This window comes from Podarcis bocagei (assembly GCF_964188305.1).
Source record: "Podarcis bocagei genome assembly, chromosome: Z".
NCBI classification, from domain to species: Eukaryota; Metazoa; Chordata; class Lepidosauria; order Squamata; family Lacertidae; genus Podarcis; species Podarcis bocagei.
The window spans coordinates 8,456,600-8,600,778 of record NC_138140.1 but is presented as its reverse complement, the minus strand read 5'-3'; the positions used below and the strand labels follow the sequence as shown (position 1 = coordinate 8,600,778).

The following is a 144,179-nucleotide window of genomic DNA, read 5'->3' as shown; positions in this document are numbered from 1 at the left end:
GTGAGGCCTTGAACAGTTTGGCCCAAGGAGGTGGCGGAACCGACAGTAGCTCATTGTGGCTTGTTTGCAAAGCATTGTGAGGATAAAATTGCTTGCATCTGCGAGAATCTAGACTCTGCTATTACAGTAGATGAATCTCAAGAGATGTCCAGGCTGTGGACCACTAGTGGCTCCCAACCCACCATTTTCCGTTTCATGTTGCATTATGGATTTAGGGATTTTTTCCAAAAGAAAAGAGAAAAAATAACCAGTGGTATTCTAATAGAATTGTCATTGATTGGTAGTTTCATATAGTGCCTCCTAAGACATCAACAAAAGTTAAGAGTTATACCATTCCTCAGAAATTGCATTTCTGAAAAGAAACTTGCTAAGGTTTGACTTTTTGAAAGTCACATTGAAGTTCTATCAGATTTTGGGGAAATGTCATTTGAGCTTTAAGGTCATCTTGAAGATACAGCTTTTCTCTTCTTCTAACAATATTATACACGGCTATTCCAATTCCTAAATAAATTCCACTGTGTTTAACAGGCTTATTCCCAGGAAATTGGGTGTGGGATTGCATCCCTGGAATATAAATCCAATGGGCAAAATTGACTTTTAGGTCCAATTATTCTCAGCAGGAGAGAGAAGGGCTACAATCCTATGCACTAGGCCTGGGAAATAATTTTCCACATACCCTTCTGAGCAAGCTTCCTACAGCCACATGCCCAAGTGGTGTGTGAGCCAGCTGAAAGACTAGGCAGAGCAAAAAATGTGAATGTTACTTTTTCCAGTAGGCTAGTTTCTATACACAGTCACGTACCGCTCTCTATCATCTGACCAGGTTTGCAAGAGGCATTGACAGAGATAGTGAATGGTGTGGCCTGGGGAGAGTGGCTGAAGAACTGGTGCAGCCTGGTGGAAATCCCAAGGGCCAAATAAAGAGGCCTGGATGGGCACATATGACCCCACACCTGAGGTTCTTCTATCCCTGTCAGTGGACTCGATGTGGCTTATATTGGAGCAAACATGTAGAATTGCACCACAAAGCTCTTCCATTGAAATCAATGGGACGTATAACTGCTAGATCATACCTGCATTTTCTCCTACCATATAAATAGAAAAAAAGAAAATATAGCACCCAGGACCCCCCCCCCCCCCATTTCCATGCCAGTTCAGGGTATCATTGTATTTTATAAGATCAGAAATACCTTTTAACTTTTCTGCAGCAATAACAGGTTTGTTTCTTTGTGTGTGTATGTGTATTTCACACCCCACTTTCTGCCATTGGTGAGTGGTGCCCAAAGGGACTGGGAGGGAGGGCAGAAGACAGATCCAGATCCAGAGCCAATGATAGGTGGAGTCAACTAATCCTCGTTTTGTCCCCATCCTCCTCCCCTTTGAGTTCTACCAGGATAACACTATGAAGCTGGAAGCCAGAGTCAACCCTTGTCTGGTTGCAAAGAAGGCAGGCAAGGGCAGGCTGGCTAAGGGCAGATTGATGTTGATGGGGCAGTGTCCTGTTTGTCCTAGTGGACCAGCCTCCACTGTTCTCTGCATAATAGCCACCAAATGTTCCACAGTCCCTTCAAGAGGGACTGAATTTGGCACATCTCAAATGACAGGCCCTCAGTATACATATACTTTATTTAGAACAATTAAAGTCATTTTTCGTCTTCTGTCCTGAACAAAGAGTACCTCCAGTTTTCACCAGTGTACTTGAAGGCTCCAAAAACATTGTTTTCAGGAAAGTCAGATACATCCACATATCTGAAGTCATTGACCTGTACTCCTATTGTATTCCCCTTCTTCAATTCTGCCAGTAAAGTTACAAAGAGGTCTTGTCTTTTGTCTCTGAAAGTTTTCTGAGAGCTGCACAAAGTGAGCAAAGTTGACCTTGCCACAGATGTGTTCACAAGAATCTCCAACTTTATGGTGATTTCCCCACCTTTGCACTCGGCAATGTAAAAGTGCAAATGACAATAGATGAAGTACATTCCAGGTGTCTGGATCACCAGCTTTCCATGGTTGTAGTGAATGTTGTACAGGATGCCCTCATTAATCCATCGCAGTTCTGACTGGTTGATTGGCCTAAGCACTAAAGAAAGGAGAGGATGAGATATAAGCATTCATCATTTAAAATGGGTGGGAAGCCAATTTCAGCCAGATGGTCACATTATCTTCTGGGACAACTGTGTCAGAGGTGGGCGGGGCCCGGGACAAAAGTGAGAGGCCCGGCAAATGCAATTTTTGCCTTTGTACTGTTTTCTACATGCACTCACATACTCCTCTCTATCTTCCATCTAAGCAAGCAAGAAACATTATTACAGCTCAAGGACATATTCCACTCAAGGGAGTGGGGAACACTCAATGAAGCAGAGCCAGTGAGTGGCGTGGCCTGGGGGAGGGAGTGTGGTGTGGAGAGTCCCAAGGGCTAGATAACTTAGAGGGTAACATTTGGTTCCAGGGTTTCCCACCCATGATTTATCCAATCCATTGCTGTATTACGAGAGGCCCCATCAAGATTGGCATTCTGTCACCTCTTGACAAGATAACTGTTTAGTGAAACATTCCCCTGTACTTGAACTTCCTGTTATAATTGTTTTAATTGCTTTACTAAAAAAGTTTTAAACTGTTATGTCTTTCAACCATATTGTAACTTGTTTTATTGCACATTTTAATCATGGATGTTTTTTGAATGCTTTAATGAAATGGTTTTATTGTGGATTTTAATTCTGTGTGCATATTACAATTGATTGTATACTTGTAAACTGCCTATAAGCCATTTTTGCTGGTAAGCAGTACAGTGGTACCTTGGGTTACAGACGCTTCAGGTTACAGACGCTTCAGGTTACAGACTCCGCTAACCCAGAAATAGTACCTCAGGTCATAGCTGTCAACCTTCCCTTTTTTTGTGGGAAATTCCCTTATTCCAGCGCCATTTCTCACTGCTTCCCGCTGCTATCCTGGATTGTTAGATATCCTGTAGATTGTCCCCAGGACAGGTGAGGCTGCTGATCCCTTATTTTCAAATCTGAAAGTTGACAGCTATGCCTCGTGTTAAGAACTTTACCTCAGGATGAGAACAGAAATCGTGCGCCATTAGCTAAAGTGGTGCTTCAAGTTAAGAACAGTTTCAGGTTAAGAACGGACCTCCGGAACAAATTAAGTTCTTAACCCAAGGTACCACTGTATAGCTATTAACCACAATAATACAAAAGGATAGCAATTAAATGTATTGGCGTAGAGACAACTTTAAGGAATGCAAAAACTAGGTATGGATCTTATATGTAAACAGTTAATTATATATCTCTTGGTAGTCACTTGATTAATAATTGCTTAGGGCTGGAAAGATGTGTTATGTTATACTTTAGACTGGCTCAAGAAAATTATATCCAGTGCTCAGGGAAATTGACCTGTTGACTTTATGTGGTTAGGGATAGCACTGATCTTTCTGATTTCACTTCTATTTGAGGGTTAATGATTAATTATGTGGGGCTGCCTCTGAAGATGGTTCAGAAGCTTCAGCTGGGGCAGAATTCAACAGCCAGGCTGCTCACTGGGACAAGACGGTTTGAGCATATTATTACGCTGATCCTGGCCTGACTGCACTGGCTGCCTAGTAGCTTATAGGCCCAGTTCAAAGTGCTGGTTTTGACCTATAAAGCCTTAAATGGCTCAGGACCACAATACCTCAAGGACTGCCTCTCCCCATTTAACCGTCATGGTCTCTGCATTCATCCTCTGAGGCCCTTTTTCGTGTGCCTCCTCCATGTGAGGTCCGGAGCGTGGCAACACAAGAACTCCCTGCTTGTGGAATGCTCTCCACAGGGAGACACCTTCATTATATATTTTTAGATGCCAGGCAAAAACATTCCTCTTCCGCCTTCAGCTGATTAATATTCCATAGCCTTTTAAATGTGTCTGTGGGAAGGGCGCTAAAGTGTAGGTGGGTTCCCACGAGGCAAGACACAGTGATAACAGCAAGAACCTTTACTGAACTACGTACAGTGGTGCCTCGCAAGACGAAATTAATCCGTTCCGCGAGTCTCTTCATCTAGCAGTTTTTTCGTCTTGCGAAGCAACCCTATTAGCGGCTTAGCGCTATTAGCAGTTTAGCGGCTATTAAAGGCTTAGCGGCTTAGCGGCTTAGAAAAAGGGGGGGCAAAAAAAATCACAAGACTTGCAAGACGTTTTCGTCTTGTGAAGCAAGCCCATAGGGAAATTCGTCTTGCGAAGTGCATCGAAAAACGGAAAACCCTTTCGTCTAGCGGTTTTTTTGTCTTGCGAGGCATTCGTCTTGCGGGGCACCACTGTAACTGGGAAACAGAGCCAAAGCAACTACTTATATAAATTTCTGAAAGCCTGGGCCACTCCCACTCCCAACATGATTGGCTGTCTACACTTCCAAACTGGAAATCATGACTCAGAGTTCAAGGGCCAATGGCAGAGGCAAAAATCCTGAAATGTTCTGTGATTGGACAACATGTATCGAATCAGAACACAGGAGCTCAGAATCCTTAGTCCAGACTCCAGACTCAAGCTCAGGCAAACACAGACCACTGAATGCATAACACCAGGGTTAATGTTTTGCTGTTTTGTTTTAATTATTTACTTGTGATTTTATCCTGTATTTTATTCTGTGAACTGCACTGAGATCTTATGATGAAGGGTGGTATATAAATCTAATGAACAATAAATAATAATAAAAACTATACGACAACACAATTACACGGGAGTACCGTATTTTTCGCTCTATAACACGCAGATTTTTTCTCCTGAAAAGGAAGGGGAAATGTCTGTGCGTGTTATGGAGCGAATGTGTGGTCCCTGGAGCCGAAAAATCAGACAAAAATCAAATCGGGCTTCACGATTGCTGAAACGGAACAAAGAGCAGGGAAAGCCCCTCCCCTCCAGGCAAGCAGAGGAAGTGGTTGCTTTCCTGCATTCTGCCTCAGGGTCTTACTGCCCACCCGCTCTGTTTCGTTGCTGTGTTTGCTGAAACGGAACAAAGAGCAGGGAAAGCCCCTCCCCTCCAGGCAAGAAGAGTGTCTGCTTTCCTCTCTGTGCTCCGGAGGGAACAATGTTTGTGAAGGGAGAGAGATTACAGGTTCAGCTTAAAATTCTGATTTGACTTCCTGCTTTTTGTTTTTGGGGACACACAGCATTCAAATATGCTTTCTTCAATTTAAAAGGATGAAATCCTTAAACAGAGTTTTGCCTGTAAATTCATGCGATCTGGAAGATTACAGTGTTGTGTACCTCTTAAGGGATGGCAAAGCTTAGTTTTCGCTGCTAAATAGTTCTTAATGCAGTTAAAATGCTTTCTTCTGTCAAGGCAATTAAAAAAAATAAATATCAGGCAGCCGGAAAACATGCAGATGGGAGGGAGAGAGAGAGAGAGAGAGAGAGAGAGAGAGAGAGCGCTGGCTGGCTTGGGTGGGTGGGTGGGGGAAAACTTTTGCCTTCCTTTCCTCACGTTATAGCCCTCTCCTGCATTCTTAGCCTTCTGTGTTTTTCCTTCCCTCCCCACTTAAAATGTGGTTACAAAGCATGGATCCACATGGATCCTCAGGATCTTTGCATTGGGTCACCCCAAATTCACCATCAGAGCACACAGCATGTCCATGGCTACAGCCTGCCCCCCCAAAATCACGCACCCACTGTTGCCTGGGGCTGCAATGGTGCAAAAACGTGGTTACAAAGCATGGATCCACATGGATCCTCAGGATCTTTGCACTGGGTCAGCCAAAATTCACCATCAGAGCACATAGCATGTCCATGGCTACAGCCTGCCCCCCCAAAATCACGCACCCACTGTTGCCTGGGGCTGCAATGGTGCAAAAACGTGGTTACAAAGCATGGATCCACATGGATCCTCAGGATCTTTGCATTGGGTCAGCCAAAATTCACCATCAGAGCACATAGCATGTCCATGGCTACAGCCTGCCCCCCCAAATCACGCACCCACTGTTGCCTGGGGCTGCAATGGTGCAAAAAAGTGGTACAAAGCATGGATCCACAGGGATTCTCAGGATTTTTGCATTGGGTCACCCCAAATTCACCATCAGATCACATGTCTGTGGCCGCAGCATGAAGCACAAAAATGATACGTCCACTGTTTCATTCAGAATATTTTTTCCCTTGTTTTCCTCCTCTAAAAATGATGTGCGTGTTATGGTCAGGTGCGTGTTATAGAGCGAAAAATACGGTAATTTACAAACAGGCAATATCCTTTTCTTTTCTTGTTCAATGTAAATACCATTTATTACTTTTACACCCCATTTATAACTTTATAACTATATTCATTCTACTTACTCCTGATGTGTTACTATTTGAGTTTTGGATTTTATCATCAAAAGCTCCTTGTACTGAATTCATACAATTTTTTGTTTGTCTTTTTCCATTTGTACTGTCTGCTTTATTGTTTAATAAAATAATAATAATCCATCAATAATTTTATTTAGAAAAAGCTGGGTACCAGGGTTGGTGCCAGGATTTTGGGGGCCCTAGGGCAAGCTGTCACCAGTGGGTCACACTACCCAGTGTTTCCATCACCTCTGCATCACTGACCACACATTGGCTTTCCTTCTGTCCCTACTCTGTCCACCTCCCAGAGGAAAAGTCAAGGACTCTGGCAGTGAACTGCTCCTTCTTCTCCCACTGCTCATTTGCTAGAAATAATATGTATTCAATAGTGATAAGAAGATGCAGTAGGCCAGATGGCTCCAGATACTGCACATGTACCTCCTGCTGGGGCATGCACCGTGCCATGAGCTCAATAATGTTGACCACCCAATAGGATTTTCACTTTTTTACTTCTTTGTTCTTCTGTGGCTTTGCGTTATCCTCAGTTCCTGTCCTGAATTCTTGTTTAAAATAGAGAGTTTCTTTAATTTTTGTTTATACTGTGCTCTGAAACTTTCCATTCATTTGTCCGCCCCCCCCATGCTACCAATGCTCATTAATAAGAAACTGAAAAACCTAACAGCCAAATCTAATCTTCATTTGATTGTATGATAAAATGCAACATACTTCTGTTTGTGTGGCATTGTGTGGATTCTGTTTGTGTTGCATTTTACTAATGGGCACACACACATTTCTGCCCATGCAAAAATGTTAATACAACCTCACGTTGCCCTTAAGTAGGCAATAGTGTACCACCTTCTCAAAAGGTTGTCATTGGATCTGGAAATATTAGATCAGGTATCTTCAACCTTCTCAGGCCCAGGACCACTTTAAATTCAAACATGTATGAACTGTTTCCAAATTCTAGAGCACTTGACCCAAAAAGGGATATTAGTGACTGGGCAATAGTTATCTGGTCTTCAACCGCAAGGTCAGGACTCAGGACCCACTACTGGGTCGTGGCCTGATCCAATGTGGGTTGCAATAGGAGCACCAGTACAATGCAAATATATAAGAAATGGGTCCCCAAGCATTTCAGGTATGCTTGAAGGACACAGATCATCTAGATTCATTTCAAGCAAACTTCAGACTCAGGTGGGAAGAACAAGCCTTTTAGTTTCAGCTCCTCTCAGAAACTATCACTGTCAAATTCACTAATTCTGTGTTGTTGTTGTTATTTTATTTTATTTTATTTTATTTTATTGCAATTGCACCAAGAAGCACAAATAGATGTTGGTATATATTCAAAGAACCAGGTACTGAAAAGTCTTGAAGCAGGGTAGAGATTGAGAACCTGTAACCCTCCAGATGTAGTTTAACTATGACCCCCATCATCCTTGGCCATTGGACATAGTGGCAGAGGCTGATGGGAGTCCAGTAGCAGCTGGAGGGCTACAGGTTCCCCATCCCTGAATTAGGAACTCCAGCAAACGGGGTTTGGTGCCCGACCTTCTGCTACATCACCAGCAGAAACAGGTATGTTAGGATCTGTGAATTAAGCACCCACTTCCGAGTTTGAATCTAGTCAGCAGAGTAAATGTGAACACACCACCAATTCAATGTGGACACACCAGGCCATATACAGCAGAAGTAGAGAACTTCTGGCTCTCCATATGTTGTTGGACTCCAACTCTCAACAGCCTCAATGGACATGTCCAATGGCCAGGGATGATGGGTCTTAGGAGTCCAGCAGCATTTGGAGGTTGACAGGTTCCTCATCCCTGATATAATAAAGCCTTCAGTTGTGTTCAGCTAAGTCATACTCAAAGTGTAGACCCACTGAAATGAATGGGCATGACTATCTGAAGCCTATTCATTTCAGTGGGTCTGCTCTGAGTAGAATTCAGTTGGCGATGACCCTTCAGATTCAAAATCTTCTCAATTGCAACCTGTTTTAGAATTTAGTCAAGAAAACATGCTAGGAGCAAAATCTATAAGTAACCGACTTAACATAAAGCATGTTCCTCCTGAAGATGTAATCCCAGAGGAGCTTCTTTGTGTATCAGAAACTTCAGTTACATCAGTAACTGTGTATGACTATTGCATAGGACTGAGTCAAATCCTGTCATGCAGCACATCTGCAGATGGTGGCACACACTTCTGCAGTCCCAGCAGCAGCAGAGGAGAAAGCTGAAGGAAATTACTCATTGAATAGTTTCTAGTTTTGGCTCCTCATTTGACCTTCCTGCTCTTACGTCTGGTTCAGTTTCGCCCTTATGGCTGCTTTCAGCTGAGCTCTGAGAATGCAAGTGGATGTGGATTGAGGTCATCCAGTTGATGCAACCATTTGTTGCATGACCAGCTGACCACATTGTGGTGAGATAGAAGCTCATCAGTCAAAAGGCTTTCAAGGCAATCTGAAACCTCCAACTGTGCCAAACTAATCAGTAGATTACTTTGCCTCACCCAGAGCAGAAGAGCAGAAGGCCCTTCATCAGGGCTAGATTAACTATTAAGCAAAGTAAGCAGTGTTTAAGGCATCAAGGGAAGGGGGGCACCACAAACATTTCCCATTGCCAGATTTTTAACATTAATTGGCAGAAATTGCTCAGTAAGCTTTCATTTTCTTGGTTGAAGTATATTAAAAACCACAACAGAACAACCAACAACTATGCAACAAGGCAAGCTGGATGCCTTATCTCTACTAAATATAGAAGCAGATGTTCTGGGAAATGATATATAATTAGCTGGGGGGGATGTTCAATATAACTTTTTTTAAGAAACCAGAAGCTTTTCTTTTAGGAATACTTGGTGACCCTTGGGGTGTTCCTTCCAACTCTACCATTATATAATTCTACTATTATTATTAGTTAAGCGTGTTAGATGCCTACTATAAAAAATTGTCTCAAGGTGACAAGAAGATAGTTGTTGGAAATCCTGCAGTAGATTAGCCTAATGAGGACTCTTGGTTTCTCCCTATGACCCATGAAGCTTTTTAAGCCAAGTCACATGCACCTGTCATCAGTTTAGTGCAACAGATACATTTGCCAACATCATAATTCTTTACTTCATGTACTGTGGTGTTGAAGTTAGAGTGATGGACTAGGACCTGGGAGACCAGGTTTCAAATCCCCACTTGGCAATGAAGCTCACTGGGTCGTCATCTTTTAGCCTACCTCACAGGGCTCTTGTGGAGGAGGGAAAGAACCATGTATGCCACCTTGAGCTCCTTGGGGGGGTGGGGGTGGGCTAGAAATGCAACACACGGAAGCACAAAAGCGCCTGATTGTTGAGCTTGGTGACATCTGGAGATGGTATGGGTGTTTTGTTCCTCTGTAACCAATTCCTTCCCTCTCTACAACACTCCCAAAGGTTAATTAGACTTCAATAAGAAAGATGTGTTGAACAATAAACTTCTTATTATATAGTTCTGTTATGTACTAAGTTGAATAGGATCCAAAATGCAGCAGTCTGATTGGTCCTAGTACAATAGGATTCAGAATGCAGCAGCCTGATTGGTCCTAGAACAATAGGCTCCAGAATGCAGCAGTCTGATTGGTCCACAGGAGCCACGCAATCCAGGTCCAGGTGGAAGTGAATCCGCGACCTGATTGGCTCACAGGAGAATCCTGGAATTAGCCAATCACGTGCAGGCCATTGTGTAAATAATGTTTATAAAGCAGACATTCTGGGGGAACTTCCATTCCTCCTCACCACCATGAGCTGAATAAAGAGCATGAAATCCACTCTCTACTCTGAATATATTTTACTGGCGATGAGGATGGGAGCTAAGCTCAACACATGTAAGGTATCTGAATTCTACTTTCCCCACAGGGGTGGTGGAGGAGAATAATTCAGGAAAGTCTGAGCAGTGTTCACAAGCCTACTGCTCATTTACATTTAACCATTGCTTGTTTAAGACATGCTTACTGTGACATGCACACTGGGCAATATGCAGGGGAAGTGTGTCCCTTTTCTCAGCGGGAAAATTCCACCCTGCCCCTGCCCCCTGGCTGTAATGTAGCCTTCCTTACCTGGGTAATGTAGTGGTGCCCACAAAGTAGTGGGGGCAGGTTCCACATGAGATCTTGCAAGATGTCAATGAAATCTCACAAGATTTCACTGGAAACACCCCTGCTTCTCTGTCACTGCCAGAGGTAGCAAGGCAGGCAAGGTGCCCACAGGGACACCACCTCTCGAGCTTCTACCACTGGTGACAACTGCCTCAGCCTGTTTCATGGGCAGGTCTGCCTGCCAATATGTGTAGACTGGCATGGAGATAAGCTACAAATTTCCTGATTGGTTTTTTTATATATGTGATACAAGGTGTGGGGCAGGCAAAGACAGTGAGGCAGTCACCTCAGGCAGCATGCTGGGAACAGCTGGCAGGGGCAGCAGGTCTGGGGCCCCAAGAGCACATCTCTCACCGCCTCCTGTGCTTGTTGCTTGCTGTCATCACCACCTCGCTTCCTGCTCCAGCCCTACCCACTGTTTGCTCCTCTCTGGCTGCCTTTTTTCTCCCCTGCTTCCTTCAGAAATCAGAGGCTCCCCTGGACTGCCTCTGGTTGCCACAGGTGGAGGACGTGGCAATGGTGGGGGAAGGGTGGACCATTTTCTGCTTTGCCTCAAGCAACAACACATCATGGGCTGGCCCTGGCCAAAGATGCCATAAGGCCAAATGAGTGTTTGTGGTGTAGAAGAAGAAGAAGAAGAAGAGTTTGGATTTGATATCCCGCTTTATCACTACCTGAAGGAGTCTCAAAGCGGCTAACATTCTCCTTTCCCTTCCTCCCCCACAGCAAACACTCTGTGAGGTGAGTGGGGCTGAGAGACTTCAGAGAAGTGTGACTAGCCCAAGGTCACCCAGCAGCTGCATATGGAGGAGCGAAGACGCGAACCCGGTTCCCCAGATTGCAAGAATTTGCTCTGCTACATCACTCACTAGCGTGAGTGAAGGAAGGATACTACTTAATCATTATATTCTTTCCTACAATCCTTAACATTCCCACAAGTAGAAGTAGACTGGGTCTCCTTGTGTGTAAGGGGTCCCTGAAATGCATTTATTATCAGCAGCTGTGGCTAGGGTTTGTTCTAAGAAGTCAGAGAAGGTGAGCCTTCCATTTTATGATGACAACAGAAATCTCTGTTTCCTTGTTCCCAAGTCTATCTTGCTACACTGTACCTTGTTGGAATTCTTTGTGATATTGACCTTGAACTGGCCTTATCTCTAGATCATGTTTTTGACCTGGGCTGATAATCTGTGCTTGACCTTGGTTTAGACCGCACTGCATTACCAACTATGGCTTTGCAAGTGAGTGTGCCCACTTACTGTCTCCTAGGAGTGGGACCTTAGCTGCTGAAGGCATTGGCTGGAGTGCGACATAAAATAAAGGCCCAGATAGGGGACTCAGTCTAGGTGGATAGCAAAACAAACATAGGAAGCTGGCTTATCCTGAGTTAGACTATTGGTCCATCTAGCAGAGTACTGCCTACGCTGACTGGCAATCCTATGGATCCATAGATATCTACAACATGCCTCTGGAACACCCTATTCTACACACATGTATACAGTGGAGAGTCATGGGGTAGGTAAGAGCATTTGTGGAACTCAAAGAATATAAGGTATACAGAATGAGGCAATGAGGCTTTTATGGTGGGAGAGGGCAACCTCTCATACTTTGATTTATAGACTATTCTCACTGACCTTGAAGATATGCAGCTGCTTTCTCAGATGCCATTGTCTGCAGACCTTTCAAAGCCTCTGCTGATATTTTCCATGGCACTGAAAAGACAAGAAGAAAACAAACAAAACCCTTGTTACTACCAGGGCCTTGCAGAGCCAGGCAGAGGCCCGGGCCAGGTAGATAATGTGCCCCCCTCTTTTTTTTTTACCCTGGGGATAACTGAAGTCTTATAAACAAGTAAGTACAGTGGTACCTCGGGTTAAGTACTTAATTCGTTCCAGAGGTCCGTTCTTAACCTGAAACTGTTCTTAACCCGAAGCACCACTTTAGCTAATGGGGCCTCCCACTGCCGTCGTGCCGCCGGAGCACGATTTCTGTTCTCATCCTGAAGCAAAGTTCTTAACTGGAAGCACTATTTCTGGGTTAGTGGAGTCTGTAACCTGAAGCGTATGTAACCCGAGGTACCACTGTATATAAATAATTTTGTGAATATGCTGACTGAGGCCCCCTTTGGAATCAGAGGCCCAGGCCAAGTGGCCCATATGGTCCTCCCTCTATCTGGGCCTGGTTACTACTGCTCTTTCTTTAAACAAAAATGATGCTCCAAGGTGACTTAGAATCCCTACTAAGGACCACAGAAAGGTGCCAAAGTTGCGGGATTCAAATATTGGTGTTTTTTGGAATTATTATCCAAGGGCCAGGAAGCAGGTGTGGGAGAAAAGTACCGGTAGTTTGGGTTTTTTAAAAACAACAACAACAACATTTCTTTATTAATGCATTGAATCAGATCATGTGAGTTTATGGGTGGGATAATGAACTTTCAGTGTGCTTAATTCACCAAGAATCACCTAGAGACACCATCTCAAATTATAAACAGTGATTCAGCTTTTTGAGTTCCATCACTAAGGAAGAATTTCACAACTTAAGAACATTACTGTATTGGCTTGGCAAGGATCAGAGCCTGATGCTGAGGCTTGATTGGCGTCATTAATTATGACTTTACACTGTTGTTGTTGTTTAGTCGTTTAGTCGTGTCCGACTCTTCGTGACCCCATGGACCAGAGCACGCCAGGCACTCCTGTCTTCCACTGCCTCCCACAGTTTGGTCAAACCCATGCTGGTAGCTTCCAGAACACTGTCCAACCATCTCGTCCTCTGTCGTCCCCTTCTCCTTATGCCCTGCATCTTTCCCAACATCAGGGTCTTTCCCAGGGAGTCTTTTCTTCTCATGAGGTGGCCAAAGTATTGGAGCCTCAACTTCAGGATCTGTCCTTCCAGTGAACACTCAGGGCTGATTTCCTTAAGAATGGATAGGTCTGATCTTCTTGCAGTCCGTGAGAATCTCAAGAGTCTCCTCCAGCACCATATATCAAAAGCATCAATTCTTCTGCGATCAGCCTTCTTTATGGTCCAGCTCTCACTTTACACTAGGTGGATGCAGGATTCTTAGAAACAGGTTGTGTGCATCTAACACATTTCTCATATGTGATAGAACAGAGCCTTCTACTGGCTTTAGGTGGAAATTTCATGCCTGAACTCAGCTGGGACAACAAATATGTTATTAATACTTCTCTACGTTCTTTCACTTGATTAAACATGTTTTTCAGTTATTGCCTGGCGTTCTGAATGGTTTATGTATCACAACGCTTAACAAACAGCACTGTAACTACAAGATCTAAGCAAAGACTTCTACGGGTACAAGGTGTAGAATGGAGGTAGCCCACATGGCACCCTCCAGATTTTTTTTGGACTCAAAGTCACATCAGCTGTAGTCAGCAGGGCTAATAGAAGTTGGAACCTAGCAACCTCTAGAGCACTGGTGAGGAATCTCCTACCAGCAGATCTAAGTAGATGAGACACAGGTTCCAATTTAGCCTATCAGTGTGATATGTGAAACACATTCTATGGCTGTGTACCCACATACCAATCCAACTCAGAGTCCACCTTGGGTCCAGGCTCCAAATTGATTTGGGGGCCTATTTTAATGTTGTCAGAAAGGTGGTAACAGGGGAAGAAGAAAAACTGCACTCAATCCTTCTGGATGCTGCCTTGCCAACATGTTCCCTAGGGAAATTGCACTGGTCAAGGAGCCCGTGCAGAAAGCAGGAGTTAATGTTCTGCTCATTGGCTGCTTGTTGTTTCACCACTTGTGCTCCTTGCAGGGAAGGGTTGGTGAAGGAGGCTGTGCAGAGGTTGCCTGCCCTGTCTTTTGACAGCACCGGATTGCTCTAGGTGAGTAAATTTGGCATGGGACAACCAAATCCAGCCAAAGCTGATTTTGTTCAGAATTTGGGTTTCATCAGAATCAGGGCATAGCCCTAGTACAGTGATGGTGAACCTTTTAGAGACCAAGTGCCCAAACTGCAACCCCAAACCCACTTATTTATTGCAAAGTGCCAATAGGGCAATTTAACCTGTATATCCCATTTTTTTCCATGTGTTTCACGTTTCTTCTTTATGACTGCTGTTGTAATAAATAATCATTCATATTCGGTTCAAATTGGGAAAAATAAATATTGTACAGTGGTACCTCAGTTTTCGATTAGCTTAGTTCGACATCTGGTAATTTAGCATAACAGGATTTAACCCCTTCATTTATCAGCCAATGAATGGGACTTTAATCCTGCTCAGTTTGGTAGGGTTCCACATCAAATCAGGAAGGGATTTGTATCAGAATCCTTTGCTAAAACTGAGAGGAGAAGGGAAAGCTTACTTTTAGCAACACCTTGTAAGGTGCTTTTCCAAAGTACATTGCAGCTGGCATTGTATCATGACTTCAGATGATTGACAACTGGGAGGTCCCTCAAGGCTGATCCTGATAAGGATCTGACCTGTTGAACCAAGAAGGTCTATCCTAGGACTAAATGGATGGGCCATCTTTCTGGATCAGTAGAAAATACCGTAGATTTCAATATTCAGTCAAGGGTAAATGAATGAAACACAGCGCTGACTGCACAAAAGCAGAGCTTTGCCTCTCTAGGATGATTGATTCTGTGACACTTCCTCTTTGCTCACAACATAGGCTACACTATGTCACTGAATACAAGCATGATACCCCTTCAATTATCTATCCATGCATTAATCTCAATTAAATCCTGGTGGGCTGTTTCCATTTCAGCCCTTGATGATTGATAGCTGAGTAATGTGTGTGTGTGTGTGTGTATACACATAAAGTCACATTTGAGTACCTCTAGGTATTTAGCTAACGGTATCCTGTTCTCTGCCAAAAGAAATGTGGGATGAAGATTTATTAGGTGGTTTTAATAGCTCTGAATCAACTCGGCAAGGCAGTTTGGCCTTGAGAGTCTTGTAGATAATCTGCTCAATTTCAGACATGAGCTTCCTTTATCTTGCCAACAAAATATCCTTGCATTAAGATTGGATACTTTGCTCTTTTAATGGGTATATTGACTACTCGTGAACTCATTAACCCCCAACCATCTTATATTCTAATTCTATGGAGGCAAAATGGAAACAGCCAGATGCACTGGTCTAGGAGAACTACCATTCTTGTTGCCCTGTGTACTGTGCCCATGTACAAGCACTGGTGTAATGTATTGGTTAGTATGTTGGCCTTGGGAAACCAGGGTTCAAATCCCCACTCGGCCATGAAACTCACTGGGTGACTTTGGGCCAGTCACAGTCCCTCAGTCTAATCCACCTCACAGGACTGTTACAAGGATTTTGCATCTCTCTTGTGGGGAGTGTGGCACATGCTACAAAGGAAGGAATCAATCTGATGAAATGATATCAGCATGTAGAACAGGGGAGCTTCAGGCTTGGGTGCATGGGAGAAAATGTGATCCACTAGGCTTCTCTATCTGGTCCTTGGTGCTCTCTCTCCAGGCCACACATACTCTCCTGAACCACAACCCTCACTGGTTCTGCTTTGCAACCTCCTGGAGTGTTTTTGCCTATCATGGAACTCTGTTGATGCCTCTTGCTTTCCTGGATGGAGAATAGACAGGGCAATGTGAGTGTTTGTGTAGAAACCAGGTCAATGTACAAAGGTAGAACTTTGTACTTGTTGTTCTGATCACTTTTGCCTCAGGCATGCGGCCCTCAGGAGGTTGATCAGAAGGGTATGTATCCATCAGTCTGGAAAATGTCCCCCATGGTGATGTAGAATAGGTCCATCTTTGCCCAAACAATGAAGATTGTGCAATGCAGCTGACAAAGGCAAGGTGAAAATTATAGGATTCACATCCGGCATACAGAAACCTCTGTTTTCTAGCACTGAAACCACTTCATCCTGTCACTGGTACTAGTTCAAGTAGGCACCATAGGTGAATAGCTCTTGTGTATGTATAAGAAACTGGCCAGTTGCCTACCTTGGATGAGTTTGCTTTCTCCTTTAAGGAGCAGGTTCACAGTTTGGGTGCTTTTGGATCCAGCTGTGTCACTGGAAGCTCAGGTAGCCTCAGTGTATGGAAGTACAGCGGTACCTCGGGTTAAGAACTTAATTCATTTTGGAGATCCATTCTTAACCTGAAACTGTTCTTAACTTGAGGTACCACTTTAGATAATGGGACCTCCCACTGCCACCATGCCACCAGAGCACGATTTCTGTTCTCACCCTGAAGCAAAGTTCTTAACCCAAGGTACTATTTCTGGGTTAGCAGAGTCTGTAACCTGAAGCACCTGTAACCTGAAGTGTTTGTAACCTGAGGTACCACTGTACCTTTTACCAAGTGCTGCTGCGGGACAATCACTGACAGGAGTGAGGCAAATAACACCTGTGCTCTACACTGGTTACTGATTTGCTACTAGGCCAAGTACGTATATAAAGGCCTTAGCGACTTGGGACCAGTTTACATTGTTTTGCGTGACTCGGCAAACCCACCTGGCAGGTGTGACTGTGCCTGCTTTAAGTGTCCCCCTCCCCACCACCAAGGAATTATCAGCCCAAGCAACAACTGGCTCAAATCCAACATTTTCAGACCATCCATGCCAAAAATATTCACTTGTAATTTATCTCATTCATATCATCTTACCACATTTCTCTCTTCCTTGGTGTCCATCGTACTCAGCTGTAGATCCCTTCAAAGAGACAAAAAGTCAAGAGAAAGTTACATCTATGATGTCCTAGACATATTGTTTTTTGTGTGTTCCTTGCTTTCATTATCGTAGATTACATTTAAATGAACTTTGACTCATAATAGTCTTTATTTTAAATCAGAGGTGGCTAAACTGCACCCCATATGTTAAGACACAAAATCCATCACCCCTAAGAAGCGTCCCAGGCTTTGGGAAGGAGGCACCAGGGGAACATTTATGGGACTAGCCTAGTCTCCCTAGTCCATAATACCATATTTTTCAAATAACATAATACTATTTGGGGAAATTGTGGTAATGAGTATCCAGCTGTTTCATTGATAAAATTGCAAACTGTGCCCCATCAAACCTGGACCATTGGACAATGCCAAAATGTTGTAAAAAAGTCAATGGTGTTTTGAAACCCCACATTCTCAAAATGAGATGGAGCATCCTTAGGTGATGTGAGACACCAACAATGGGGCATGAAGTTTCAGGGGTGGTAACATCCAGAATTGGATTATTGCAATGCACTCTGCATGGCACGGCCCTTGAAGATGACTTAGAAACTTCAGTTGGCCTAAAATGCAGCAGCCAGATTAGTGGGTTCCATTTAAATCTCACATAACTCCCTTTTTTTAAAAAAAACAGCAGCACTGGTTGCTAGTTCATTTCTGGGCCCATTTAAAGCTGCTTATCTTAGCATTTTAAGACCTAAATGACACAGACCCCAGATACCTGAAAGACCACGTCCTTCTCTACAGACCTCCCTGGGTATTAACAGTCTTTATAGATCTTGGCCAGGGGTAGGCAGATGCGGTTCAATCACCTTCTCAATCCGGCCCACGAACAGTCCGGGAATCAGCGTGTTTTTACATGAGTAGAATGTGTCCATTTATTTAAAATGCATCTCTGGGTTATTTGTGGGGCCTGCCTGGTGTTTTTACATGAGTAGAATGTGTGCTTTTATTTAAAATGCGTCTCTGAGTTATTTGTGGGGCACAGGAATTTGTTCTTTTCCCCCCTTTCAAAATATAGTTCGGCCCACCACATGGTCTGAGGGACAGTGGACCAGCCCACGTCTGAGAAAGGTTGCTGAGCCCTGATCTTGGCAGTGCTCCCCCCCCCCCCCGGGGGGACACAGGAGTACGCATACCCCTAAACATTTTGTGAATCTTTGTACTTTTGTCCATTTACTGTATTTGTTTTCCCCAAGTATAAAATGGTGATTTTCTTGAGTAAAAATTAGAGTACCCCTAAACATTTTTTTAAAGAAAAAAACCACTGGATCTTGGCAATTCCGTCACCCTAAGAAGCTTGGGAGAGGGCATTCTCTATGGCAGGCTAGTGCCCTAAATATTCCCTCCCAATGGATGTGAATTTGGCATCTTCATTACAGTGGTATCTCTGGTTAAGAACTTAATTCGTTCTGGAGATCCGTTCTTAACCTGAAACCGTTCTTAACCTGAGGTACCACTTTAGCTAATGGGGCCTCCTGCTGCCGCTGCACCATCGGCGCACGATTTCTGTTCTCATCCTGAGGTACTACTTCCAGGTTAGCAGAGTCGGTAACCCAAAGTGTTTGTAATTTGAGGTGTTTGTAACCTGAGGTACCACTGTATATAAAGGTAAAGGGACCCCTGACCATTAGGTCCAGTCACAGACGACTCTGGGGTTGCGGCACTCATCCCGCTTTATTGGCCGAGGGGCCAGTGTACAGCTTCCGTGTCATGTGGTCAGCATAACTAAGCCGCTTCTGGCGAACCAGAGCAGCGCACGGAAATGCCATTTACTTTGACGTGCTTTCAAACTGCTAGGTTGGCAGGAGCAGGGACCGAGCAACGGGAGCTCACCCCGTCGTGGGGATTTGAACCGCCGACCTTCTGATGGGCAAGCCCCAGGCTCTGTGGTTTAACCCACAGCACCACCCGTGCCCCTACCACTGTATATAGCTTTCAGTTAATGCTGAGGACAGACCTTTTTACCCTTGGTTTTGACACCTCGGGTGTTTATTTTTAGGACCCCTGTTATTTATTTGATTTTACTTTGTTTTAAACTAGTTTTGACACTGTGTTAAAAAACCTTAGGGTGAAGGATTAGTAAATAATACTCATAATGATTACATTTGAGTTCAGAATAAACAGCAGCTGCTCCAGATATTGTTGAAGCTCTATTCCCATTCATATTGCCAGCTTTGGTCAGACAAAATAAAGCACAGATCCAAAGGGATTGTGAGATGCCCACCCACTCATGATACCAAATCCTCCCCTCCCTTTATGGAGGGGTTTCCCCTGCATTCGTTTGAAGCACAAAGGGACAGGGGACAGGTGATCCCATTTTTCTAGGGATGGGTGGCAATCTTAATTCCTATAAGCCCCTGCTATCAAGACCATCATAGCTAATGATCAGGGATGCTCCAGATTCAGAAGCTTGGTCTTTTGGAAAAGGAACCTATGTACAAGCCTTTGCTTTAACACACACACACACACACACACACACACACACACACACACACCTGTAATTTTATATCCAGGTTAAAATTAATTAAATGGTATTCACATAATGAATGCACTGTCAAAAGAGGTGGTGAAGACTGCTAACATAGGCCAGATCCACACCATACCAAGAGTATTTGATACACATTTAAATCACATGGCTTCCCTCAAAGAGGCTTTTAAAAAGGGATTAGACAAATCCATGGAGGAAGAGTCTATCAATGGCTATTGACCATGATTAACACAGTGGAACTTCCATGTTCAGAGGCAGTTTATCTGAATACCAGTTGCTGGAGGACAACAGCAAGAGAGACCTGTTGCTATCACATCCTATGTATGGGCTTCCACAGCAAGATGCTGGTCTAGATGGGCCTTTGGTGTGCTATTCTGTGATGAATCTGCCAGTATGAGTTTGGGCTAACCTACCTCACAGGGTTGTTGTGAGGTTAAAATGAGGATGGGATAGAGGACATTTTGTATGCTGCTCTGATTTCTTTAGGTGAAAGACATATAGCAATGTAATAAGCAGACTTTTTATTTTTTTAAAAAATAATTTTGCATCTGTTTTGTTGCAATACTTGAAATAAATACTTCAAAAATATAAAAAATAACAACAGTGCCCCCTCCTAGTAAAACAATATCAGCAACCACCCAAAACCTTCTTAAAGTGTGAGTTCAACAAGTTCTTAACATACTGCAGAGGCAGTAAGCTGGCTCTCTGGGCATGGCCTCAATTTTGCCAGATGGAAATTAATCTTGCCCTTCTTTCATCAAAACATAGCTCTGATCAGAAAGGTTAGTGTTTTCTCTTGGGTGCTGGTGCAGTTTTGTTCAATCCTGATATAACTGGTCACTTACAAGCTTGAGGCTGCAACAACATCTGTCTTCCTTAGAAAATCAATTTGGTGACATTATGCCAAAAATGTTATTCTAGGGAGTTGTAGTGATTGCTTGTCAGGAGTGTGGATCACTCCCTGAGGATAGCTGTCAAATGCCTTTGAGACCAATGAGATCAATAGTTGGTTTGAAGGAGGGGAAAAAGACTGCTCTTCTCACTTCTCATAGTTTTGTTTGGGTGGTATGCAAGAGCGTAGGATGCTGTCTTATAGTGAGTCAGAACATTGGTCCATCTAGTTCAATACTATCGTTGCTGACTGGCAGTGGCTCTTTCCAGGCTCAGCCCACCTGGGGACACCAGGAATTGAACTTGGATTCTTCTGCTTGCAAAGCAGATGCCCTACCGCTAGGGAAGGGGGACAACTTTGATTCAGTATACATTTAAAGCCGAATGTATAAGTTTGCACTTTCCAAAACAATTTGAGAACTGAAACATGGCCGTCCCTCAAAATGCGCACTTCTTTGAATTTTGTGATTCATTTCTCCAACCAAGCAATGTTTACAAAAATGCACATGCCAGGGGAAGGTGTGCATGAAGAATGAAAATGGCATCCCAAAATGCATTATATGAGGATAAATTGCTCACAAAATGTGTTTCTCCTAAAATACTGAAGAATGTTCATGGTGATTCTTATATATAAATATCAGAAATTGTGACAGAATTGTGGAGAACCAAATTTAAGAAAAATCAGAAACTGTGAGCACCAAAATGACAGAGCTTTCCATCCTTAATTGCCATTGAGCTATGGCCCTCTCAACCTTCCCTAGAAAGATACACACACAGCTTTCTACCTGTCTGTCATTCAGTCCATCCTGGGGAACTGGATCTATCCCCTGGGTCAGATACTTAACTCCCTCAAACCCCTGAGGGACAAGCTTGATAGGTGGCTGGGTTTACCAATCTGTCAATCACCAGACCTCCCCTTTCATGATGTAACCGTGATGTATGAGTGATGTAGTTTTGGGGGGGTATAACATGGGGATTAGCAGCTAATAAAAATTTGGGGGCTCTTTTGTTCGGGGCTTCCATCTTGTTCCACCTTGTGGCAGGTGGGAGTCCTGTCGTGACAGTCTTTAATAAAGATCAAGCCTACTGGCTGCTATTTTGCTCTGGTATTCCTGGCTGGTGTCCTTGTTTTTCGTCCAAGGGAGCCCTCAGATTTCTCCATTTACAGATCCTGCATGGAAGATCCAGCACAGACCCATGGGGTTGGATTAGCTAACTTTGAAGATCCCTTGTGACTCTTTGATTGTATGGCTTTATTTAGGAAAGATATTCCATAGTGGTTGAGACTAGGAAGGATTGTAAACTATGGAGAGATGGGAATACGAAGGAGAGTTCTGTAGACCCAGGGTGGCTGAAGAAAGTGGTTGCTAAATGTCTAGAGTCTAGACATTAACGGGGAATTTTCCTAGTTTTGGTTTCTATCTTTTACTGCAGCTGTACTGGCTTGGCAACGCTAAGAAGAGGACCAACAAGCAACACCTGATTTTCGCAGTTGGATTTGCATAAACACTATCAACCAATGTAATGACCACAGGCTGCTACTTCTTGAAAGTATAGCAACATCATTTTCTTTCTGGCCTCCCCCGCTTTTGTGACGTCTGGGAAGTGAAGCACTGACATCTACCAGATCAAAGCACAAATCCTGGGGGCTTTGTTTCTGGCATCACGGTGTCAGTCCTGGTGGTGCTCACCCTCATGGATATTATTCTGGGGGCCACACACCAATGGTAAGTGGGACCAGATGCAGATGTGCATCTTAATTTGTGTGCTGTGCCTTACAAAATACTGCTTCCTGCACACACCCCTCATTCCTAGTATTCGGGAGGTAGAACTTAGCCATCAATATCCTCCTTATCCTCCATGAATTTGTCCGATCCTCTATTAAATCCATTCATGTTGGTGGTGGCCATCACCACCTTTTGTGACATTGAAATCCATAGTTTAGCAAGGTGCTGTGTGAAGAAGCACTTTTTTTGTCTGTCCTGAATCTTCCAGACTTAAAACCATAGAATCATAGAATCTTAGAACTGGAAGTTACCCAAGGGTCATCTAGTCCAACCCCCTGCAATGCAGGAATCTCAGCTAAGGCATCCATGACAGATGGCCATCCAACCTCCAAGGAAGCAGAGTTCACCACCTCTTGTGGGAGTCTGTTCCACTGCTGAACAGTTCTTCCTATCAGAAAGCTTTTCTGAAAGCTTAGTTGGAATCTCCTTTCTTGGAGTTTGAAGCCATTACCTCGAATCCTACCCTCAAGGGCAGGAGAAAACAAGGAAACTCCCTCCTCCATGTGACAGCCCTTAAGATATTTGAAGATGGCTATCATATCTCCTCTCAGTCTCCTCTTTTCCAGGCTAAAAATACCCAGCTCCTTCAAGCATTTCTCATAAGACTTAGTTTCCAGACTCTTGATCATCTTGGTTGCCCTCCTCTGCACACATTCCAGCTTGTCAACATCCTTCTTAAATTGTGGTGCCCGGAACTGGACAAAGTATTCCAGGTGTGGTCTAACCAAGGCAGAGTAGAACGGTACTATGACTTCCCTTGATACGTCTGTTGATTCAGCCTAGGCTTTTTTTGCTGCTGCATCACACTGTTGACTCATGTTAAGTTTGTGGTCCACCAAGACCCCTAGATCCTTTTCCATGTACTGCTAGTAAGCCAGATGTCCCCCATCCTATATTTGTGCATCTTCCTGCCTAAGTGCAGAACCTTACATTTGTCCTTATTATAATTCATTTTGTTAGCTTGCGCACTGTTCTCTAATCCATTAAGGTCATTTTGAATTCTGATTCTGCCTTCTGTGGCATTAGCTGCCCCTCCCAGTTTGGAGTCATCTGCAAATTTGATGAGCTTCCCCTCAATTCCTTCATCCAAATCATTTATAAATATGTTGAACAACAACGGGCCCAGGACAGAACCCTGTGGCACCCCACTTGTCACTTTTTTTCCAGGATGTTGAGGAACCATTAATGAGTACTCTTTGGGCTTGGTCAGTCAACCAGCTACAAATCCACCTAACAGTTACCTCATTCAACCCACATTTTAGCAGCTTCCTCGAGAGAAAATCATGGAGGACTTTGTCAAAAGCCTCACTGAAATCAAGATATACCTTATTTTTCGCTCTATAGGACGCACTTTTCCCCCTCCAAAAATGAAGGGGAAATGTGTGTGCGTCCTATGGAGCGAATGGAGAGCGAGAGGGCTCGGTGAGCACCGACCCCTCTCGCTCTCCACGCTTCAGGGATAGCCGCCTGAAGCCTTTGGAGCGCAGCGGAAACTTGCGCTGCGCTCCAAAGGGGTTGGGTTCCTTTTGCTGAAGCCGGGAGAGCAAGACTCTCCTGGCTTCAGCGAAAGGAACCCGAAAACTTTGGAGTACAGCACGAGGTCCCGCTGTGCTCCAAAGGCTTCAGGCAGCTATCCCTGAAGCCTTTGGAGAGCAGCGGGAACTCGCGCTGTGCTCCAAAGGCTTCACAACCTTGCCGCCGCTCCCGGACCCATTCTGGGGGCTGGGGTCGGGGGAAGCTCGGGCTTCCCCCACCCCAGCCCCGCGGTTAGAAACGAAGCCAAGACAGCGAGCGGGATCCATCCCGCTCGCTGCCTTGGCTTCTGCCAAAGCTGCACACAGCCTCTCCCGGCTGGAGAGGTTGCATGCGGCTAAAGAGGAAACCAAGACAGCCAGCAGGATGGATCCCGCTGGCTGTCTTGGCTTCTTTGCTCTTTGGGGCTGGGGAAAAAAATATTTTTCCCCCTTTATTCCCCCCCCTAAAAACTAGGTGCGCCCTATGGTCTGGTGCGCCCTATGGAGCAAAAAATACGGTACTATATCCACAGCATTTCCCTGATCCACCAAGTTTGTAATCCTCCCCCCCCCCCAAAAAAAAATTGTTAGGAATCTCATGCTGGGTCTTAGTAACCACAGAATCCTTTTATAAATGCTCACAGACTGACTGTTGAATTATCTGTACTAGGGACTTCCCTTTATAAGAACTTCGGAGTAGACCTGCTTGATCTAGCCCATCTCATCCAGCACCCTGTTTGCAAGGTGGCAAAGCAGATGCCCATGGATAGCACACGAACTGTGGACCTGAGTGCAACAGCAGCACTGTCTGCACTTATGAGTCCCAGCAACTGGTATTCAGAGGCATGCTACCTCTGACCATGAAGGCAAAGTACAGCCACTGCAGCTAGTATCCTTAATGGTTTTATCTTCCATGAACTTATCTAATCCTCTTTTAAAATCACCCAAGTTGGAGGCCACCAGTATAACTTGTGGGAGTGAACTTCATAGCTTTAACTATGCACTGCAGGGAGAAATAATTTGTCTGTTTTGAATCTTCTGACATTCAGCTTCGTTGGATGAAGAGCCTCAAATTCTAGTATTATGAGATCCTCATATTACATCCCTATGTAATCCCATTGGGAAGACCCAGGTAAGCCCTGCCCCACATAATCGATCACATGATGCAATGCACACGCACCATTTGAATGGCAATGCTCGTCAACTTTGGGGGCCCCCAGCCCCCTCAAATATTTTATTAGGGGGGCCAAAGCCCCCTCAGCCCCCAGGAGTTGGCTCCTATGCCCTTGAGACTTTGGATTTCAAACCTTTTCAGAATTTTGTTTGTGAAATTTAGCTTAGACAGTCAGGTTTCTCCCTCCCCTCTTAACTCTTACAGATAATTTTCCTATGCAGTAACATTAAAAAACCATTTCCTAAATTCAATGCTATTAAGACCTTGTTTCCTATTGAAATAATAATAATTCTAATAATAATAATAAACCATTCACATCTATGAATGGTTTATGACCTGCAAAATTTTGGAGAAGTACTCATTTCATAGAATGGCTCTGTTTTGGTTTGCATACTGTTTCAGAAACTGCAAAGCAGGTTGATTTGCCTTTTAATGGGAATGGAATCTAACCCTCCATCTCTGTTGGCACAACTTTACAAAGTAGGTTCCATTCCTTCTAATACATACCAATGCCCCTGAGTGACGTGCCCCCCCCACCTCAAACTCAGTTTCTCATGAGATTATCATGGCTATTTCCACCACTATTCATCTTATCTCACTCCCCAAACATTTGGTTCTTTGGTTTCTTTCCAAATTATTATTATTATTATTATTATTATTATTATTATTATTATTATTATTATTATTAATTTCTATATGGGTTTAAACAATATACAAAGAAAAGGATGACAAAAGAAAGAATCAAAAGTAGCATTCAACTGCCTCACTGCCAGGAAAAAGAAATAAAACAAGTTAATATTGCATAGCAAATAGTCTGTCATGACTGTGTTTTACTCAGAAATCAGTTCAATTTATTGTGAGCAGCCATTAAACACATAAAAATAATAACAAGAATACCTGAAGACATTTCAACAGCTCAATGGATAAAAAAATTGTGCCTTAGAGGTTCATTTTGAACTGTTTTAAGTCATGTTTTCAGTATGTGCTTTGTACTGCTTTTAAAACTATGATCTTATTATATTTCTATGAATTTTCTTGAGACTTTTATGTAAAAAGAAACCCACAAATTAATAATGAATAATCAAGGGTTGTGAGAGAGCTTCCTCTGGAGACTCTCCAGGAGCTCAGAACATGAGGGAGAGTATCCCAAAATAATCTACTAATGGGCCATACTTTTTGGAGGGGAAAGCATCCAAGTAAGGATATTGGATACCCCTAAAGTTATTGCTTCTGCCATTTCTTTTCTAACCTTTCTCCCCATTCTCTGTTTTGAATCCTTATTGCTATCCTTACTGAGATTCTTGTCTTACTGGGGGTTGGACTGAATGACCCTAAGGGTCACTCCAACTCTACCTTTATATGATTTTATGAATCCAGTGTTTGTTCTACTTAGAGTAGACCCACTGAAATGAATGAATATCTCTGGCTTAGGTTTATTAATTTCAATATGTCTACTGTGTGTATAACTTAGTTGGATCCAATATGTGTGTACATACATATGTGCACAATTATATGGGGTGCCTTTTTAGTCTATCAAACATTTTCTTTTCTTAAATAAGCATCCTCCAGATAGATCAGGACCATAGCTCAGTGCTAGAGCATAGTGTTTGCATGCAGAAGGTCCTAGGATCAGTTTCAGTCATTTCCCAGTTAAAGGACCTCAGCATGTGATAGGAAAGACCTGTCTCTGCCTTAGACTCCAAGGAGTAAAATATGACCACATATAAGACAGTTTCCAATTAGGGATGGAGGAGAATTTAAATTGAGCAAACCAACCTATTTCTCACCTTCTAGACTAATACATAAAACAAAATGTAATAGCACTTTAAATTTTGCTGTTCTCTATATTTGTGAAATAGTTCTTGGCTTAAAACATGCTTGAATATTGACCACATTTCTAATGAGAATTAGAGTCCCACAATATCTGGATGTCAACATTTTTCCTACCCATGTTTTACAGAATACCATCAGCAAAACAAATGTCCTTATTCCAAGAGCTTGAAATCAACACGTTGAGTCTGCTTGTAGGAATTTTGTGACATTTCAAGCAGTAAAGATCTCAGCCTGTATTTCATATCCAGTCACCTACTCTCTGCAATGCAATTGTACTGGCATTGTACAGTGGAGTTGGCTTTCATGGATCAGTTGAAGCCAAAGCCTGAATAATTGCAAAAGGTGTGCCGTGAAAGCTGAAACTCAACATTTTATCTGGATAACAGGAGTTAAGAGAGCCCTAGGGCAGAAGCAGGAAGCAACTTACCGTCCTTTGAAGTACCAAGACCACAATGGTTCCCAAAGATGCAAGAAGGCAGATTGTGAGAGAAATGATGGCAAAACAGAAGTATGTTTGGATTGGGGCACTGAACTTCCTGGTGACACTTTCTTCAGTCATATCTCTGGTAGCTTCCTGAGGACAATTCACTTGCATGAAAGCTTTCCGTTCTGCCTGAGAGTTCATCCCCTTATGAAGTCCTCAAGCCTTTCACTCCATACCTCTTTCTGATCACCTTCAAACAAGTCTCTGCTCCTTGGAGGATTCCCCCACATTTTGGCTCATGTGATCTGGAAAAAATAGATTCATCACTTGCCGTATGAAGAAAAAAAAGGAGAGGAGATCTGGAGGCGGGAGGTGAGTCGACTATGATCTCAACAAAGAGAAGGCTTTTCGGTACTCCCAAAACAGACTTCCACCAGGACAGTGCTTGCGGGAGCCCATTTGTAGTGCCTCACACTGAATAGTGAGTAGCAACAAAACACGGCTCATTCCCCTCTCTCAGTAGATTTGTACAACCCCATTGTCACATTTTGGTAAAATAAATCACTCTCAATTTTGGTGACTTCCTCTTTCACAAATTGCAGACTTGTTTCCTTTATTCATGTGATGATGCAGCTACACTGAGTGATTTCCGCTTTGGAGATCTGAATTCCCAGAGCTGCTGATTCAGATATACATATATATTTAGAAACAAGTGTACAGCCTCAACATAAATGCAATGGAAAACATGCTCCTTTCTTTCTACACTGTTCCACTCCATGGTATCAAATATTCACAGTTGTTTTCTTCTGGGTATTTAGAGACATCCCAAGCACATTTGTTCATTATTTATTTATTTAAGTCACGCATATACTGCTCCATATTATAAAGAAATCTCTGAGCAGTTTACAGCATTAAGATATAAGAAAAGTAAAAATAAAAGAATTAAAAGCGCAAACACAACAAAAAGAAAACAAAGAATCAAAAATTTAAATCATAAGGCATCACAGGACAGAAGTACAAAGATACAGCACAACTCCAAAGGAATAATAATGCATTAATTCATACAAAGATTTCCTTTACAAATAATAAAGTTTTGTAAAATTAAAAATACTTTCCATCTATGAATTCCATCATTATTGAGAATAAATGTTCTATATAGCCTTAAATGAGCCAGGCATTTGCATATGTGATGGCACTGAGTGATCATGTGCCTCAATACAGTGGTACCTCGGGTTACAGACGCTTCAGGTTACAGACACTTCAGGTTACAGACTCTGCTAACCCAGAAATAGTACCTCGGGTACTTTGCTTCAGGATGAGAACAGAAATCACGCTGTGGCGGCAGTGGGAGGCCCCATTGGCTAAAGTGGTACCTCAGGGTAAGAACAGTTTCAGGTTAAGAATGGACCTCCAGAACGAATTAAATTCTTAACCGGAGGTACCACTGTATTTGTATGAGAAATAAAATCATGCCACATATTTTTTAAAAGGTCATTTGACCTCTGCCCTTTAAATATGTTTCGTTTGTGAGAAGACCAATTTGTCAAAGCCTTGAATACCTGCAATCTAGATAATTAAAACTGAAGTTCTTTCAGTACAGCCCTGGAGATGAGAAATATTTTTTTTTACTTTCTGAATCTAATTCTATTTCCGTATACAGGTTCAAAAGGGCCACTACAGTTTAGAGTAGCACTGGTCAATTGGAGAAGACAGGCGTAGCCAATGTTGTGGTCTCAAGATGCTTTCAGGCTCCAATGCCCATCAACCCAAGACAGCATGACCAGCAGCCAGAGGTGGAGGGAGTTATGGGACTTTTAATCTCAGGACATGGGCTTCAGCTCCACATTGGGCAAAAGATTCCTGCATTGCAGGTGCTTAGACTAGATGATGCTCATGGTCCCTTCCAACTCTATAATTCTATGATTCTATAGTCCAACATCTAGAGTGCGCCATGTTGGCTATGCCTGAGATAAGATACCCTCTTAAAACATCAGTATAAACTACAAAAAATAACAACATACAGGGCTCATAAAAACTATTAGCAGATCCACAATACAAGAGAGAGAAAATCAGCCATACCTACAAAATATACAAGTATGTATTTATAGATAAAAGCACTCTCATTTCTTCTGCTGCCTTGCTACCTTAATATCAGACTGAAAGGTGGGCCTTGCTGTCCCCTCTCTACTGATCATCCCATTCACTAGCCCTGCTCCATGCTCACATGGAGTGTTGTTGCCTGACTGCAATGTGCAATGTGCAATGAGAGCCAGTGTGGTGTAGTGGTTAAGAGCGGTAGTCACATAATCTGGGAAACCGGGTTCGTGTCTCCGCTCCTCCACATGCAGCTGCTGGGTGACCTTGGGCCAGTCACACTTCTGTGAAGTCTCTCAGCCCCACTCACCTCACAGAGTGTTTGTTGTGGGGGAGGAAGGGAAAGGAGAATGTTAGCCGCTTTGAGACTCCTGAAGGGGAGTGAAAGGCGGGATATCAAATCCAAACTCTTCTTCTTCTTCTTCTTCTTCTCCAACTGTGCAAATGTCTCTTGTTTGTCTGGACAGGTAATGGAGAAGCATAGGCAGAAGCTGTAGAAACATCTGGATTTTGCATGGCTGAAAAGTAGAGTACTTTTCAATTGCCTTGTCCACTTTTGGCTGAGGCCTCACCCACCCTTGGTATGTGTACTGCTGGGAGACTGGCTACAAGGGAATGGAAACAGCTCCCCATCTCACGTCTTCCAACTGCTGAAGCTTGTCAATTTCATCTTTTCTGTTCTGTAGTGAGGTCTCACATCTTGATTAGTCTTCTCTCCCCTGCCCTCTATCTCTGCAGTGAATCAAAGATACCATTTCACTCTGGAGATGAATATTGCAGTGGGTTTTAACTTCTTGTCATTTTCACCTCTATCTGTACTTGTGGTGGTAGAGAGAAAGCATGTTAGTTTCACTAAGGCTTCTTGTGGCCTTTTGTACACAAACGTTTATACAATTGGCAGAGTGGAGCTAGGAACTGAGCATCAGGCCTGTGCTGGGGCCCAGTCAAGGTGGAAGCAAGAGTTCAGGGGCAAAGTCACAAGCTAAAAGTGAACCACATCATCCCAGGAATATTATTTCCCAGCAAAATCCAGCCTAATAAGAACCCTTGTGAAACTCTTCCTGCTTCAGTGGATATGGCCAGTGAGATGAGCAAGGTTAGACCAGATCTTAGAAACATGATACTGCCCAGATGCTTCACCTTTTCAGACTGAAAACCCCCAAATGTTTCCACTTTTTCTCACTTGGGAGTTGTTTCACTCCCCCTGATTGTTTTGGTTGCCTTTTTCTGAATCTCTTCCAGATTCTTTATTGAGGTGAGATTACCAGAACTGTAAAGGTAAAGGGACCCCTAACCATTAGGTCCAGTCATGGCCGACTCTGGGGTTGCGGCACTCATCTCGTTTTACTGGCCGAGGGAGCCAGCATACAGCTTCCGGGTCATGTGGCCAGCATGACTAAGCCGCTTCTGGCGAAACCAGAGCAGCGCACAGAAACACCATTTACCTTCCGGTACCTATATATCTATTTATCTACTTGCACTTTTGACGTGCTTTTGAACTGCTAGGTTGGCAGGAGCAGGGACTGAGCAACAGGAGCTCACCCCGTCGCGGGGATTCAAACCACTGACCTTCTGATCAGCAAGCCCTAGGCTCTGTGGTTTAACCCACAGTGCCACCCGCGTTCCTTACCAGAACTGTACAGAATATTTAAAATGTGATTGCATTGTAGCTTTCTATAACAACATTATAATATTGGCAGTTCCTGGTCAGTCAGTCACTATCAGTTCAGAACCATTAGTGTATATGTGATTCCTATTATTTTTGCCCCAATGTGCATCACTTTACCGTTGTTTACATTGAATTGTATTTGATATTTTGCTACCTAAATTCTTCTGCAGCTTGAATTTCTGAACTGGAAAAGAATTCAGTGTGTTTAAAAACTTACCCCTGCTTTTTGATGGGTATTAACAAGTCCCTGAAAAACTTTGCTGAGACTGTTTTGGGAGAAATTCTGCGGCTCTCTCCTCCATGAATTTGTCTAATCCACTATGCGCTGTGTGAAGAAGTAATCAATACTGTAGACAATACTAATCTGGGGGAATAGCTTTCTCTGTAACTCATGCCGACTGCCACTTCACTCATGCCAACTGCCACCTGTTGTGTGGGCAGGATGGTCCCTCCCCTTACCTGGCCAATCCCCTGGCAAAGCCTCCCCAGGCAGGATTGGGCAATTGGCTGAGGTAGGTGGAGACCTCCAGGTATCGAACCTGGAAAGGATGAAGCCAGCCCAGGAGTCACATTGGGATTCGGGGGGGGGGGCTGCATGCAACTAATCAAAAGGCGCCCCCCATTTGATGTGGGGAGCGATCATTGGTGCTGCACAATCCCTTGATGAATAATTTATTTCCAGAAAAGGTTAGAGTAAATAAACACGAACTAACAGTACAACCAAAGTTCTTGGTTTCAGGTTCCTATCTGCCTTAATGGAGGCAGTTCCCATGACACTGAGGGGATTGAAGGCAGAGAAAAACAGGAATGATAGAGGATAAATCATTATTGGAAATTCCTCTCAGAGAAGGGAGGAATAGGCTTCACTGTGGTCTAAACTACTGAGCCTCTTGGACTTGTCGATCAGAAGGCTGGTGGTTCGAATCCACATAATGAGGTGAGCTCCTGTTGCTCTGTCCCAGCTCCTGCCTATCTAGCAGTTCGAAAGCACACCAGTGCAAGTAGATAAATAGGTACCGCTCTGGTGGGAAGGTAAACAGCGTTTCCATGCGCTCTGGTTTCCGTAACGGTGTTCTGTTGCACCAGAAGTGGTTTAGTCATGCTGGCCACATGACCCGGAAAGCTGTCTGTGGACAAACACTGGCTCCCTCGGCCTGAAAGCGAGATGAACGCCACACCCCATAATCACTTTTGTTTGGACTTAGCCATCCAGGGGTCCTTTACCTTTTTTTACCTTGTCTCAGTACCTGGCTCTCACTCTCACTCTGGCATGGAATGGCAGGGAGGTGCCGAGTGTAAAAGCACTTTGGCTGCTAAAAACTCTCCTACGCTGCCATTAAGAAGCATAGGTTTTCCTGTTAATTGGGTTTTTAATTGGGTTTAAAGTCAGGTGCGCTCTGAGAGATGTTGTCATCCGAACTGCAAAATTACCCAGCTGCATTGATCTGAGGTTTAAAACAGAGAAAAGGATTTTATTTGGTGTGGGCAGTGGATGATGGAGAGGGGAGCCTCTGGTTTCCTGTTTATTTTGAGTTTCTTTATTAATGATTTGGCAACCCTCTCCAGACGCAAAATTTTAAAGATACAAAATTAGATTTGATTGCAGTATGGAATAAAACTTGTGATTAAAATAACAATTAGCTGTGGTGGTGGTGGGGAGCTCTATTGCTTGAATGGATTATCTTGGAAAATTAGAGCAGATACCATCTCTACCCCAAAACAACAACAACAACAACAACAACAACAACAACAACAACAACAACAACAACAACAACAACAGAGAAGAGATACAACTTTAGTGGACTTTGGCCAAAATGCAGCTGTAAAGATGAAAGGAATTTGGAGCCATGGATGAGGGAGGCATGGAGACCCTGATGGTGATTAATTAAAATGAAAGGACTCAAAGATCCCCTGTGGCGGAAGCTGGATCCCTCTTTCCTGGGCTGTGGAAATTTCTAGGTGTTGACTGAGTAGTAAGAAAGAGTGGACTGGGAGTATGTTGTTGTCCGGAAACACCAAGCAAGATGAGAGCATGATGGGAGGGAGCTATTGAGATACTTTGAGAATTTTCCAGGATTATAGCCCCACACTGAGAGACAACAGCATTTGGAGGAATTTCAAGAATAGGACAGCAGGCAAATGCCAAGGACTACATAAATTGACATATTCAGACTGACACACACAGAAAAAAGGAAAATAATTAGAACAATTCATTTGAAATCCTATGGAAAGTTAGATAAGGTATTAAAATGGATAGAAATTGCTAAAAATGCAGCTGTTATCTTAATGATTAAAATACCAACTGAAATGTAATTAGGTTTTAATAAAAGATACGAACTGCAGCAATATAAGAACTGGACAAAAAACATTGATCAAGGAGCATGGGAAACCACTTTAATTAAATTGTATAAATCTGGAAATAATTGGAATCATTTTGAGGAATCATTTTGATATTAATTGGAATCTGTATAATTGGCAACACTGTGTAATATTGGGCAAATATTGGAGAATTAATAATTTTTTTTATTAAAAAAGTACAATCAAAGTTCTCATGGCTTTTATCCACTAAGCCTATTCCAAATATATACATCTGATTTTATTTTCACTGACTGAATCAATCTTTTTTGTCGTCTTCAGGCAGCTCATTAGCAAGAATTTCTGTTAGGGCTGCACTCAAACACATTCATTCTCTTTCATTTATTATTTCTCATGCTGTGAATCAGTAATAGAGTATCTGCTTTGCATGATTCAATCTCCAACATCTTCAGATAGGGCAGCGAAAGGCCCTTGCCTGCAATTCTTGGGAGCTGCTACCAGCCAGGGTTGACAATAGATGAGCCAATGATCAGGCTCAGTATAAGGCAGATTCCTATGTTCCTATTTTAGGGGAAGGGTGGTAGCTCATTGGTAGTTCAGCATCTGCTTTGCATGCAGTAGGTCTCAGGTACAGGGAAGGGGTGGGCTGCCTATTTCCTTGCTGTGATGAGGAAAAAAATATATTAATAAATTATACATCAAATACAGCTTTGGAACACAAAGTGATCTGAATTCAAGATAAAAATAACTTTGGCAAAAAGAGATAAACTTGAAAACCTTTTTATATATTGGAGAAGGGTTTCAATGGAATGAGGGAGATATTAATGATATACAAGATACCACAGAAGATTTAGATAACAGAAGATCTAATAACATGAAAGAAGCAGAGAGAGAGAGAGAGAGGGAGGTGGTTTAGTGCTATAATCAGAGGAGTTACTCATAAGATTCATACGCTTTGACGTTAAGATGACAATAAAAATGGTTAGACTCCACTATTTATTCATTTCAATGCTGCTCTTTGTATACAACTCAAGATGGCACAAAGCCGAAAAAATACAACAGTCCATTAAAAACATTAAAACAGTGTTAAAATCTTTGAAAAATAGCAATGCAACAGTGAGTCAGGGCAAATTAACATAATTCTCTGGAACTTGACATAAGCAAAGACCTGCGTACATAGGTATGAGTCAAGTGGGGTGGGGAAGACATTTGACACATTTATTAATCAACAAATGCATTTAACATAGTGGAATGAGTATTTATAAGAGAGACTTTGACATGTTTTGGCAGAAGTCAAGAGTGACTAACTTTTGGCTCTACAGATACTGCCACCAATTGCTCCCATCTGCCTGTATATCAGTCAGGGATAATGGGTGTTGGATTCCAGAAAAACCAAGAGAGATATAGGTTCCCCTCTTGGGCATAGGAGGGGATTGAAGTGGTTAGGCAGATTTAACATTCGTAGAGCTAGAATCCTGATTGATGGGCAGCAGTCAAAGAAGCCATCCTGGCAGAAGTGCACAATGAGGATGCTTACTCTTATCTCTTATCTGAGATGTATAGCAAAGTCCCATTCTCCAGGGATAAGGCATGTTGGGTGTTGTAGGGAAACAATATCTGGAGGTTCTCAGGTTCCCCATCCCTGCCACAGCCTATCTGGATAGATTGCAGCCAAACATTCATGAGGTAACTGTGGAACACACATGCATGTGTGTGGCCACAGTCGTAATTCTTCTTCCTCCTCTTCTTCTTCTTCGATTGTGCACAAAAAGCTTTTGGTCAGAAGAGGAAAGGGTCAGAAGGAAAATGTGACTGCGTTCCTACACCTGCTTACTCAAAGGGACTTGTGTTGTAAACAGTGGCGTAGCGTGGGGGGTGCAGGGGGGGCCCGGCCGCACCGGGCGCAACATCTGGGGGTTAGGGTTAGGGGGCGCAAATCCACGGGTTAGGGGGCGCAAATCTACGGGTTAGGGGGCGCAAATTACTTGCCTTGCCCCGGGTGCTGACAACCCACGCTACACCACTGGTTGTAAATGTGCTAGGGTTGCACTGTTGTTGGGAAGAGATAGGAATTGCTGTTGCCTGCTACATTGCTCCCTTTGCTGCCAGTTCAAATGAAGGCACAGGTGAGCCAGATATGATGGGACAGCAGCAGCTGTGAAACACTGTGAAACAGAGTCAGGTAGAGAGAAATGGGGGCGGGGGGCGGGGGCGGAGAGGTTGCAGTGTTTGGGACTTTCTAGTTTAGAGAAAAGGTGAGTAAGAGGTGACATGATAAAGGTTTATAAAAGTATTTGTGGCATGGAGAAGGTGGATAAATAAAAGTTTTTCTCCCTCTCCCATAATGTTAGAACTCATGGACATAAAATGAAGCTGAATGCTGGAAGATTCAGGCCAGAGGAAAAAACTGTGGAACTCACTCCCACAGAATGCATTGATGGCTCAGAAAATGATGAGAGGGTTACCTTTGCCTGACTGGTGAAGGTCCCACCAGGAAATCTCTGACAAAATGAGACAACCTGGGGTTCTGAGAATCCATGGGGCCTTAAAGTGTAATTATAATCTCTTCTTGCTTTTTTTTTAAAAAAAACACCAATGTGATTTTAAAAAATGTTATGCACCCTAAAAACTGAAGGGGTAGAGCAGGGCATAAGTTTCATAAAATGAGCACTTAGGGAAGCCAAGTAAGAAGATCACTGAGGTGGAGGAGGCAGTGGTGGGTGTTATGAAATAAGCAACAACCTCAAGGGGAAGAAACTTCAGTTCTGGAATTTTGAGAAATAAGCCTCAGCATTTCAGTGGCAATAGATAAAGATCTGTCTGACTCTATGCTTTTGACTCTTGGCAGTTTGTGACTACAATAAGAAGTTTCCAATGTGTCATTTCCACTGGGGGTTTGTGTTCATCCTGTGTATGTGTGTGTGTGTGTGTGTGTGTGCGCGTGTGTGTGTGTGTGTTTGCATGGGAAAATGCAAATAGATGCACAAATATTTTTGGGTGTTATTTACCACACATCTACTATCTTTCAGGGACTGCATAAGGATCCTGCAATGTGTGGGCATAGTACTGAACAAAGAATCCTGCCCTGCCCCCAAGACAAATCCATTACAACTAAGCTGCCAAACTGAGTTCTCGTGATTCTAGAATATTAGATGACATGAAAAAGTTATCCAGTTCATCTACAAAACAGTCATATGAATGAGGAGATCGTAGAATTCCCCTGTTCTGTACCTTTTTTGTTCTCTTTGCTTGCTCTGAATTGTGGTTTACCTAGGAGGATTTCTATAAAAATAATAATCTGGAAATCAAACATGCAGTATCTTTTTTAGCTTTTTCTTGATAGGTAACAAGTATGGGAACCAAGCAAGACAAACTGGAGCTTTTAATACGGAATGCAAATGTGGGATGAAACTCATGACTGGAATGTAGGAATTGAGAAGTATAACCTGTTCAAAAGGAATAGACCAAACAGGACAGGAGGAGGAGTAGCATTTTATGTAAAGGATGTTTACACTTGTGAATAAATCCATGACCTGGAACATAGAAAGCAGATTGAGAGTATATGGGGGGGGGGAATTGAAGGAGAGAGAAACAACAGTGACTTTACTGTGTGTGAATGCTATAGATTGCTAAGCCATACTGAAAACTTGGATGATGCCTTACTAGAGCAGATTACCAAACATTCAAAATAGAGAGAAATAACAATCATGGGGGACTTAAAGTTCCCTGATATCTGGTGGGACTCAAACTCACACAAGAATGTAAGGTCTGACAAATTCCTCCATTGCTTCACCGACAATTTCACTTCCCAGAAGGTGGAAGAAGCAACAAGGGGATCATCTACTTTGGACCAGGTCCTCACCAACATGGAGGAAGTGTATACACTTGGAAACTTGGTATGAAGTGATAATGTCCTCCTATGTTTCACAATACAAAGGAAAGGGAAAGCTAAGTGTTGTCGGACACGCACTCTGGATTTTAAGAAGGCCAATTTCAAAAAACTGAAGGAGCTAATGGGTGAGATCCCATGATCAGAAATACTCAAAGAGAAGGGAGTTCAAGATGGATGGGGGTTTCTAAAAAGAGAAACATTGAAGGCCCAAATGCAGACAATTCCAAGAAGAAAGAAAAGTGGGAAGCATATAAAGAAACCGGCGTGGCGGCATAAGGAATGAACAGATGAGCTGAGAGTTAAGAAGGGCATGGATAAAAAGTGTAAAAAGGGGAAATCACGAAGGAGGAGTATACATGAGGAGCCAACAGTTGCTATCAGAATAGCAACAGAATAAATGATGTAAGGAGGGAGCTGCAGCCCAAGATAGGAAAAGAGGTAGTAAGGGAATACCTAGCTACTTTATTTTTTATATAAATTTTATTTATAATTTTCATTGTTGCCAAACATCACATGACAGTTCCCAAGATGGAGGAACTGTTTTTTGCCTACATTTGGAAACTTAATCATTTTAAATCAATAAGACGATCAAACCATTTTAAGTTAGAATGATCCAGATGCCTCGGGAGATACAGTGGTACCTCAGGTTAAGTACTTAATTCGTTCCGGAGGTCTGTTCTTAACCTGAAGCACCACTTTAGCTAATGAGGTCTCCTGCTGCTGCCGTGCCGCCAGAGCCCGATTTCTGTTCTCATCCTGAAGCAAAGTTCTTAACCTGAAGCACTATTTCTGGGTTAGCGGAGTCTGTAACCTAAAGTGTATGTAACCTGAAGCATGTGTAACCTGAGGTACCACTGTACTGTCTCCATTTGGCATGATAGTTCTTGAAATTGAGGAGTGGATTTTGGCCTAAATTGAAAACTGTTGGATGCTATTTTGAATCAAGGTGGTGGGCCTAACTGTTCCAAACTGCTTTGACTGGGACGCTTTTGAGGCTATCATTGCCCCATTTGGGGTGATGGTTCCTGAGACCAGACAGTTCGTTTCGGTCTGTGTTTGGAAACCGTCAGATGCCATTTTGAATCAAGATGGCACACAAATAGATGCATCCTAAACAGCACTGATTTGGACATATATACTTGCCCAATTTGGCGTGACAGTTCACTGACTTAAATCCCATCCCTCTTGTCCATCCAAGGGTGCCAACTTGAATAAAAATATTTTTGGGGGTGGGGTGGGGAGGTAAGCCCTGCCCCACATAATCAATCATATAACATGGTGTACAAACACCATTTAAATGGCAATGTCCATCAACTGGGGGGGGGAGGCTGGCCACCTCAAATATTTTATTGAGGGGGATAGGCAAAGGGACCTCAGTCCCTAGGAGTTGGCTCCTATGCCTCCCCCAAGTCCTCCCGAAGCAATCTTATACTCCTTTGTCTTGCCTTTGCTCCACCCTTTTCATACCTCTTTGGGTTCTGGGAGACCAGAGAGGAGGGTAGCTTGTTGAAGTGGGAGGGAGAAACAACTTGCTCCATCACCACCTCTTCCTATTCACCCCTTCTTCTGGCTGGTTGAAGTTCTCCCCCCCTCCCTGATGAGGCTCTGCACTCCACAGTAGGCGGGGGTGGGGGTGGGAATCACCAGATTTGCTTGCCTCTCTGACATCTAGAGTACCCAGAAGGGCACCTCCCTCTTCTGTCCCTGGATGCCTGCCTTCCAGTACCCAACCCATTTCCTTTCCTTCCTCCTCCTCTTCCAAATGGGGCTGCCAAGTGATCTGACTCATATAAGGAAGCTTCCTATGTTAAGCACCAGGCAACTGGGTGGGTCACATGGAAATAATTTCATAGCCACCTCTTGCTGATGTATATAGTACGCTTGAATTGGGAATCATAGGGTCCTCTAAGTGTATGCAGACAACTAGCAACACAATCAGGTTCCTGGCAGCTAACATATATGTATTTGTCAACTGAATCAGATGGAGAATATCATTCATGGCATACGGTAATGTTCCTTATGTGGTGCAACAAGGGAGAAACATTTTGTTTACATTTGCAACCTGTTCTGATTGAGTGGAAAATATATGCTGGAAGTCTCTCTCAGACACTAGTGGCAGCATTGTAAGCAATTTTCCCCTTCCAAATCTGTCTAATTTTTCCCAGCACTTAAAAGATCACAGCTTTCTGTATCTTTTATCAGGGGAAGCCGAAGTTTCAAAATCATTTCCCCAAGTTTCTATAAAATTCTAAAGAAAACAGTAAGCAATGCCTGTTGATGCATGAGACTTTAAAGTCAATGCATAAGCTCCAACATTTTATAGGGGAAAGTGAGGTCACTACCTAGTTTCCCTCCCTCGCCAATACTAATCATAGACTCATAGAGCTGGAAGGGATCACAAGGATCATCTAGTCCAGCCTTTCAACATGTGGGTCCCCAGATGTTGTTGAACTACAACTCCCATCACCCTAGCTAGCAAGGCCAGAGCTCGGGATGATGGGAGTTGTAGTCCAACAACATCTGGGGACCCACAGGTTGAGAACCGCTGAAACTGCCTGCAATGCAGGAATATTTTGCCCAACATGGGGCTTGAACCCATGACCATGAAATTAAGAGTCTCATGCCCTACTAACTGAGCTATCCCAGGAGACTGGTGTTTTTGAAGCCTTGATTCCATCTTTTATGTGCTCTGTTTATTTACACAGAAAGTCTTGTACTGCTGTGTTTTAAAAGCCAAGACGGTGATTTGTGATTTGGTTGGCGATTCAGCAGAACAGGGGCTGAAAGTGGACCTCCTGGCTTCTCTGTCTGGCCCTTGGGATTCTTCTTAGGTCATAACCCAACAGAGAGCCACACCTCTTACTGGCCCTGCTTACACCCTCACTGAGTGCTTTTGCCTGGCTGGACTGTGTTCTTGAACTCTGAGAAAGCCTCTTGTGTGGCTGGCTGGAGGACTGAGTGGAATGTGTGTCAAAAGTAGGAAGCAATGCAAAGGTACAATCTGCGTTTAAAAAACTAAAAAACTTTTTTACATTGTTACATTTATGATCACAGTCCTATGTTAAGGACGAGTCTGCTGAAATGCACCCTGCTATTATAATGAATAATAGTCAGTAGCTAAAAATCTGAACCAGATTCCAGCTGGATGAATATTTGTAATGTGGAATGTTAACTCCAGTTGCATGATAGCTTCAGGCAGTTACATTAGCCTCCTTGAGTCTATTCCAGTACAGTGGTACCTCGGGTTAAGTAGTTAATTTGTTCTGGAGGTCCGTTCTTAACCTTAAACTGGTCTTAACCTGAAGCACCACTTTAGCTAATGGGGCCTCCCGCTGCTGCTGTGCCGCCGGAGCACAATTTCTGTTTTCATCCTGAAGCAAAGTTCTTAACCCGAGGTACTATTTCTGGGTTAGCGGAGCATGTAACCTGAAGCGCCTGTAACCTGAAGCGTATGTAACCCGGGGTACCACTGTAAACAGACAAATCTTAGACTTTAGTCCACCACTGCCTGCTGACAGCCATGCATCTCTAAAACAGTGGTAAAATTGGAACTAACCACATCATAGGATGCCATACCAAATCCATATTTCCTAGATAACATGTTTGTTAAGAGTGTGACCCTTAACCTGTGGTATGTCCTGGCATTTTGGAGCTTGAGTGAACGTAGAAAGCCTTAACACGTGTTAAACCAAAAAGGGTTTTATTTTGCTTAGAACAGAATTGCCTACCGTTTTCGCAGAAAGTATGTGCCTTTTAACAGATGCATGGGAGGTGATGACTCAGAAGAAATATCCCCCTATCCACACTGGGGGCGGAGGAGGAGTTAGAATCTCTAGGCTATGCTCACGTTGTCAGTTTAAAACACAGCTAGGTCATTCTTTTTTCTTTTCTTTTTTTTTCAAATAATGAAAAATGCAGTTTTTATATATGTATATAAAAACTATAGAAAAGAAACAGGATAGATATGGGTTGTGGGCTCACAATGTGTATACACCACTACTCAAACCAGTGGTGAGAGTGTACTGGGTGAAGAGTAAAGGGGAATGTATATGCAGCCTTAGTTTGTGCAATTCCAGATGGCAGTGGAGAATATAACACATTGATGCTTTGGTTTGTGGGCATTGTGTGTGTTCTTTAAAGTCTAGCTACTACATGCCCAGACTTGCCTGAGCTGACCCAGACTTTCCTTACAGTCTTATTTCATGTCTTGCACCCAGGGATGCACCTTCCAAAACAAGAACCACTGCACAGCTGTCCTTCAAAATTCACGCTCCTCTAAATATTCTAGTTCAGTTCTCCAGCTGAGTAATGAGTACAGAAATGCATACACTGGGGTAAGGTGTCTAGAAAAGCCATATATTGATGAAAATAACATTAAAAATGCATTATTTCAGGGGAAATGGCTTTACAAAAATCTGTATTTTTATTGCAAACTGATGTGGAAATGTGGAGAACTGAACAAGTTTAGAAAAAATGAGGAACTGAATTTGTCTGATTTGTCTGCCCCTCCTTGTACCGTGTCTATTTATGATTATGCCCATGCATTCATTTCCCATTTCGCAGTTCCAATTCCTCATATCAAGTAATCCACATACAGCCAATATTTTAGTAAGGAGTCTTATGAGTTGGAAATGAGTTGGAAGTCACAGTTATCCTTGTCCCGTAGCTTATATGTCAATTTTGCCAGTTCTGCATAGTCCATCAATTTTTCTTGCCATGATTCTTTAGTTGGGGTTTCTTCAGTCTTCCATCCTTGTGCTATTAGAACTCTTGAGTCTGCTGTTGCATACATGAAGATGTTTTTCAACTTTTTTGGCAGATCTTTTCCTACAATCCCTAACAAAAATGCTTCAGGTTTTTTAACAAATGTTAAATGGAACATTTTCTTCAATTCATTGTATACCATTTTCTAATTTTTTAAAATTACATTACAATCCCACCACATATGATAAAATGCCCCTTCTTTTTCTTTACACTTTCAACATATATTTGAACTAGTTTTGTACATTTTCCCTAACTGCACTGGTGTCGTGTGCCATCTGTACATCATCTTCATGTAATTCTCCTTCAATAGGGAACAATCGGTAAATTTTAAATCAGTTTTCCATAATTTTTCCAAATCTTCCATCATAATGTTGTGACCTACATCTTGTGCCCATTTAATCATAACTGATTTTACCTCTTCATCTTTCATCTCCCATTCTAATAATATGCTGTATGCGGCCTTCAGTAATTTCCCTTTCCCTTCGATCACTTCCGTTTGAAACCTAGATCTAGTATAACTAAATCCTTTCTTGCTGTCTTCTTTATGTGTTTCATATAGTTGTCGATAATGCAACCAACTCTGAAAGTGGTCTTTGATCTTATCATAATCTCTTAATTTCCATTTTCATGGTCCTTTAATAAATCAACATATGTAAGCCATTTTCCTTTCTTTCCAAGTGGTTTGAGCAGTAATGCTTCATGTTTCTTTATTAGCTAATAAACCAAAGTTATTGGTTGAGCAATATTGGTTGGTACATGTTAGAGGTTAGCCCCAGAGGTAAAGCTGGAACAACTAGATGCCCATCTGACTTTTAAGAGACCCATATGCTAGTATTATCAGGACTGCCGAAACATCACAGCATGGCAGGCATCAGCTGAAATTATACGGGAACAGAGGAAGAGAAAAGTGAAAAAGCGGAAGTGGAGATGCTGCGTAGGATATGATCAGAACAGGGAAAAATGAAGAAACTAATGGAAAAATAAACTTCTCTTAGAATTCCCAAGCAAGCTGGGTATGAGGCTGCTAGTGGTCTATAAAGTATATCTGCATGTTCATTAGCAATCCTGGACTGTAGCACTTCCACAAGAGAGCATCCCAGTGATAGGCTGGACTCTTCCAAAGCACTGAGGATTTCTGACTTCCGGGGGCGGCGCGAAACTGTAATGGCGGTCCTCTTCGAGCTCTGAAGAGGGGCTCCGCGGAAAAGGGTCGTTCGCTGCGGCATAGCGACGACCCATCAAGATAAACCACGGGTAGAGTGAGCCCGTGGCCGTGGGACTCGGCGGGCACCAGAAGCTGCTCCGAAAACACAGAAGGGACCCCGTAAGGAGACCCGGAGTGAAGGAGGGGTAGCGGTGCTGTGAGTTCATCGCTCTTTCCGCGGAAGCGAAGCCGCGCGGCTGTTACAGATGAGCGCTGATCCTTCTTCCTAAAATCAACGCTAAACTGCAAGCAACATACCCGTGAGTAAAGGGGTTTAAAATTTGGCAAAAGAAATTCGGTAAATCTGGCTGAAAGCGGGAGACGAGAAAAGGGAAGTCCGTCTTCCGACATTGCTGACAAGATCAAAGCAAAGCTTTTAAAAACGGAAGCGCTTGAAACGGGACTGTGGGAAGCTTAAACTTTTTCGTGCTATAAGATCTGCTTATTTTATTGAGCTGAAGGTGGAAATGGACATTGACTAAAAGAAGTAGTAAATGGTGACTTTCCTCCTATCTTTTTTCTCCTTTGGGCTGTATTTCTAAAGAGCCAGATTGTCGGGCTGCCAGAGAGAGAGACTGTGTCAAACTGCGGAAACAGTTGCAAAACTTTGCTGGAACGTAACTGTTATATTTGAGCAGAAAAGACTGAATGGGATACTGTTACAAGCACCTTTCGTGAAACTTTGTTGATCTATAAAAGGCGCTTTGGGAAATTTTGAGTTTATGAAGGGACTTTTGGACTAATGAATTTACTGTCTTGAAACAATTTGGAACTTTAATGGCGGATTACTTCCTTCTTTGTCTTTGAAACCTGGTGGTACTCCCCCTACAGGGCTTTCGGATTATAAAATCCTGGGAACTGACTTTTGTTTTGAATTCCATCTCACTGGTTGTTTACTCCTGAATTTGTCTTTCCCATGGAACAATAGACAATTTGACCTTGAACATTGACAGATGTGTAATGAGTGGTGCAGGGAGAACAAGAGCATCTAAAGCAAAGGAAACTAAAGAGGCTAAGGAAAGAGAAAAGGAAAGAAGACCAGCACAATTTGTACAAACAACATTGACCCAAGGACGCCGTTCGTCGGTTCCAGCTGTACTGGTGACCCAAAGAGAACAAGAGGAAATAACTGAGAAGTCCACTGAGGAAGATATGGCAGCAGGTGGGTCAGATACACTATTAAAACAAATATTGGAGCAATTATCAAGTTTAAACCAGAAGGTGGACGACCAGTCTGTGAAGATAGATAAAGCAACTTCCTCGATTCAAAAATTGACTGACCAAGTTTCCCAGCACACGCAAGCCATAGAGAAATTGCAAGGAGCAACAGCGGAAAATCGGGAATTAGCTGGAGAAGCAATCCAGAAAGTGGGAGTTCTACAAAAAGAGGTTGAAGAAATAAAAGGAGAAGTCAGGCCCCTGCACAAACAGGTGGGTGAACAACAAGTCTATCTGTCAATGGTGGAACTGAAAAACCGCGAGAGCAACATCAAATTGAGAGGTATTCCGGAACTCGAGCAAGGAGACTTGATTGGATACTTAACACAGGAATTCTCGAAGTTCTGGGGCTTAAAGGAAGATACAGATTTCAGGATTGTCTCGGCATATAGACTGGGAAGACTGGTAAGGAAAGACAGATCCAGAGACTGTTTGATAATTTTAAGAACAAAGGAAGAGAGAGACAAGATCCTAGGCCTTCATTTCAAAAAAGCAATTGAAATACAAGACAAAAGGGTGGAAATTTACAGAGATATCCCGAGGCAGCTGCTGGACCTTAGAGCCACCTATACAGAATTAGCAAAATTGCTGAGACACAACGCAATTCCCTATAGGTGGGAGTTTCCACAGGGATTATCCTTCACCTACAAAGAAAGGAAGGTTAAAATAAGAACACCTGAAGATAACCAAAAGTTCCTTCACGACCACGGAGAAGATCTCCAAAAAGGAGCGGATTGGCTTCCAGTTTTACCAGCACCAATACCGCCCGGAAGTGGGCCAACGCCTACACCCTCGGGATCTGAGCAAAAGGAAGACACCCCATCTTAAGAACATTTTAAATAGAACAGGATGTCTCTGCAGCTACTTAGTTGGAACATAAATGGCGGGAATTCTCCGGAAAAAAGGAGAAGGATATTTCATATCCTAAAAAAAGAACAATTGGATGTAATATGTCTGCAAGAAACACATGTGACTAGGCTCCACAGGAAAGTATTAATCAATAAAAGACTTGGCCAAGAATTTATCTCATCAGACAAAGTTAAAAAAAGAGGTGTTGTAATTTATGCAAAGGAGAACCTGTCGCCAAAATTTTTATTCAAAGATGATCATGGAAGAATTCTCGCAATTGAAATCCAAACACAAGGGGAAAAGATTTTGATACTAGGAGTTTACGCGCCAAATGATGGAAAATCAGAATTCTACAAGAAGCTGCATGAGACAATGATGGACTATTTGGACTATGCTAATATTATTGTGATGGGAGACATGAATGGGGTGGTGTCTACAAATATGGACAAATCCCAAAATCAAAACTTAACAACAGACGGCAGACTCCCCAAAACTTTCTTTGAAATGACAGACAATATGGATTTGATTGACATTTGGAGGACAAGGAACCCCTTGGGTAAAGAAGGAACCTTCTTTTCTGAGGCCCACTTGTCATGGACACGAATCGACCAAATTTGGATATCTAGAGGGCTGGCTCCGAAAACGAGAAAAGTGGAAATCTGCCCAAAAACCTGCTCCGACCATAATGCCTTAAAAATGGAACTGAGACTTTTCCCAACTGGATCCTTCAGATGGAGAATGAATGACACCTTGTTAAGAGATCAAGAGATTGTGAAGAAGGCCCAAAAAACATTAAAGGACTACTTTGAAATAAATTTGAACACTACGGTGGAGAAAAGAACAATCTGGGATGCAAGTAAAGCTGTAATGAGAGGGTTTCTGATTCAACAGAATTCGATAAAAAGAAAATATTGGAATGGAAAAAAAGAAAAAATTTTAGAGAAAATAAGTGAAGGAGAGAAAAAGCTGAGAATCAAACCGAAGTCAAAAGAGGTGCTAAGAGAGATCAAATTCCATCAAGCACAATATTCGAAACTGATCAATCAAGAGATTGAGTGGAAAATCAAACAAATGAAGCAGAGATCGTTTGAATCAGCAAATAAATGTGGAAAGTTGTTGGCTTGGCAGCTGAAAAAAAGACAAAAGTTAAATACGGTTACAAATTTGGAGATTCAAGGAAAAATAGTTCAGAAACCAGAAGAAATAAGAAAGTGCTTCCACAGATATTTCAAAGAGCTCTACGCACAGGGGCCTCAGAAAGAATCGGAAATGGACCAATTTCTGGAAACAAATGGACTACCTAAAATAAGTCAAGATAAAAGATCAATTCTTAACAGCAAAATAACTCAACTGGAAATTGAAGGTGCCATCCAAAACATGCAGCTGGGCAAATCTCCAGGCCCGGACGGACTCACCTCCAAATATTATAAAACTTTGAAGGATTTCTTGATACAACCGTTGTTGGAGGTTTGTAACCAGATCATGGAGGGGAGGAAGGCACCGGAAACGTGGAAAGAAGCATTTATCACATTGATTCCCAAGTCAGAAAGGGAAAAGACTCAGCTTAAGAACTACCGTCCCATCTCACTCCTGAATGTGGATTACAAAATTTTTGCAGACATTTTAGCAAGTAGACTTAAAAATGTATTAAATGAAGTAATTCACAAGGACCAAGCAGGCTTTCTCCCTGGTAGACACATGTCGGACAATACCAGGAACATTATTGATATATTGGAGCTGTTGCGAATTAGAAACACAAGGGCTGCTTTAATCTTTATTGATGCGGAGAAAGCATTTGACAACATTTCTTGGATGTTTATGAAGAAGAACTTGAAAGGGATGGGAGTGGGACGGGGGTTTGAAAATGGATTAGAAGCAATTTATTCAGAACAAAAAGCTAAACTGATAGTGAACAATGTGGTATCGGAGGAACTTCAAATTGAAAAAGGGACACGACAGGGGTGCCCTCTATCCCCTCTGCTATTTATTTCTGTTTTGGAGGTATTGCTGAATATGATTAGGGAGGACCAGTTGGTGCAAGGTATAGTGGTCGGAGCGAAACAATACAAACTGAAAGCTTTCGCAGATGACTTAGTCTTGACATTACAGGAGCCAGAATCTAGCACAAAAAGAGTTTTGGAACTTATCCTGGAGTTTGGTCGGGTGGCGGGATTTAAGTTAAACAAACAAAAAACTAAGGTTTTGGTTAAAAATCTGACACCTACAGAGATAGAGGGGTATCAGAAAGAGACAGAGTTAAGTGTGGTTAAAAAAGTGAAATACCTGGGAGTATCCTTGTCCACTAAAAATTTAAATCTTTTCAAAGATAACTATGAAAAATGTTGGTTGGAAATTAAAAAAGACTTGGATATATGGTCAAGATTGAAACTTACCTTGTCAGGCCGAATCGCAGCTATAAAGATGTGTGTTTTGCCAAAAATGTTATTCTTATTTCAAACCCTTCAGGTCGTGGACAGAATGGAATGCTTTGGAAAATGGCAGAAGGATATTTCTAAGTTTGTCTGGCAGGGCAAAAAGCCCCGAATAAAATTTAAAATACTAACTGACTCAAAAGATAGAGGGGGGTTTGCCCTGCCGGATTTAAGGTTGTATTACGAAGCTGCAGCCTTCTGCTGGTTGAAGGATTGGTTTTTGTTGGAAAACACCGATGTCCTAGATCTGGAAGGGTTTGATAATGTGTATGGTTGGCACGCATATTTGTGGTACGACAAGGCGAAGATTCATAAATTGTTTAAAAACCATATTGTCAGAAAATCAATTTTTGCCGTCTGGATGAAGTACAAGGACCTATTAGAAAGTAAGACCCCGAGGTGGTTATCACCTGTGGAAGCCAAGATTTCTAAAAAAAGGCCCAATATGGAGGCCTACTGGCCAAAATATTGGGAATTGATTGAAAGAGTTGGAGATAATTGGAAGCTCCAAAGCCAGGACAAACTAAAAGGTAAGGTGCGAGATTGGTTGCATTATGCTCAAATTCAAGAGGTATTCAAAATAGATAAAAAAGTGGGTTTCCAGTTGGAGAAATCGAAACTGGAGACGGAGTTACTAGAACCAAAGACTAAGGTACTTTCGAGGATGTATGACTTGCTGCTTAAATGGAACACACAGGATGAGACAGTTAAATCTGCTATGATAAAATGGGCACAGGATGTAGGACACAACATTATGTCTGAGGACTGGGAAAGGTTATGGAACACCGGTATGAAATTCACGGCATGTAGTGCCTTGAAAGAGAACATTATGAAAATGGTATACCGGTGGTACATGACCCCAGTCAAGTTGGCTAAAATATATCATCTTTCTGATAATAAGTGTTGGAAATGTAAGGAGGCAGAAGGGACATTCTTTCACCTCTGGTGGACCTGCCCGAAAGTAAAGGCCTTTTGGGAAATGATACATAATGAGCTGAAAAAGGTATTTAGATATACCTTTTCTAAGAAACCAGAGGCCTTTCTCCTGGGCATGGTGGACCGGAAGGTGCCAAAGAAGGACAGAACCTTGTTTATGTATGCAACCACAGCAGCTAGGATTCTCATCGCTAAGTTCTGGAAAACACCAGATTTACCAACACTGGAGGACTGGCAGACGCAGTTGATGGACTACATGGAGTTGGCAGAAATGACTGGCAGAATCCGAGATCTGAGTGAAGAAACAATGGAGGAGGACTGGAAAAAATTTAAGGACTATTTGCAAAAACATTATAAGTTGTTTGAATGTTAAGATAGCGCACGATTAAGAAACGTTATGCTTCTGCAATTTATTTTAAGCAAATGATAAAGTAAGCATTGATGGAAAAAAAATGAGACATATTTGAAACAAAATATTATGTTTATTAAGAGTGTTAAAACTAAATTACAAATTTTTGAAATTGGTAACATAATATATTTAAAGGTATAATAAGATGGGAAACAAGATAACAAATTGCTGAACTGGCTAGAACAATGAATGCAATGCTGAGAGGATGTGAGGAGGTCCAAAAGTGAACTGTTGAAGGACGTTAAGGAAAGTTTCTTAATATTTCTTCTTTTTTTATTTTTCTTCATATATATATATATAAAAAATGTTTCTTGCATGTTGCCATGTAAACAAATTTGTTAACCTATGAAAAGAAACGCAATAAAAAATCATTATAAAAAAAAACAAAACAAAGCACTGAGGATTTCTGCAGCAGGCAGAAAGTCAGCAATATTCCATGGAGCAAGTTGAACAGTAGGATTTTTATTTATTTATTATTATTTTTACAAAAAAAATAGTCTAATAAAACCACCATCCAGTTTATAGCCTGTCATGTTGGAAACTATTCTTGGGACATTTAACCAAAAGTCTTTGAAAAAGATTACATCTGTGCTCCTGTTCATTTTATGCAGAGCTCAGACAGCAGTCACTGACCTTTTTCTTTAAAAAAGAAAAGAAAGAAAGAAAAGAGAAAGGGGAAATTATATCCATTCATTTATAACACAGTGACTCTGCAAGGTAGGCGAGACTAAGAACATCCAGAGACCTTCAGGGCCAAGGACCCTTTAACCCTTTGATCCTTTGAGCTATTTTTAAGGAAATTTGCCAAAATCTAGACTTCTGGCATGAGTTGCCGTACATCTGGATTTCTGCCCAGTGTAAGCTTTCATGAGCACGCACACTTCTTCAGAGATACACTATACAAGATACATTCTGGAGGCTTACATCAATAATCAGATAACAGATCTAGATCCTTTTCAGGACTCAATACTTTAACACCACAGGCATTTGAGATGGAAGAGAGCACTTAATTTCTACCCAGTCTCTTATAAAAAATGAAGCAACTTCCTTATATAATCTCCATGGATCGGGAACTTAAGACACTCCAGTGAGACAGGGAGCCTCTGAATGCTGCCCTGTTCCCACAGCAAAGAGATGGGCATGGTAGTGGCGTAGCCCAAGTCTCCCAAGATAGATGGATGCCAACCCAAATCCCCTAATAACTGTGCAACCTGCTCATATTCATATTCATATCTATCTATCTGCAGTGCAAATACATTTTAAAAACAGTAGGCACTATAAAATTATCAAAATGTCAATAAGATCAACAATTTTAAAAGCAAATATACATAGTAAATTGGGTAGGTTTGCCTAACCAAAATGTTTTTTAGCAAGTGCTGAAAAAAGTGCTTGCCTGCTATCAAGAAGCAGGGAGTTCCAGAGATCAATTTGCACTTAGCAGACTGGTTCATCTGATATCATGTTTTTGTTGTGAGGCTTTGGATCCAACCCCACAGTTCATTCTGTCTGCTTTAAATCATTTTCAACCTTTCGCACAGGAGTTACTGTAAAGACTCAGGAAATGGTGAGGTTTAGGTTTTTTGGTTTTCTTTTTGGTAAGTTTCCGAGGAAAGAACTGAAATTAAAGCAGCAAGCTTCTAACTGCAGTCATCCTCAAGCCATTTGACTATATCACTGCCAGCTGCATCCTCGGAAACCAGAGCAAACACTGCTTTAATGTGGTCTCCAGAGCGAACGCTGCGGAGGCAGTGCATGAAGCTCCAGCTAATTGCAAAGCAGAGGTTTGGCTTGTGGCTTCCCTTGCTCTGCTTTGCATTATTTCACGCCTCTCCACCCTCATACCATATGACGTCTCTGAGTAGGAGACTATAGGAGGCTGTTTAATAGGATTGGGGAACATCAGGCCCGGGACCAGAGGACCTCTTCAGCATCCATGTCTGGGCCTTGGAACGCCACACCCCCTTTCCACCGGCCACACCCTTCACTGGCCCTAGTTCTGCTGTTCCTTGGGTACTTTTGCCTTCCTGCAGCGGTTCTCAAAGGGTGTGGTGGGAAGATTCCAGGAGAGTCAAAGAAACATTAAAAATTTTCAGTGTAGTATAGTACAGTATAGAACAGGGGTGCCCAAACTTTTTTCAAAGAGGGCCAGATTTAAAGAAGTGAACATGCATGAGGGCTGATCAAACTTGCTGAGCTTTTTTTAGGATTGAACTTGCTGAGATTTTTTTTAGGATTTTACCCCAGGACATATATTGCCACTGGGCCGGATTAAATTTGCCAGTGGGACGAATTAGGCCCCCAAAACGGACTTTGGACATACCTGGTATAGAATAATTTATATATATATATAGGTGGGTGGGTGTACAAACACACACACACACACACACACACACACACACACACACAATGAGAGCAAGAGCATTGACTTTTCTCCTACATATTGTTGTGAACAGGGATTTTCCATTCTGACAAATATGAAAGCTCAGGAAAGAGAATGGCTTCTTCGTGCTGATGAGGAGAAGAGAGTTTGTTTGTCTCAAATTAGGCCTAATATAAATGAATCACTCAGCAAAGGCAAGCTCATACCTCTCATTGAGTCTGTATACATACATAAGGTACATACAAGGGTGTAGCCAGGACTTTTGTTGGGAGGGGGGCAGAACCGATGTGATTGGTCAGTTAGGTAAGTATTTTTATTGTTTTTGCGGGGGCAGCTGCTCCCCTTGCCCTCCCTTGGCTAATCCCATGGGTACATACATTAGAGGCTTACACAGGCAGGAAGAACCAGATGTGCAAATATAAGATGGGGGATACCCGGCTTACTAGCAGCACATGTGAAAGGGGTTTAGGGGTTTGGGTGGGCCACCAGCTTAACATGAGTCAACAGTGTAATGCAGCAGCAGCAAAAAAAGGCTAACGTTATTCTAGGCTGCATCAATAGAAGTATAGTGTCCAGGTGAAGGGAAATAATAGTCCCACTCTATTCTGCCTTGGTCAGACCACACTAAACAGGGAAACATTGGCCTGCGAGTGCTCCAGTTGGAGAACAGCCTTTACCAAAGGTGCCATGGGCTTTGAAGACACTCGAACTCAGGACAGAAGGGAGAAACGTGCTAGGAGGAAGGCACACTTGGCAAACCCTCCTGCCTGGAAACCAATGTCCCCACTGTGGAAGGACGTGTGGATCCAGAATTGGCCTCCACAGTCACTTACAAACTCATTGTTAAAACCATGTTTATGGAAGACAATCTTACTTGGCTATGAGTGATAGAAGAAGAAGAAGAAGAAGAAGAAGAAGAAGAAGAAGAAGAAGAAGAAGAAGTGGTGTCCAGGTCAAGGGAAGTAATAGTCCCACCCTATTCTGCCTTGGTCAGACCACACCTGGAACACTGTGTCCAATTCTGTGCACCACAAATTAAGAAGAACATGCTGGAACATGTGCAGAGGAGGACAACCAAGATGATCAAGGGTCTGGAAAACCAAGTTTTAAGAGGAACTGTTAAGGGAGCTGGGTATGTTTAGCCTGGAAAAGAGGAGAGAGGATATATGATAGCCATTTTCAAATATCCAGAGAGCTGTCACATGAAAGATGGAGCTATCTTGTTTTCACCTGCTCTAGAGGGTAGGACTTGAACCATTGGATTCAAGCAACAAGAAAAGAGATTCCAACTAAACATCAGGAGGAACTTTTTGACGCTATGAGCTGTTCGACAGTGCAACAGACTCCCTCATAAGGTGATGGACTCCCATTTCTTGGAGATGGCCAACCATCATGGCTACTTTAGTTGAGATTCCTGCATTGCAGGGGGTTGGACTAGATGACCCTTGGGGTCCCTTCCAACTCTTCTATGATTCTATGTGCTTTTCCTTGTAAAGAATGGAACTTGTCTGCCACCTACTGGTATAAAGCAGGAAATGGTTCTGAGAAAGAAGCAGAGAATGGGTGAGCTCTAAGTTAGCAGAAGCAGTTTGGGGTACAGGCTTCTTACTCCTTCCCCTTTTTGAGGATTGTATATGGGAAAGCAGCACACTCCTTGAGGCACTGGATTTCTAATGCAGAAGATCTTCAGCATTTGTAAGGTGAAACCATGTACGGCAGTTCTACCAGGATGGGTCTTGAGGGATCTAGGATCCAGCTAGGTTGAGGGTCCAGATACAATGACCAGGAAGGGCCCAAAATGTAGCAGAACAGTATGGGGTAACAACCCCACCCTCTCTTTCAAAATGTCTCTAGCCGTTTTGTGCCGGCACCCACAAGACATATAGCAAGAGTACAAACCCTTTCTATGTCTTTTTACCCCTCAAAAGTACCGAACAAAGGAATGCCTAAAAGATTGTCGCACCTCTGATATGGGCTCAGCAGGAGAGCATCTCCATTAGAAACCACATCACCAGGTGGTCTGTGCTGTATAATGGAGGGAGTGAGAATTGGATATTATCGAAAGCAAATGACCATCTTGATGGTCCCGATCAACTCAGAAAAAGGACATGGGAAGATTGCTTTATCCCAATTGAGACCACTCATTGAGACCACTCATTGCTTCCAGCATTCTTCATTGAGTTTCAGAAGCAAGAGACAAAGCCTCAAATTGACGGTGAAAGATTCAGCTTTATCAATTGTCACGTTTTTTGGCTGATTGCAACATTGCCCAAGTTCTCCTATCAAGGCATTGTTTGGGGTCATCAACCCAGGGGAAAGCTGTCATCAGCACATCATTGTCCCATGACAAAATAACTGCCTTTTGCTATTTCAGGCCCTTGATCCATTTAGCTCAATATTCAACACTAACTTGCAGAGACTCTCCAGTATTTCAAACGGGATACTGGGGACTGAATGTCGGAACAACTGCATACTGTGTGTGTGCTCTGCCAATGTGTTTTGGCCCTTCCCTGAATACATAGGAACAAGTGGCTTCATCACATAATGACCCACCTAGCTTAGGACTGTCTACACTTGCTGGCAGAGACTCTCCAGAGATCTTTCCCAGCCCTTATCTGGAGATGCCAGGGTTGAAACTGGGATCTCAGCCACTAAGCTATGGTCCTTCCCCTTCAATTCACTGCTGATAAATGATGGCTCTGTACCATTTTGAGACTTTGCCTCATCTTTAGAATAATTTGGTGCAGGAGACTAGTACTTCCTCCATCACCATCTATACTATTGACTGTCAACATTGCTCCATGGTCTCACAAACAAGTTCTTCCTAAACCCTTTTCCAGGGATCCTTTAATTCAGGGGTGGGAAATCTGTGGTCCCGCACATCTTTGCTTTCACTGGCAATGCAAGGAATTTAAATGGAGACTGCCTGCAATTTTTCTGTCATTGCTATGGTACACACACACGTACACACACACACACACACACACACACTGCGGAGAGGCCTGTATACACCCATACCCCTTGAATGTACACCAAACAATATGACACATTAAAAAAAAAAGACTCAGAGATTTCTGTAAAAGTAAAATTGTGCTTTTATTTAATTTTTTTAAAAATGTACAATCAGACACTGTCCTGCTGTGTTTTGGAAAGCATGGATTGTTTTAAAAAAAACCTTGATGACAAAAAACTTAGCTTATTATTATTATCATCCTTTTCTTTTCATTTCTTTTCATTATATTAATAATATTAATCTTAGGATGAAATGTTTAAATAGGGCTGCTTTCTTCCTTGCCCTTTTCTATATCTGTGTTTTTTAAAAATATATATAGAGAGAGGTGGATCCAGACTTGCAGTGCAATCTCCACCATGCCTACTAAGAAGTTAGGTCCTCCTTCTTTGTCTCACTGTTGCCCTTTTCGAACTCAGCAGGGAGGAGGATGGGGACAAAACTAGAATGTCATTGGCTCTGGTGCCACCTACTGTTGCACACTCTGCCATCCACCCTACCAGTCCAAATGTGCACCAGCCACCACTACTCCCAGGTGAGTGGAGATAGGATTGCATCTTTAGTCATGCTTGGAGTAAACCCACTGAAACCAATGGAACTTCAGTTAGTCATGGAGAAGTCTGGATCCAGTCTGTATATATAGGAAAAGCTTCCAGATCATCAGCTAATAAAGCTCAAGGATGGCTAATAATGATCACAATAATAATGTATATATTTTGTGTGTGTGATTCTGTGTGTGAATATGCCAGATTGTGTCCTCTTCCCTGACATCCCCTCCCCTCCCCGCTTCCCTCCCTGGCGATTGTCATCTTTGGTGCAAAGAAAGCCAGCTACAGATAGGGGAAAAAGGATGCTCAGTTGAGCACGCTACGTTTTGAAGAAGCCTTTCCCACCCCCAATAAAAAATGGTCAAGGGAGCCAAGGTTACGTCAAGCAACACTGATGCTTTGGTAAAGTTCCCATCTCCATTTCTAATCTCCCTTCCCCCAAATTTCTGGAAAAACAAACAAACAAGCAACCATTCTTTTTCTTTCTGTCAGCCAACCCCGTGGAGGATTCATGCTCTCTTTCGTCTCCCTTCAAGATTCCTAAAGCTGTAGGGTCTCAGTTTCATCTCTGCAAACTGGATGGAGTGCTCATGACCTTTCCAGTGGAACCAGTTGACACCCTGCAAAAACAGAGGCAAGAACGGAAGGTTGATATAAATGAACAGGCGAACGCTACTGTTTACTAGCTATTGTGTGCAGTTAAGAGTATCAACTACAAGCCATGGCATCCCTGGTTGAAATGCCATCATAGCCATTAACTGACATATAAGCTACAAGACAAGGATAACTGTGACTTTAAGGATGAATGGGAACCCTTTACAAAGTATCTGAAGATGCAACAAAGCGAACTTGACTCCTTGGCAGGTTTTGAATAAACATTCACAAACCTTTTATTGATAATAATTAGCTAAATAGTTTGAGGATCTATACAACTTTGTAACATGCAGAAAACAGCATTCTTAGAGAAACCAAAGACTGGAACTGAGGGAAGTTGGGGGGTGTGGTGAGGGATGGTTGGTTTTTGTGGGGGAGGGGGGAGGGAGGAAAAATGGGGGGTGGGAAACAAGGATAATATGTTTTTGGATAATATGTCTTGTTATAATCTTGAATAAAAAAAATTAAAAAAAAGAAATGCCATCATAGCCATCAATTCTATCGGTTGATATTTATTCCCAAGCAGTCCTCAATAGCAATGGTGGGAAACCTCAGACTCAAGGGACAAAATGTGGACTTCCAGGGCTTCCTATGTGGCTTCGGGACTTTCCCCACACCACATCTTCTTTCTCTGGGCCTCCTTTAAGTGCCTGGAACTGTGGCAGTGCCGCCTGCCTGCTTGTCTAATCAGAGAGTAGGTATGTAGGCAGGGATGCCAGAGAATTCCAACAGAAACAGGAGGAAATTGGCTTTGCACTGCTGGAAGCATTTAAGCAAAGCTGGAAATATAGCCAACTGGTGGGGCTGGTGTAGCTACACCCTGAACTTAGCTCAGTGGGATGTTCAGGGTTTCTTTAGCCTTGATGTAATGATTCACCTTGTTTTACTCAGTATGCACCCATTGAAATTAATGGATCTAAGTTTAGTGAGTAAACATCAAGGGAAAATCTGCACCTGATGCCTTGTGGGACATCTTCAGGAGAAGAAAGGGCTAAGGAGTAAACACTACACAAATGCAGCGTGGAGTCCCTGAGGCAGCCAGGTGGCATCTTGTATGCCTCCTTCTGGGAACTCCTGCAGCCAAGCTGGTGCCAAATGTAGTGCTATGCTTTCCTTTTGGACCACATCAGAGAGGCCGAGAAGGGGGCACATTGTAATCAGGACAGCCCAGGACCTCCATACACATTGCCCAGGCTAGTGCCCCAGAGAGGGCACTGCTAACACAGCAAAAACAGCAAGGAATGCATCATTTATGAGTCTCTTCAGCCACAGCAGGCACTACAATTATCCAGCAGTTTTGACTTCACCTCCAGAGGCGCACTGCATTGTCTCTTGATGGAGACAGATGCCAACAAAAAGTTAGTGCTATCCATTAATTTCAATGTCTACTCTGAATAGGGCTCGCACTGGTAGGATAACCTCCCATCTCCACTTCTAAGCTCTGCAAGGTGGCGACTTGCCCACTTGTACCCTGCATGACAAGTGCAATGTACAACAACTTACCTGGCTATGGTTGTTGTCCCCATATCTACCCATAAGGTTAACACGGTGGCAGTTCTTGTACCAGAAAGCTCCTTTGTATGATAAAGCGCAGTTAGTAATTGCTGAATCGTGGTCCTTGTCGTGGGTGGAAAAGGGGCGTGCATTGTGGTAGGTCATGGAATCGCCTGTGTGATGGAGAAAAAACATAGCTGATTTTTAGGTTGTTGCTAGCAGGAACTGTACTATACATTTTTGTGACCCGAGGTGAAGGGCAAAATAGTATGTCTCCTCTTCCTCATTCCAAATACAAGTGGCTGCTGGCTCCTATTGGCACCTGTAGGGTGGAAGTCTGGGAGCCCAACAGTAGATGGCACTAGAGTCAATAACAGGTGGAGACAACTATTCCTAGTTTTTAACCCACCCTCTTCACTGTTGAGTTCTAACAAGGGCAACACTGAGACAAAGGAGGAGGAAGACCACAGGCAGGGCCAACCTCTGAACAGGTAGGAAGGCAGGTAGGTGGCTTGGGAGAGGAAACTGGTTGAAAAAGAAGAGTTTGGATTTGATATCCCGCTTTATCACTACCTGAAGGAGGCTCAAAGCGGCTAACATTCTCCTTTCCCTTCCTCTCTGTGAGGTGAGTGGGGCTGAGAGACTTCAGAGAAGTCTGACTATACCTAAGGTCAGTGGGCTAGCTTAGGTGGCACAGAGCAGATAGGTTTAGGAGGAAAAGGGCAGAATGCTGCTGTTCCCTGGCATTTACCACCTGAAGTAGCTGCCCCACTGCCTAATGATAGTGCCAGCCTGGTTTGTGGAACACAAAAGAAAGACTGATGTCATGCGGGCAGAAACAAAGAGAACTGTCTGAAGTAGTGATCTGAGTGAGCCCTTCCCCATATTGGAAGAAATCTGCAGAGAAATACTCATGAATTTCTATGATGAGGTTTAAATAAGTGAAGAAATAGCAAACTAATGGTGGAATTGTGAAGAACTAAACTTTATATTTTTGGGGGGGGGACTGAGAGAATCAGAAATGGACAGATACATCCATCTGCTTTGCGGGGGTGGGGGGTTTACAAAATTTCTAGTCTGGTGGCCACTGGAATTTTCCACCCTGCCCCTAGCAGGCTTCAAAACAAACCTTGGAAGGGTGCATATGGTTTGCATTATAAAGTTACCTATCTCTGGGGATTCTCAGAACAAACAGACCCATGGAGAATAGCACACATTACTAACTTGCATCTACTAATTCCAACAGGGCCTGCTCTGAGTTGAATTAGCTGCTCACAACTCTTCTAGATTCTTTACTCCCTTTCTATTGAATGTGTTTTGTTTTCGTTGGGAGATCATCCAGCTCATTCCAATACTGGTTCCAATATAAGGGGTTGGGAAGGGGGCAAAAGAAAGGACTGGAAGGAGCCTGTGGGATTTGGCCTGCCATCTTTGCAACAAAGCAGATGTGGTCTTCCAGAACATTTTCCATGCTTTGTCACACAATGTACAGCTTGTTATGATGGGGAACCGCTAAGCACATTCTTGGCATCTTGACCCATCCTGTTCCTTCTTGCGTAAGCCATATTCAGGACAGGTACTTAGAGCTTCAAGAGAGACATTGCTGGGCTCAGGCTGTTTGTTTACATTCCAAGACTGAAACAACAGCAAGTTGCTCAGCACCAGGTAGATTTAAAATGGAAATGACACACAGAAGCAATGTTACACAAAAAGGCCCATAATCCCTTGCAGGAAACAAAGGTATCCCAATGCAACCCATTTTAACCCTGTGTTAAATTGATGGACAAAAATAAAACAATGCTCCTTCTGGGGGTGGGGAACTCTTTATCAAGAAGTGCTCAACCACCACTGGCATCAGCTCTTAAATGCATTGTAAGAACCATAAATGCCAGAACTTGGGCTTGGGTTTGGATTTGTTCCCCCCCCCCTTTCCCCCCCATGCATAAGGTAAAGGTACCCTTGCCCGTTTGGGCCAGTCTTGCCAGACTCTAGGGTTGTGCGCTCATCTCACTCTATAGGCCGGGAGCCAGCGCTGTCCGCAGACACTTCCGGGTCACGTGGCCAGCGTGACAAGCTGCATCTGGCGAGCCAGCGCAGCACACGGAACGCCATTTACCTTCCCGCTGGTAAGCGGTCCCTATTTATCTACTTGCACCCGGAGGTGCTTTCGAACTGCTAGGTTGGCAGGCGCTGGGACCGAACGACGGGAGCGCACCCTGTCACGGGGATTCGAACCGCCGACCATGCGATCGGCAAGACCTAGGCTCTGTGGTTTTACCCACAGCGCCACCCACGTCCCCATGCATAGCTTACACAAAATTAAGGCCGAGGGTCACAACAAGTTATTAGCATACATTGTTGATAGAGGGGATAACTCTGTTTGAAAAGGATTTTGACAAGATGAAACATGTGCAGAGGGCAACCAGGAAGATCAAGTGTTTAGAAACCAAGCCTTATGAGGAATAGTGGAGGAGGCTAGCTATGTTTAGCTTGGAGAACAGAAGACTGAGGAGATGATAGCCATCTTCAAACATCTGAAAGGCTTTCATGTGGAGGATGGAACAAGCTTCGCTTCTGCTGCTCTGGATGGGAGGACCCAAACCAATGGATTCAAGAAATAACAAAGGAGATTCCTACTAAATGTTAAGAACTTTCTGAGGACTCAACTCGATTGATAAAGAAAAAGCATTTTATATGTGCTGTATAAGCGATATAACCATAGCTGTCAACTTTTCCCTTTTCTTGCGAGGAATCCTATTTGGAATAAGGGGACTTCCCTTAAAAAAAGGGAAACATTGACAGCTGTGGATATAACACTGTGACACCAGATGGCGCTGTGGAGTCCCATCTTTCCCAACCGGATTTCCCTGTATGAGTTTACAAAGCATTTAACTGAAACGCTTCTTTGATCCAGCCTGACGGTAATAGCTGTTTGACAGTGGAATGGACCACCTTGAAAAGTGATGGACTCTCATTCCTTGGGTGTTTTTAAAGACTGATTGTATGACCACGTGTCAAGGATTCTTTAGTTGTTATTTCTATATTGCATAGGTGGACTAGAATCAGTGTTTCCCAACCTTGGGCCTCCAGCTGTTTTTGAACTACAATTCCCATCATCCCTGACCACTGGTCTTGCTAGCTAGGGATGATGGGAGTTGTAGTCCAAAAACAGCTGGAGGCCCAAGGTTGGGAAACACTGGACTAGATGACCCTTGGAGTCACCTAGAATTCTAGAATACCTATAAAAGGCGACTAAATAATGAATGACTGCTGCATTGTTTCCATTTTTCATTTCCCCTACTCCGAATAAAACTTAGTTGGCTATCACCTGTTGTTGTTGTTGTTAATTATGCTAATCAAGACTCAACAAGAGAAGAAATCAAATGAGACATGCCCCAGGTAAGGATTCCTTTCTTAGAGATATTCAGATTGCCCCAGAATCTTTTCTTTTTAAAACAACTATGATTCATTATTGTAACTTCCTCCAACTTCTTCATAAAATGGAAATGAGGAGGCAGGGGCAGAGGTGTGGGTCCTTCTGTGACTGACAGCTCCAGTTTGCAATCTAAGAATGACTTTACCAGAGCATTGGGGAAGGACATAGAACACAACAGGAGTAGTTTGAGCTTCTGATTTCCCTCTGTTTTTTTCAGGAAGGTGTTACTAGATATGTATTATATTTTACAGCTGCATCTGTGATAAGGTTATTAGACTTTGTATTTTACAGAGTGTACGTGTTTATTGCTTGGATGATACTGTGTATCATTCCTGTTTAGCATATATTAACTATGCTCATTACATATTATGTACCATTAGGCATTGTTTATTATTATGAGTTACATAAATGCAACTCATAATAATAATCAGTACACCGTAATAATCAGCACATAATAATACACACGCACACACACACACATATGTAAGTGTTTTGTATTGCATGGATTTTGTACGGCATGCATATTGTGTTAGGGATTGGCATATACTGTTGATTATGTTCTGCAGAATCATAGAATCATAGAGCTGGAAGGGACCCAATTGGTCACCTAGTCCAAACTTTTGCAATGCAGGAATGTTGTAAATCACCTTACAAACAAACAATTGCAGAGGCTTACAAGTTATTCTGAGGCTAGCACACAAACCCACCTGCCGTGCCACTATATCCTTCCACTTTCAGCCGGTAGCGAGACCTGGCATCACCGACAAAAAACTTGTCATAGAGGGCATAGGCAGTTTCTCCATGGTCACGCAAATCCACCCGCAGCTCATACTGGCCCTGGGAAGTGATTTTGTGGAGCTTGTCCAGACCTATAGGGAACAATCAAGAACACTGGAACAAATGTATGGTTCTATACAGGCAGGAATAACCTGCTGCAGAAATATTAGATGGGGGACACCTCAGTTGTCAGTAGTACATGTGAAAAGGATCTAGAGGTGTCAGCAGACCACAAGCTTAACATGAGCCAACAGTGTGATGCAGCAGCAGAAAAAGCTAATGCTATTCCAGGCTGCATCAACATAACTATAGTATCCAGATCAAGGGAAGTCATAGTATTGCTCTAGTCTGTCTTCGTCAGACCACACCTGGAATACTGTGTCTAGTTCTGGGCACCACAATTTAACAAGCTGGAAGGTGTGCGGAGGAGGGCAAACATGATAATAAAGGGACTGGAAACCAAGCCTTATGAGGAATGGCTGAGCGAATTGGGTATGTTTAGCCTGGAAAAGAGGAGTCTGAGAGGAGATATGAAAGCCATCTTCAAATATCCAAAGGGCTGTCACATGGAAGATGGAGCAAGCTTGTTTTCTCCTGCTCCGGAGGGTAGGACCCAAACCAGTGGCTTCAAGTTACAAGGACGGAGAATCTGGCCAAACATCAGGAAGAACTTTCTGGTGGTAAGAGTTGTTTGATGGTGGAACAAACTCCCTTTGAAGGTGGTGGCAGTGCCAAATATAGGCTGATGTAGGTGGTCCTCCTGCACAGGGCACCAAACCAAGGGCGCAGTCCTTTGTGCAATGTAAGGGGACACTTGTTGGTCACGTACCTAGCCAGAATTCACCATTGGGATTTCCAAATCCAGCCTCATAAGTCCTCCAGTTCTGGTAGAATTCCTGCTCTCCATTCTGCCTTCTTAGAAACACCTAGAACCCAAAAATAAACATTGTTATTGTTATAAACATTAATATAATAGGACAGTGGCAGACAGCATGTGTATTCATATACCAAGTGCTGCCTGTGGTGTGTGGCTAGTGATCTCCAGACCCTCATGCAAGAATCTTTCCCAATGCTGCTCACCAGCCATTGCTCAGAGACACCATGAACTGAACCTGGAGCCTCTTGAACGCAAAGCCTTTGATTGGCCACATAGACAGTTTATGCACCAGACCAGCAAACACAGGAAGCCACTTTATACTAGACCTTTCCAAATCCCAGACCCTGAATTAGATTGGACTGATGCAGTCTTCTTGTTGAGGCAGTCCTGGATTACCCCTAGGATCCTGCCACAATGACAGTGACTCTTACTTTCCCCCCCATTCCATAATGTTTCTTTCTTTTTTATTAAATATTTTCTTGGTTTACAAAAGTACATGCCTTGTCTCTTTTTTCAGGTTGTACAGTCTTTCTTACAGATCAGTTATGTTTGTTGTGAGACATTAGTGTTGGGTACGGTATAAGGTTGGGGAAGAAGAAGGGGTAGAGGAGGGGTAGGGTGGTAAGGCTTAAATTATTTTGTATAGTGTACTTGTGGGGTTTTATGTCAGCCTCAACTGGGTAGGTTCTCTTTCTATTTTCTCGTTATAGTTCCTTGGTAGTGAGAGGTATTGGGGAGCAGGGTGTGGTTGGTTGTCTGTGGTTGTCTGCAGTTGGGTTTGTTTGCATTTGTGAGGGAGGGGAGGGCTTGTTGGGTCAGGTAAGGCAGACTGATTTGTATGCTTTCAGAGGATTCTTGTTGTTGTCTTGTTGGGCTGTGTATGTGATAAAGGGGAGCCAGACTGGGGTGAAGGCGTCCTCTTCTATTTGTCCCCATGTCAGTTTCAGTTTATTGGTTAGCTTTTCTAGTAAGGTCATTTTCCATACAATTAGATACCATTGGTCCATGTTTACTCCTGACAGGTCTCTCCAGTGCCTGGCTATGAAGCTTCTGGCTGCTGAGAGTACAGTGCCGTATCACCAGGAGCAAGAGTCTGCAGCATGCAGGAGACCCAGTGCTACACAGGACCCTAATCTGGATGTATTGTCTCCACTGAAGCTTTTGAGCAAGTAAGAAGCAGCTTTCAGGCAGTGGGTAGAGACTTGGACTGTTTTTTACCTTTCCCCATTCAATGCAGAAAGGGGAGAAGACTCTGCTTCTCTCCCATGCCCTTTGTGAATGCCAGAAGATGGGAGTAGATTAGTTGTAGCTACAATAATGGCTGGCTGCTACCTATTGTGTGGAAAGGTAGCTAAGTAATTAAGTAAGTAGAGTAGTACAAATACTCACAATCCATCCACCTCCATCAGAACTCATGTCGCAGAACACCTCTGTAGGCTGAGACTTGTTGCCATTTAGGTAAATAGTGTAGAGGCCAGAGGCTGTTTCTCCATTCAATAGAGCTTGGGAGCAGTCTCTGGGGTAAGGATACAAGAGTCCAGCTGCAGCAAAGGGGAACAAGCAAAGAATCACTACTTGAGTACCAGCACCTGTTACCGAGAAAGCAGTGGTGAGTGGTGCCTATTGAGCCAGACATGGAAGAAGGCAGGTAGACCAAAAAAAGTGGAGGCAGAGCCAACTAATTCTAGATTTGTCGCCATATTCCTCCCTGCAGAGTTCTACAAGAGCAACACCCAGGCCCCATTCACACTATACATTTAAAGTGCTATGATACCACTTTAAACAGTCATGGTTTCCTCCAAAGAATTTTGGCAGCTGTAGTTTTTAAGGGTGCTGGGAGTTGTTAGGAAATCCTCAATCCCTTCCCAGGGCTACAATTCCCAGTGCACTTAAACAATCAATTCATATTCACTGGGAACTGGGGGTTGTGGCTCTGTATGAGAATAGAGGGTGTCCCAGCAACACTCAGAACCTTTAACAAACTACAGCTCCCAGAATTCATTGGGGGGAAACATGGCTGTTTAAAGAGCTATCTAGTCTGATCCCCAGCAGTGCAGGAACCACAGCTAAGGAAACATAGTGCTTTAACTGTATGGTGTAAATGTGGCATGACACTAACTAAGAGGAAACTGGCATAGGCAGTTTGATCCTCTGGAGAAGATGTAAGTAGAAAATCAGGCTGCTAGGGGCTGTCTGGTGGCACATGGAGGTTAGGGGTGCAGTGTCCCATTTCTTTCTGGACCTCCCTTGAAAGAAAGGTGTGATTTTGTTAGGCCCAACAAAGATGTCAAATTCTGACCACCATGACAACATTTACGATAAGCATAGGAGCCAATTTCTAGGGGCCATGGAGGCTTCAGCCCCTGCAATAAAATATTTGAGGGGGCTGCCCCCCCAAGTTGATGGCCATTGCCATTCAGATGTTGTGTGTGCACTGCATCATGTGATCGAATATGCAGGATGGGGCTTACCTGCCCCCCTCCCATATTCTATTCAAGTTGGCACACCTGACGCTGAGGCAAATCATTCCTACATTTGAATGTGGAAGTACAAGGGTCCACACAGCAGAAATTGTGGCTGCTCCACATCTTCCCTGGTCCTTCTCCTGCTGTGTTACCTGAAGCTAAGCCATGGTTTGGCTCAGCATTATGTATGAAGCATGCATCGTGATTTCTCTCCCTCCAGACAAACTATGAGTGGTATGCCAAGAACAACTCATGACTATAGCTTGTTGCTTAAGGCAAAACATGGGCCCAAGTTCAGACCATGGCTTAGCTCATGGTAAAATTGGAGCACAAAGATTGGGGGAGGACTGAGAAACCACCCTTCCCCTTTGAGCTGCCTTTCCCAGCTCTATGGCATTTTTAAAAGATGCAATCAGAACTGAATGTGATAATCCAGAGTCAGACGCACAGCAGATGTATTGAAATATGGGCCAGTTTGCTTTGGGGGGTAGGAGTAGGAAGTGTCACCTGCCACCTCCCAGTCCCTGCATGTATCATACTTGTGGTGAATATTGCTTGGATGATCTTGCTCTTCAAATTCCGGTTTAGGGCCTGTAATTTCACTGTGTACTGGGTGGATGGACTCAGCTCTGACAAGCTGTAGGAATTCGACTCAGGTCCCAGGATAACTTCCTGCAGGGTGGGGGGAATCAATAATGAATGGAGGGTGAATGAATTAAGAATGAAGACTTGTTCCATTTTTTACATGGTTGTTGAATCATTCATGCTACCTTAAGAAAACAGTGTCAAAGTTTGATGAGGCCATTTCTGTTCCTGATAAGATCTTCCCACACCACACCACATTAGAAGCAAGGGAATGGTTTCTTTAAGATAAATCTTTCATACAAGAATATGCTGGTGGCATAGCTAGAAAGCAAGGTTAGTGTTGGTATGAACTTGGCTGATACATGCACTAAGCACAGCAGCATATTTGGAGCACATCAAATATGTATTCCCTACTGTGGCATCTCTATGAACATGACTGCACTAAATAGAAGGGATGTTTCTGCTGCCCAAACTCATCATGTCTTAGACACCCATCGAAAATGGTCTCAAAGGGCATTTCCTGGCAAATAATTTGGCTGTGCAATGCCAGGCTTTTTATGAAGAAAGCATGGATGTGAGAAGGGCAGTACCCCCACCCCCCCACCCCTGGCTATTTTCAGGGGTGGGGTGAATTTTGAAGGCAGAGGTTCAAAACTCACTGCCACTCCTCTTTGCCTTTCCTAGGCTGGCACTTCCAGTTTCTTGTCCCCAGAGATCCCATTGGAATGATGGGGGATGCTTAGCATTCTGGGAAAACAAATATGGCAGCCTCCAGCCCAGGAAGAGCATTTTTTGAGTTTGGCCTCTTTGCTCTTAAAATTCACATCAACAGCCTGAAGTCCTACCCACAAAGGTTTTGTGCATTGCTGGAAATGTTCGTGTTCCCCTCCAAGCCCTCTGATATGTCTCATGTATATCTGAGCAGTGCAATTCTGGTTACATTGGATTGTGTCCAATATTATTTTCGCTCAGAGAAGACCCATTTAAATTAATGGTCAGGACAAACTTAGGCCTATTGGTTTGAATGGGATCTAGTCTGAGTGGAATTGGCATTGGATACAACCATAATTACCACCACCCCCATTGATGTAGAACTCCTGTTCACAGGAGGAACGTAGAAAGCTCCTATATACCATTGGCCCTGTGAAATGCTGATTGATTGCCGCTCTATGGGGCCTTCTGACAGGGATTCTTGTCAGGCTTATATGGGAACCTGGGAACTTTCCCAAACAAGCTATGCGCTCTAAGGCTGCATTCACACAGAAGTATACTCCATTTCCCTAACATTTCCCAAATTGTTAATTCTCACATTATACTTGAGCCTTCACACAATGCAAGAGCTGGAAAACTAATGGAAGATAGCACATGTTCATTTCCATTTGATTCCACTGAAGATACATTTGCAACCATCCTTAACCTGGAAAATTGTGAGATAAAGTGACAGAATTGGGGGCAGTGTACGGGCATACAGATCTTTCCTGTGGTTTTCATGAGGGGCACTTTGGTGGTGGAACGAGGGCGATGGCCAGCCCTCCTTTGTTAAAATTATTGTTCTAGTGGAGAAAGAGTTTTAACTTGGGTGGGTGCTGTTTTATTGGAAGGGGAAGGTTGATTTAAATTGTTTTTAAATGTTATATATTAATTTAGATTTTGTATTTGTATTAGGGGTTGGTGTATTGTTTAGGGGCCTTTGTTGAGGAGTGTATTTTTTATTATTATTGTTAATTGTTTTAATTATTTTTATGATGCATGTTGTGCTTTTTATACTGTAACTTCATGTTGTGAACTGCCCCGAGACCTCTGCATACAGGGCAATATGCAAAACAAACAAACAGTCATGGGGAAACAAAAGCAGGCATGTGCGGAAAGGGTAAAGGATTACAGTCATACCTCGGGTTACAGACACTTCAGGCTGTGCGTTTTTGGGTTGTGCACTGCGCCGAACCTGGAAGTACCGAAATGGGTTACTTCCGGGTTTTGGCGCTTTGCACATGTGCAGAAGCGCCAAATTGCGACCTGTGCATGTGCAGATGTGGCGCTGCAGGTTGCAAACACTGCAGGTTGTGAACATGCCTCCCACACAGATCACGTTCGCAACCTGAGCGTCCACTGTAGTGATATTGTCTAACAACATTCATTGTTGTGTCACACCATGCTCAATGATGCGAATGAAATTTATTGCAACATGCTGGTATATCAGTCTAAAACTCATAGTTCCATAATGCACCAGCCACTGTAGTGTGAAAGACACATTAGAAAACAGACAGAAGTGCTGTCATTATAACCAGAGGGAAACTTAATGCATGTCTGAACGCATCCTTAATATTGGGTCCTCCCCTTTGCAGTCTGCACATAACAGAGACTATCATACTAGACTCAAATGCTTACCTTGACTTTGCCATCAATTGATTCATAGATCAAGAGGTAACCTGTAACAGGGGCACGAGGGGGCTTCCATGTTAGCTGTGCTGTTTCAAACTGAACATCAGTTGCAGTGAGATCCCTTGGAGCATCAAGGTCTAGGAGAAAGATGAGAAATGTTTATTTTTATTTTAAATATATTTTAATATAAAGATCAGTCTGCCTGGTGCCTTCCAGATGTTTTGAACCATAGCTGCCATCGACCCAAGGCAGCATGAACAATAGTCAAGGATGTTAAGAGTCATAGTCCAAAAAAACTGGAAGGAACAAGGTTGGAAAAGATATGTATAGGAACCAACTCATGCAGACTCAGCCCTCCCTTCTGAAAATCCAGTGCAATATACTTGTTTTAGGACCACAAGCTTCATCAGTAACCTATGATAGAACAGAACCTACCTGTAGTGAATTTGGTGGATATGACTGTGCTTTTCTGGGGTCCCTTCCTGGCATAGATCCGGAGTGTATATTCAGAGGCTGGACGGAGGCCAGTGAGATCATATTCCACAGTATTGCCTGAGACACTCTGAGTAATTTCACGCTCTAAAACAACAAAGGAAGACAGAACATCGATCAACGAGCAACTTGGATTCAGCAGGTGCATTTGTTGAACCATAGAATTGTAGAGTTGAAAGGGATTCTAAGGATAATCTAGTCCAACCCCCTTCAGCGCAGGAAGATGCAGGGATCAAACCTTCCACCTTGGCATTATTATCACAGTGCTCTAAGCTAATGGCATATTGGATTCACTGCTTTTGCAATGCATGTGTTGCTCCTCAGATAATTTTGGCCACTCTATATAGAGAAGAGGACTCTGCAACACAGCCCACTTGGATGAGAGAGCTTGTTGAACTTCATCCCTGCCATTTTATTTTCTTTCTTAGAAATATCTCAAACCCATCTCCCATCATAAGGCCTTAGGTCAGGATACAATGCAAATTACAATTCACATTGAACCAATCTGGATCACAAATGAACTTGCCAAAAAAAAGCAGGCTACAAATACAACAAACACCTTTAACGTTTCAAATATATTTATACTATAACTTAACATGGCTACTCTTCTGCAATTCATGGGTTGTAGACAACATTGGTCCTACTCAGAGTAGATCCGTTGAAACACGGCCATTGCTAAATTAGGTGCATTAATTTCAATGGGTTTACTCCAAGGACAACCCAACAATTTTAGGAGAGCTCCATGACAGAGTTAGCAAAAAGCAAATAGTGCAATTGTGGCTGGTGCCCATTGGTACTGGTAGGGCAGAAAGGAGGGATGTCAGCAGGAGGTGAACCCAGGGCCAATGACAGACCGAGACATCCCCTCGAGTGGTTGTAGGTAAGAAGAAAATTCCACAACTGTTTGCATTAAAAATAAAAATAAAAATCCTCATCTGCATGGTAGTGTGAATTTCTCCTAATATACACATTTTGTATTCAGTTTTGCCTGACACACATTTTTACAAAGCAATCTCCCCTGACATAATGCATTTTTGTTTGTTGTTATTTGTATATACACTATTCCCCCCAGCAGCTGCATTTTTAGTACACATTTCTTGGCTGGAGAACTGCATTGCAAAATCTGGAGGATTGCAGATTTTAAAATATGACTTTGTTTCAGTTCACATGCTATTTCAGAAAGTGCAAATTTGGTAGTTTTGACTTTAAAATTGGGTCGCATTTCTCCCCCAGCCCCAGCCTTACTTCAAAGCAATGTTGACTTACCACCCTCAGTAACATAGGAAATGATGTACTCATCAACAGCAGCAATTGCTGGCTGCCAAACAGCCAGTGCTTTGGAATCCGTGATGTTCACTGCCATTAGCCCTGATGGACTATCCAGAGCTACAGAGTGGGAGACAGACAGAGATAGAATGTCACAATCTGCCTTGGTACCACTTGCTAGAACACCTGTGTGGTATCATCTGTATTACTTCCTTCAAATCCCTTCTGAAAAAAAGACATACATTTTCTGTCAAGGATAGCCCTCTAGTTCCCAGTAATGCAGTGGGAACTAAGTCTAAATGCATGCAACTGTAATGGCCATATCTTGCTCCCTTGTTTCTCCCAGTCTTTCTTCCCCTTTCTCCACTGTTGCCTCTGTGTCAAATTTTAGGCTGTAAGCTCCTCAGGGCAGGGATCTGCCCTTTTGTACTCTCTAAAGCAATTGTGAGGAATCTCCAGTCCGCAGACCTAATAAAGCCACTTCGCCCAGATCATGCACACCTGACATTATATGTTACGCCAAATGGCTGAAAAAGAACAACCAGGAACCTTAAAATGAACTCTTCATTTTTCCATGGTAAGCAGGGCTTTTGCTACCAACCCCAATGTGGCTGGCTGCACTCAAAAGTGGAACTGTTCCTTGCCCCTAAACTATGTCTGCCTGCAACCCCATATTGGTAGGTATCTTCCTTTGCAATCTCGCTTGAGTCCAAAGGAAAGAATCAGGAGCACACCTGTGGTAACCAGACATCAGGTGTTTGACAGTGATCAGCCCTATCTTTTTCTCAAAATGGCTCACCAGGAGACAGGAGCTCTGGATCCTGTTCCCTACTCCTGCTGTAAAGCATCCTGGCTACTGATCACTTAATTGCCATCAACTTCTGGGACATACCTGTGGTCACAGATCCAGAAACAGGCTCACTTTCTTCAAATCCTTTGACAGAGATGATACTGACAATGTACTCCACGCCTGGGATCAGTTTTACCAGTTTAGTTCTACTCCTGCTTCCATCTACTGTCACATAATTGGGGGGACCTGGAATAGATAGTAGCTTGGGTGACTGGTGGGACTAAGTGTGCAAGGTTCAGAAACCAGAAGCAAAGGCTTAAGTATTTTGCCTCCAACATTCACAATACATTACCACCCATAAGAGAACATAAGAGCCCTGCTGCATGAGCCAAAGGCCCATCTAGTCCAGCATCCTGTTCTCAGTGTTTCTGAGAAGGCTACAAGAAATACATGAGCACAACAGCTCTTTCCCTACTCCTCTTCCACAGCAACTGGTATTCAGATGCATACTGCAACCAGCGCTGGGGGTAGTACACAGCCATCATGGGTATGAATTTGTCTAACCTCCCCTTAAAGACATCCAAGTGGGTGGCTGTCACAACATCTTCTGGTTGCGCATTCCATAGTTCCTTTATGCACCATGAGAAGAAGTGTTTTCTTTTGTCTGTTGTGAACCTCCCAACATCCAGCTTCATTGGTATTATGAAAAAGGTAGAAACATTATTTCATCCCAAGGGTCATAGCCTTCCTCAGGTAACCTTGGGGGGTGGGGAGGCACATGCCAGCAGAGGATGGGGTCAGAGACAAAAGTAGACAAAGCAACGGATGCAAATCTTATCTTACACACATACCATCTCTCTCTAAGCTGCATCCAGGCAAGCAAGAGAAATGACCACAGTTCATGAACACTTTTAAGTCAGGCAAAACCATTCATGAAGGGCATAGATAAGTGCTGGTGGGAGATTGGGAGATGTGGCCTGAAAAGATTCTGAGGGCCAGGCATTTGGCCACCTCCAGTTTCCCCTCCTCTGGCCCATCCCTGTTCATACACCCTTCTTCTTCCTTACCTCCTGTAACTGGAACATAGGTAATCCGGAAGAGGTCCACCCTTGTCCTTGGGGGTGTCCAACTGACCACAGCTGAGTCTTCGGTAATATCAGAGAATGTAATTTCCTTGGGAGGTCCCATTGCTAACCAAGAGACAGACAGTAAGACAAACAAAGAGAAGGAGTTAACAAATTGTTGCATCAGCCAGGCTGGTAGGGAAAAACACACACACACACACACACGGTCTCAGATTTCCAGTCCAGGAGCTACAATAAATATTTGGTCCAGTGTCATGACTGGAATGGAAAGTTCCATACCACAAAGCATTTTTACTTGGCACAGGCAAATGATTGTCTTCATGGCCAAGTTTCTGTTTTTGACAAGGATCTTGAAGTTGTAGTCAATACTGCACACAACTCCCCCCTGACCCCCCCCAAAGAATTGTAATGCTCAAATCCCAAGACACCTTCTGCCAGGAGACGACATCAGGATAGCAAATGCTGCACTCAAAATGGATCATTCATGGTCTTTGACAGTATGTCAGGTGTCATAGCTCTAGCTGAGAGATTCATGTGTTCTCAGTTGTGAACATGGAGCTCTTGTATTGGGGAAGCCTCTGCACATTTATGCTCCAGGGCCTGGCTATCAACTTTCCCTTCTTTAGTTTCAGTACTACCCTTTTATAGAACTCAGTGGGGAGGAAGGTGGGGCCGAAACTGGAATTAGTCCTCATCTGCAGTATTCACTTAAAGCAGTACCATAGAAGCATAGAATTGTAGAGTTGGAAGGGACCCTGAGGGTCATCTAGTCCAACCCACTGCAATTCAGGAACATGCAGATGTTCCATATGGGGATCAAACCTGCATCCTTGGCATTATCAGCACCACACTCTAACCAACTGTGTCATCTGATGATTAACGTACCATCCCACTTTACACAGTCATGGTTTCCTCCAAAGAATCCTGGGGACAGCAGTCTGTTAAGGCTGCTGGGAGTTGTCAGGAGACCCCTTCACAGAGCTACAATACCCATATTTTCCCAGGAAGAGTGATTGCTAAACTACTTTTAGAACTGTAGTTCTGTGAGCAGACAAGGCATCTCCTAGGCACCTCACAGCACCTCCAACACACTAGTGTTACCAGGATTATTAGGGGTAAGTCATGACTGTGCATTCACGCACACACACCTAGGAGTTTCCAGTGGAAATGTAGATTGGACAGGGCATATAGTCATTATGTTTCTACTGTATTTCCCAGCTTTTTGCCTTCATAACATTGTTGGGGCATTTTTGTCACAATGTTTATGCTGATGATTGGCATCAGATGTAGATACTCTTTGAATAGAAAAAAAAAATGTGGCTGATGTAAATCTGTCAGTTTTGTGTATATCCTGCCCTCTTCCCCTTGGTTAAATGTCCCTGCATACCCATTGCAGATAATGATAAAACCATGTGTAAATCAAAGCTGTTCAAGTTTACAAGTTTTCATGTCAAGATTTTTGCTACGGGTCTTACATTTCTTTTGGCAGGTCAACTTGCAAAAGGGAAATAAAATGGAAGAGCTATCCAACACCCAGAAGAAAAAATAATAATAATCTGGCAGCCCAGTATGTACATTCAGCCTTTTAACTGTAAATAGATGATTTTTCCCCAGTTGCAATGAAAACAACTTAGGGTTGTTGTTGTTTTGAATAAAAAATAAAAAATAAGCAACCCACACAAGAGATGTCCATTAGCACGCAAGAGACAAATACCAGAAGCAAATCACATTAAAATAATCTAATAAGACATGCAAGTTAAAGTTCAACTAATTTTTTCTTCTTCTAAATTTGGAGGATGTATGCACTTTCCTAATTTGACTTTGCTTACAAAACCCAATTCTGAAACATCTTCAGCATTTCAAGATTTGTAAGGAAAGAATGAGAAAAAGCTATCCTAAGGGCTGATGTGTGTTGGAGTCCAACAGCATCTGGACCTATTTACCCTTTCCAGTCCAAAACTCAGTGGAGAAGGGATGGGGGACCCTGGCCCTCCAGGTGTCGCAGGTTTCTTTATTTGCCTTTGGGAAAATCTTTTTTGCATTAGCATCAAAATTTGGGTGTACTGACAGACCGAAAGCCATAAAATCAAAAGCTAATTACACGTCACTCACACATCATGAGGACCACGATTCCTTGAAGCTCTCTGAATTGCTGCACTATAAGCAATGTTGTTGGAGATTTTAATGGACTTTTTCCTGTTACCAACTTACAGAATTAAATCCTGGGCTCCTAAGTCATTCTGAAAAGGGCTGACTCAGATTCTGTCACTGATGATGGTGGGAAGGAGGCACTGTAACAGCTAATAGATATTTATCCTGGAGAAAAGCTGTATCATAGTGGCAAAGTATTTACTTTCCATGCAGAAGCACCTAGGTTCAATCCAAGGCATCACCAAGTAGGGATTGGAATGTCTCTTGCCTGAAACCCCAGATAGGGCAGGAGCACCGACATGTCAGTCACCTTGCACCATAATAACATTGACTGATTGACTTGTAGGTGTTCCTTCCAACCTGTTAAAAGCTGGCCTATGGAGTGGGGGAGAGATAATGATAAAACAGTATTGAACTTCCTATGACATCAGGTGTGGTCTAAGTGGGCATGGTTGGTGGAAAATGATCTTGTGGTTCAAATGGGGAGGCCTGGTGGGTTAAATGTGGCCCCTGAGCCAGAGGTTCCTCAACTCTGGTGAAGACAATACTGAGTAGATGGACCATAGTCTGAGTTGTTACAGGACAGTTTCCTATGCTTAACAAGTAAAGCCACTTTGAAATAGCTGTACTCTTTGCATGAGTTGGTCTGTGTGAAGACCTACTGACCAGTGATGGATGCATGTTCCAACAAGGATTCCACAGACATCACACCCATTTTTGTACTTTCCAATTTTTTTATGGTATGAAAAGCTAGCATTGCTTGCAGCTAAATTTTATCCTTTGGAATTAATGTACTTAAATTAGTCATGCCCATCAGTTCCAAAGCCTCTGCTTTGAGTAGGACTAACACTGGATAATACTCCTTAGTTCAGAATGACAGTTGGGCTCACATGATGGGATGCTCCTTCACCTTAAAAAATAAAGAAACAAGACCCTGCATATAGAAATGTAGCGTGTCAAGAAGAAAGGTACAGATGTGAAAGACACATGCACACATATGCAGGTGAGTGGATCATGCCTTTCTCATCCTTGCCACACTTTATCCAAACAATACCTGTTGTAGCGATTGTATTTACAGGTTGGGAACGTTGTCCACTGGTAACTCCATAGAGATCAATGTAATATCCTGTGCCTTCTTTCAGCCCTATTATATCTTGGGTGCGTTCATGGCCTGGTACAATTAGTTCCAGAGGGTCTGATACCATATTGGTGTCCCTTATTTTAAGAACAAAACTGTCAAAGGCTCCATCATCTGCCGTCCAAGACAGACGAAAGCCATCAGGGGTTGCATCTGACACCAGAAGGTTGTCCACTTCAGGTTCTGCTTCTGAAAGTGCAAGAGGGAGAGAAAGAGAAAGAAAGAAAGCAAGAGAGGGAGAAATAAGATTTTTAATTTCCTTTAAAAGAAGAAAAAGGAGGAGACTCCAAGGAGATTTGCCCCAAGTCAGATTAGCGTATGATGTAAATGTTCCCGTCACAAATTCAAAGAAGTGGAAAGAATCCGCTATCCAAAAAAAGGAGGGAAATGCATTCAGAGATTATGAGCAAGACACATTCTTATAAAAATATGTGGGTGTAGGTGCGATCACTCTTCAAGGACCCCCAAAGCAGCATGGCATAATCACTCACCATCTCCCCCTGCCATGCAATATTAAAACATGCTGGTAGTAAGCCTGATGTTCATTCGTTCTCTGTCTTCCATCAGAATCTCCTATTTTTCTGCTCATTTTTTTTAAAGAAGGTCATTAAAAGCAAAACCACTGTAAATTATCTGAACATTGTTGTTTTCCCAGGTTCACATCAAAGCACGCCTTTGAACAAAACAACCTATTCTTCCAATTCACAAATTATAATAAGTTTGTAGCCCCTTTAGTCCAGCACCCCTGATCCGGTGGTGGCTGGTGGCACAGAAGACGAGGAGGCTATCAGTAGGTGGAGGTGAAGCCAATGATATGCTGAGTCAACTTATTTCAGTTTTGTTCCCAACCTCCTCACTGCTGAGTTCTGCAAGACTAACACTGAGACTGGTAATAAGCAAGAAGGCAGGCAGGTGGGGATACCTGGGGTTGGTGGGGCACTGTCTTATTGAACCACCCCTTCTGCCCTATCCATACAGAAAATGGAGGGCAGGAGTGGGGAGCTTCTGCAGCCCTCCTGATGTTGTTGGGCTACTATTCCTTGTTGGCCATGCTGTATGGGACTAATGGGAGCTGAAGTCTAATAACATTTGGAGGGGCAGAGGTTTTTCATGCCTGAGCAGATGACTCTCGACTGAGGGAGAGCCTAACCAATTCCCTAGGTAGCTGACTCTATTGTTGAGCTGCTTTCCCCTAGCAAGATGTTTTCCTATTGCTTATCTGAAACCTGATCTCCTGTAACATAAGCACAAAGTTCTAGTTCTTTTCTCTGAAGCAGATGAGAATAAATTTTTGCTCTCTTCTATGTAGCACCTCTTCAGACAAATCTGATCCACATGGTGCACGTTTGACACCTGACTGAAGCAGTTTGATTAGTGATTTCACTGGAATACTAGGTTCATATTATGCATGTGCCCAGCTTGTAATGAGCATCTGGATCTCAAGAGGAGCATAGTCCCAGGTGCAAAAGCTCTTATCTGGCTGTAGCATGTCCTTCCCTCCCTGGTGCCAAAATTTGAACTGGGTCAGGCCATCACAAACTAACCTTCCAGGTACATAGGCAGCACACATGTTTGTAGTGAACTAGTTTGGTTTAAGTAGTTTGGTTTCACTGAATTGTTAGAAAAAACCCCTTCTGAACCACACCTGAAAGTGGTCCTCAAAAATTCCGGGTGAACTAAACATGAATTAAGTTCATTTGGGGGTAGAAACTTTGAACAATTTCTAGTTCTTCTTCAGATTTATTTTCTTACATGTGGGTTTTGTTTGTTTATTTACTCTTTGGACCTTTGAACGTAAACATCACAATTGGGGTAAATAAACCAAAGAACTCACAGTCTACTGTGTGTGTGTTCTGATGTCTTCTTAGTCTTAAATATATTGTATACTTCAGTTCAGCAACTTGGGAATGCTGATTTTTTTCTCTTTTTTGCTTAGGGTTACTTTGGATGAACTTAGATAGAAGTGTGAACTGAACATGAACTGAACTAGCTCATTTTGTAAAGGGACATATGTGAACTGGAATTAGTTCCTCTGGGGACATAATAGTTCCCAAGCCCATCTGGCTGGCCACTAGTGGAAAAAGATAACTTGGCTATATGGACTTTGGGTCTGATGCAGCAGTGCACTTGTTGCACTTTTACAGGTGGAAGGAACTAAATAAAGCGGTATCACTGTTTAGCCATGCATGTGTCAAAAGCTACCAAGATTGCTGTAGCATCAATTTTCTTCCACCTTCCGGAGCTGTGTTTACTTAGCAAGATATTCTGAGATAATGAAAGAGAGATGGAGAGAGAGAACAGAAAGGCTACAAGTAAATATGGGTGGATGTCAAATAATGCTGCTAAGGATTGGAAAAATCCTTAGTTTCTTGGCTAGGAATTGAATTAATATGGTGATTTTTTTTAAAGGATTAAACACACACACACACACACACAGAGAGAGAGAGAGAGAGAGAGAGAGAGAGAGAGAGAGAGAGAGTAGGACGGTCAAGAGCTTCCTGCAGGGTTCTACAAGGGGCAACACTGAGACTAAAACACTGAAACACCCTGGACTGGTTGCAAGAAAGAAGATAGGCAGGTGGATGCTGGCTACGTGCAGACTGAGGTTCGTGGGGCAATGCAGTGATGGGTATGATCCCCAAACACTCTCACATGCACATACAAAGGACATACACAGGCAGACAACCTCCTCATCAGCTGAACAAGGCAGATCAGCTGAAGAGAGGGAATATTACTCCTGTCTATCCATTAAATGATCAATGTGATGGTAGGGAAGCATCTCCACCCATCCCAGTGCTGTGTCTACTTCTATTCCTTTCCTTTTGGCCATTGGTCTTGAGAGGGCAGGACAAATTATTTATAGAGGGCTAGATCATACCCTTGAACTAGGAGTTCGCTACTTGGCTGCAGCTCAAAACCAGTCTAGGTCTATTTAGTGCCTAGATGGGAGATTGCCTAGGAATCCTATGTATGCTGTGCTGCGTTGAGTTCTATGGAAGAAAGGCAATATATTAATCAACTAAGTAAAATCTTTCCCGATAGGATTCCAATGAAGCTGGATACCTTGGCTTACAAGGAATATGAAAGCTCAGCTATGTATGTAAACTTAGATCATATTGGTCATCATTGCAGATCCTCTTGTATGAAGAAAATAGATCGGACTATCATGGAGAAGAGGTGTTTTAAGGAGTCCTGGAGTACTACTGAAAAATGTTCCAAGCATTAAGATTATTCTTCCTTCAGAAGTAAGTTCCTAACACGGATTTAAATCCTTGTTCAAAGTCACTGCTGAAGCTTTCCAATGGAGACAATATGGTGGTGGGGCTGAGTTTAGTTAAATGGATATATTGATGGGTTTAGATGTGGGGTACCCTTCAGAATACTTGGTCGGACATAATGTTCACTGCTGGTATTGTCCCTGTCATCATTTTGCAGAATGACCCAGCCCATAGGGAGTTTAACACTCATGGAGTTCTTGAAAGCTCAAGTTTTCTTGAAGTTAACCATATCTGTGAGCCTGATCAGTGTTTGGATAGGAACATTCTTCTCTTGCTGTGTACCTCATGCAATCTGCTTTTCCAAAAGTAGAATAAATAAACAAGGGAAGAGAAGTAGAATGTATAAACAAAGATTCAATCAATGAGGATACATTGAAACTCCCCCTTTGGATAGGGGTTCAAAGACATCTGAACAAATCAACATCTGTTGGTTCTCTCAGTTTGGTTCTCCAAGAGATAGGGCATCCAAGAAAAAGAAGTATGGGAGTCATGTTAGTGAATGTGTCAGTAGCTAGTGATGAGGGAAACCATGGTCGGTCACCAAATGAGGCATTAAAAAAAAAAAGTGTCCAGAGGAAGGATGAAGAAAGTGTGCATTAGAGGTAGAGAACATTCCAGTTGCATTAAAATACCTGTTAGAGCAACAACACTTAAGGGCCTAGTTTGGCGACCATGAGCAAAACCGTAAAGCACAACCTCATAGCCAATGCCAGTTATGAGACCTCTAAGTGTCAGCTGACGCTGGGCTCCTGAGAGGAGGAACTCCTGGGGGTCCAGCAGTTTGCCAGAATCCACCACGATTATTAGAAAGCTGTCAAAGGCATTCTCTGATGCCATCCAGGACACTGTAAAGCCATATGGATTAATGCCTGAGACAGTGAGGTTTTCCAGTGGGGGCAAAGGCTCTGAAAGAAGGGGAAGGTGTGAAAAACACAAAGGAGAAAAAAAAGAGTTAGATAAGACAGTGTGTGTAACTTGATATCAACCACAGGTCTCCATGGGGGAGCAGGGGAAACTAGCAACTATTACAGTGTAGTATTAATGGTGAAATAATTGTATATAGTTTTCAAGGTAGATTCATACATGCATATCCGTCACTCAGTGGGCTGTATCCAATGCCAGTCCTACTCAGAATAGACCTGTTGAAATCAATGAACTGAATAATTTGGGTCTACTCTGAAGAGAACTTAGTTTGGGTACAATGCAATATCTCCATGGATAGCACAATCAAGCTTCATGATGTGGTCTATGTTAGCTGCATAAAGGGTTATGCTGCAGTTTGAGATCAGGTTATTAGAAGACCCATCAACACCTGCATGGACCTGTCCTAGTCATAACCGAGACTATGGAAGCTCTGCTTCAGTGCCTTCTAAGATCTATGGCCGTGTTTCCCAAACTTGGGTCTCCAGCTGTTTTTGGACTACAATTCCCACCATCCCTGAACACTGGTCCTGCTAGCTGAGGATGATGAGAGTTGTAGTCCAAAAACAGCTGGAGATGCAAGTTTGGGAAACCAAATCTATGAGGGTGGTAGACAAACTTCAGTGTGTTTACTCAGAAGTAAGTCTCAGTGTGGTCAATGGAACTTGCTTCCAAGTAATTGTGTATAGCAGCAGAGAACCTGTGGCTCTTTAGATGTTGTTAGACATCATCCCTGACAATTGGCCATGTTGGCTGGGATTGATGGAAATTTGAGCCCAACAATATCTGTCTAAAACCTCTGGCAAAGGAGAATTTACCACCTTCCAAGGCAGTCCAAGATCTCATGGCTACAATTACACGAAGATGGAGATCATATTAACCGTCAATGTTTTCTTCTTCAGACACATAGTAATATAAATTTAGTATTGTCCATTGCCTACTGCTGTTTGGTTTAAAACAAACAAACAGGCAACCCTCAATTGAAAGTCAATCAACTTTGCTCCACAAAGCTGTAATCCATCAACATTCTTAGATATGGGATAGGCAGTACATGGTGAAAATGCCGCAATCATAATTGCCAATTCATTTAATCCAAATAGGAGGGGAATGGAAGGGGTGGGGGGAACAAACACCCGATGTCTTTTAAATGGGTACCTGTCATCAACAAAGAGATGAGAGACTCAGTGTGTCTCCCGCCTGTGGTTGTGCCCTGAATGTTAATGTCATAATCAGTATAATCTACTGAGCCTGAGACGAGAGTGTCATGAGCCTCTCCTGACACCGAAAGCTTCTGAGACTCCTGGAACAAATGGGAATCTCTAACATTTACTGCCAACTTTGCAAAAGGCCCATCTCTTGTGGTCCAGGAGAGGTTGAATGTGTTGGCCTTAGCATTTGTGAGTGTAAGCATGCCCAGCTGTGGTTCGACCTCTGAAGAAAAAGGGAACACAAAAAGCGGAAAGAGAAAAGCATTACTGGTTGGCAGCCATGTGGTGGTAGAGAAAACAGAAGATGCATCACTTAATCAACAACATGTGAGGTTCTCCACCCCCGGCACAAAACCACTAAGTCCAGAGTATAAAAATGACATAAGTTGCATCAATGGATGGTCTGCTCATTTAGGAGAGCCCCCCAATAAGTCTCCCTTCTCTTTCCCCAAGGTAAGATGTTTTATTTTTTGCCTCAGGAATGGAAGGGAGAAAAATGGATGTGAGCAGGGACCAAAGCAGAACTGAAGCAGGCGCCAGCTCCCAAGAAGCTGTGCTTGCCTCAGCACTGCTTACTGCATGTGTGAAACCTAACTGACCCCAATTAAGGACTCATGCTAGAACTGCCCTCATGCTGCCATATGGTGACAAAGCAGTGTTGGCATGGTTTTGTAATGCTCATGTGCCTTTAAAGAAACAAGCTCAATGTGATCTCATGATCACCTGAAGATGGTGGAATGTACAGCAACACAGAAGACAGATATAGCACCACCAGACTTAACATGCAAGTTTGAAATAGTTTCCCCAACATTTCTCCACCACTTGGACATTGTCAAAGCATGCTTTTCCGGTCAGATCAGGCATAGTCCTTGGAACTTAAAAGCTCCTGCATGCAATGCAAAATGAAAGAATCCTGTCAGGCAAGACATACAGTAGGATCTTGGTTACCCTGGAGGTGCCTTTGTTAGCAAAACACGCTGGCATCTTGTGGAAGGTATGTTATCATCCTAACCCCAATCAAGGATGATTGGTAGAAGTGACTGTACTCTTGGGCTGGAAGCTCAAGAAAGAGATGGGCTTTGCTTTTCCATTCCAAGTATTGACTCAGCATAATAATATATGCAGAGATGCCAGACAGATGAGACTCTTGATATGTATAATGGTATTGGTACCAACCATGCAGCTTCCCATCTCTCTTTGGTTGATACATTGCAATACTGAAAATATAAGTAACTGAGGTGTCTTCTAGGTCCAACAGCAGAACACTGATATGTGCCATCATAAAGCAAGGTGGCATGCAAAGATCTATCTCTCAGGATGACAAGAACTGTGGGATAGCAAGGCCTCGTGATGAAAACATCAAGGCAGGAAGAAGAAAGACAGAAGAAGTGCAATGATGGTCAGTGATGGGAGATCAGATGCAGTGATGCTCTAGAAAAATGTCTGCTGGAACAAGTACATACACATATATTTATATATGCATATATGTATGTTGTAAGTAGCACACACACATACACACACATATGTGATGTAGATTAGCATGTGTGCATGTACAGAAGAAGTCCTTAATTGTTGGGACACAACAGTTGTAACAATATTGTCCTCCTTTCAGGTTTACTCTGGTTCTGAGAAATAAGCACCCTTTCTAAATTAAGACAGGAAGGAAAATATCATACTTGGGGAAACTGCACTTATGAGTAAAAGGAATCAGAGAAAAGGCAAACCTTGGAGGTGATATACCTGTGGTAGCCCATGTCGTCAAGGTCTGGCTACTTTGCCCATCAACCAAGCCATGAAGCTGGAGGGTATAATTAGAGTTCGGTCTGAGATTGATGAGGACAAAGCTCCGAGAGTCCCCCGGCACTGTGTGCTGCTGGGAGTCCAGAGACTGGTTGTTGGTGTTTCTAACATCTAAGAGGAAATGGTCAAAGGCAACGTCCTGCGCTTCCCACATGAGGGACAGGCTGTCAGAGGAAGTATCTGAAACTGTGAATTTGCTAAGGAGATGTGCAGTTACTATGAGGAAAAAACACATTGGAATCAACATGGGCAAAACTTCCAAGGTGGAATACAATAACAGAAGAACTCAAGGATGCAGAAGAAACATGCCCGGTGGAATCCTACCTGTAAACTTTGGGTTGTATCCGGCTAAATCCTACTGAGCATACACCCACTGAATTTAATGGACTTAAGTTAGTCACTGGGTCTACTCTGAGTAGAGCTAACATTTAAAGCAACCTTTAAAGGGTGCTTTTTGGTTGTCCAATTTATACAATGGCAAAAATACAGGAAAGCAGTAGGTAGCATTGAGACGACTAGGATAGAAATGAATCAGTTTTAAAGAGATATATATACAGAATTCTAACCCACAGGCTTTTCTCACATTGAACTGTTTCTTGTATTGAGAACCTACTTCTGTCTAAACTATGTGCACTGTTGGTTGGTTTGTTGTTGTTGTTTTTTAAAAAAGTCTGGATAATCATATGCAAAAATATGTTTAAAAATACATTTATGCATATATTTGTGATAATACCCATAAAATGTCAAGCCTCATGCTGTACTCTGTTTCCTCTGTTTCCTCTTATACCTATATGCATTTTGATACCAACATGGTGCTCTCCAGGTTTTGTTGGACTACTAGTCCCACATAGACTGTGCTAGCTGAGACTGCTTTATAGAGTTATGTGTGTTGCTGTGTCTATCTATTTATGTGCAGGTTACTTCAGTAAATCATTAGTAAATCTGGGGGGGTATAGTATGTGTATAATATTATATGTATAATGGGAAACTTCATAACTTCATATTTGTAGTGAAAATTTGGGTGGATGGAGACTTTATTGTTAAGATTAAGGCCCCACCTGCACTACACATTTTTAACACGTCGAGGGTGCCAAGAATTGTTAAGAGACCTCTATTCTCTTCACAGAGATACAATTCCCAGAGTTCCCTGGGAACAGCGATTTGTTGTTACACTTATTAGTTCTTCCCATGTATAACCAACATCTGCAAGGGGCTACAGGAGATGCTAGATATGGCTACATATATTTAGCACACTTTCCATTCTCTTCCCTATGAAACTTTGGAGGATCAATGGAAAGTATAATATACCTTAGAAAAAACTACTTAGAAATTTCCCAAGTCCATAAAAACAGGATATTGTGATGGACTAACAAGCATTTCTATTCTCATTTTCCCTTATGCGCTCATGTTCTACACTTCTAGAAAAAATGGCTGCTTTTCTTCATGGAACATAATAAAATCTCTGCTGCACTACAGCAAAGTCCTATAATTTAAATAAGCATTGAGTGAATTATTATTATTGGTCCTAAATCTGCCACAGCCATCTTCACCAGATAACCCCTACTTTCAGTGTTTATAAGAGAGGAAGAAAAACTTATCTCAGTTACAAAATTGTAAAAAGAGCTCTATTGGATTAAAGCCAAAGGCCTACCATAGTCCACCATCTTGTTAACACAGTCTGTGATTCCCCACGACTGGTATTCAGAGGCATACAGACTAGAAGGAGAACTTGGCCATTGTGCCTCATGATAGTCTTACCCTCCATGAATTTGTGTACTCCTCTCTTAAAGCCATCCGAGTTGGTGGCCATCGTTACCTCTTTCATAGTTAAACAATGACTTTAAAAGTGGCATACACAAATAGTTAATTTTCCACTTTATTGCCCCTTCTCCCTACCAAAAGAAAAAAAAAAAGCCCATGAAAAAAAGCTCCAAATATCTTTTCATGTAAGGGAACACTTCAGCACACTTACAATTTTGGTTGTCAATTTCTGCAATTCAACAGAAGGCAATAGGAAGTGTGAAAGAATAAATGATGCTGAGGTTAAGGACGGTATTGAAAAGGAAACTGAATAACACATGATACACATGAGGTAGGATCATATACCTGTAGTAGCTGTAGTGCTTAATGCCTGAGTACGGAAACCACGAGTAACTCCATAGAGGTAGATAATGAAATTAGTTTTAGGGGACAGCCCTGAGATATGAGCAGCCTTTAAATGGCCTGAGATGTTGTATTCCATGGGTTCCTGCAACCTGTTGGAATCAATAATTTCAATGATAAAGCTCTCGAAGTTTCCTTTGGTGGTGATCCAGGAGAGATTGAAGCCTTCAGGGGTGATGCCCCAAACTGTTAAGTTGCTGACTTCGGGCTTCATCGCTGAAGAAGGGAAACAACATTGAATTTGATTTTAATTTTGATTTTAACTGAAAGTTCAAAGTCTGTTCTATTTGACTTCAAGTCCCGAGCTGAACAATGCAGGAGATGAAATGGGGGAGAGACCAGCTCAAGCAAGCAAATAAGGAAAGAAGCTAAAAGCCAATGCAAAATAGATGTCGAAGATAATCAAGGCCCTCATGCGTAGAAGCAGAATGCAGAGCAGCTCCCTAGAAATGATTTTGAGTCTTTTCCTATGCACAACTCTAGAGGGGAAAGTTGCAATAATATCCGTTAGATCTCTCTCTCTCTCTCTCTCTCTCTCTCTCTCTCTCTCTCTCTCTCTCTCTCACACACACACACACACACACACACACACTAAACTGGGAGAAAACTCTCAGGAAATAGCTGCACATTTTTGAAACACTTGCAAAGAAACTTTGTAAATACTGTACTGAGCTGATAGCATATGGAGGGGAAGAAGAGGCATATTATGCTGCCTGGAGATCTTCAGAATACAGATGATTATAAAAGAAATTAAATGCAGAGGAAAGTGCCTTTGAGCATAGATTTAGGACTATGGTTTTCATGCTGGAAGATTACTTTAATCTACAGCCAAGCCTCAGTTCCTTTCACTCAGTTCCTCAATATTCTGCTAGGGATGTTCTTCAAATAAGGAAAGCATCACAACTGATAAACCCCTGTCTCTGTTTTTTAGATGAAAATAGCAGGGAAGCAAGTAGCATGTCAATTGGTAGCTCTCCAGAAAGTGGTTCCACGGTTTACCATGAAATGAAATAGTCAACCTACAGGAGATTTGCTCATCATTAGGGAGGGAGGGAAACAATGCAGGGTTGAGCAGATGCCATTCTCTCTCTTTCTGCAAAGGAAGGAAGGAAGGAAGCAAGAAATGGTGGCTGAAACAGGTGAGCAGATGCAAAAAAAGAGAAGAAGATACCTGTCATGGATTCAACTGAAAGGGGCTTTGTTCTGTAGCCCCGAGTCACACCATAGAGAGTGATAGTGTAAAGAGTGCTTGGCAGGAGGCCAGTAAGATTCGCAAATCGCAAATAGCCTGGGATGGTGATATTATGTCCATTTTCTGGCTGGTTTGGCTCCTGCACCTGCATGACAAAGTTCTCAAAGGCCCCTTCTCCAGCCGTCCAGGTGAGCTGGAATCCATCCCAGTGAACCTCTGAGACTGATAAATTCCCCAGCTCAGGCTCTTTTTCTAGATGTAAAGGACAGAGAGCCAAATTGGTTAATCAGATTTTGAAGGTCAAAGCAAGCAAGCAAAGGAGTGATGAGGTACCGCCTGTCTCAAAGCTTTCATGGTAATGAGTTCCATTTTTACCTGGTTACGTATTTATGAGCCCATCTCCCTTTCACTTATACACACACTTCAGGAGCTATATGTCCTAGGAGACAACCTGGGGATAAGATTTCCAAAGGAGATTCAGGAACACAGCTGAGGAAGCAGACATCAGCGAAGCCACCTATAAACCTTGATAGCCTCAGTAAAGCTATAGCTTTCTAGCAAGCAAGAATATTAAGCTGTGGGATCTAAAAAGGCAATTCAGGGACTGATTTCCATCTGATATTCATTTTGTAAGACACACACATACAGTCTGCTGCTTTACAGTAAACCATTAACAATTCAATATTTGCTCCCCCAAAGCTATTACAGGAATGCAGTAATGAATGAGGTAAAGGAGGTAAATATTTTATTGTGGGGACCAAAGCCCCCACAGCCCCTAGGAGTTGACTCCTATGTTTTCAAGGAAGGGAGTGGATAGTGCTCCCTATATCTCCATATTAGTTGTCTTCTACTGGCAAGGGGAGAGAGTCCTGTTTTCATAGTGAACAGCAATTTCATATTTTCTCGGATACAGTGGTTAAATGGGTAAAATGCCATGCTTTCAACAACTAAGAAAACAGATTTTCCTAATATAATGCATTTCTGTATGTTATTTTCACTAATATGCATGCTCCTGCACACAGTATACTAGTATATGCATTTTTGTACAATTTTTTTTGGCTGGAGAACTACATCACAAGATTCAGAGCAGTATGAATTTTGATGGTTGTGCTTCAATTCACATTAATTTGGGAAAGTGTGAATTTGGCTGGTTTATCTTTAAATGCAAACTGAATCCAGTTTCTTCCCCATCCTAGTAACAACCCAGTGCATGATCTGTTTCTATAACATTGCCAAAGCAAAGCAGGCATGAGCTTGGACTGGGAGCTACATGTAGCTATTCTGAGCTCTCTAAAAGGAAGAATGGGGTAGAAATATAATAAATATGAGAAATATAGAGGCCTAGATGAGGCGACGGTAGCCAGACATAGCAGGTAGATTAAGAAAAGAATAAATACAGTCTTGAGTTAAGAGCTTCTTGGATGGACAACAGATATCTGGCTATAAACATTCCTTCCAAAAATGAAATTCCTCTATTTATTATACTCTAAGCAAAGCCTCCAGCTTCTGCTGCTGCCATTTCTATATATGGTTCATATTGTTCATATTGAGAATATGAATGCTATAAAGAATTTAAATGTGATCCCTCACTGTTACTTCAGCCATAGCTCAGGGGGAGAACATCTGCCTTGCATGCGGAAGGTCCCAGATTCAACCCTGAACAATGAATGTGTCCTGCCTGGACAGCTATTACCAAGCAATTGGGACAATAGTGTGCTAGATGGACCAATGGTCTACTTCACTTTAGGGCAGCTTCCTATCTCCCTAAATCATACCAGATGGGAATGCTTTCCTGGATGCTGACTGGGGTGAATCTGTCTTCTTTACTACCTAAAGAGATGGACCTGAAACCTCAGGGAGTGCCTGTTGGTCAGTATTGATAGCACAGGGCCTAGATGCAGTGGTTTTCTTTGTCCTAGGAATCAGCCAACTCTTTACAATGGAGCAGGAACCTTCCTGCTGCTGAGGAGGTGAAGACTATGAAGCAGTTTTACTGATGTTAATGAGAACAAGTAGAACTTTGACTGTCTTTGTCTCAAATGGAACTATATTTCAGTCTGTCTGTGGTCCTTGAGCAGAAGGGGTTAACCAGAAGGAGAGTCAGTGATTGGCATGCCAGAAAAAGGGTGGGGGAGACTCAGGTTCAAATCCTAAGCTGCAGCTATGAAGCTAAGTCTACCCTACCTCACAGGGATGTTGTGAAGACAACACTGCGCGGGCAGGGAATGTGTGTCACCCTGAGCTTCAAGGAGGAAATGCAACTTAAATCCCTGTTGTTACAGTGGGATTTGAGACCATCTAACTTAATCTGGATCAGGGCCTTGGAACTATTCCTACCATTTCTTTTTCTAGGACCCAAATCCCACAAAACATATCCAACTAAGAGTAGACCCACTAAAATCAATGTACCTAAGTTATTCATGTTCCTTATTTTCCTTGTTTTCCAGAGTGTGACTGACATCGGCTGCAGCTCCTAAAAGCCCACTCATGTTTTGCTGTGGAGGAATGTTATCAAATTCCTGCCCCAGTCTTCGCCTCCATGGGTTGTTCCTGGAGGACATCAACTTAAGAATCACAGAAGTCAGTTCAGAAGGCCAAGCCTGGGTTATTCAAGCTGCCTGATGCTAAAGGAATACAAAGGGACTTAGTGTCATTTAACAGCAGAAGGGGTGAAGCAACATGTCTTGTATGATTTGGCTCAGGATGGAAGATTCCTTGCCCACGTTAGAGGCAATCAAGGGAATATAATAAGGGAACAATCATCTCCCTGAGTCACATCCCAGCATCCTTCCGGGCCCTTGTTTGAATGGTCCTCCTGGTGCTTATATATTGGGACAAGGGCAACTTCACTTGGAGGCAGAGGGAGACAGAACAGTGGCTAGCAGTACTTTGATGCAAGAGTTCCTGTACTTATTATGGAGGGATCCCAGCAACAGTGGAACCAACTTGGGCCCCAGGTTATGGGTGCCCAGTGCATGCAACATGATGGTGTCACGTTGCGATGTGATGTCATGACGTCACACACATCCCCCGGCCTCAGAACCCGGAAGTCAGGTTCCGAGACCTCACAAGGCCTAGTAAAGCATCTCTGAGGTCTCACAAGGCCTCGGACATGACTTCCGGTGCTTCATGAGGCACTGGAAGTTGAGTCAGGGGCCCTGCGGTGTGGGTGCTCGGGCACCCAGAGCCCCCTATAGTTGGCGTCCCTGTCCAGCAGGAAGAGGTGGGTGGGGAAGAAATAACTCTGGGCTGACGATCACTGATAAATAAAAAACAAGAAAACCCTAGGGGGTTTAAGGCTTTGATGCCAGAAATGTCCAGATTTGGACATCTGAGCTCACTTGTTTATACAACTTTTGCTCAGACCTCGTTTATACAATCCCTAGAAGAATATGGAACACAGGAAGCTGGCTTTTACTGTGTCAGACCTTTGGCCCATCTAACTCAGTATTGTCTACATAGTGTTGTGACCAATGTAAGTTCTATTCAGAGTAGACCTACTGTAATTAATGAGCATGACTAACTTGGATTCCTTGATCTAAATGGGCGTGCTCCCAGTTCAATACAACTCACTGACTGGCAACAGTTCTCCAGGGTTTCAGGCCAGAGTTTGTTATAGCCCTACCTGGAAATTCTGGGGGATTGGACCTGGGAATTTCTACATGCAAAGCATGTGCTCTACCACAGAGCTACAGCCCTTTCCCCTGGAAGATAGGAAGCTGCCTTATACAATTGCTCAATCTGTAAACTATACAGAGCTAGATTGAGCAATTGTATAAGGCAGCTTCCAGGGGAAAGGGCTGTAGCTCTGTGGTAGAGCATCTAGCTCTGTATAGTTTACACTGGCAGTGGCTGTACAGGACTTCAGGCAGGAGTCTCTCCCAGCCCTAGCTAGAGATGCCAGGGGTTGAATCTGCAGTCTTCTGCATGCAAATCAGGTGCCCTAACACTGAGCAGGAATGGGAATACCCCTCAGAATCTGGACCTTCCTCATATAGAAGTTGACAGATAAAACTAGGCAAGATGAGAGGAATGAATACCTTCCCACCATCCCTATCCACAATAGACCAATAATTTATTTCATGCAGAGAGATTCCAGTTATTTATAGCATGTGCATTTTTTAGAGTTTTGCCTTGGCAGATGGTTAAAAGAAACTGTCTGCCTTGAAATTTTCAAATGATCAGTATTGGATGTGAAAATCTAAAAGAAAGCCCTTTCCCTTCCTTGTGGTCCCTAAGTACTCAATACCTAAATGGGGGAAATGTGGAGCATGCGCTAATTTGGGGAACATCTGCATTTCACTGTCCTGGGTTCTCAAAACCAGATGAGACTATAGAGGTGAAGAAAAAACCTTCCATATGGTGTCAATGAGCTGCCCATGCCAGTCCCCCCCCCCATCAAAGAACTCTATTTTTTATTGCTGAAACATAAAAGGAACAATGGGGATTTCATTAACATCCAGACACTAATCTGAATATCAATGCACATCTTGTAAATATGTACAGAATGAAACTTTGATCTTGTTACTTCTTTAGCTGCACAGACCACCAAAACTGGAGCTAAAGACTTGGAATGGTAGGCTGGGAAACTCATACCTGAAAAGTTCTTTCCTAGAAAGAAGATGCTGTTATCATATTTATGGCTGCAAGCATGAATCAGATGTAAACTTGTGCCTTTGATGGTTTCTCTCCCTGGGAATGAGCTTTTGCATGACAAGGGCCATATTCACACCATACATTTAGAGCACTATAGCACCATGTTAAACAGTCATAGCTTCCCCCAAAGCTACCAGTCCCAGACTTCCCAGTGAAGAGAGGTTGATTGTTAGACCACTCTAGAAGCTGTAGCTCTGCAAGGGAACTAGGGGGTCTCCTAACAACTGTCAGCACCCATTATGAATTACAGTTCCCAGATTGTTTTTAAAGTGGCTATTTAAAGTTGCATTTAAGGTGTGAATAGGGCTAAGGTTCAGTCTGTCCCTAACCTGTCCCAAGTCAATCTAGAAGACTATTTAATGTGGCAACTTGCATCGCCGTGCAAATAACCGCACAGTGTCCTGGTTCCATCCTTTGCAAAAGAGGCATATTACAGGGCTCATCTTTGGGGTCAAAGCACATTTGCTGCTCATGTGCCTGACCACTGGAACTCTTGAAACATTAAAATGATGCAAACATAAGCTGGAGCAAGAGGGAAGTGGGGCTGATTGCAGAAAAGGCATATTATGGGCTGCCTATCTTTTTTTTTTGTCTGCTGTACCCACACCCCATAGGAATTTAAGCCTACAATTTGGATGGAGGCATGAACTGAAGGGTCAGAGCCAAAGGGTCAGTGTACAAGGGGCTATTGGCTTCAGGCCCTCAGCCATGGGCTGGAAACCATTGTGCAATCCAAGAACCTGTTTGGGGAGATGCAAACACAAAGGCACGTACCAGTAGAGCCAACCACTGTTGCAGGCTTGCTCTTGTGCCTGCCTTTCTCTGCCACAAGGTTGATGGTGTACTCTGTCCCAGCATCTAGGGACCTTAGGATGTGAGACGTGCTGTCGGCAGGAATCTCCATTTCATTCTTCCTCCCATCAGGGGTCATGTAAGTAAGGCGATAGCGGTCAATTTTAGCCCGGGGTATTTTCCACCGCAAAGTGAGAGTTGTCTCGGTAGGATCAGTGATTTCCAAGTCCTTGGGACGATCCAGATCTGTGTGCAAAGAGAAATAAGAGAATTGTAGAGTTGGGGGACCATTTTGGGCCACGTAGACCAATCGATTTAACAAGACTCAGTTAATGAACAATTGTGTTTGGGTGGAGCTGGAGCAGTATATTCTGTTGATCCTGTTCTTCTGGACTACAAGCTGTGTAAAAAGTGCAGAGAGAGGTTGAGTCTCCTTCTACTGAGAACTGTTATTGGAAGATTCCCAAACATTTGGTACTGTATTGCTTAAGAGATGTTTCCTCCTATATTACTGAAAGGGTTGCGAGAGGGTTGTGGGGGTTGCAGGGGTGTGGAAGCAAAAAATGTAATGCATGTTGGGTACAGATACCCCCCCACACACACACAAAGTGAGCAGCATGTTACAAGTCCTCTCACCTTCTGTGGTGGGCAGCATTGTGGCCAGGTATCCAGGCCCATGCAGTGAAACTAGAAACTGTATAATGGTGGCATTTACATTTGCTGTTCAACACACTTCTGTATCTGGCCCCGACTCCATAGACCTGTGGCCCTCAAAAGGTTGCTCAGAAGGGAATGTGGCCCTCAGGCTGAAAAGGGTTCCCCATCCCTGCCCTGTGATGAAGTTGTTAGTTGCTCAAACAGCGTTGCCTCTGCAAACCCTCAGACAGATCCTGTTGCCTGGCTGCAATTTTGTATGCGCTTTTGGGACACATTTCCTGATATAAGATACAGTGGTGAGCAGATAGCCTGCAGTTCAGACCTGGCCTAGTGACAACCACTGGTTGACCACCACTATTAGTGATTTGAAAGAAACTTTTTATTCCATGCCAATGTCCTCTTCAGAAGTGGCTTCAAGAGGGAGGTAAAACAGCCCTACCCACATACCAGTTTTCTGACTCCCCTCTCTATTCCAGGACAGGCAGAGTGCCAGTTAGAAATTTGCTGATACAGGAGGAAAGAGTGCCGTGTGCTCCAAATTTACGTGGCTTTATGCATGACAGAGCCTAGCAAGCTCTCTCTGCAATTTTGAAATGTACATATATCCGCAGAACTTTGGCACGATATTTATCCATTTTTTGAAATCACTGGTCTAGTTCAGTCCTGGGAGCTTTGTGCTCTGTAGTCCCCTCAGTATTGAGAAAGGTGTTGGTTCTAATCTAGATCATGTGAGTTGTACTCTTAAGAGTGCAGAAAAATCATTTGTGAAAGTATGTGGGATATTCTGAATGTTCATTCACCTGGTGCCCAAGGTAATTCAGCACTTCCTATGTGAATGCACACCACATCCAACAAAAACACTGGCCTGGTTTGTATGTAATAAGCAAACACGTAGGCTCCCTGACAGGAGAATGAAGCCAATTTGCTTCTCCCCAGCTCAGTATGGTTTGGCTCAGTATGTCATCCAAGCTTTGAGCCAGGATTTAGCTCTCTCCCAGTGGCGTAGCATGGGGAGTGCAGGGGGGGCTGGCCGCACCGGGCGCAACATCTGGGGGTTAGGGTCAGGGGACGCAAATCCACGGGTTAGGGGGCGCAAATTACTTGCCTTGCCCTGGGTGCTGACAACCCACGCTACGCCACTGCTCTCTCCAAACAGAGCATGAGCTCATACAGGTTTGCTCTATAGTTTACAGCTTGTGGAGAGAGTTAAAGCACAAGGTTTGAATGACCCTCCACAGTTTAGCTAAGCATAGCAGCAAAGTGAGCAGTGAGGCATAAAGCAGCCATGATCTCCTCTCCGGAAGCCTGCACATTTGCTTATTTGCACCATACCACTATTTGGCCAGGGTTACATACAACTGGGGAAAATGTGGGTTTCAAAGAGGTCTGCCTACAAGCTTTGGAAACAAAAAGGGAACCCCAACTATACACCCAAGTCCCAGTTTAAGTGGGCTGTGGTAATGGTCTACAGTCTCACTAACTGCCAGCCCATTAGAGAAAAAATAAATGATAATAATACTTATAATGATTCCTGTTTTCACTGGCTCCCCTTATTTTTCTAGGGCCCAGGGGCCAAATGTGGCCCCCCAAGCCTCTCTATCCAGCCCACAAGACTCCTCCCCAGGCCACACCTTCTCCCCAATGCCTGTCTCTCAGCAGCACTGCCCTGTGATTTTTCAAGTGCTTTTGCCTGAATCATATGTGACATTGAATTGTGATTATTCCCCTTTGTTCCCTGGATGGTGAAAGTATGTGCTTGTTTAGAAACCTCTCACTTCTGCAAAGCTGGAATGGAGCCTAGTTTACGAAGGTTAGAATCCCATCCTTTGCTTTGCCCACTTTTTGCCTCAGGCCACACCCACTACTGGCGTGCATCTCTAAAAGGGATGCCCCTGAGGGGAAGCATCCCTTGAGCTGGAAAAGCTTCATTACTCCTGTAATGCTGAGTGTTTAATGAAGACTGTCAGGGTCAGGCTGCAGCCCTGGGTGACAATACTTGAATCGAGACCTGCATAATGTATTCTGTGGCTCAGGAACCCAGGCATCAGTATCTTAAGCTGGGAAAGATGGAGGAAGTATTTATATTGAATGTGGACAATACAAAGGCTTTGTACTGCTAGTTGATCACTGCTGCTATTCCTTTCTGTGTCAGATGAGGGCACTGAAGCCTGGCTACACATACAATCCACAGCCCTGGGGTTCCTGGCAGGCAATTTGTTTCCTATTATAAAGAAGATGAGACATTTTCCTACCAGTTCCAGCATTAATAGTGGAAGGAGAGCTCTCTTTGTCCTGCTTCACAGCTGTCACTCCAATGCCATATTCAGTTCCTGGCCTGAGACCTAAACAACAACAGAAACAACAGAAACAGCTTTTTATTCATGTTGCCATTTGATTAAAGAAGTTTCAATTAATTATATGTTCTTAAACCAATCAATTAATATATTAAACAAGTATACATTTTCATAGGAATAAAACCTTAGTTGTGAAGATTTTAAAAGTGCAATTATTTATCTTTTATATTAAACATATATGTTTTGCCATCTCTGTGTCAGTCAAAAAGGTGTCCCCCTCTTTTATTTAATAAAAAAGATTAAGAACTTGTGAATGCCACAGCATGATAGGATTTGTAGTCTTATAACTAGCCCTGCATGATAAGATTTGTAGTCTCAAGAATGCAATTCAAGCTTGAGGCCATGCAACTTATATAGACATTTGGTCCAACAGTAACTTGACTACCTTTCAGGTGAGCCATACCTGTGAGTGTAGCTTTGGTTGTGGCTTGGTCACTTCTGGGTACTGTGACTTCAGCATGATCTCCACCAGAAATGGGGGCATACTTAATTCTGTAAGCTTCCGGTGTTGCTTGGCTGTTCTTCCATTCCAGGGTGATGGTGCTATCCGTCTGAGACAGGTGTTTCAGATTTTTTGGAGCATCCAGTTCTGGGCAGAAGGAAGGTGGTTAACTGTTAGCAAAGTTTGCGTATGCAGAACTGCAGGGGAAGCTTTGGGCTTAACAAATGTTAGGACATGTTCCCCATTAGTGATGGGCAAACTTCCTTCTGCTCTGTTCAGATTTGGTTCAGCATTTATGAACTCTCTCTTTCTAACAGCACAATGGTTTCTGCCCAATGCCAAGCCTATTCACAGTAGACTCACTGGCATTAATGGACATGACTAACAGGTCCATTCATTTCAATGGGTCTACCCTGAGTAGAACCTAGTAGGCAGTTATTTGTTGTCAGAAAAGTAAAAAAAAGGATTGAATCAATTCTCCGAAAGTAGATAGTTTTAAAAGTAATGGATTTGGTGCCTAGTAGAAGTCTGCTCTGAGCTTGCAGAGCTCAAGGGCAACACTCACTGGCCTCTGCAATCAGCCAATAGACCAAGGCCCACTGGGGGGCTGCTCCCCCTGTCTCCCAGGAAGAACGTCATAGCAAGAAAGAGACTAGCCTGGACCCATCCATTGGCTGAAGCAGCTGCTGCTGCTTTGCCAGAAAAGGACACCCTGCTCCAACTACCTGTTGGAGTTCTTGAACTGGAACTGTAGAAGCAGGTAATGGAAAAGAACACTCTGGTCCCAACCATTGGCCAAAGGAGCAAAAGTCATCAGCTGCTATTCAGGGAAGAACTCCAGCAAGAGAAGACCAGCCTGGTCCCAACTTGCAGCTTATGGTTTGCCAGTTTGCTCTGATCATACACTTTGCTTTGCCAAGTGATCTGGGAGAAAGTCAGATCCAGTACAATTAATACAAGACCTGACAAGCACATAGAGCTGAAAAGGGAAGTGGGAAAGTGTGTCTGTCTTCCAACTTCCTCCCCCAGCTCTATGCAGTTCTCAAGGGATGAAAAAAAGTAAATTCCTCACCACCTCATGACTAAAAGGGCACTGAGTGAGAGGGAGCTCAGTGGGTCTATGGGCACCAAAGTTATCATTCAAGGACACCATTGCATCCATTGCTGCCACACTGGAAACCATGGTAGGTAGGTAGGTAAGTAGGAAGGAGAACTCTGACCACTTCTTACCTGTGACAAAGGTTTCCGTAACAGGGTCACTCTCCATATCCCCACGTCGGGACACTAGTGTCACCTCATATTCGGTGTGTGGTTTCAGATTCCCAATAGAGTATTGGCTATCATCCTTCGAGAGGTCGATGGTTGTTCGGTCCCCTGGGACATCCTTGGGCCCAAAAGTCAGCTCAACACCATCAATCTCAGCCAATGGTTTAAACCATGTGATCAGTGCTGTAGTGTCTGTAACATCATTTGCCTCAATCTGGCTGGGGGCATCAAGCTCTGTTGAGCACCAAAAAGGATGAGACAGGGATTTAGAATATTTGGATACCATACAACTCCTTCATGAATAGGCTTTTTAAAGGGTGCAAAAATAAATTTGAATGAATTGCAAAAATTATCTGGGGTGGGGGTATGCAGAGACCATACATCTCCATCTCAAAACAGTTTTCATTTTCATTAAATAATTAATTAGTTGGCTAGTTAATTTACCACATTTTCTAATTTTCTGTATCTAATAAAACATATAAAACTTGATAAAATGTTTTCCACATGTGGTGAGCAGCTATTCAATCTGACAGTTGCTACAGGCACATGCAAAGAGCGCACCCCCCCCCCGCTTCAGTACTGCTGCCCACTCACTAACCCTCTGGGGACATCCATATTCTTTTTGCAGCAGCAACGAGAACTGCAGTGACATAAAGTGCCTTTATTGTTCCTCTTTACTGCTGTAAGAATCTAGACACAGCAGGAAGGTGACCCAACAGAAATGCAGAGAGATAGTTTTTTCAACGGCTCACATCCTCCACAATTCCATTGTACTCTTTCTTTTCCTATCCCAATGTGTGTCAATATTCGGTTACTAGTCTTTCCAACAGTGTTGGCTCCCAGTACTTGTGGGGCATCTGGAAGGAGGCTGTCAGTGGGCCCTCAGCCCTAGCCTCTCAATTATGGCCCCCCTCCACTATGAAATGAGTAGCCATCTGGTTAGATGCAGCCCACACTATGTGAGAGATTAGGAGACTGCAGTTCTGAGAAGCAAATTATCTTCCCAACTGCTGCCCGTTACATTGTGGAGGTGAGGAGGGAGGACATGTGAGAAAGGTTTCAACTCCCATGACTTGCTCCTTGGCTGTCATGCCCCAGACCAAGAATCCTCATGTGCCACGTGGTTCTATCACAGGAGTTCCAAGGAGGAGGCTTGGTTCTTCCCATGTGGACCTGCTGGGACCAGATCCCTCATCTTGTTCCCTGAGCTCTAGGGAGATTCCTGACCAATGGGTGAAACCTGACCAGTGGGTGGACCAGAGATTCCCTAGAGGATCAGGAAAGACTTTAGGAGATGGTTATGTTCAGAAAGAAAAGACTGAGAGGTGAAACGATAGCCATCTTCAAATACTTAAAGGTCTGTAACACAGAAGGTGGACCAAGCTTGTTTCCTGGTGCTCCAGAGGGTTGGATCTGAACAAATGGATTCATATTACAAAAAAGGAGATTCTGACTAAACATTAGGAATAAAGTTCTGGTGGTAAGAGCTGTTTGACAATGGAATGGACTACCTTGGGAAGTCATGGACTCTCCTTCATTTGAAGTTTTCAAACAGAGTTTGGATAGTTATCTGTCAATGATTCTTTAGATATGATTCTTGTGTTGCAGGGGGTTGGACTAGATGACCATTGATGTCCCTCCCAACCCTACAGTTCTATGATTCTGTAATTCTAAGTCCCCCAGCTTGAAACTTTGCTGCACAGAAGACACCAGTGTGCACAGAAAAGGTAACAGGCCCTTTAAATAAGATTATACACCAGTTATCCAACTCCTGAATCCTAAAATGAACTGCTTTTGGGCAGGCTAAGGCTTTTACTGAGTCAGATAAGGGTTGGGTTGGGCTATCTGGAGTGTTCTGCAGCTGTAGAGGGCCAGGGTGTCTGGTGAGAAGAAGGAGCTATTGTTGCATGGGCCCTTTCCTAGCAGTGGAAGTTAAGAGGAAGAGGCTGGTTTGACTGGTTTGCTTTCTCTCTTCCCTTTCACAGCACAGCCTCTAGTGTTTGCTGTCAGACCTTGGCATTTCGTTTTCTCACTATGGAAAGAGCCCTGATTTTTCAGTATTCTGTAATTGCAGACTCTATTGGGAAAAATAGATTCAAATCAACTAAGTAGTCTTTAGTGTTAAAATGTTCTCCAGTGATAATGCTTGTGGTTTGGATATAGAGTACTTCATTATGCTTTTGTTGATGACCTTGCTCATTCTTTGTTTGGTGAGAAGCCTCTTGAAGATTGCAGCAACTATCAGTTTTGACAGTTGCTACAGTCGTCCACTGCAAATGCCATCCATTCTAGCTTTCTCTCAGCATTGCTGCTTGCTCACCTTCCCAGGGTATCTATTTTCTTCTTGCAACAAACAAGAGAAGCAACTCACTAAATAGTCAGACTAATAACTGGTACAGTCACCTAGAGGCTGATCACATTCAGTTGCTACTTACTTGTTGTTATTACCCTGGAGAGGCCAGGTCCTCTGGTTTGATTCTTCACAACATAAAGAGACACATTATATTGTTGTCCTGGTGCCAAGCCTGGTTGCAAATACGATGTTTGGGGCTTCTTCAGACTGTTCCTGATTCCCACATTGTCCTCCTCCTTCTGCAATGCAAAAGTTAAACAATTGGAATTTAAAGAAGCAAGAAATGTAACCAGGACGCTTCACATCACAAGGGACCCATTCATAGGCCAAATCTTTCCTTACCAGGCTGTTAAAAACAATCTCCCATCCACTGAATGGGATGTCCAGGGGGTCCCACTCCACCTCCACTGATGTCTCTTTAATAGATTTGAACTTCAAGCCATCTGGAGCAGGCAAATCTGGAAAGCAATAGCAGAAAGCAGATCCATGAGGCATGGCTTCAGCATTCAAACCATATTCATTAAATATATATATATATATATATAGAAATACCCCCAACACTATATGCTGGAACACTACTTGAAAGTCAGTAAGCTACAAAGAAGAAATCCGACATACTGGGACCACACTATCAAACCTTTTCCCTGTCATTCTTGAGGAAGGCCCAGGATTTAGGACTGAAAGAAAGCAGTTCCTCCCAATCCATCAACTCATTGGAAGGTTGCAAAGAGCCACATTCCTGTTTGCAATGTGGGGTGGGGCGTGTCAGTATGCCTTTTAACCGATGTCAGCAACTGGCCTCAATAACTGATTCTGCCCCAACTGGGCTAGGCAACTGGAGCACTTTTAGAGACCCTCCAGTTCTGGAAAGCAGGTCTCAGAGCACAGGACTCACAACCAGTGGCGTAGCGTGGGTTGTCAGCACCCGGGGCAAGGCAAGTAATTTGCGCCCCCTAACTGAGAGAGAGTGAGTGAGCCAGGTAGGGGCAGAGAGCTGCGAGTGCGAGCGCCCCCCCCAGATGTTGTGCCTGGTGCGGCCGCCCCCCTGCACCCCCCACGCTATGCCACTGCTCACAACTGTGCATTGTGAGCACCAGACTCAGCAGAGAATAAATAATGCGGAAGCTAGCTGTGAAGCATAACTTCTTTTATTTCTAATAGCTACAGCAAACTAAAGAACTACTGGCTTGCATGAGTGTTACAGCTCCCACTCAGCCATCTTGTCACTACATAGATAAGACTCTCTCCACACAGAGTCAGGCAGGCAGTCAGGAGCGGAAGAGAAGAAGAGCAGTTTCCGCCCCCTCCTTTCTGAAAACATCAGATCAGGAGATTCTTGCAATGGGAGGGGGTGAAAATATCAACAGGGCAGGAGGGGGGGCTGTAAAGATGGCTTAAATCTTTTCATGCTCTGCTCTTTGGCCCATTTCCCCCCTTTGCCTACATGTTGTCATTCCAGAGTAAGAGCATTGCCTTCACTCAGGTTTGGCTTTCTGATGCCTTCCTGCTTGGTTCTGCAAAGGGTAACACAGAGAATTAGGAGGAGGAAGCTGGTAGGCAGTTCTACCCTCTGGGCTGGTCCTAAGTAAAAAAGGTAGGCAGGTGAGAGCTGGCAGGGCAGTGTCAGGGCCCATTCACCCTAATGGACCAGCCTCCTTTGCTAAATAAGAGGTGTTTTGCACTTGGCTAGTATTGGAGAAAGGATTTCTGAACCAGGGGAAACGATGGCTGCCCCAACTAGTACCCACTTAATTACATCTGGGCTCATAACATAGAAACAATAACATAGAAGCAAACAGCAGTGCACCCATGTATTCCATCCTGATTTTACAGGAAGGTAAGCATTTTGTAGACAAGCAAGTTAGTTGAATGGATCAGCTGGGCTTTAATGTACCATATTTTTTGCTCCATAACACTCACTTTTTTTCTCCTAGAAAGTAAGGGGAAATGTCTGTGCGTGTTATGGAGCGAATCCCTACAGATGGCGGGGGATCTGCTGCAGTCGTGAGCAGAGGGTCCATGGTTCCCCTTCCTTCCCTCCTCCGTGGCTCGCTTTGAAACAGCAAAGCGGGAGAAGAGCCGCTGAGTGGGGAGGAGAGAGGGACAGAAAGCCTGCTTGCTTTAAAGGAGCAAAGCAGGAGAGGAGAGGAGCTGCTTACACGAGTGTAAGCAGCTCCTGTCCGGTTGGCTCCTTTAAAGCAAGCAGGCTCTCTATCCCTCTCTCCTCCCCACTCAGCTGGCAAAATAGCAGCAAAGTTTTTCAGTGAGCCGGGGAGAGAGCAGAGCCTGCTTTCTTTAAAGGAGCAAAGTGGGAGAGGTGAGGAGCCTTCTCCTCTTATACTCCTCTTCTGCATTATTAGCAGCATCCTTCTCCACACACCCCATGCGTGCTCCTTGTCCCTTGAGTGCTTTTCCTTCCCTCCCCACTTAAAACGTGGTTACAAAGCACGGATCCACATGGATCCTCAGGATTTTTGCACTGGGTCACCCCAAACTCACCATCAGATCACATAGCATGTCCATGGCTACAGCTTGCACCAAAAAAAGCACGCACCCACTGTTGCCTGGGGTCGCAGTGGTGCAAAAACGTGGTTACAAAGCATGGATCCACATGGATCCTCAGGATTTTTGCATTGGGCTACCCCAAACTCACCGTCAGATCACATGTCTGTGGCCACAGCATGAACCACAAAAATCATACATCCACTGTTTCGTTTAGAATATTTTTTTTCTTGTTTTCCTCCTATAAAAACTATGTGCGTGTTATGGTCAGGTGCGTGTTATAGAGCGAAAAATACGGTACTTACAAGTGGCTACACGGGCACTAATTGGGATGCTCTTCTTGTTCTTCAGGATGGCAAAAACACGGATGAAGTATTCCACACCAGGCTCCAGCTCCCGGATGGTGGCTGACGTATGGTTCCCAGGCACTCTGAACTCAAAGTCTAAGCCACCAGTTCCGGTAGGGATATAGGTGATGAGGTATTCAGTGACCACATTTTCATTCTTCCATTCCAGGTTGACAGTCTTATCAGTCACATCTGTAACTGTCAGATCTTTTGGAGGCAATACTAGCAAGAGAAATTAAAAGATAAAATAAAAACATGTACTATGGCAGAGAATCAAATGGCATGTGTTTTTAAAACTGAGACACAGATCTTTTGCCATGCTAAGGGCTAGGCTGCATGTTCAGGGTAGTCATTTGGGACTGTAGGTGGGGAATCAGGGTTCTGAAGGCTCCCACCAGCACCCTATGTATGCTAGAACCTGGATTTCATATTGCTTGTTGTTGTTTTTAGAAGGAAAAATGCTACCCATTCCCTGCTGTTCAACATAGTACAGTTAAAAGAGGGCTCTATTAAATGTTTGTGCTGAACCTTTAGCTTGTTTCTAACTCTGAAGCCATCTGCACTATGCATTTAGAACAGTATCATAGCACTTTAAACTGTAGCGGCTTCCCTCAGAGACTCCTGGAAACACAGTTTGTTTCGGGTGCTGAGAGGAGGTTGCTTTTCTCGTCACTCTAGCCTTCTCTTACTTCCCCTCCATGCTTTAAAGCTCTGTCCAAGTGCTCTTTTTTGTTGTTGTTGCTCCTGAGCTTTCCCCACAAAAACCTGCTCTTTACAGCTGAATTGGAGGAAACGGAAATCCACAGAAAACCCAAATTGCTTTTCATTGCACTTCAGTTTTAAAGAGCAGGTTTTCATAGGGAAAGCTCTGGGGAGGAAAAGAAAGAGTACTGAGGCTTGGAACTTTAAAGTGCAGACCTCTGCCTAGAAAGTGTGGGGCAAAATGGGCCAATGACAAAATGGGCCACAGATATTGGTTACAACATATTAAGTAAACCTACAAAAGATTATGTACCGGTGGTACTTGACACCCAGAAAAAATAGCGAAAATGTATTTAAAAGGGTCTAATTTATGCTGGAAGTGCCACGAAGTGGAGGGAACCCTGATCCATACGTGGTGGTCATGCAAATATGCTCATGTAAATTATCCACACAGAATTAGAAACAGATTCTAAAACTCACATTTCCCCAAATACCAGAGGCCTTTCTATTAGAGATAATAGGTGATGACATTCCAAAAAAGACACTCAATATTTTTTTTGTACGCAACCACTGCAGCTAGAATAGTATATGCAAAAAAAAAAAAAAAAAAAAAAAAAAAAGGCAAGCAGAAGAGATACCCACAAAGGAAATCTGGCAGAACAAATGGATAGAATGCATAGAATTAGTAACTATGATGGCAAAACTAAGGAATAAGGATGAGTTAAAGATAAGAAAAAAGTGGAGGTGTTTTGGAGATTATCTTAGAGGGTATAATACACAATTTAACCTACAAGTAGGAGTTAACATATGAGTAGCAGATAACATCAAAAAGGAAGTCTTGAAATGATAATGGGTGAAATATGAAGATATGCAGCAGATCAAGATTTCCATAGTATGCCACAGAGAGATGGATTAGGAAGTCTTTGGAAAAGAAGTGATGAATACAGTACAATGTGTGCATAAAAGCTGTTAAAATTTCATAAATAAAAATAAATAAATAAAAGAATACTGAGAATGGTGATTCATCCATGTGGGCAACTGCCCCACCTTGCTTCCCACGGGGAGCCCATGCACATAATGGTAACTGTTTGGGTGGTACTTACCATCAGAACAGTCATCGCCTACATAACCTTCTTCACAGACACACTGTCCGTTGACACAGCGGCCGAGATCGTTGCAGTTGTTGGGGCAGGACTGCTCACTGCAATCTTGTCCCTGGTATCCCTCGTCGCATATGCACACTCCGTTGATGCAGCGCCCTTGATTGTTGCAGTCTTTGGGGCACTGCAGTTGGCTGCAGTCTACCCCGGTGAAGCCCTCTTCACAAACACACTGCCCGTTCATGCAACGGCCTCGGCCACTGCAGTTGTTCACACAGGCCAGTTCTCGGCAGTCATCCCCAACAAAGCCTTCATTGCAAACACACACACCATTGATGCAGCGCCCACGGTTGTTGCAGTCATTGGGGCAGGTCCTTTCAGCACAATCCTCCCCTGTGTAGCCCTCATCACACACACACTGGCCATTGATGCAGCGACCATGGCTGTTGCAGTCTTTTGGGCACCGCAGTTCACTGCAGTCCACCCCAGTGAAGGCGTCATCACACACACACTTGCCATTGACACAGCGTCCCCGGTCGTTGCAGTCGTTGGGGCACTGCAGCTGCCCACAGTCCTCACCCACAAAGCCCTCGTTGCACACGCACTGCCCATTGATACACCTTCCATGGTTGTGGCAGTCATTAGGGCATTTCAAGTCTCCACAGTCATCCCCCATAAACCTCTCATCACACTCACACTGCCCCTTGATGCAGCGGCCACGGTTGTTGCAGTCATTGGGGCACCGCAGTTCACTGCAGTCATCCCCCATGTACTTTTCATTGCACACGCACTGGCCATTCACACAGCGACCGTGGTTGTTGCAGTCACTGGGGCACCTCACTTCTCCACAGTCAAGGCCCAGGAAACCTGCATGGCACACACATTGTCCATTAATGCAACGGCCGCGTTTGTTGCAGTCTTTGGGGCACCTCCGGTTGGCGCAGTCATCCCCCATGAACCCTTCATAGCATACACACGAACCCTTGTCACAACGACCATTCCCATGGCAGTTGCTGGGACAAGTCATTTCCCCACAATCTTCTCCAGTGAACCCAGCATCGCAATAGCAGGTCCCATTAACGCAACGGCCACGGTCGTAGCAGTCGTTGGGGCAAATAAGCTCACTGCAATCTTCTCCAGTGTAACCTTCGTCACACTCACACTCCTCCTCCACACAGCGCCCACGGTTATTGCAATTATTGAGGCACAGGGATTGGCTGCAGTCTGTCCCACTGAAGCCTTCTGTACAGATGCACTGCCCATTGACGCATTTCCCATTCTCACTGCATGGCACCAAGCAAACTTCTTGGCTACAGTCCTCCCCGGTGTAGCCATCAAAACACACACACTTGCCATCAACACATTTGCCTTGGTCATTGCAGTCCCCAGGACATGTCAGTTGCCCACAGTCCTCCCCTGTGAAGCCTTCATCACAAATGCACTTGCCATTGACACATTGCCCTCTGTTGTTGCAATTCTGGGGGCATTCTGGTTCAGAGCAGTTGGGGCCCTTCCAACCAGGTTCACAGATGCAGCCACAGACATCATTACTGTAGTTTCCCCGTCCACTGCAGTAGGGAGTAGCATCAATGTGACCTGTGCCAGTGAAACAAGGAAGCATGCCATCATAAAAAAAAACAGCAACAGCTAACAAAGAAGCACCAGAAAACATTAAGGATTAGAAGTTTCCCTCCATTAACATAAACACATGAGAAGAGCCCTGCCGGATCAGGGCAACAGCCCATCTAGTCCAGCATCCTGTTATCACAGTGGTTGCCTGGATGCTTATGGGAATCCCACTAGCAGGACCTGAGCACAACAGCCCATTCCCAAACTTGTGATTCCCAAGAACTGGTACTCAGAGGCACACTGCTACTCTTTCCAACTCCTGGTTTAAGTCAGAAATTTTCAAAAAAATCAAACTTGGGGAAAAACCAACCAATCACCTGTACTGGCATCGTTTCAGCTTCTGACAATACTTACGTAGGCGTTCCCTTGTTCTCTTGACTTGAGCCTCCTGTTTTAACTGCTTTAATGGGATTGTTTTGTTACATGTTTTGATGATGCAAGTTTATATTGTTTTAATGTTTTATTCTCCAACTAAATTATATCTGGAACAGACTCATTGAAATTAGTCACGACAATTAATTTCAGTGAGTCTTCTCTGAGCTATGTCTCTGTCTGCTGAAGCAAAAGCCTCTTGGGCTAGTGGACAACTGAGTGTTAGCCGTGGGCAAGATGAAATTCATTGCAGGACAGAGTGCCAAATATGTTGCGCAGCAAATTTACCACAAACCTGCTTATGCGTTTTCTTGTGCAACAGCATTCACAAACAGAACACATATGCCACTAAATGCCTTTAACATGATAGAATTTACATTTGATACAACACAATGTGCCTTTTCATTATGGATGTTTTTATATTTGTGTAGCTGTTTTTGTAACCCACTTACATACTTATTTTGGCATTAAGCAATTAATGATAATGAGAAGTTGGTTCACTGACTTTTCTGCCTTCCTTGGCATTCTTGATTCATAAACCTGCGCTGATGGTGGGGAGGAATCTCAATAGCTGCAAATGTATGTGTGAATGCAGGATTGTTTTCGTGCGGCCTTTTCGAGCCTGTTCAGAGCTCACTGGATGAAGGGTGCATGGGGAATGCTTTTCCAGGGCTGACAACAGGGGCCTGTATTACCATGCTCCTGCTAAGGCCCGTCCTCTAGTAGGGTGCCTACAGCCAATACCAATTGCTTCCTAACTGTGATGCACCACCTCCTTGCATATAGTCTATCCACCTACCCAGGGTTGGGAAACTCAGGCTACAGAGCCATACACAACCCTCCATGCCTCTTTTTTTGGCCCTCAAAATGACTCTCTCCAGATCATAGACCCTCCCATAGGCTGCATCCAGCCTGAGTACATTTGGGTGGCTGGAATGCTTCTTTGATAATGCTTCTTGCTTGCCTGGATGGGAGATGGAGAAATGTGATGTGTGTGTACAGACATCTCACTTTTGCATGGCCAGAATGCAACTTATTGCACAAAAGTGAGATAGAATCCCTAGCTACCCACAGTCTATTCACAACACACTCACCATTTAAAACAGGGAAAAGTACCAGCCACACTGGGGTTTATTTTGTGACTGCTAATAAGATTTAATATTGATTCCCCTTTAAATGTTGAATGCTTTATTCATTTTGTGTTCTGAATGTGTAAGTAGGCTCTTTGAAGAAATATTTGGGAATGTGAGGTATACATTATTAAACAGAATGAACAAATAAAACAACTGCACCGTGTACCTGTTATCCATCATGGGCCTTTCTCGACTACACCTTCCTTTCCTGATTTATTTATTTGGGTCCACCTAATAGACTGAAAGCCTTTTAGGACAGCAAACATATGAGGAATCAGCAGTTTACTGTGCAGCATTTCTGAATCCCACAACAATAACACCTGTTGTTATGGCTTGGTGGTAGAACATCTGCTCTGCATGCACTGGAGCATCTGCTCCAGAATTCGGCAGCTGGTCTGGTTACTGGGAGTGGCAGTCGAGACCATATAACACTGGTCCTGAAAGACCTACATTGGCTCCCAGTATGTTTCTGAACACAATTCAAAGTGTTGGTGCTGACCTTTAAAGCCCTAAATGGCCTCGGCCCAGTATACCTGAAGAAGCATCTCCACCCCCATTGTTCAGCCCGGACACTGAGGTCCTCCTCCGAGGGTCTTCTGATGGTTCCCTCACTGCAAGAAGTGAGCTTACAGGGAACCAGGCAGTGGGCCTTCTCACTGGTAGCACCCATGCTGTGGAATGCCCTCCCATCAGATGTCAAGGAAATAAACAACTATCTGGCTTTTAGAAGACATCTGAAGGCAGCGCTGTTCAGGAAGTTTTTAATGTCTGATGTTTTATTGTGCTTTTAATTCTGTTGGGAGCCACCCAGAGTGGCTGGCGAAACCCAGCCAGATGGGCGGGGTATAAATAATAAATTATTATTATTCCCAGCATCTCCTGGTAGGACAGGAAGATCCCCCTGCCTGAAACTTTGGAGAGCTGTTGTCAGTAAGTGTAGACAATGCTGGACTAGATGGACCAGTGGTCTGGCTCAGCATAAGGCAGCTTCCTTTGTTCCTAACTCAGCACCCCAGTCATTACATTGTTGAAGGGCCATAGCTCAGTAGTTGGAGCATCTGCTTTGCCATACCTATTGCTGGTTGTCCACTGGGGCAGCACCCGGATCCACTGGTGCACTGGTCTCGCAGAGAGGACACCAGTCCCTCCAGTTCCTCCAACCTACTTAGGAGATCCTTGATATCAGGGGCTGCTGCACAGCCACAAGCCCGTCGTGGGATGTTTATCCTGTGTGTGAAGACAATCTGGTTCTCCTCATTCAATGTATGCTCCTGGTATTGCTTGTCCTGCTCAGTCTGAGTCTTGAGTTCTGAGTCGCCACTTGCTGAGTCCAAGTCCACAGAGCAGAGGTTGCCTGCGGGGACTTTAATATTGTAGACATGGTTAAAGACCACAGGCTGGCTGTCCTCCGGCAATGTGACATTGAGTCCAGCCTCCCTCTTCTGCCGAATAATTCTTTTGATGAGTCCACCATGAACGTGTTGATGGAATAAAGCGATGGTCACCAAGGCCAGTACCCAAACATGGAGGCCCATGTTGAGGTTCAGTTCCTTGGGAATTCTCTTATGGCTTCAAATCTCCTTTATGTTCACAATAGAAAGGAACAATGAGAAAAGCTCGTTTCGATGTGATTGTGCCGATCAGCTCTCCCTCCTATCAATGGTCCTGCAACAGTTAAAGTTACATGGAGCAAGTTACTTCTCTGTGAAACCAATATCATGACAGGGTGGTTGACCTCCAGGAAGAGGTCAGCAGTGAGTTCAGAAGCGATCAGTTTGCAACTGAATAAGACCTTCAAAACTGTGGTGAAACAGAGTGGCAGATGCAGACTCTAGGATATGCTGAGCCCAAACCATTTAAGTTGTTGTGGAGTCAACACCAGCACCTTGAACCAAATCTAGAAAGTGATATGGAATAGAGATGGGTGAACACCCCTTGGATTGATCTAGAAGAAAATGTGTCCTTCCGAGCTTCCTTGATTGGTGGGGAAGGTCCTCATCATCTGGATGAGGCCTTTGTGTGGCTCTTGAAATATTAGCCTGCGGTGGGGAACCTTAGGTCTGGGGGCTAAATGCAGCCTTCAAGGTCTCTCTACCTGGCACTTTGGACTCTCCCTGAGCTACACCCACTCTCCCTATGCCACGCCCATCACCAGTCCTTTTCCATGTCCTCCCTTGAGTGCTTTTGCTTGGCTGGAATGAGTTCATGGACTATTACAATGCCTCTTGCTTGACTGGATGATGTTTGTGTGTATATTTAGCACGGTTGGGATGTAGCCAACTGTACAGAAGGTAAGAGTTACATCTGTTGCCACACCCATTTTTGCATCTATTGTTGTTGCTCTTGTTGTTATTCTACCATGCTATTCAGTTCAAACAAACACTCAAAGAAATAAAAAAGAACTAGAAATCCAGTACATAATATTGAAACCTCAAATGCAGTAAATAAAAAACACCATTCACTGGGAGCAGCAAAACAACTTCTCAAATCCATAATTGTATTCCTGAAGATGAGGGTAGCTTGAACCTCCCTACACTTTGCACTGTTAAGTCGGATGGCTTTGTTATTGCTTGCACCCCTTGTATGCCCTCCAACATTCCACCGATGAAACGAGGGACATCCCATTCCATATTGATAATTTTCCTATTCATACCCTATACATCTTATTGCATTGCCCTAGGTGCTCTGGGCAGCTTCCAACACATACAAAAACATAATAAAACAAGAAACATTTTAAAAAAATATTCCCTAGACCAGGTTGTCTTCAGACGGCTCGGGGGTCAGATAATTCCATACCCTCCAACATTTCTCCAGTGAAAATCCTAAGGCACTGGCTTCTGCCAATTACTTCTTGGTAGCTCAGTTTACCTTTTCATAATAAAACACAGAGCCCCTGGGGCACAGCAGATTAATTCTGTTGAAACAAGAGAGGCAAGAGAGAGGCCACTGTGTGCCCATAATTACTTAAGTATGCTTAGAGAGATGCTAAACCAAGGAGGTGGGCTCATGATACCTCTAGCTCCATCAATCAGGAAGAATCATAGAATCATAGAATGTTGCTGTTGTTAATTTTAGGCCTGTGAACTGGTTTCAGTCACACATCCTGAACAAAACAGGACCAATGGAGGGGGATCCAGGCTTTGGCTGAAGGGGAGCAAGTTCTAGACTGCCCTGGGTCAAGGATTCCAAAGTGGCTGGGGCTGTCTTAGGGTACGAAGCATCAAGTAGGAAGAAGATTTGGCTATTCATCTATGCATCTATTCCCAGATGATACACACAAGAGCACATTAATACTGAGCAGGATTGAACCCTAAGGTGATTCAAACCAGCAGGCTGCAGATGTGTGATACGCCAGCATGATAATTTCAGGGAATGTGCTAGTGAAACATCACTCAGCAGGATGGACCCTCCTGTTCTGCAATGTGGTCAAGAGGAGGGGATGGACACACAGAACCTCCTTCCTCTGCCCCTCACAGTCATGTTTATAATTAGGATTTAAAAACCATTCCTACCACTGAGTTGATTTGGGGCCAGATCCAGGTTGGATGTTCCCTGGGTCAGCCCAGCCTAGGTTGGGGGGAATTGGGGGGGGGCATTCCATTGGTGGGGAGGCTGTGCATAGCCCTCCCTTTTTTACATTTCTCTAGGCAATTAACAAATATACCATAAAACAACTAAAAGTACTTCTAAGCACCTACAGAAAACAACAAAATGAACACCCAAGGCAGATACCTTTTCATCCACCTTGTCAAAACAAAAATGCCTTTAGTTGTTTCTGTAAAGTATGGATAGTGTATGCCTGTCATATCTCAACAGGAGTACTTTTCTGCCAGGATGCTGTTAGCACTAGTGTATGTGTGCATCATGCAGGAAAACCATAAGCAGTGGAGACTGGTTTATTGGGGCTAGTGGGGCATTGCCCCACCAACCTCAGCCTGTCCTTAGCACATCCCAGACCTCATTGCCTTTCTAGTTCCAACCATTGCAGGGAGTGGCCCTGCCTGTCAGCTTCCTCCTCCTTTTTTGTAGAACCCAACAGAGAGTAGAAGGCGAACAAGAAAATAATTTTACTTAGTTGGTCTTTAAGGTGCTACTGGAAGGAATTTTTTTATTAAGAAAATAATTAGTTTGCTCTACCTATATCTTTGGCTCTGGCTGTGCCTGTCATTGACTCTGGTGGCACCTGCTGTTGGGATCCCAGCCTTCTGCACCACCAGTTCTAATGAGGAACAGCCTCCATTGGTCAGAAGATATTATTATTATTATTAGGACTTCTTATGAAATACTCTAAAAGAATCTAGATGCATGGGCTAGATAATCTAGAAACCTCTGGGTATTATCAAGTTCGGTCAAATGCAGTTACCTTGCGGAACCCACATTTTAGCAGCTTCCTTACAAGAATATCATGGGGGGGGGGGCGGTGTCCATAGCATTACTGAAATCAAGATGCACTATGTCCACAGAATTCCCCTGATCCACCAAGATTGCAACTCATGGAATTAGCTGTCAAAAGATGCAGCAATAGCCACCATGTAGCTTAAAACAAGGATGAGGAACCTGTGGCCCTGGACTACAGCTCCCATCCACCCCAGCCAGTACAAACAATTGTCAGGGATGTTGAGATGAGCTGTTAAATGAGCTCCTTGTTGAGACTCCCCCTGCCAAAAAAAATCCAACACAATACACAGGCAAATATAGACACAATTGTTAATGCAATAGAATGCACTGTGCATGGGTAAAACTTTTCATATACTCCCCATAGTATTAAATCATTGTCACCGATGGAAGCAAAGGCTCAGAAAAAGCTCAATATGGAGGCCAAATGGCCGAAATATTGGGAAACTTTGGAACAAGAAGGAGACAAATTGAAACTGCAGAGTTTCGAGAAACTAAAAGATAAAGTGCGAGACTGGCTTCATTATTATCAGATAATGGAGGCATACAATTTGGACAAGAAAATTGGCTTCCAGGTGGAAAAATCAAAATTAGAAACAGAACTGTTAGAACCTAAAACTAAGATTTTGTCAAAGATGTATAACTTGCTGTTGAAATGGAATACTCAGGATGAAACGGTGAGATCTGCTATGATTAAATGGGCACAAGATGTTGGACATAACATAATGATGGCTGACTGGGAACAGTTGTGGACTACAGGTATGAAATTTACGGCATGTAATGCCCTAAGAGAGAATATTATGAAAATGATATACAGGTGGTACATGACACCAGTCAAGCTTGCAAAAATCTATCATTTGCCCGATAATAAATGTTGGAAATGTAAAGAAAACGAAGGTACATTCTTTCACCTTTGGTGGACGTGCCCAAAGATTAAGGCTTTCTGGGAGATGATCTATAATGAAATGAAAAAGGTATTTAAATATACCTTTCTAAAGAAACCAGAGGCCTTCCTGCTGGGCATAGTTGGCCAATTGGTGCCAAAGAAGGATAGAACTTTCTGTATGTATGCCACAACAGCAGCAAGAATACTTATTGCAAAGTATTGGAAGACACAAGATCTACCCACCTTGGAAGAATGGCAGATGAAGGTGATGGACTATATGGAACTGGAAGAAATGACTGGCAGAATCCGAGACCAGGGAGAAGAGTCGGTGGAAGAAGATTGGAAAAAGTTTAAAGACTATTTACAGAAATATTGTAAAATTAATGAATGTTAGAATGATGTTGGATAGAAACTAAGTGGTTTCTAGCTGTAATGTTATAAGGGAATATGAAAAAAATGGACTATTAATAGGTAAAAATCTAATGTTACAATACTTTAAGATTGAAGACTAGGATAAACAAAGAGGGGAGGGATTTGCTGAACTAACAAACTGAATTGGAATACAGAAAAGGGAGGCGTGAGGAGGTCCGGGAAATAAGCAAATGAAAGATAAGTGATTGAAAGACTGAATTGTTTTTAACTATTTTTATTTTGTATTTTTCTTTTTTCTTTTTTTTCTTTTGTAATATTTTGAAAATCTTAATAAATATCTTAAAAAAATAAATAAATCATATGGAACAGGGGTGGGGAACTGGAGGTCTTCCAGATGCCATTGGATTACAGCTCCCATCACCCCTGACCATTGGCCATGCTGTCTGGGGCTGATGGAGTTCAACAACACTGGGAGAGCCGCAGGTTTCTGTATTCACTGATGTAGAAAATAGAAAACTCATTTATACCAAGGCAGGTCATTGATATCTGTCCGTGGACAAAAGCTGGCTTCCTCGGCCTGAAGCAAGATGAAGCACTGCACCCCATAGTTGTCTTTAACTGGACTTAACCACCCAGGGATCCTTTACCTATTACCTATTACCTTTTCTGCCTGAAGGTGGTTCTGTGGCTTGAGACCCCAACCTGAAGCCTTCAGCTAAGTCCAAACGTTACCAGAGTTTGGATATAATCTGTAATAGTTTGGTTAGTTTTGTGGTGTTCAAGTTCCAAGTTCTGCAGTCCCTGAAAACCCCCAATAACCAGAGGCCATAGAACAGCCTTCCCCAAGCTGGTGCCCTCCAGATGTTTTGAACTACAACTCCCATTATTATTGACCATGCAGATTAGAGCCGGTTGGAATTGGAGTTCTGAACATCATCAGGTTTGAAAAAGCTGCCACAGAAGTGCCAATGTTCTTGTTCGGCAGCCTTCTCTAACTCAGGTCAATTTCTCTCTGCTTATATATTTCAAGCTGCCAGGCACTCTGGTGTGGGAACTTGGAGGAACCGGTGAGGTCAACTCACTTGTGCATGCTCCAATGTGATGCAAGGGACCTCATTAGGGCAGATTAACAAAAATGAACAGTGGCAGTCAGAGGAGGCTTTCATGGGGAACAGCTTGAAATGGCTTGCCTTGCTTAAGGAAAATCTGCTAGTAGATCCAGTTGCTGCCAAAAGACTCTGGGCCACAGGCCATCTTTTGGCACTTGGTGGGGGGGAACCAATGTGTCTTGAAAGTGTTTGGGTTTTTTAAAAGAAAAAGAAAAAGGAGAGAGGAGGCAGATTGAGTGGATTGCAGCTTTTGACGCAGCAGGAGTGAGAAGACTTTTGATATATGTCATTGCCATTGCTGCTCTTTCTTAATGGGTAAATGACTCTCTGCCTTCGATGGTTCAACTGTATGGAGAAAGTGGGAAAATAAAATAGGGATTTAAGGATTTTCCCTTGTTATTTTACTTTATTGCAGGGATGGGGAACATTTATCTCTTTGGATATTGCTGGAATTCAACTTCAATCTCCCCAGATCATTGATGATGTTGGCTGTGGCTGATTGGAGCTATTCTTTGAAGGCAGAGATTATCAGCAGCAGTGGGTATTTGGGACAAGCATCAAGAATATATATTCACAATGACAGGGATCTGGAATGTGAACATTCATACTCAAGTATATGTGTACCCATGTGCGGTTGAACTCCTGTCCTCTTTGTGGGCTTCTGAGAAGCATCTGGTTGGCCATTGTGAGAACACAATGTGGGGCTGGATGGGTGTTTAATCTGATTCAGCAGGGCTTTTCTGATGTTTCTAGGATGTTCCAATCATCATAGTTGTTGTCATTTAATTCATTCATTGCTGCTTCTTTTTTTCTTTTTTCTTTTTAAAAGGTCTTAGAATGGCTCACACAACAGAAGATCCATACAACACATTTCAAGCAAATAAAACACGAAGATCAATAATAGCAAACTAAAAGAGAATATCAGTCATAAGTAAATAGTCAAAAAGCCCTGTCTGCTAATAATACTAGGTGGGACTGTGACCTGACAAAACAGAGCTCTTCAGATGTTCCTAACTGGGAAGAAACAGTGGCTGAAGGCATGCCAACAGCAACCTCTCTTGCTGCTCTTGCATTGTTATAAACAAAGGTGCTCTGTCATTACCTGACAAATTTATCTATGAGGGGAAGGGCAATAGCTCAGTGGCAGAGCACCTGTGCTGCATTCAGAAGGTCACATGGCATCTCCAGGTAGGGCTGAGAATAAGCTCCCCTAATGAAATCCTCCCCTTCATGGATCACTATAGCTTAACATAGTTAAAGCTATGGTCTTCCCAGTAGTGATGTATGGAAGTGAGAGCTGGAGCATAAAGAAGGCTGATCGCCGAAGAATTGATGCTTTTGAATTATGGTGCTGGAGGAGACTCTTGAGAGTCCCATGGACTGCGAGAAAATCAAACCGATCCATTCTGAAGGAAATCAGCCCTGAGTGCCCACTGGAAGGACAGATCCTGAAGCTGAGACTCCAATACTTTGGCCACAAGGAGAAGGAGACAACAGAGGACGGGATGGTTGGACAGTGTTCTCGAAGCTACCAACATGAGTTTGACCAAACTGCGGGAGGTAGCGGAAGACAGGAGTGCCTGGCGTGCTCTGGTCCATGGGGTCACGAAGAGTCGGACACGACTAAACAACAACAATGAAATCCTAGAAAGCCACTGCCAGTCAGTGTGGACAATATTGAGTTAGGTGGTCTAATGACCTGAACATAAGACAGCTTCCTATATTTCTGCTATACATTTTTATTTTATTTTATTTATTTTATTTTATACACATACATACATACATACATACATACTTACTTGAATTGGCCTGTGACTCTTCCATCGCAAAAGAGAAAAAAAGCTGTGTGTGACAGGAACTTTTGCTAGTGTTGTTTGGGGATGGCTGTAAATGGATCCCTTTGTTTATAGCAGATGTAATGATGGGCAGGCATGGATAGAATTTCAAAAGGAACTCACAGCATGAAGCCATCACCAAAGGGAAAGATGATTCCCTTTCTCTCTGGCTAAACAAATGCAAAGGAACTTGATTTGCAATGGTAAAATAAGAGAAACCCAATCTCTCTAAGGGTGAATTCTAGACACTCTCAAGAAACAGGCATGGTTTACTGTTGTTGATCTTAATATATAATTACGGTATTTCATTTCATTTATTAATTGCTTCCCCTGAGCCATCCCAAAATGATATACAACATAACAAATACCGGTACATATGTAAAATGGCTACTTATATATAAATCTTTGAAACAATTGCAAATAGAAACATACACACACAGCACATACAACAACTGGGATAAAATATAACTATTTAGAACCAGTGTGGTGTAATGATTAGAGTGTCAGATTAGGACCTGGGAGACCAAGATTCACATATGTAGGAATGGGTTTAAGACACTAAGAGAGGATATATTGTTTACTTATTATTTACCGGTATTCCTTGCTCACATTAATAAGATCTTCAAAGTATCATCCTTTGTAGCTTAAATTTGGAAACTAAGACAAGTTTGATTTGACATTCTAGGAACAACAATCCAGGATGATTTTAAGGCAGGCTGGATTTTCCTGGTATTGCCTGTCCCTCCCCACCCCTCTTAAACAAGAACAATCACACAAACATTGTTTTGTAAAGAAATAAAAGTATTATTTACTTACATAATCTAGGTATTGAAGCATCAGTTTACAGAAGCAAAATAAAGGCAGGTTTATAACTACTATCTAAGTTACAAGAATACAAAAATGGTTTCTGAGCTGCAGAGCTCAGACATGCATATGTGGTCAACTTGGAAGCATGATGAAGAAAGAGGAGGCTACCTAGGCAGGAAGGAACTATGTAGTGTTACAGCTTCCTACCAAGACAGACAAAGGAAGTGATCTCAGAGAGTTCTTTCTAGCAAATTTTACAGGAAAGCTCTGTGAGCTTCAGCCCCTTCATGGGCTCATCTGGTAAAGCATGAATTGCTCCAATAATGTCCCATGAAATCCCCACTCATTCATGAAGCTCACTTGGTGACTTGTCCAGGCACTTGTCCCTCAGCCTAACCCACCTCACAGTGTTGTTCTGTGGATAGAACAAGAGCAGAGAACCATGTACACCATATTGAGCTCTTTGGAGGAAAAGGTGGTATATAAATGTAGTAAGTAAAATAGAAAATAAATTAGAAGGCTTCTTGAAAGAAGGCCATCTTTAGAAGGTGCACAAAGGACAAAAGAGAAGGTGCCTATCCAATATATAAGTGGAGGGAATTCTAAAGGGTAGGTGCTGCCACACTAAAGTCCTGGTTTCAATATTGTGAGAAATGGACCTCCTGATAAGATGGTCTGTGGAAGACATCCTGTCCTGCAGAATGCTGTGATCAGTTAGGTGTTTAGAGGGGTATGTAGTAATATTTCATTCATATAAACCAGGGATGGGGGAACCCACGGCTTTCCAAATGTTGGACTCCATCTCTCATCAACCCCAATCAGCAAGGCCAGTGGATAAGGATGATGGGAGTTGGAGTCTATAAACTTCTGAAGGGTGATAGTATATATCAGGGATGGAGAACCGAATTGTAATCTCAGTTCTCGGAACACAGCCAAAATGCAAAAGGTGGAAGAAAGAGCAAACTTGGGGAATGCCAAGGTTTGGATAAATACCCCCCAAAATGGAGTGTGACTCTACATGGGGGAGCACCCACAAATCTCAATAAGTTCAGAGTATTCTCAGTGGCTATCGACTGCTAAGTGACTGTTCAAAAGGGAGAGGAAGTCATGCCATCTTAGTAGAAGAAGAGTTTGGATTTGATATCCCGCCTTTCACTCCCCTTCAGGAGTCTCAAAGCGGCTAACATTCTCCTTTCCCTTCCTCCCCCACAACAAACACTCTGTGAGGTGAGTGGGGCTGAGAGACTTCACAGAAGTGTGACTGGCCCAAGGTCACCCAGCAGCTGCATGTGGAGGAGCGGAGACGCGAACCCGGTTCCCCAGATTACAAGACTACCGCTCTTAACCACTACACCACACTGGCTCTTAGTAGTAGAAGTTGGAGGCTTATTTATGTTTTCTCTCTTGCTTGCATGGCTAGAATATCTCAGAAGGAAAGCAGACCTCAGCACATCTGCAATCTCTTGTTAATGGGATATCTCTAACAGGGATGTCTCAATGATTTGGCACTAATTATATGCAATTAACAGGAGTTACAGGAGATTAAATACCGAGACATGAACACAGAATGACTAATTCTGAATTATGAATGCCAGTTGCTTATTCAGACAGAGCAAAATTGATTGTTTCATTTCCAGGAGTGAGTTATGAGGAGCGTGGAGATCCTTTTATTTAGGCAAGGCTTTTCCGTAAATCTGGCCAGCTAAATATAACCATTACATAATGCACTCCTTGGTGCTACTTATTCAAACATCTGACTCAAAGCAACTGTGTTTATAAAAAGTATCCAAAGTTTATCTGACATAACCCACAGCAGTCAATAGATTCATGGCTACAGTGGATGGGCTTCAGCTGTGAAAGGTTTCACTGCTTGGTGTTTTTGGCTAAGACGGGTTGGCGTCAAACTTGTTAGCAAAGACCCAAAGCGCAGTCCATCATCCCTCCAGTTCTACTATGTAGTAGGGATAGGCACAGACTATAAATTTTGGTTCACCCTGAACTTGAAGCTTCAGAAAACTGTCCAACAATTTCCAAAGTGCTCCATAGGCTGCCTAATTTATTTGACTCTCATTTTATCGGAGTGGACTTTGCCCCATCCCACTGCTGTTTGAGGTCAGAAAAATGGCTATACCTTTCCTTCCTTTTGATAGAAGGGGTGAAATTTGCAGGCATATTAGCCCTTCCAGGGTGGGTAAAGCCTTGCCAATCACAGGCAAATAGCAACTGCTCTATGTGAGTTTCTTGTGTTGCTAGGTTTTGAGCTATGTAAACGCTTCTGTAAAATCTTCCTGTAACTGTGTTTCAGGAATGCTCTTGTAGGTTAGAGTTGCTTGAGGAAGACTTTTTCTTTTAATTAAGTTTTCTATTTTTTAAGTTTTATTGCATTTGTCAACTACATTTAAAAAAATCTCTTTGTATACCACTTAGAATCTTCACCACTTAGAAACCATATATATATTTATATAAATAGCTGGAATATATATATAAATAATAAATTTCTGGTAATTTTGATGTCAGCTGAACTGATCCATACTACCAGGCTTAAACTGCAGGTTCAATTTCTTTCTTTCGCTGCAAATTAATGTGGAATTGGGATTGACAGGTGAAACTGACACAAATCAGTGGCTGTCCTAGCCACTCCCTAAGTCTGAGTGGTAGAAATTATTGGTAGAAATTATACATAGAATTTCCCATTGGAAATATTGACACTTGTGATCCCAATTCTCAGTAGGAAACGACTTGGAGCACCTACCCTGCCTTCAGTGCCTTTCCCAGGCTTGAGGTAATTTTCTGGGGCCTTGGGACAGGGGGAAGAGAAGGTGGAAGGAGGCTTCATACACAATGAAGGCAGACATAGTTTGTTCACACAGGAAAGCAGCTCTGCATGAATTTTGTCAATACCCCTAAAGCAGGCATGTCCAACTCTCAAGAAACTGTTTTCTATTCCCAGTGTAAAAAAACTGGCAGTGATCTACCCATTGCCACTGGAGGGAGGAGGAGTGTGTGTGAGGTGGGTGGATTGCCCAGAGTTGCTGAGCTTTTTTTAGGAGGGAAGTGCCCAGAGTTGTTGGGCTTTTCGGGGGGGGGGGGAAGGATTGCACAGAGTTTTTAAGCTCCCCCATAACTTTTTGTACATGGTAAAGATCCCAAGATCTACCAGGATCAGCCAGGAATCTACCGGTAGATTGCAATCTACTGGTTGGACATCCCTGCCCTAAAGGAATCTGGAATAGACTCAGAAATGAAGAGCACCTTTTCAAATGAAAAGTAGTTTTGAGACAACTCTGTCTTAACCACAGGTGAAAATCATCCCCCCCCCCCCCGAACAATGGCTTTATTTCTTCTGGGCAACCTTGTGGGGTGACATGTCAAAGGCATGGTGGGTGTGACCAAAGGCAAAGTGGGTAGAGCAATTAACATAAATCTCACCTTTGTAGAGTAGGCTAGTTTCTACACACACTCCCCCTCTATCCTCCATCCCGATAACCAAGAGGTATTATCAGAGCTCAATGGCACATTCCCATCTGGGATAAAATAAAAAAAATCCTTCCAGTAGCACCTTAAAGACCAACTAAGTTAGTTCTTGGTATGAGCTTTCGTGTGCATGCACACTTCTTCAGATACTTCAGACACTTCTTCGTGTGCATGCACACGAAAGCTCATACCAAGAACTAACTTAGTTGGTCTTTAAGGTGCTACTGGAAGGATTTTTTTTATTTTGACTATGGCAGACCAACACGGCTACCTATCTACTACTGGAACCATCTGGGATAAACATTCAAGGAGGGTATGAAGTAGGTCTGGTGAGGGATGTGGCCTGTGAACAATCCCACTACATAGCACAACATTCATTCACCTCAGTCTGAGGGTGCTTTCTCCTGGCCTGAACTTTGTGAACATTGCTGGGCACAGATAGATTTCATTTTAGGGGAGTCAAATTGGCTCCACTAATTGGATCATGAAGCACTAGAAAATGCAATCAGGACTGGAAAAAATGAGGATGCATCGAAAGACAACTCATCAACAGCATGGAAACTGACATATGACAAAATGAGAAAAGAACACTAGCATGTTTGTGAGAGGCTTTTGGTAAATCAGCCAACTCAAGTTATTGATATGATTTGCAAGAAGCCATTGTTTTGGTTGTGTGTGTGTATGTGTGCGCTTGGTTGTGTGATAAGGAAAAGTGATAAGGTAAATCACCCATTAATAGGGGCAGGGGATGAAATTCAATTCAATTCATATTTCAAGGCAAACCTACTTCATTCACACTTTCCAAAACAAAACGCAATCTGAAACACAGCAATCCTTCAAAATTCACACACCTCTGAATTTTGCAATGCATTTCTCCTGGTCATGTGATGCACACAACACTGCCTATGCAAGGGTAAACTGTGCACAGAAATGCATATATTAGTGGAAATAGCATGCAAATAAATGCATTATGTTGGAGAAAATGATCTTGCAAAAATTTGTCTAGTAGAAGAAGAAGAAGAAGAAGAAGAAGAAGAGTTTGGATTTGATATCCCGCCTTTCACTCCCCTTCAGGAGTCTCAAAGCGGCTAACATTCTCCTTTCCCTTCCTCCCCCACAACAAACACTCTGTGAGGTGAGTGGGGCTGAGAGACTTCAAAGAAGTGTGACTGGCCCAAGGTCACCCAGCAGCTGCATGTGGAGGAGCGGGGAATCAAACCCGGTTCCCCAGATTACGAGACTACCGCTCTTAACCACTATTCAAAAATATACATAGTAGGAAAAATTTACACTAAAATGCTGATGAATGTTCATGAGGACTTTAAAAAGAAGTGCAAACTGATGTGGATCACTAAATGAGAAATGGAGGTCAACTAACATGGACAGTATTTCCCACCCTTACCCACCGGTAAGCTTGCTTCTTATCAGCAAAGCCGTTGCTATTATCTTCCACCCTTTTCCAGGCCTGTCCATAAAGGGCCTCGGGTAGATCCAGTTTATACAAAGGCCATAGATTGGAAACAGCAGGTCACCATGGCACAATGAGCAGCAACGATCAGACTGAAGAGGGGAAACATTAACTCTGTTCTAAAAATGGAAATGGAGCTTCAGAAGTAGGCCACACAAAATGACTCCCTGGAAAGCAAAAAACCTGCTTCCCCGCCTCCCTGCCAGCTTCTCTTTGGAAACTCTCACTCACTCACTCTGCCTCTGCAAGCTCATTACAGGCAGTGTTGTGCCCTGAGATTAGAACCTGATGGAAATTCAGCTACCACACCTAGGGTGCCCATGTACCCTAATTTGCACAGGAAGTTCCTCTATTTGAGAAGGAAGCCTGTTTGAAGGAATCCTCCATTTGAATGACTGTCTAGTCCAAGTCTGGATTGCAGATAAACAACCCTAAGAAGGGAGAGCAGCATGAGGCATACCTCAGTGATGGAAGATCTGCTTTGCATGCAGAAGGTCCCAGGTTCAATTCCTGGTGTCTCCAGGTAGGGATGGGAGAGAATTCTGCCTGAAACCCTGAAAAGCCACTGGCACTGACTAGATGGACCAATGACTAATGACCAGTGACACTAACTGAAGCTAGAGGGACCAAAGATCTGACTCAGTAAAAGGTAGCTTCCTATGGTGCAGGGAAGCTGCTCACCAACAGTAAGCACCTGGTTAGCAGACCAAGGAAGCACACAGACCACCTAATTAATGTCTTCCCCACTAGAGTAAGATGCATTTGATTTCTGCTTAAAGTATAGCAATTACTCCCAGATTTGCATAAATCAGCATATACTAATTGCATAGAATTATATAATCCTAGAGTTGGAAGGGACCCAAGAGTCATCTAGTCCAACCCTCTGCAATGCGGGAATCTCAGCTAAAGCATCCATGACAGATGACCATCCAGCCTCTGCTTAAAAACCTCCAAGAAAGGAGAGTCCACTTCCTCTCGGGGGAGTCTGTTCCACTGTCGGACAGCTCTTACTGTCAGGAAGTTTTTTTGACTGTTCTCCTTTCTTGTAACTTGAAGCCATTGCCTTGAGTCCTAGCCTCCAGAGCAGGAGAAAGCAAGCATGCTCCCTATTTCATGTGACAGCCCTTTAGATATTTGAAGATGGCTATCATATCTCCTCTCAGTCTCCTCTTTTCCAGGCTAAGCATATCCAATTCCTTCAAGCGTTCCTCATAAGGCTTAGCTTCCAGACCCTAGATCATCTTGGTTGCCCTCCTCTGCACACATTCCAGCTTGCCAACAGCTTTCTTAAATTGTGGCACCTAGAGATGGACACATTTGTCCCTATTGAAATTTATTTTGTTAGCTTGTGCCCAGTTCTCCAATATGTTATTGTCGTTTTGAATTCTGAGTCTGTCTTCTGCGGCATTAGCTACTGCTCCCAGTTTGGTGTCACTGCAAATTTGATGAGCATCCCCTCAATTCCTTCATCCAAATCATTTATAAAGACGTTGAACAACAATGGGCCCAGGACAGAACCCTACAGCACCCCACTTGTCACATTTTACCAGCCTCCTCACAAGAATATCAAGGGGAACTTTGTTAAAAGCCTTACTGAAATCAAGATACACTATGTCCACAGCATTCCCCTGATCCACTAAGTTTGTAATTCCATTAAAAAAATAAATCAGATTGGTCTGGCATGACTTATTTTTGAGAAACGCATATTGGGTCTTAGTAATCACAGCACCCTTTTCTAAATGCTCACAGACCGACTGTTGAATTATCTGTTCTAGGACCTTCCCTAGTATCAATGTCAAGCTCACGGTCGGTAGTTACCTGGGTCTTCCTTCCCCACCCCCTTTTGAAGATGGGGACAACATTTGCCTGGCTCCAGTATGTAGGGATCTCACCTGTTCTCCAATAATTCTCAAAGATCGTAGACAAAGGCTCTGAGATTACATCCACAAGCTCCTTTTGTACCCTTGAATGCAGATCATCAGACCCTGGAGATATGAATTCATTTAAAGTAACTGGGTGTTCCCTTACTACCTCTTTTCCTATCTTGGGCTGCAGCTCCCTCCTTTCACCATTTATTCTGTTATCACCAGGCTGGGCATCACTTTCCTTTTGGGTGAAGACAGAGGCAAAATAGGTGTTGAGTAGTTCCATCTTTTCTCTATCACCAATAGCATTTTTTCGTCTTCCCCACACAGAGGACCTACCATTTGCTTGTTCTTCCTATTACTTCAGACATTGCTGAAGAAACCTTTTATTATTATTATTATTATTATTATTATTATTATTATTATTAATAACCTCTCTTGCAAGCCTGAACTCCTTCTGAGCTTTAGCCAGCCTGACTTCCTTCCTGCAACTCTTGACCGCTCTGTACCTCCTTTTTGTCCTCTTCTTTGGTGCTATGTAAGTGACCAAATCCCCATTTGAAATTTCCCCCCAATAAAATCCATTGCTTACATTTCATTAGGCTGCCAGGCTTCCCTAAGCAGGGATGTTGCCTTGGAGGAGTCCAGTACCTGCTTGCTCATCCAAGGCAGAGGTGTGTAACCTCAAGGTCTGGAGCAGAATGTGACACGTCCAGGCCACAAACCTCACAGATGCTGCTCCCCACCTTCCTCCAGTGTTTCTGCTTGTCTGGAATATGCCCTTGAAGTGTGACAATGCATCTTGATTGCCTGAATGGAGGGGCCAGAGCTGTAAACACATGTGGTTTTTTGTTTGTATAGAACTTTCTGGCTTCTGCATAGTTGAAATGCTGCCTTCTGTAGAAAGGTCCTGATTGTGGAGACAATCTTGATTTCACCCACCCACCCACCCACACTGATGCTGTTGCTGGGAGCATTCCACAATTCTGGGGTGGGGGTGGGGGGTAGAAATCTGCTCAGTGGTCACATCACAGTCATTCCCATTTTACAGAAATCACTTTAAAAGGTAACTGCAGATTTCGCTTCATAACTTTCTTTCCAGCTAAAGGCTTACATTTTAAAAAACAATGAAAACTCAAGATTCTAGGGCACCTGCCCAGAGCAACAATAAAAGCTTTGTGTGTGTGTGTGTGTGTGTGCCATGATGTCTGGCTGACATCCCCCACCTTGGTAGAACTAATGAGAGCCAGTGTGGTACAGTGTTTATAGTGTCAGACTACAACCTGGGGGATCAGGGTTCAAAATCCCTGCTCAGCCATAACACTCACTAGATGACCCGGGGCCATTCATGAACTCTCAGCCTAAATGACTGCACAGGGTTTTTATGAGGATCAAATGGGGAGGAGGAAAAGTAGGTATGCCACCTTGAGATCCTTAGAGGAAAGGTGGGATATACTTCTAATAAAATAAATAAAATAAAATAGCACAAGGCAGAACAGTACTTTGCCTTCGCCGAAACACACACTGGAGTTTTCAGATCAGTTTTCCCCACACCCCAACTACATGTGCAACCAGTTTCCCCACCACCCTGTTTCCAACCACCCCTCCTTTTTGAAAAGACATATGTGGAGCTGGCAAAGATCTGAAAAAGATCTTTTTTAAAACATGCCTTTGGAAAGTTCATTTGCCAAGTTACACATGGTCGGGAGCTCATTTTTTGTCAATGACTTCACTTTGAATTATGCCAAGCCCTTTACAGCTTTCATACATATAGGCCTTGTAATTCTTTTCTCTTTTTTTGTCACCCTTTGTACTCCCTCACGCACCAAAATAAATTGCAGCAGCTAATGTGTAGTTTAAACATAAAGCTGATGTTTCAGTTTCAGGATCCTTGGGATATCTTTTTTGAAACACACACAGATCACAGATTCTATAGCACACCCTCCAATATTTCAAGGTGGGCAAATTGGGACACACACACACACACACACACCATCCTACCACTTACACACCCACTCACTGATGCCTGATGCCCACCCACTTGCCCCCACCTTTCACCCACATTCACTTCCACCGCACATACACCTGATGTCACCTTACCTTTGCTCACTCATGCATGGGCATGCCTGTCAGCTGGCTGGCTGCTGCCATGTCCCTCTGCCTGCCACCACACACACACACACACACACACACACACACACACACACACAGGGCTACAGTGATGTACTTCCAGAAGTGGCACCGGCTTCCAGAAGTACATTGCTGTGGCCCTCCTTGTGTGTGTATGGCGGCGATCAGTGGCAGCCAGTCAGTGAAGGCGCAGAACCAAAGAAAGCAGTGAACCATAAGAAATCCCAGGACATCCTGGGTTGGAATCGGAAGCCAGGGTGGCTTTTGTAATTCCGGGAAGTCCGGGTTAAAATGGGGCAGTTGTTCAGTATGCTACAGGCCTTTCTAATATGGTGTTATAGCTATTAATCCACTTACAGAATAGCTGTTCCACTGGATGAAGCCAATCTGGGTTTTTTTATTACAGAAAAGTTTGACCCCGCCGAGCCTGGTCCATTAAGGCAAAGAGGCTGTTGCCCCACCAACCACATTCTGCCCAGAGCCAGACTCTTCTAATCTTCTTTCTTACTTACAACCAGCCCAGGACACAGCCCTGGCTGAGAGCTTCCACCTCCCCCTTAGTCTCATGCTGCCCCCTGTAGAACTCAGCAGGGAGGAGGATTATTGGAGAAAAACTAGAATGAATTCAACTCTGCATGTTATCAGCTCTAGTTTCACCTGCTTCTGGGCTCCACACCTTCCACCCCAAGTGTCCCAGTGGCTGAACCGGATTTAGGGCATCAAGGATTCTGTCACACTGGGAGTTGAGCCTAGGGGCGCCTCAGGGATTTACAACTATCATGTAGTGAATTGATCAGAAAGGGGGTGGGTAGGCCACCAAATTTTGGCCTCACTCAAGGCACCACTGAAATTTGAAAAACCAAACTCCACCCCTACCAGTGGGCACCATTAACTTCCTCTTACCACCCAGTATGATGGAAACAATTTCCATGTCTGCATCAGTGATATCCGTCTTTAATGGCAATGGCTGAGAATGGAAACAAGCAGTTCAGATGTGCCTGCAGGCCTAAAAGGGCCAGCGCCCTCTGCTGAAAGATGGTGTGCTGTATCTCCACTTTCTCGTTCTCCTTCCCAGAGAAGATAATTTTTTGATTTCACCACATCTGACAGAACTAGGCCAAGCAGCTGTGGGGATGTGTGGAGGAGATTAACACAAGCCTTCTAGGAACCATTTATGTGGTCTCGTGCATGGTGGAAAGGGATTTTTCGTCTTCCCACACATGTAAATACACTAGTTCAGAAATGTTCTTAGCAAGCAATGGATGGAACACTCGCTGAGCAACCCAGGAATTATTTAGGAGGAGGGGGCAGGAAGTTCATCAGAAGGAAAACTTATCGACTCACCATCCTCATAAAAGAGAGTGGAGGTACATTTAGGCCACGTTGTACATTTAAATCAGTATTAATGCCATTTTGAATAGTCCTGGCTTCCCCAAAGAATTCTGGGAACCATCCTTTGTAAAGGGTGCTAAGAGTTGTTAGGAGACCTCTATTCACCTCAAAGAGCCACAGCTCCCAGAGTTCCCTAGGAAAGAGGGATTGCCAATTATTTTTTTGCTGATTTTCAATAATTTTAAACAAATTACTACCAAATTAATTCAAATTATGTTCCTTCTTTTTCCCTCCCTGCATTGCTGCTCCAAGTACATTAGCTTTTCCAACTTTCATTTCAATATTCATTTATCCTTTCTCCCTGCGCATCCCTAGGAAAGAAGGCTTGAACCACTCTGAAAATTGTAGCTCCTTAAAAGGACTAAGGGTCTCCTAACACCCTTAAAAAACTATAGTTTCTAGTTTTCTTCTGGAGAAGATATGTTTAATGCTGCTTTAAATGTGTGGTCTGTCATTAAAGGCCCTGGTGACCTCTGTGGATAGCCTTTTACCAGCTTTGTCTGGTCATATAACGATAACTTGGCTGGTGTAGCCCAGGTAAGTTTGAGGCTGGATTACCACAAAGCACTTTATTTGGGACTTCCTTTGGGCCTGATCCAGCTATTGCAGAATGCAGTGGCTATACTGCTGAAGGGAGCAGATGACTAGCAGCTTGTGACACATTTGCTGAAGCATCTGCACTGGTGGCCCACATGCTACCAGGCCAAGTTCAAGCCTTTTATGTTGATAAAAGAATACCGTAAGGACTCTCTGAGCCCTTATAGTGCAGCTTAATCACTGAGATCATATGGAGGGGCACTGCTACTTGTCCCCTGTGTTACAGATGCCTGAGTGGTCTCAACTGGAAGTCAGACATTTAGCGTCCCATGCTATGGAATATTCTTCCAGTAGAGAGTTGAAAGACATCCTCACTTTTGAATTTCAGACATTTCTTGAAGACCGTTTTATGCTGAGAAGGGAACAGAATGTGATTCTCTCTCTCTCTCTCTCTCTCTCTCTCTCTCTCTCTCTCTCTCTCTCTCTCTCTCATCAATCTATCTATCATCTATCATCTATCTATCTATCTATCTATCTATCTATCTATCATCTATCTATCTATCTATCATCTATCTATCTATCTATCTATCATCTATCTATCTATCTATCATCTATCTATCTATCTATATCTATCTATCTATCTATCTATCTATCTATCTATCTATCTATCTATCTATCTATCTATCTATCTATCTATCATCTATATCTATCATCTATCAATATCCACAAACACACAGCTAGATTTGTCTGATCATGACAATGGGTCTTAACATTAGTTTGGGACTATAAATGGTCAAACAGTGAAATGAGTTAGCAAAAGGGGAGGGAACATTTCAGAGACTGTAGAAGTAATGTTTCTGTTCTTACTCAGCACCATTGAGATTTTTGTTTTGTTTTGTTTTTTGAGTATTGACTTCAGAATTGACAAGTTGGAATGGATTCAGAGAAGCACTCCAGGGAACTAAATGGCAAACTTCTGTGGAGAGATTGAAGGCACACTGTGTATGTTGTTTAGCTAAGAGAAAAAGGATTTACAGAAAGGAGAAGCTGTCAGTTTGTATTTAAAAGGATGTCAGAAGTAGGGAGGGAGAGAAGAGGAGGAAAACTGACCATCCTGTCTTCCATAGCCAAGACAAGGAACAATGGTTTGAATTTGGGGATATTTATAAAAGGCTTCTCATTCAGATTTGTCTCCTGACTTTTCGAGTTCTGAAAATGTCCTGATGATAATAATAATAATAATAATAATAATAATAATAATAATAATAATAATAATAATTTTATACCCAGCCACTCTGGGTGGCTCCCAGCAGAATTTTAAAAATAGAATCAAACATTTAAAACTTCCCTAAACAGGGCTGCTTTCAGATGTTCTCTAAAAGTCAGGTAGTTGTTTATTTCCTTGACATCTGATGGGAAGGCATTCCTCAAGGTGGGTGCCACTACCAAGAAGGCCCTCTACCTGGTTCCCTGTAACCTCACTTCTCACAGTGAGGGATCCGCCAGAAGGCCCTCAGTGCTGGACCTCAGTGTCCGGGCTGAGCAATGGGGGTGGAGATGCTCCATCAGGTATACTGGGCCAAGGCCATTTAAGGCTTTAAAGGTCAGCATCAACACTTTGAATTGTGCTTGGAAATGTACTGGCAGCCAATGTAGGTCTTTTGGGACTGGTGTTATATGGTCTTGACTGCCACTCCCAGTCACTAGTCTCGCTAGATATACAGGGAATGAACAGAATTGTTCCAGCTCTGACCTGTTGGTCCCATCCTGTTTGAGTGTTTGGATGATGGTGTAAAAAGTTATTCTTTGCCTAAGTGATGGATGTAGCTCAACAAGAGGGCACCTGTATGCAAAAAGGTACCAGAACAATTGATAGAATAACTTTACATTATCTCCTTTGGACCCACTCTATGATGGTGCTATGCATTTCTGCACTTAATTCAAAATGTGGTAAGCCAGTCCTTGCTCAATCAGCTGAGTGCTGCACTGGACCTCTGCCCTGAACTCCTTCCCTAAGTGCACCACTGATTTAACAAGGAGAAAACTACAATATGCATTTAGCTCTGAGCAACAGATGAACAAATCAATAGAAGCAGCCTTCTGTGAGCAAATCTCCATATGGAAAAGATAGCAGTGTTCTGTTTTGGAAGAATGGACCTTGGGTGGATCTACACACAGGGAAAAACCCACTGTAAATAAGTCAGAAATTAAATTGTTTTAACAAGAGGGGGGAATGCTATGGAAGATTGCTTAGAATTGTTTTTATTTTATTTTTAATTTTTGCTTTCTGGCGTCATCTGGTCGGATGTTTATAATGTATTCAAAACACTGTTTCTTGACTAATGTAGTTGAGTCCAAGCTTGAATCCAAGGGATTTCATACTAGCCTGATTTCCTTAGCACAAAACATGGGAGGGGGAGTGATTGGGGGCACTTTGCTCCTCCTTAGTCATCCTGCTACTATGCTTGTTTGGCTTAACATATCACCTGAACTTGAGTCATGGTTTAGCTCTCCTGGATAAACCATTAACCATAAACCCTAGGACAGGGGTTGGCAATGTTTACCTCACCTGAGCCAGTTCACTCCAGTGGAGATCCCTCCACGGGCCGGATGGTGTATGAGTGCGCGTGCAATTTCCGACATCTGTGCCTGTGCAGACACGATTTCTGGCACAACAGAAGCAAGTCCGGTTTAGCGCAGTGCGTGGGGACTCACCGAGCGGGCGGATCGGTTTGGGGGCAGCTTGTGGGCCAGTTAAATGAAACCCATGGGCCACTTGTGGCCCATGGGCCTTAGGTTGCCTACTTCTGCCCTAGAACAAACCTTGGTTGAAGCTTGTGGTTAGTCTGGAAACAGCTAAACCAAGAGCCTGGGTTTGGATGACATACTAAACAGAACTGTGGCTTAGCACAGCACAGTGGCAGAATGATTGGGGAGGAGCAAAGTGGCCTCAATCACCTCTCCGTAGCTCACATGTTTGCACCAAGTCACTAACGCTATCCAGTTTCAAACTGGTAAGTTAGCGTTGCTTTCAATTCCTCCCAAGGAAACAGATTGGCACAGCACTGTTCCACATATTTCACAGCAGCAAAGCTGAATCTGCTACTCTGTATACACTGAGCACCCATTCCTGCCAAATATACACTAAACAGCTAATCTGGACTCAACATGTGTGCTTAAGCAGCCCTGTTTGGCGATTCTGCTCACAGTTAACACCACCACATGAACACAGATCAGGGCTACACCAAGTAGCCTCTCTCCTTGCCATCTCCACATAGGATGGAAATTTCTCATGGGAGGGGGAGATGTGGCTCAATGGTAGAACATCTGCCTTGCATTCTAAATGTTCTAGGTTCAATTTTTGGCATCCCCTGGTAGGGCTGGGAGACACTCTTGCCTGAAACATCAGAGATTCTCTACCAGTCATTGTAGACAATTTTGAACGAAATGGACCAATGGTCGGACTCCGTATAAGGCAGCTTCCTGTGTTCACACTTATAGACTATAATTTGAAACCCCTATCACTCATGTCACACCCCTTCACCTCAGGCCACACTCCTCACAGGCGTTCCTTTGCACCCTCCTCCTTTTGACTAGCTAGAATGTGTCCTTGAACTCTGGTGGTGGCTCTTGCCACCTGCACGTCAGAGAAGGATGTGTAAGTTAGTTCACATTTGTCCTTCCACCCCTTTTGCTTTTAGCACTGCCCAATACTAGCATGTGCCCCCTGGAAGGTTGCGTAGAAGGGAATGTGGCTCTTGGACTGAAAAAACAACAACCCTGCTTCTGATGTGAATCAGGCCAGTCTATTCACACAGAGGTCTCCCTCTGCCACCAATCCCAGCTGCAAGTCCTTAAAGCTCTCCCTAGCATTTTCTAATCAAACAAGAAACATTCTCATGAGAGAAAGGGCAATCAGGTTTCTGCATAATGAAATGTGTATTTTAACCTTAATTAGATGGACATGGCAGGCTCTGCCTACTCATTATGGCTGAAGACATGTCAAGTCTCCTTTCAGCTCCTCAGAAAGCAGTACTGAAACCCACCTCCCATTCCCGCACCCTCCCCACACATCCTGCTTGCCAGACAGACAGCCTCTTGTCAGGCCAAGGAACTCCCAACTCTCCGGCTTATTTACATCACATTTGGGGAGGGGGATATTTCAGGATTTCCTGGACAAGTGCCTGGTTCTTAATTTTTCCCACATGTGGAGAACATTTGCCACTGACAAAGAGAGTCTGAGGAGAAGAAAATGCTGTGGCCAAACCTGAGAGCATCCTTTGAATACAAAGCAGATTATTGCTCACTGTTAACAGCTTTGTGTTTCTCCAGCAAATGGGTCACTAACTTGTTCATTTTTGTTTCATCCTCAGGTTTCCTTCTGATATTTGCTGGTTTTTGAATTAGCAGTCAAAGTTGATTTTTGTCTAGCAGTCGTGTCCATGTCAAACTCTAGCTCCAAAACTAACACTGTGCACAGTCCCCCACTGACTTGACCCAATTCAGGCCAACCTGGGGAATCCAAGATCCACCCTCAAATCAATTTGGGTGTGGGGCTAATGTTTAATAGGATTTTTAAACCCTAATTAAACAGGGGCAGGAGCTTCTTCCTTCCCCATCCACCAGCCATGCAATAGACAGGAGGGTTCAATCTTGCTTGGTGCTGCTTCACCAGTGTGTTCCCTGAGGGGAATTTGCTGGTGTTGCCTACATCTTGCCTCCAAATGCCATGTTACCAGAGCAATCCACTTTTGGGGAAGGAAGTCTTGAGGAACATTTTTGCAAAATTCAGGGGAGACACATTTAAGTTTGTGCATTATTTCATGAAGTGCAGATGAAGCAGGTTTTCATTAGCATGTGAACCGCACTGAATTTCCCTCCCATCCTCAGTTCAAAGTCCATTTGGACACCTTTAGCCAAAGTGATACCATGCATCCCTAAGGTCAGAAATGTCCTGAGAACGTTAGGTGTTAGCAACCTTGCAAGCCCACAGTCAGCAGAGGGCAGCATTAAGAGCAAGAGATAGTGTATTTTCCCCTATGTGGTTTCCTGCCAAACTCGCAAAGCTCCGCCCCTTCCTTCTCTCTTGCAGGAGACAGCCACGAGAGAGTAGCTCCACCATGTTGACTTAGAATTCAAAGCTATCCTTATAAATATGAAGTAAGTGTAAATAAAAAAAACATTTTCTTCTTTATCAACGAAACCTCAGTTTTATTTACTCTTTTATGCAATTCTAGTAATATGTGAATGAGACAAGTGGTGGAGGGAGTGGATAGCTCCAGCTCCCGTCCCTCCAACTTTCCTATATAAACCTAATTAAAAAAGAAAAGCAATTAGAACATTGCACGGGAAATTAGTCTAGCAGCATCTGAAGGGCAGCATGCTCCCCATCCCTATTCAAGGCAGCAGCATGAGGAGACTTAGCACTTGGACAGCTGATACAACTACCGCCCTAATCAACCTGCTTCCATCACCCCTTATCTTATCTCAGGTTCTGCCTAGTCAAGCACCTGTTCACATCTGCTGTGTTTCTACCTGCACCCAACTTCCTCCTGTTGCTTTCTGAACTTCAGCAGGTGCTTTTGAAACATGGCTCAGTTGCTGGAAACTGCAGTAGGGAAGAGATGCTGTTTCATTCAGGTGCTGTTTGCTGTCTACTAATTGGGACATCCTGGGCTAGAAGGACTAATCAGCTTACAATGTATATACCCCATCTTTTCCCCTGAAGGGATTCAAGGCTGAAAACGAGAACTGCTAAAAATAGAAAAATCAATCATTAAAATACAATTAAACATTGATAGAATTCAAACTATATATTATTTAAACTGCAGGTGGTGACAGCAGTCATGAAATTAAAGACGCCTGCTTCTTGGGAGAAAAGCAATGACAAACCTAGACAGCATCTTAAAAAGTAGAGACATCACCTTGCTAACAAAAGTCCGTATAGTAAAAGCTATTGTTTTCCCAGTAGTGATTTATGGAAGTGAAAGCTGGACTATAAAGAAGGCTGATCGCCGAAGAATTGATGCTTTTGAATTATGGTGCTGGAGGAGACTCTTGAGAGTCCCATGGACTGCAAGAAGATCAAACCTATCCATTCTGAAGGAAATCAGCCCTGAGTGCTCACTGGAAGGACAGATCCTGAAGCTGAGGCTCCAATACTCTGGCCACCTCATGATAAGAGAAGACTCCCTGGAAAAGACCCTGATGTTGGGAAAGATGGAGGGCACAAGGAGAAGGGGACGACAGAGGACGAGATGGTTGGACAGTATTCTCGAAGCTACCAGCATGAGTTTGACCAAACTGAGGGAGGCAGTGGAAAACAGGAGTTCTTGTCGTGCTCTGGTCCATGGGGTTACGAAGAGTCGGACACAGCTAAACAACTAAACAACAACAACAATTTAAACTATATTAAATATGTTTTAACATACCAGGATTTACAATAAAAACAGCACAACACCAGCCCTTTAATTAAAAGCAGCCAGCCCCCAAAAGCCTGTTGGAGCATAAAAGTCTTCACCTGCCAGGGGAAGGACAGCAAGGAAGGAGCCAGTCTGGCTTCTCCAGGGTGGGAGTTCCAATGTCAGGGAGCAGACATTAAGAATACTTCTATTGGACTCTGGAAGCTTGTGGCCAAATCCCCACTATAGCCTTACAGTACCCCACTCTGCTTATTTCTTTTACCTCATCTCACATCTTTCCACCTCCTTGACCCTCAATTATGAGATTGCAAGACATAATTTCCAATTGCGTTGAGGAACCTCAGGCCACCTGGAGATTCTTTCTAGACTACACAACACTTCACAGCCACACCTGCTGTTCCCAGGTCACACCCCTCACTGACTTCACTTCACATCCCCCTTTTGTTTTCTTTGCTGGAATTGAACTCCGATCATGACTCTTACATGCCTGGGTGGAGGGCAGAGAGGGATGTGTGAGGGTAAGGAAACCAGTCTACTGTGTAATGGTAAAATTCACATTTGTTGCTCTGCCTACTTTTCCTTCTGGCCCCATCCACCACTGGTATGTGACCCCCAGAAAATTACCCAGAAAGCATGTGGCCCTTGGGCAGAAAAGGTTCCCCCACCCCAATATATGATCTCTTTTGGAGGAAGATATAGGATATAAAATTAATAAATAAATCAGTATAAGAAATATAGTTTTACAGTTTTTCAGAAACCTAAAGCAAATCCCTTTTAAGCTTTAGAAAGCAGAGAGGACTTATATTCCAACAAGCAAATTGTGTGTTTCTAGCCTTGCAGGCTTATGAGGTTCTCACTAGCCTTTTCATTCAGCAAAATCTTTAGGGCTCACATCCTGTTTTTGAATCTGATATACAGTGGTACCTTGCAAGACGAATGCCTCGCAAGACAAAAAACTCGCTAGACGAAAGGTTTTTCCATTTTCGATTTGCCTCGCGAGACGAATTTCCCTATGGGCTTGTTTCGCAAGACGAAAACGTCTCGCGACTTTGTTTCCTTTGTCTAAAAACAAAGACATGTTTTGTTTATAAAGTTAATTTATTTTCCCTTCAATTTTTGAACTGCTCTTTACAGTATGTGTGACTTTAAAGAGCAGTTAATAAACTGTTGTTGTACCAAATTTGGCTTTGTTTGGACTTTTTTTGACCATAGGAACGCATTAATTGATTTTCAATGCATTCCTATGGGATTTTTCGCAAGACGAAAAATTCGCTAGACAACAAAACTTGCGGAACGAATTAATTTCGTCTTGCGGGGGCACCACTGTATACTAAACCAGTTTGTGGGTTCTGTATGCACCAGAAGATTCCATTCATGCCAAAAGCTTAAAGTCTGAAAAATGGTGGAATTGATCAGAGCTACTTTAGTCCCTCTCAAGTTCTTATTCCCTCCCCTCCCTTCAGAATCTCCTGACACACAGCAAATTAGCATGCAAAGAAGAACCAACATGCAAACTCCTCTCTTGATGTACTAGCTTTCTACATGAAGGAACCACTCTCAACATGCAGACTAATACACTGGCATTTTAAAGCAGAACAGTCCCAGCTAGGAGGGCTGTTCAATTTGCATCTTCTAACATATCAATTGACATACCAAATTGCATAGCTGGAAGGACCATAAAGGCAATCTCTGACCCAATCATGCATCTAACGCAAGGTTTTCCAAACTTAGGTCTCTGGCTGTTGTTGGACTATGATTCCCATCAACCCTGACCACTGGTCCTGGTAACTCTGGGTGATGGGAGCTATAGTCCAAAACCAGCTGGAGACCCAAGTTTGGGAAACCCTGATCTAAAAATAGGCTCATCACCTCCTTACCTGACCCACCTCATTTCTCAGGGCAACCTACCTAGACAATAGGTAGGCTGATTACACATTTGGATGTTGCTGCACAAATAATGGTCCTGGCCCCTTGACCAACTGTAATAAAGGTACAGGGACCCCTGACCATTAGGTCCAGTCGTGACCGACTCTGGGGTTGCGGCACTCATCTTGCTTTACTGGCCGAGGGAGCCGGCATACAGTTTCTGGGTCATGTGGCCAGCATGACTAAGCCACTTCTGGCAAACCAGAGCAGCGCACGGAAACGCCGTTTACCTTCCTGCCAGAACGGTACCTATTAATCTACCTGCACTTTGATGTGCTTTTGGACTGCTAGGTTGGCAGGAGCAGGGACTGAAGAACGGGAGCTCACCCCATCACAGGGATTTGAACTGCCAACCTTCTGATCGGCAAGTCCTAGGCTCTGTGGTTTAACCCACAGCACCACCCGTGTCCCAACTGTACTACTGAATATATAAACTAATCTACAGTATTCAGGGCATTACTTCCCAACACAACCTGAACTCTAAACCGGAAGAGTTTTGTAATTCCCCCTGCTAAACATTGACTGTTTGTGTGAGAGTAGAATCCCAATAAGAAGGAGAGGTCTCATTGTAAACCTGTCTTCCACCTCTGGTAGCCAGGTGTGGAAATTGTTTCTCTGCTAAGGTTACGTTCCCATCCTGCCAGTGCTTATCTCTTCAGATTATTTAGAACTGCTTGTTTTAGTGGGTTGCATTTTCTCCCCAGCAAAAGTGGAACCAGTTATACTTTCAGCGCATTAAACTGATCCACGACTGTGCCATAAATAAATTACCAGTTGCTTTAAAACAATAGCCATTGGGAGCACTGGGAGCACTACATACTGCTTTGTGTGCGCTTGCAAGGGGATGAAATAAGACACAGTAGTGAAATAGGAGCTGGCAGGCAGCGGGGGCGGGGGGGGGGAGTTGCAAGTGCACACACCCCTCTGTCCAGGCAGTTTCTTGGCAGTCCCGGGCAAGTCTAGTCAGTCAGGAGTAAGCCACACTAAGTTCAATAGCACTTGTTCCCGGGTAACTGTGTGTCAAGTTGAAGCCTAAATGTGCTACTGGCTGGGTTGTATTCAGACTTCCTCATAAGGGGATGCTGAAAATGGGTGCTGATGCAAGGAGGGCTGTAAGCTGAATGTGGTGCAATCTGGCTGGTGTGTCCCATGTGCTTTCTCGTGCACAATCCACAGCCTATTCTGATGCATGTTCTTGGCACATCCTCTTTTCATTTACTCAGAAGTGAGTTCAATGGGACTTATCCCAAATGCAGTCCTCTAGACCTCGCTAGTTGGAGGCCACCATTGCCACTGTCCTCAGTGACACTTCTTTTACCCAGCCACATCCCCTTCCCAGCCTTACACCATACCCTCTTTGAGCATCACCCCCCCCCCAGACTCTGACTCCCCAGCTGGGATATGTCCTTAAACTTGGATGGTGCCTTTTTGTTGCCTGGGTGGAAAACAGAGAGGGAAGTGTGAGTGAAACTAGTCTACTGTACAAAGCAGGGGTGTAGTGTGGAGGGATCAGGGGTTCCATAGCCTTGAGCACATGATTTTGAAGGGGCGCAAACCAGGCACCTTCATGCAGGGATCCCCATCCCAGCCTGCCTGCTGCTGGGGGGTGGGTCTCTGGGTCCTAGAGCCCAGCCTGGCCTCACTGCTGTGTCCCTGGCCCCCTTGCTGAATGACCTCCCAGTGTTGCGGGGATTCTCCTGCACAGCCAGGCAGGTGGTGTAGTGTAGCCCCATTTGTCTGAGTGGGGGAGCTTTGTTTTATTTTATTATTATTTTAGTCTGAAACCAGTTCCCCATCCATGGTGTATAAGACTGCAGTGTTGTGAATCTAATCTTGCTTCATTGTGAGTAATTCTATTAAGCAAACCGGGAGTTAGTTTGGAGCAAACACTCATAAGGTCAGGCTACTGCTCTCTCTCCCATGGGACTGAGTAGTAGATGCAACATGATCCTTCAGGCATTTCCTCGGACACATTTTCTGTTATGTCTGATGGGGTGTTTAGTTAGGAATACAACTTTAAATGGCTTAGATTTTAATAGTCGAAAACAACCTCTCCTCTGTGAAAAAGCTGCTTATCAAAAACCCCGTGATAGTTTCCTTTAAGATTCCAACTTTCACTTTAGGCAGAATTCAGTGCAATCTTCAATGTGGATTTCACAGCACTGATGCTTTTTAACTGTGTGATAGTTCTGAATTAAAACTGTAAGCCTAAGCACACTTAGGTGAGAGTAAACCCTCTTGAACACAATATTAACCATATGGAGAACAGATCCCCATTGAAAATCATCAACATGCTTAACTTAGGTTCAATAGTTTCAATGGGTCTACTCCAAGTAGAATTGTTGGATCCAGCCCAGTGGGTATGGCTTCTGAATGAAATAGGACCAGCCAGTCTCAGATCCATACTACATCACACAAGACTTCTGAAGTACTTGGGAAAACGGGCAAGAAAATGTTCCATTAATAAAAACCTACAGCCTGTCCTGAAAGATATGATACAACTGCATGTAGCTGGCAAGTTGAGAAGCTAGATCCAGCTACTTAGCCAAGCCAAGGGTTACAGACCCGTTTTTCTTCTCATTCAACTCATGAGATCCCATGCTTACACAAATGCACTATTCAGCCACCTGGTGCACAGAAAAGTGTAGAGATGAATAAAACTATCAGAGTGATAGGCTGCTCAGTGTGGAAAAAAAAGCAGCTTGCTTCAAGAGCAGTGGAGAGGTGGGAGAAGAGAAGCATTTTCCATCCTCTGGCACAGATCACCCTCTGTTTTCAATAGCCAAATGAAAGAAAGATACATGCTGAACTTTGCCTTTAAATTTTTTGGTCTGGAAGCCAGGCGCATACATTTCAGGAAGAAATTGGAATCCACCGCCAAACACAAGACGGGCTTCTTTCTTTCTTTCTTTCTTTCTTTCTTTCTTTCTTTCTTTCTTTCTTTCTTTACAATGAACAAGGTTCATTTGCATCTTTAAAAGGTTACATTCCCAATGCTATCAGTTAATCTCCATCACCCCTTGAAGTCTCAGAAACATGAATGACCCCCCCCCCCATCTCCCCATCCTCACTTGCCATTTTCATTGTGTGTTTGCTTTGCTACTTTAATTGGGGTGTGTATGCCTGTGTGCGTGCATGCACACTCTTCATTAGCATGCCTTCATCTCTCATTCATTCATTGGCTAATTTATGCATCCACTGAAAACACCATAGAAACACAGATCTGATCCCATCTGGCATTACACAAAATAAACAAACTTTTAAATTTCTGCATATCTATATCTGTATCTATATCATCTATATCTTTATCACCTAGTAATCTCAAAAGCATCTCCAAACTCCAGCAACTCAGAAAAAAAAGAACTATTAAAAAATGGAACCTATTCTAACACATTCACTTTTCCATCCCCTGAAAAATGTCATGCTCAATGTTGGAGAGAAGACTTACCTGCTTGCCTTTGATATGTGTTAGTTCCTTGTGCTGTGTCAAGTCTCCAGGGGATAAATAGGATGCTTTACTCTTGTCCGCTTCTGTCTTGAGGGGAAAAAAATCAGAAAACTTGTCTCATCTATGGTATAGACGGGACAAGTCAGAGAGAGAAAGACAGAGAGAGGGGGAAAGAGAGGGAGGGAGAATGTTTGACAGTAAGGCAAACTCTGGTTGGAGTAAGCAGTTTCTGCTGGTTTATATAGCTGAGTAGATCCTTAGCTCATTCCACTGTAATGGGATGCCTTCAAGGCACAGACTCTGTAGTTTTGCAGTTGGCAAATTAAAGGCACAGGTCCTCTCTGGACCCTGCGCTTGCTTGTGTGAAAGACACAGGCACTCACATATATAGGCACGGAGGCACAAAAGGCATTTGCATGTAATTTATGATGAGAGGAAGGCATAACCGCACCCCCTTTCCTCCCCACTAAGGGACTGTGTGTGTGTGTGTGTGTGTGTGTGTGTGTGTGTAGGAAACTCAGCTCAAAGCATCAAATGATTCAGAGGGGAGAGCATTTCCCCAAGGAATATTGCACATTTCATTATATTTTTGTCAACACCCACCCACCCACACCCACCCCACACACCCCATCAGATCACTAAGGCTGCCAGGACTCTCTAGCACAGTCCTCTTAAGGCAGCACCATATATCCAGTGTGTGCATGTGTACACACACAAATGTGAACTAGTTTTCCAGTGCTCATGAAAAGTATATGCTTTGTTGATAGCTGGGGCATCTCAAAAGCAGATGCTTAGGTGAATAGAGTCAGCTGCGATTTTTATTCGAGGAATTTTATGCCTTGCGCAACCTGCTGGAGTTGGGGCTACACTTGGTCTACAGGTGCCTCTCCCAGAGTTTTGACAGTGGCAGACACTCACTGACCCCCGTGCTGACAGCTACCAAGCTGGGCACGGTCTAGGTAGAGAGCCTGCCCTACACTCAATGTCTCAGCTTGATCAAGTCCCAGACCTCTTAGAATCATAGAATTGTAGAGTTGGAAAGAACCATGAGGGCCATCCCATCCAACCCCCTGCAATGCAGGAATCTTTTTGCCCTATGTGGGGCTCAAACCCATGACCCTGCGGATAAGAGTTTCATGCTCTATTGACTGAGCTACCTTGTATTGTGCCAAGGACATTCACAACACCCTTGAGGAGTGCTCAAACAAGATCATGGGCAAAGCCCCATCCCAGGGGGTCCTTGAGGGCTGCCTTCAAGGTGTTTCTGCCAGATGTTTCAGCTTGAATTGCTGGGCGAGTGTCAGTTCCCAATGTGACCAGAAGGAGGCAGTCCTGTCAACAGAGACAGACAATGAGCAGAGATTCCCGTGGTCCTACCTTCTCTCCTTCCTTCCTTTATAAAATCCTCCCCATTTTAATATTTTAATGGGGTGAGGGATGTTTCAAATCATTTTTAAATTGTTATGTGTACTTTTTAAGTTAGTTTTCTATAAGTTCATTTGTTTTTAAGGGGAGAGGGCCAGGGCTGCCTCAAAAGTACGGCCTAGCCAATATAATGGCTGGGGAAGTACAACTTGGGTGGATAAAATGGCCCTACTCAAAGCCTTAGACATGCCTTTACCTCTGTGCACATGGGTGGTCTGACACTAAGTAAAAGTGAAACAAAAGAAGTGCCATGGTCAGATCACTTCCTGGCGCAACTAGACTTCTGTGCAACCCTTCCCCTCTGAAAGGAGGTGGCACCAATTTGAATGGTCCAAATAGTAGGGGATACATTATCCCATGTTGATGGCCTCCCATCTGATTCCCTGGAATGCGGAGTTAACCAGGGCTACCAATTGTCTGTCTCCAAAGTGCCCTCTCTGCAGCAGCAGAGGAAGCTGCTTGGGTGCCGCGGGGCCTCCGGAGTCTGCCTGCCTCCTCCCACTCAGCCACCCTACAGCTGGGGGGGGGGGGGAGGCAGCGGGCGGACCGTTTGGGCAGCGTGGAGCCTGCGCACACCCAAGCCACCGCGTCTCTCCCAGGAGAGACACGTGGCTCGGGTGCGCTGCAGGCCCCGCGGTGAGTGCCGCCCGGCATTTCATCACCCCCCAGTGGTGATACCTGGGGCAGCCCACACCCACCACCCACCTCTTCCTCAGTCTCTGCCTCTCTGATGCTGCAGAGAGGGCACTTTGGAGACAGACAGTTGGTAGCCCTGGTTAACTCCGCATTCCAGGGAATGAGATGGGATGTCATCAACATGGGATCAGGAAAAACTGGGAGGATGGGGACCATGGGGTGATAAAATAACCGCTGAGACTGCTAGAGCACCATTGGTGAAAACACAGGTTAGAGTTCAATGTTGAGCCTACCAAGTGGCAATAATGATAGTAAAGAAGGCCTTCTTCATCATCTCTTTTGCATCTGCTGAAAACAGTTCCAGGAGACTCTTTCATGTAGTTTAACAGTACCACCTTCTCCATCAGGGTCGTGTAAGCACTCCAAAAATTATTTCGCAAAGTCCCCCCCCCCAGATAAACTCGCTCAAATTTGGAAAGAGGTTGACTCCACCACAGGGTTCCCAATCCATTATATGTGTGTGTGTGTGTGTGTGTATGTGTGTGTGTGTGTGTGTGTATACATATATACCCCTTTGCTGATTCAGCCACTCCACAGCCCCTGTGTGGGTTTGCAATGAATCATCTAGCAGCATCAGCTTTTAACTGCTCTACAAAGCATTTAACAATGTGTGGGGCAAGGTGAGAGGAGGGAGCCACTTACTCTGATGGATGGATGTCTGATAACTTTACATGCAGTTCTCACTTCCGACAGAAGCACACATGCTGGAGCCATTAGCCAACCCGGAGACTAGTTTCGGGGGGGGGGGGTGTTGGAGCAGAGAGAGAGAGAGATTCACTGTTTTCTTGGGATGTCCCTAAAGTAGGGTGATACAGTAGGATGCATGGAAAGAAAAGGCTGAATTTGCTGAGGAACACAAGGAAACCATTGGAGAAAACAAAGCATTCAGGGGCACAACTGAGAGGCCCCATCATGTGTTGATATTAATATGGTTTGCAGAACAGACATTATCTCTGTGGAGCCAGAAAAAAAATGAAGCTGCAAAACCCCATCCAGTCAGTCCAGCGTCCTGATCTCACAGTGGCTGGCCTAATGCCTGAGAAGCCCAAGGAAGGGCAGACCCTGAGCACAACAGCGATCCCAACATCTGTGATTTGCAGCAACTGGTATTCAGGCATACCGTCACTGACTGTGGAGAATGGAGTATTCATCATGGCCATCAACAGACTTCTCCTCTGTTGATTTGTATAATCCTCTTTAAATAAAAATAAAAATACACTTTTTATTTCATTTCATTTAAAAAAAATTATTAAAGACTTCTTAGTTTACGAAAATACGTGCTTTGTATCTTTTCAAGTTGTGTTTTCTACAGATAAGTTTCATTTGTTGTGAGACATTAGTGTTGCATGCAGTATTAGGTTGGGAAGAAAAGGGGGAGAGGGGAGGGGGAGTGGTGAGCGGGGTGGGGTGTTAATGCTTCTATTCTACTACTTAGTGTATGTGGAGAGGGGGTTGTGTCAGGGTCACTTGTATGGGTTCTCTTACTATTCACTTGTTGTATTTCCTCGGTGGTGAGAGAGGTGGGGAGGGTGGCCTAGGAGGTGGTTGTTTATCTTTGGTTGGCTGGGGTAGGTGGATTTTAGTATACTCATTGAATGGGGAGGTAATACAAAACTCTTCACAACTGGTGCAGCGTAATGGTTAGAACAGGGGTGGAGAACTGTTCTGAGCCTGAAGGGTATAATACGGTACCTAATGGGCAGCTTCCCAAGTGCCTTTGCCTGGTTGGGATGTGTCCTTGAACCGTGCTCATTAACACCTCTTGCTTTCCTGGATATACAGTGGAGAGCTGCATGTTTAGAAACTTTTGGCTTTTGTGTGGCTGGAACGTAGCTAACTGTACAAAAGTGAGAGCCTTATCTGTTGTCCTGCCCATCTTTGGCTCCACCTTCTCCCACAATTAGCATGCAGCCTATGGAAGATTGCCCATAGGGATAGATCTGTCAGTTCTGGTTCTCTTTGTCTCTCCTTTTCCTCATCTTAAATTCAGTTCTTCATATTGCTGCAGGAATTTACCCCTTCTATACATATAAAAAATTATTCATGTTTTAGTGCAATTTTCTCTTAATAAACACATTTTATGTAGGCAATTTGCCAGTCGTGTAGATTTTTGCAAGGCATTTAACTTAATATAATGCATGTTTCAAGCTATTTTCATTAATTTATTCATTTTTTATGCACACTCCCCCCTAATTTATACATTTTTGTACACATTGTTTAACTGGAGAACTGCATAACAAAATTCAAAGAAGTGCTGATTTCAAAGAATGTCTGTGTTTCAGTTCTCGTATTGTTTTGGAAACTGTAAATAGAATTTCTTCCCCATCTCTACCAGTAGTTCAATGACAGGTACTGAAGTGCTGAGTATTTTTGCCAGGCCAGAAGTGTCTTTGAACTCTGATGTGGATGGAGGACAGAGAGAGGTGTGCGAGTAAGTGTAGAAACTAGCCTACTGTACAAATCTAAAATGTACATTCATTTCTCTGCCCACTTTTGTCTCTGGTCCAACCCACTATTTGAATGAAAAGGTTTCTCCGAAGGGAATGTGGCCCCTGGGCTGAAAGAGTTTCTATACCCCAGCCGTAAGCTTTCCTCAAACAATGAAGTCGTTCCAAGCTTCTGTTGATTTTCCTGGCCCTTTTCAACACCTACTCCAGCCCCGCATATCTGGAAAGGAAGCCACATGGGACAAGACCCTCTGATTAAGCCGTATAGTGTGTACAGTTCCTTCAGCCCTTGTGTTTTCTTCTGGGCCATGTATGGTTCTCCAGTTCCTGTCATGGTGGGAGGCCGTGGCTGATGAGGTCATTCCCGAAAGACAGACAAAGAGAGCATAGGGAGGCATAATGCCTCATGTTTCTCTCTGCATTTCCGGCACAGCAGCGTACACCTCTGCTCATATCCTGCCTCGACGTCTTTGGGGACGAGAAGGAAACCTCCAAGCATATGGGATTTGACTTGTTCACATTTTCTGTGGTTAACTTGTGTGTGTGTGTTTAAATTATTATTAAAGACAGCTGCCATCCCAAAATCCCTTCCAGCAGATTTCAGTAGCTCCGTTGCAATGCTCTGATGACAGATTCTCTGCAATCTTTTCCCGTTGCTCAGCTCAGACTTGCAGAGCAGGGAAAGAGAGAATGTTTGGCAGTTCAGAAGGAATGAGTAAGCTGTCATTATGTTCGCTGTGCACGATTATGGAGAATTAAGATATAATCTCTCTCCCTACCCCCCCCCCCACCACAAGAACAACTCCCTATCACCTTGTTTTTCCAGGTAGGAAGATGGTGGTGAAATCCAGTGCAAAGCTAACATCAGATTGAATCCTGGTAAGATGGAGAGGCTGTGACTAGATAATTCTCAAATCTGAGAATGAGGGAGGCAACCTTCCCTCTATGGTACATTATTCCTATAGCCTATACACAACTGGTGTTGTAGTTAGAGCATTGGACTAGGATCTGGGAGACCAGAGTTCAAAGCTCAATGGGAAACCACATTACTGTCTCTCAACCCAATCTACCTCACAGAGTTCTGCAGAGGGAAAAATGGAGAAGGGCCAACAATGAAATCGATTCTACATTTAAATGTGAACCTTCCTAATTTCACTTTCCAAAGCAATAAGAAACACAGGTACGCTTTGGATATCATCACCAAAGCTTCTGATTGGCTGCTTGCCTGGCTATGGCACTTGAGTCTCTTTTCTTGCACCACTTTCAAGTGCTTTGGCGCAAGAGTGTGAAGATGCAGAGTGGGTTTGGAAGGGCTGCGGCACAGAAAGGAGAAGACAGCTGCAATAATAATAATAACAACAATGTTATCATTTATACACTGTTCATCTAGCTGGGTTTCCCTAGCCACTCTGGGCGGTTTACAGCATATCTAAAAACATCATAAAAACATCAAGCTTTGAAAACCTCCCAATACAGGGCTGCCTTCAGATGTCTTCTAAAAGCTGTGTAATTCTTTATCTCCTTGACATCTGTAGGAAGGGTGTTCCACAGGAAAGGTGCCACTACTGAGAAGGCCCCCTGCCAACAGTGTGTGTTTATTTGTCATTTGGAAAACCCATTGAATTGGGGTTGTATGTGTGTGTGTCATGCACGTGCTGGGGCGATTTTGAATTCCCCTGTGTGAGAGAGAGGGAAAGAGCTGGAGGAAGGGAGACAGAGAGACAGGCAGTCACCTCTCAGCACCCGACTGCAGCAGCACTTTCTGATTGAAGCCCCCCAGGACAAAATCGATAGTGCCTCTCTCTCACTCTCTCTTGGGCTCCCTCCCCTTCCTCCCCCAGTGTGCCCTCCTCCGCATCCCCCTCTCCCGTTCTCTTTTTCCATCCAACGATCCCTCCCCACACCACACAACCCCCTTTCTTTTCCCTTTTGTGGGCGTCCTCCAGAAAATGAGAAAATCTTTGGCTCTGGGAGACTCTTCTTCTCCCCAAGTGCGACTTACTGATTTAATCTCCCTCCTCCCTCCTTTACCCCAATCTCTGCTGCACTCCCTGATTCTTTCCCCAAATGAGTTTTCCTCCTGCTTCGATTTCTGATCGCTCCCCATTTGTTTGCACTCCCTTTTTCTGTTGCTTCATTCCCTTGCCCCCACCCCAGCCTCTCACCATGGCATACCTTTTTCAGTGCTT

The 144,179-nt window shown here is 43.5% G+C and overlaps 2 protein-coding genes across 7 annotated transcripts; both read right to left on the bottom strand.

The window, feature by feature from the left end:
- Positions 1-1,608: 1,608 nt before the first annotated feature.
- TNFSF8 (TNF superfamily member 8) lies at positions 1,609-27,800 on the bottom strand. Its single transcript, XM_081179864.1, has 4 exons — positions 27,180-27,800; positions 17,006-17,051; positions 12,032-12,109; positions 1,609-2,077 (listed from the first exon to the last, which is right to left on the bottom strand). The coding sequence occupies exons 1-4, from the start codon at positions 27,375-27,377 to the stop codon at positions 1,644-1,646; spliced, it is 756 nt and encodes a 251-aa protein (XP_081035990.1). The 5' UTR covers positions 27,378-27,800; the 3' UTR covers positions 1,609-1,643.
- A 26,752-nt stretch (positions 27,801-54,552) lies between these two features.
- On the bottom strand, positions 54,553-137,822 carry TNC (tenascin C). 6 transcript variants are annotated; one of them, XM_081179594.1, is made up of 27 exons: positions 137,423-137,822; positions 106,429-107,021; positions 102,226-103,818; positions 100,379-100,642; positions 97,914-98,029; positions 97,654-97,810; positions 95,183-95,452; positions 93,914-94,099; positions 93,409-93,498; positions 90,482-90,745; positions 85,031-85,303; positions 83,803-84,075; positions 81,637-81,912; positions 79,844-80,119; positions 78,400-78,672; positions 74,406-74,678; positions 71,183-71,305; positions 70,218-70,361; positions 69,326-69,445; positions 68,003-68,146; positions 67,574-67,704; positions 65,140-65,272; positions 63,525-63,676; positions 62,088-62,184; positions 61,189-61,350; positions 57,055-57,218; positions 54,553-55,517 (listed from the first exon to the last, which is right to left on the bottom strand). In XM_081179594.1, the coding sequence occupies exons 2-27, from the start codon at positions 106,889-106,891 to the stop codon at positions 55,407-55,409; spliced, it is 6,528 nt and encodes a 2,175-aa protein (XP_081035720.1). In that variant the 5' UTR covers positions 106,892-107,021; positions 137,423-137,822; the 3' UTR covers positions 54,553-55,406. The 6 variants fall into 6 exon arrangements, with proteins under 6 accessions (XP_081035720.1, XP_081035721.1, XP_081035722.1 ...); XM_081179595.1 differs by having other exon boundaries at positions 106,429-106,936; XM_081179596.1 differs by lacking the exon at positions 79,844-80,119 and having other exon boundaries at positions 137,423-137,821.
- Positions 137,823-144,179: the final 6,357 nt, after the last annotated feature.

What these genes read in the sequence shown, in the direction of transcription:
- TNFSF8 (XM_081179864.1), bottom strand. Translation starts at nt 27,377, where the DNA reads ATGAACTCTCAGGCAGAACGGAAAGCTTTCATGCAAGTGAATTGTCCT. An exon ending in TCTTGGTACTTCAAAGGACG is followed by an intron (nt 17,052 to 27,179) that starts GTAAGTTGCTTC and finishes GTCTCTTTGAAG; the next exon opens with GGATCTACAGCTGAGTACGA. An exon ending in CCAAGGAAGAGAGAAATGTG is followed by an intron (nt 12,110 to 17,005) that starts GTAAGATGATAT and finishes TTGTCTTTTCAG; the next exon opens with TGCCATGGAAAATATCAGCA.
- TNC (XM_081179594.1), bottom strand. Translation starts at nt 106,891, where the DNA reads ATGGGCCTCCATGTTTGGGTACTGGCCTTGGTGACCATCGCTTTATTC. An exon ending in CATCTCTTTGTTGATGACAG is followed by an intron (nt 78,673 to 79,843) that starts GTACCCATTTAA and finishes CCCTTCTTTCAG; the next exon opens with AGCCTTTGCCCCCACTGGAA. An exon ending in AAATACAATCGCTACAACAG is followed by an intron (nt 71,306 to 74,405) that starts GTATTGTTTGGA and finishes TCTCTTGGTTAG; the next exon opens with CAATGGGACCTCCCAAGGAA.